This window comes from Heterodontus francisci, chromosome 27 (genome assembly GCF_036365525.1).
Source record: "Heterodontus francisci isolate sHetFra1 chromosome 27, sHetFra1.hap1, whole genome shotgun sequence".
Lineage (NCBI taxonomy): Eukaryota > Metazoa > Chordata > Chondrichthyes > Heterodontiformes > Heterodontidae > Heterodontus > Heterodontus francisci.
In genome coordinates this window covers 32050651-32194829 of record NC_090397.1, presented here as the reverse complement: position 1 = coordinate 32194829, position 144179 = coordinate 32050651, and the positions used below count along the sequence as shown (strand labels likewise).

Genomic DNA, 144179 nt, shown 5'->3' with positions numbered 1-144179 from the left:
TTCTGTGTTATTTTAAGGTCTGGCTATGGGGTTGGATCCACAAGGTTATGGGAACCCTGACTTTTGCTGGCTGTCTGTGCATGACACCCTGATCTGGAGCTTTGCTGGCCCTATCTGTGTCGTAGTCATTGTAAGTATCCTTTGTCACCTTTCATTGCCAGCATTGTGGAACCAAAAATGTGTAGTGTTCACAAACATTTCTCATTTAGTTATACAGTATTTAAAAATAAATATCTATCTTTGTAAAATTTAGGAATGTGCATTCATGTTTTTACTAATTTTAGTGAAAATGTGCACATTATCCCCATACTGACTTTTTGCTACTATTAGGGAAGACCAGAATTCCCCTCTGAGCCTCCTGGATTTAGTTCTGGCTTGTTAGTATTCTAAGTGACTGTATTTTTCTTAGCATATGTGGAAACTAATTTATCTTAAATTTCTACTACCTCAGATAAATATTGTCATCTTCATACTAGCTGCCAAAGCATCCTGTGGACCAAGGCACAGGTCTTTTGAAAAGACTGGTGTCATGTGAGTGTTGCATCCATATTTTTATATTTTATTAACTGAGTTTTGCCCAGTCAACATATAGAAGCTTTGCAATATTTTCAGAAGTAAAAATACAAGAGGCCAATTGTCTGATTGTGGGTTGTATGAGTATTCCTGAAAACAGTATTATTTGTGGTGGATGGAGGGCCCAGAATTTTCCATAATTTAACACAAAAATTGATATTCAAGGTGCCTATCACAATCAGTAAGGCTGGCTGAGAAATGCAGGTACTCATTTGGTGCAATAGGGGGTTATAAAGAGATACTGGTGGAGCGGGGCAGGAATTGGATCGGAATGTGTCCTGCCTGACTTGGGAATGAAGCTTGATATTGACACAGCTTTTTAAAAAAAATTTGAGGTGAAGAAAGTCTTTGCTGGAAAAAAGGAACTTGTGTCTTGGTTTTGCTACCAAATGTCAGTATCCAAGTTTTGGGCATCCACCTGTTTTTTAAGGGAACTAGGTTGGGACAGGCTAAATGACTTACAACTCCTTGAAAGAAAAGAAACTTCCATATTATCTGTCTGGATTCGATCTGAAGCCAGATCCCATTATTGAAAGGACGGTATCCTGATGCACTACCAAGCCCCAGACAGTTTTATGAATCGCTAATCAATGAGCAACTCGAGGGAGGAGGATAAGAGAGACAGTATTCTCCCTTTTGATAAGTTAATCAAAGGTTGATATGATTACAAAATTAGCTAACTGTAGAAACTTTCCCACAGAAGGTCAAAAACAGCAGGTGGACTAAGCAAAGCCATAGAACCATAGAAAGAAACTAGCAAAGAATTCTTGAAGACACCTCTGGTTCGTTGACTTAGGCTGAATTTACAGTCCTTGGTGGAGGGAGTCTTTCTCTGCTTTATTCCTGAGTCAGATCGGGGCCTACCTCCAGACTTACTTTACAAAACTTTAGCTTCTCACCAATGCTACCATTGGAATGTAAATGCAGTCAGTCTTATAATGCACTTTCCTTGCTCTGTATCATTGATCATATGTTTTCTTTTAGATCTGGCCTGAGGACAGCCTTCCTAATGCTGCTTCTCATCAGTGCTACTTGGTTGCTGGGGTTGATGGCAGTGAATAATGACACTATGACCTTCCATTATCTATTTGCCATTTTCAGCTGTTTCCAGGTAAGATTAAAGCTGCCAGTATGACGGGGTGTTAGTGAGGCACTTTGTTAAAGAGTAGAAATACTACATGGTAAGGTTCTTTCATATAATTTGTAACCAATTGGACGACATGCATAGCAAATTTGGTAGCCTGTTTAAAAAAAAATGTCCATAGCTATAATTATGTGTTTGTATGTGAGTGAATGTCTTTCTCTCACTTCCCATGCAACTATACTTCTATAGTCAGCAACCTGTGGTAAAGATATTGTCAGCACTTGTAGATTGCAAATTTAAACAGGCATTTGCTGTTGAAGTGAGAAACTCCCCATGATCGAAATGAATAGCTAACCACACCTCCAATGTTTGAAATACAAGAATCTGACTTGTTTTGCTCACCTGAAGCTACCTCTTGACTGAAGCTACCTCTTGACTCATGTTATAATATCCTGGAGCGCTGAGCTGATGACAATTTAAACCTCTGCAACACTCATTTTTATTCATCTCTTTCTGACACATTATTAGTCAACTCACAAAAGACCACTTACATTGGAATGCATTGTTCAACATGAAGCGTTTAGAGAAATGTTTAACTAAAAATCAAACTTGATGTGTTTCAGTAAGACATTTGAAGCAAAAAATAGCTTGTTAGTGAGAAGTGGACAAATTCATGTATATATATATTGAGTCTGGTTTATTATCTCATCGTGATTATACATGTTAATAACTTTCAAACCTTTTGTTCAAACACATTACAAACACTCCTGTATCCAAGTTTTAAGTTTGGTAGTTGATAAGGGACTGGTTATAATTATCATTTTTCACATGAAGTAAGATGATGACTTGGAGAGGTTGATTTGAATGCATATATGTGATATCAGATTAGTCTGAGTGTGCTGCAATACTTAAACAATGATTTGACTGATTTCATAGCCCATGAATAATAGAAGACCGTTTTAAATGCTACATTACATGTGCTATTCTTTATTTACACAAAGACAAGCGAATAACTTGCTGAAATTTGAAAAACATTGCTATAGTTAATAAAAAGTATTAGTTTTCCAGGTATTTACATTTTTATTGGGTTCCATAGATTAATTGCTATTTGAAATCGTTTTTAAAACTGAAATTCCCTTGTCACATAATAACAACAGATGAAAATAATTGCGGAAAATTAGTATCATTCAACCACAGGGCACCAATATTGCAATTTATGAGTACATGTATTACTTTATCATCTTCTGTCATCCTGTGCAGAGCAGGAACCTTGCTGGTCAATGGGTCAGCACTACACCACAATGTGTACTAGTTACCAGATTTACCTTGGTGTAATTCTAATAAATCTTTCAGCCGTATTAGTCATTGCAAATGAATCCTTTGTGGTTTCAGGGACTCTTCATTTTCTTCTGCCATTGTATCTTCAACAAGGAAGTTCGGAAAGGTCTGAAGAACATATTCACTGCAAAGAAACAACATCCAGATGACACGGTACTGACCAGAACCACAGTTTTATCAGTAAGTTGCTGGGTCCTCAGCAAAGGGATATTGTTTCACATTTTCCACTCTGAAACACTGAAGACATGTAATCTTTCACTGAGTATACTTATCTCATCATAAACAGTGGAGATACATTGGGAGCAAAATTAGATAGCCTGAAAGCAGATGCGGGGATCACTATATGCAATTAACCAGCCCCTGTTGTTTGAAATGCAGGCTGCACACCATTTTCGTGCTGCCTCCTCATCAGCATGATTTCTGCATGGAGCCAATGCTAACCACGCTGTTCATTAGCTGCATGCAGAACATGGGAGAAAGCAGGCTGAAAGCTTTTTCGATACTGCACTGGAGGTTTTTGTGGCAGAGGTGGAAAGGAGGAGAGATGTCCTATATCCCCAGGAGGCCCTCCAGACACAGTCAAGCAGCAGTGGGAGCAGATAGTCTTGGAGGACAATGACAGGAGTCAAACCCCAAGGACCTGGAACAGTGGCACAAGAAGTTCAATGGCCTCACATGAGTGGTCAAGGTCAGTGAATGCGTCTTCAAATGTCATATCCTACCAACTGTGCCACTAGCCGCAGCCACTGCTCAATTCACCACATCCCCATCACTTACCTAACAACAATCTCTATCAATCAGTAATCATACCTAACATTCATATACTCCACTGCACTTGATTACACTTGGCACTGCTGCAAGCCTCACACCAACATCTCACAGCTTGCACACACCACTAGCTATCCAGTGGTGAAGCTGAAACCATTGTAGATGATGGTATCCTCCCTCTCATATCCCACTTCCCCCTTATCCCACATTCTTTTCTGACTTAGAAGCTGCCGACGGTATAAGCATGCGCCTCTTACTTTCCCACCACTCCCCTCATCACAGACGGTGATATAGTGGTCATGTCATTAGACCAGTAATCCAGAGGCCCAGGCTAATGCCCTGGGGACATGGGTTCAAATCCCACCACAGCAACTGTTGGAAGTTAAATTCAATTAATTAATAAAAAATCTGGAATTGAAAGCTAGTCTCAGTAATGGTGTCATGAAACTATCATTGATTATCATAAAAACCATCTGGTTCACTAATGGCTTTTAGGGAAGGAAATCTGCCGTCCTTGCCTGATCTGGCCTACATGTGACTCTAGACCCACAGCAATGTGGTTGACTCTTAACTGCCCTCTGAAATGGCCTAGCAAGCCACTCAATTCAAGGATGGGAAACAAATGCTGGCTTTGAATAATTTAAAAAATGGTACCTTTGCACCTTTTACTTTCAGATACCAAAGAACTGCAAACAGAACACCAAGGAAAGAGTGATGATGAAGTCATAGCACCGTCATTTGATTCCACACTCGCAGCCACCACCTCAGATACTGACATCTTAGCAGATAGATTAGCAGCGGGATCTGCATGTGGTAAAACACCAGGCACAAGTGCAATGCAACCAAGGCAGGGGCCAATAATAGCAAAGGCATGTGGAAGATGGGCACTAAGTGAATGCACAAGGATGATCAGTTTAATTGTATATAAATTATGGCAAGTTTTCAATTATAAATTTTGTTTGCAATGTTTATTTTGTGGTGACTTTTATTTTTGCATTGTGCTCAAGAGAACATTGTATTGGTCAGTGATGGAGGGAAAGTAAAGACTGTGGGATTTGGATTGTCGTTACTGGTAACAGATCAAATTAGTTCTTTATAGATAGCCTGAGCAGAAAAGGACTGTCCAGGTTGGTGCCTTCCTTTCCCTTCCTCCTCTGCCTGTTTCTCGTATTCTTCTTGCACCACCTGTTCCTGTTCCTACTCCTCATCTGATCACTGGTGAAAAGGGCTGTCCCCTCATGATGGTGATGTTGTGCAGCATGCAGCAGACCACAAAACATAAGACCCGCTCAACCAAGTGCTGCGGGTCTCCTCCAGTGTGGTCAAGGCAGCAGAACCATTGTTTCAGCATGACAGTGGTCTGCTGTATGACATTTCATGTGGCAGCATGGCTTTCATTCTATGCGTGCCATGCATGTACACATGGCTTGCGAACCGGAGTCACAAGTCATGTCGTCATTGGATAGCTGTTTTCACCCAGTATCCACCCTTTGGTTTGCTATGATAACTGAAAGGTAGCTGGCATGGTGAACTGCCACAGAATAAAGGCATCATGACTACTGCCAGGATGCTATTAGATACTGCATGATTCACTGCCTATTGTTATACACCAGCTGGACATTGAGGGAGTGGAATCCCTTTCAGTTTCAGTACAGGATAGAATTGACATGGGGTGCTTGCAAAGCAATGTGTGTGTAGTCAATGGCATCCTGCACCATGGGAAACCTGCAATCCTAGCAAACCTTTGTGCTTGTTCTGCGTGCTTGTCTCTGGCAGGAGAGAATAAAACGTAGTTATCTCTGTTTGAATAGAGAGCCTCAGTGGCCTTGCTTATGCAATAGTAGATGGTAGACTGCAAGATGTTGCTAATATCTCCAGCTGTGAAGGAGCTAGACACTTAAAAGTTCATTGCCAGAAGCACAGATGTCTTCCACATTGTTCCGCACTGAGATTCAGGAAGGAGAATTGCTCCCTGAACACTGTGGGTGGATATGGCCTCCTGCTGAGAGCCCTTCCTCCCCTCCTCATTCTCCCAGTCATGCTGTATTCCAAGGGGAATGTCTATGACTGCACCCATGTCTGGGCGCAGCTGATTTGTGCAGAAGCCTTGAAGTCAACCAAAAGTCATCAACACTTGTCGCACCACTCACGGTAGACTGTTGTGACTTTAAACATCTATGGAAAGCACCAAACGCGTAGAATAGTAGCAACAGCCAGAAGAAAATCAACCAGAAACTAACCTGTAAGTAGTTGATGATCTCTTTAAATATCCCTGGTTGGGGGTGGGGGAGAAGAGCGGTCCTTCATGCTTCTGAACACATGTTCGGCTGTGCAAGTTTAAGAGAGGGCGTCGGCTGGTGTATGAATTTCCAAATGACAGTGCCGACTGCATGTCAGGGTTGCACGCTGATTGACATCATGATCTGTCTGCTCTGCATGCTTCCTGTTGACACCAGCTGCCTGGGTGCTAACCCCTTCACCAATATGCCGTTTGGCATGATTCATGGCACAAATGTGCACACGCACGGCAAATGTCATTTTGGTCCCCAAATTGCAGCCATAGTGTCCAAATAATGGGCACTACTGAACCCAGTTTCGCACCCATATTCTGCATTAATGTGCTTTGTCTATGTAAAATAAAAATATTTGACACAAGCTAAGTTCAGATATTTTTGGTGAAGCTTGAATACTGAAGTCTAAAAGAAGTTGTTGGTTGACCTATCCAATCTGAAGTTAAATGATGGTTGTTCATCACTGAGCTTTTATAGCTCAATGTTGACAGTTTAATAGATGTTAATTATTCCATTGTCAGATTGCAGTGTTAAGTTTGTAAAATCATCCCAGTCCCAATCAGAAGGTGCTGGAAGTTATTACACTAGGACATCTGCAGACAGCTTTCTGGATTCACAAGTTCAGCCTACCTCAGCTCCATCAAAAAAAATGACATGTCCCTCTTCATAATATCATCCTATTGAATGAATCTATGGTTTCGGCTTCCAGAGCTGTATCTGGACGACTATCCCAAGTATTGGTTGCTCCTTATGGAAAGAAGTTTCTTTGACTCTGTCCTTTCACCAGTTTTAGCTATAGTGCCTTGTCTTATCTTGAAGAGGAACTCGAGATTTGACTCTATATCATTTAATATTTTGTGCACTCATATGAGGTCCTCCCTAAATCCCCTCACTGCAAGCCTAAAGTCTCAGTTTCTCTGATCTCAATCCAAGGATCAGCTTCTTTCTGTACCATTCCACATCTTGAATATTTTCCCAATGCTTGCTGACCAAGGCTGAACACAGTGCACAAAGTATGATCTGATGAGAGAACGGTGCAGTTTTAGCATGATCTTGTTTGACTAATGGACATTGATGTTGTGGAAATTTGTACCTGGGAACAGTTACAGCATTAGCACAGGAGGATCTCAGAATTAGAAGAACAGGCTCTGCACCCATTTTCTACCACACTATACTTCCACGCTTCACTGCGTTATATGTTCGTCCTTGATCCAGTTCATGCTTTTATCTCATTGTGATCTCAAATTTCCTGAAAAATATTTAAATGAGAGCCGAACACTTTTTTTGGATTGGTGCCAGCTTTTCTCCTTTCTGCTTTCTTGCCCCCAAATGAAATAGAAGCAAGGGAAGCCCTTTGGGTGGAGGCAAAGGGTTTTGATCTAATTTTAGCAATGTTTACATATTGTTTTAGTATTTTTATAATAGTTTTAGTAGGACTTCTTCCCCTATTTCTAATATTTTGATTCAGAGGACAATTTGTTTTCACTCAAAGGAAGTTTCTTTTTAAGGTGCATCAGATTCAGTGTTCGCTGCTTGTAGTGATACAAGATAAAAGGATGCAAGCTGGTGAGATAACCAATCATACCATGACAATGGCAATGACCATAACCACTGTCTCAGCTTGCTCCAGATCAGCTGAGAGCCAGTTACAGAGCTTTGCCAAGTGCAGCCAGATTACAGTTTAGGGATGACAATGCCAGTGGCAGGCGAGGTCAACACCGCTCTCAACTATTATGTTCATAGCTTATCAGATATGGCGAAATCAGCTAATGTGCTGCTCACACGTACATCAAACAGATGCATCCATTAACATGGCCAACGCTTTTGTCTCCTTTACCATTAAACAGAATGAAACAGCTGTCTATGTCACTGCACTGCTGCATTTCCCACAGTACAAGGGGTCACTGATGCCACATGCTCAACTTGAAACCCTCCCTGAGTGTCAGTAGGTCACCATGTTTGTGTTACAATAGCTTGATAAGTAAAACTCTTGGAAAGTGTGTCTGAAGCCAGGCTTTCAGTTGTAAGTTGCAGCTTTATCGTGTGCACCACTGAAATATGGACCTGCAAGAGATTCAATGCAAGAGCATTACGGTTGTGGTAAGCCTAACATAGCAGGTAGTGAATGTGCTACAGCTTGACATGCAACATTTGTGGCAAAGAGTGTTGGACCACAGGCCTTATACATGGCACTGTAGGGTGCGCCAGACTCCCTAAAGCATGCAACCTTCTCCCACATTTATTGCCAGGTCTTGTTCTGCTTGTTTACTGGCTTTTGCCAGGCATGATGTACTGCTGCCCTGAGAGGAGGGTGCCCCTGAGTGCCAAGCAGGACAACTTCTTCTTGCGCTCACCTCAGGCAGCAGCAGCACATCCATTTCACTGGCCACCAAATGAAGGCTCATGGGCTGTATCACTCCGCAGGCTGGATTTTGTTCTCCCGAAGGCATCGGCTTCCTTGGCGGGGGTGGTGGGGGTGTCCTGAAGATGGATCCGGGTGAGGCCCACCACGGACGTCAACACCTTGAGGGTCCAGCCCGATCCTCCCGGCGACAGCGAGGCTCTGTGGCGGGCCCCCTGCTGCTAGGCAATGGGACCTCAATTAAAATATTCAAATCAATAAAATGAATACATTTAAATAGACTTACCTGCGATCTTAAGGGCCTGCTGTGGTCTTTGGCATGGCGGCTGGCACTCCTGTGCCTTTAAATGCCTGTCCAGGGAAATGTGGCACCACACTGGTGGGTAGTGGGGAGAAGGTAAGATTTTCAGTGCGGGGACAGAGTCAGATAAACATAATGGGTGTAGGGGATGGTGGGAAGAGTTGACCTTTAAACTTTGTGCAGTTTGTGGGGGGAAGGTCAGATGTAAAAGGTAAATGTTTTGTGGGGGAAGGGCAAATAGTTACTGTAATTGTTATTGGGGGTGGAAAAGGGGCCTTAGAAATTTATTTATTTAATTTTGCGGGGTTACTTCTTTAAAAATTTAAATGTGCCGTCAGGGCTGGCTGTTCTTTAAAAATAGCACCGGCACACAGGCAGCTGACGCCATTGCCGGTGAGGAACAGCCCGCCCCCGCCACATGATGTGGGGGGTGGGCTACCCCGGTGGGAGATTGCAGCGTTTTTTTGGCAGTGTCCCGCATGGGCGGGCTGCCATTTTTTGAGCTCAAATCTAGCCCCACCACTGGCTCACAGACTCTGCTTTGTGCTTGATGTTGATTTTGTCTTCACTTGATTTTGGCATGACATTTTTTGCCTCCAGACTTAAATGCAGCAAGTTTTTACAAAGAAACCCATTTCATCCTTTCTCAATGTTTATCCACTTTTTCCTCAGTAGATGCAGTGATCTGTGCTTCAACTAATACTAGTGGCAAAGCATCCCAAGCTCCAATAACTCTCTGTGTAAAGAGATTTCTCCTAATTGCTTTCTTCAGTCCCTTTGTGACCATTTTAAGTTCATGACTGTTCATTGCTGACTTCCTAATTAGAGGCAATAGTCATTCCCTATTGACCCTGTCAAAATCTTAGTCATTTTAAAGACCTTCAATAAATGTCCTTCAAGCTTTTTCTGTTCCAGTGAAAATAGACCTGGTGGTGACGAATAGTTCAAAATGTATGGCTGAATTTTGGATTCAAACTAGGTGAACAGTTTTTCCTGTCAGCTGTGTGCACTCATAAAATTAACCCCTAGAGCTACACTTAATCTTCTTCTTTGGCCTCCTTATCTCGAGAGACAATGGGTAAGCGCCTGGAGGTGGTCACTGGTGTGTGGAGCAGCGCCTGGAGTGGCTATAAAGGTCAATTCTAGAGTGACAGGCTCTTCCACAGGTGCTGCAGAAAAATTTGTTTGTCGGGGCTGTTACACAGTTGGCTCTCCCCTTGCGCTTCTGTCTTTTTTCCTGCCAACTGCTAAGTCTCTTCGACTTGCCACACTTTAGCCCCGCCTCTATGGCTGCCCGCTAGCTCTGGCGAACGCTGGCAACTGACTCCCACGACTTGTGATCAATGTCACAGGACTTCATGTCGCGTTTGCAGACGTCTTTAAAGCGGAGACATGGATGGCCGGTGGGTCTGATACCAGTGGCGAGCTCGCTGTACAATGTGTCTTTGGGGATCCTGCCATCTTCCATGCGGCTCACATGGCCAAGCCATCTCAAGCGCCGCTGACTCAGTAGTGTGTATAAGCTTGGGATGTTGGCCGCCTTGAGGACTTCTGTGTTGGAGATACGGTCCTGCCACCTGATGCCAAGTATTCTCCGGAGGCAGCGAAGATGGAATGAATTGAGACGTCACTCTTGGCTGACATACATTGTCCAGGCCTCGCTGCCATAGAGCAAGGTACTGAGGACACAGGCCTGATACACTCGGACTTTTGTGTTCCGTGTCAGTGCGCCATTTTCCCACACTCTCTTGGCCAGTCTGGACATAGCAGTGGAAGCCTTCCCCATGCGCTTGTTGATTTCTGCATCTAGAGACAGGTTACTGGTGATAGTTGAGCCTAGGTAGGTGAACTCTTAAACCACTTCCAGAGCGTGGTCGCCAATATTGATGGATGGAGCATTTCTGACGTCCTGCCCCATGATGTTCGTTTTCTTGAGGCTGATGGTTAGGCCAAATTCATTGCAGGCAGCTGCAAACCTGTCGATGAGACTCTGCAGACACTCTTCAGTGTGAGATGTTAAAGCAGCATCGTCAGCAAAGAGGAGTTCCCTGATGAGGACTTTCCATACTTTGGACTTCGCCCTTAGACGGGCAAGGTTGAACAGCCTGCCCCCTGATCTTGTGTGGAGGAAAATTCCTTCTTCAGAGGACTTGAACGCATGTGAAAGCAGCAGGGAGAAGAAAATCCCAATAAGTGTGGGTGCGAGAACACAGCCCTGTTTCACGCCACTCAGGATAGAAAAGGGGTCACCATGTTGAATTGTGCCTTTCATATTGTCATGGAATGAGGTGATGATACTTAGTAGCTTTGGTGGGCATCCGATCTTTTCTAGTAGTCTGAAGAGACCACGTCTGCTGACGAGGTCAAAGGCTTTGGTGAGATCAATGAAAGAATGTAGAGGGGCATCTGTTGTTTACGGCGTTTCTCCTGTATCTGACGAAGGGAGAACAGCATGTCAACGGTCGATCTCTCTGCACGAAAGCCACACTGTGCCTCAGGGTAGATGCGCTCGGCCAGCTTCTGGAGCCTGTTTAGAGCGACTCGAGCAAAGACTTTCCCCACTATGCTGAGCAGGGAGATTCCACGGTAGTTGTTGCAGTCACCACGGTCACCTTTGTTTTTATAGAGGGTGATGATATTGGCATCGCGCATGTCCTGAGGTACTGCTCCCTCGTCCCAGCACAGGCATAGCAGTTCATGTAGTGCTGAGAGTATAGCAGGCTTGGCACTCTTGATTATTTCAGGGGTAATGCTGTCCTTCCCAGGAGCTTTTCCGCTGGCTAGAGAATCAATGGCATCACTGAGTTCCGATTTTGTTGGCTGTATGTCCAGCTCATCCATGACTGGTAGAGGCTGGGCTGCATTGAGGGAAGTCTCAGAGACAACATTCTCCCTGGAGTACAGTTCTAGGTAGTGCTCAACCCAGCGGTCCATTTGTTTGCGTTGGTCAGTGATTATGTCCCCTGATTTAGATTTGAGGGGGGCGATCTTCTTGTTGGTTGGCCCAAGAGCTCTCTTAATGCCATCATACATTCCTCTGATGTTTCCGGTGTCTGAGGCCAGCTGAATATGACTGCATAGGTGTTGCCAGTAGTCGTTTGCGCAGCGCCTGGCTGTTCTTTGTGCAGTTCTTCTGGCTGCTTTAAGTGCTACGGATGTTAACTCGCTGGGGGCTTTCTTGTAGTTCAACAGTGCAATGCGCTTAGCGGCTATGACAGGTTCCAGCTCTTCATTATGAGATTGAAACCAGTCTGCATTTCTCTTCGCACTTTTGCCGTAGGTGGTCAAAGCTGACTCATAGATGGCGTCTCTGATGTGGGCCCACTTGGTCTCAGCATCATTTCTGATATATTCTATCCCCCTGGAAAATTCTGTATCCTTCTAGGTTTTACTCACTTCCATTTACTGAGGTAAGCCAGGTTTTTGTTATTCCTATTAGTTTCCCATTACTACAACTGTCTGTAGTTAGGCATTTTGTGTAAATGTATCTTAATAAAATTTGACACTGGGGACTATGGTTGAAAGTTGGATCCAATATTTCTTGCTAAATTATTATGCTCCTACTGGGTGTCGTGTGGGTTCTAAGAACATGAGAAACTACATTAGAAAATTCCTTATGGGAGAGAATTTAAGAGCATCTAAAAGGCTGCTGAATCCATGAGGTCCAATCTTTCTGTCAATCGTGTGCAATTTGGCCTATCATTGCATCAGCCTCTCTTATTTCATCATCTGAGGGAGGTGAATAACAACAAGTAAAACATCTAAGAACACCAAGCTCTATGAAATTTCTTCCTGAGGCCTCTGCCCAACCCAATGAATCGCCCAAAAATCACTCGGTAATTCCAACCCACATTATTGAACCCTGACCAACTGCATTCCACAGATGACATTTCCATGGGCCCAACAACACAAGAACTACTGTGCTCCATAAAATATTCAGTGGTTGTGAAGGTACTGGTCCTTACAACTTTCAGTCTTACTCTCAAACAGATATTTATCTGGCTCATTTTTAGTGTAGTTAATTACCATAGTGTTAACGGATCTTGTTTCAAATACTCACTACTCTGGGAAGGGGTAGCTTTCTGCTGATCTGTGGTCTCTCTTCAGGCTTGCTGATTTTATACTTGCTTTCTTTAGTTCTGTACTCACAGTCAGAGTTAAATAACAAGACCTGAATTATATCCCCCTTAATCTTTTTCTGCGTAAAATCAGTTTCAGTTCTGAGAGAGTTTCCATCGTGTAAAGTACTCAATCCTAAAACAATTCTCATTGGAGCGCATTTAGAAAGAGTCATGTGTCAACGTCCCATTAGAGGTAGGGTGCCCAAAGGTGCACACAGTGTTCTGAATGCGATGTTATTAATCAAGCTTTGTTTCATTTTAGTAACTGCTGCCTTTATTTGCTGACCAATCTTTTGCCTGCAAAATGTTATTTTCATTGTAATGCCAGTTTATTCAAGTATTGCAGGTTTTAAAGTGAATTAATCACTTCATCAGATCTCTTGTAAATGAATTGCCAGGCACTATGAACAAAGTGCCTAGTTAATAAAGAACATTATCTCTCTTGGTGATAACCAAAATGTTAGCAACGTAATTATATCTTTCTATGATCAAGTTCAGTCTCCAGTCACACCTCTAACATCAGTCAGGTTCACAGAAGCAAAGTCAGGTAATTGTCGAACTAAAACATTATTTGTAAAACCAGAAGGAAAATTTAACAGACCAAAAGAAAAGCATGAGGGAGATTCATTTGTTGAGAGGTTGCAAAACTACTGAGAGGATTGAGGGAAGAATTATAAAATCTTGTAGCATTGTGTACTAACACAACTACAAGGCTACTTCTCAATGTATAGTCATACAGCCATTATCAAGATTAAGTAGTGAAGGCATCCAGTGTGTTAATCTGTGTATCAAATGATTTGACTATATGCAGGTGAAGGGTGTTAATTGGGGTCTTAGTTGAACACTTCTCAGCAGACAGTCACTGAGACTGGGGTTGGGGTGGGGAAGGGAGGTTTGAATGAGGAGCTACATGTTTGTAATCCTTTTACTCTGCATAATAAATGTGAAACTGAGTAAATGTAGGCTCCAGCATTATCCTTCCATAACAAGCTTTCTGGAGTTTAACACAGTGGGCTTGCGTGTTAAATTAAGTCATACAGCTGAAGTGGTGTCGTCCTCTTTGTAGCATTATAACAGATTCTGATTAATTTCAATATATTTATGACCTAAAAAGATAAATTTATATAAAAGAAAAGAAAGACTTGCATTTATATGGCACCTTTCATGACCTAAAGATGCCTCAAAGCACTTTACAGCCAATGACGTACGTTTGAAGTGTAGTCCCTGTTGTAATGTAGAAAACATGGCAGCCAATTTGCACACACCAATGTCCCACAAACAGCAATGTGATAAAGACCAGATAGTCTGATTTTGTGTTGTTGATTGAGGGATAAGTGTTGACCAGGACATTGGGGATAACGCCCCTGCTCCTCTTCAGAATAGTGCTTTGGGATCTTTTACATCCACTTGAGAGATCAGACAGGGCCTCGGTTTAACATCTCAACCAAAAGACAGAAATGAACGGTAGATAGTTCTGTGTTTGAAAGCTCCACAATAAATTGATCATAATTTAAAATAATATATATTGTAATATTTTGAACTGTAAGATGTAATATTATGAGACCACATTGCCAACAGGGAGCCTTGCCCTCGCGCGCTGCATATTGGAAATTCAGGTAACACCTGCAGAGTGGACTGGTAAAATTGCCCTTCAGATCCTAGTGCCCCTCTATTGGATTAGTGATATTATGAACTATTGCAAGGTTATCAGATATGGGATAGTGGATTGATTGTCATCTTTGCCATTTTTTGGCTGTGTGGTGACAGGAACGGTCTCAATACCCGACTAGTGTCACCAGCAAGGTGTCCAAACCATCATGAGTCGCTGACCCGAAACGTTAACTCTGCTTCTCTTTCCACAGATGCTGCCAGACCTGCTGAGTGGTTCCTGCATTTCTTGTTTTTATTTCAGATTTCCAGCATCTGCAGTATTTTGCTTTTATTATTATGATGATTTGAGCCTCATTTCCTTCAATATTCCAAACACTGATAGGCAGTATGCTATTTTAGGGAGGCAGGAAATTCGACAGAGTGCTAGCCTGAGGGACTGGATGCATTGGGGAGGGTGACAGAGACCATTATTAAAGGGGAACGAGGATAGCAGTGAGGCACAGGGAGAGCAATTATGTTCATTCTGCTGCCCAAAAAGTGCCAAAAATTATGTTTTTTTTTGTCTCAGTGCTACTTCCAGTGACTGCTTTAAGTGATGCTGCTTTTGGCTTATTCTTGCTTTATGTAATGAGTTAGTTCAGCAGTTGCCACACTTAACTGCACCAGAATGACATCAGGGTCCTAAATCTCCAATTTGTATTCAGTAGTGCAGCTCCCACCTATTTCTGGCAAGGGCCATCTAAATTGAGGCCTGCTCAAAAATGGCAACAGGCATCTGGCGGAGGTCAGTGCTAAGTTTATTTGTCATTTTGGTCTTGCTGCCACCCCATCCCTGCTTAAAAAAAAACTGGGGTGTTTGAGACACCAATACCAGAACCATTGAAGCACTTCCAGAATATGGTGAATGTTAGATTATGATTGTCGATAGTACACAATCCATGCTATGTAATTGAAGATCACTGCTAATCGTTCAACAACAGTTCAGTTTGCCACAGGAAGCATCAAATGTCACATGCTGTAATTGGATCATCCTGTCTTCACCCATATGCTTGGTGACTGAAAGCTACCGGCTAGTTTAACAGGTGGAATTAATGGATAGAATGAAACTCTGTGCTCTCTTCCAGCGGTCTCTCAACTGTAACAACACATACGTGGATGAAGGACGAATGTACCGCACTGCCATTGGAGAGTCTACAGCCTCCATGGAGAGCACTGTCAGGTCAGCCAAGAGCCACAATAGCTGCATTGCTTCTAAACTCAGGTAATCAGGTGGAGGGTGCATGATTCTGATCTTTTCCTGGTATACTTCTAACATAACAAATTGCATGGTCTATTACCATGGTACTCTGTTCATTTGCTTAGTCTAATTCTTATTTGTGTCTAGTAATCTTTCTTTTACAATATCTAATTGCCCATGCTTGCATTTACCCAGTTTATTACTACTATCTATGCTTTTAATTAAAACTAAACCCTTGCAATGAGACATTCAAAACCATGACAATGTGATCACTTGGCACCAGTCATTAGTTGATGAGGTGTGTTAATCTCTGGTTAAGTACTACCTGAGGCTACGTAAATCTACTTGGAACCCTGACAGATAGTCACTGAATAACAGCATTGTGAGTAAAAGAAAGAGAGCTCTAAAATTCACATGACTACATAGGACACCTACATAAGAGGAAGCCGTGCAGTGGAGAAACTGGAAAGGGCTGAATGATTAAATAGCAGAGCTGGCAAAGACATCACTAGTGTCCTATATTTTTGAAGAATTGAATGTGAAGTCAGCCACTGAGAAGAGATAAAGAATTCCTGCATCTAATTGACAGGAACATTTTCACAAGAACATAGGAAATATCCTACACTGCTCATACAGATTTAGTGGTTGTATTTTTTTTCCCCTTTCATTCTTGTGCTATCACCCACCCAGTCATTGAATTCAGAAGTTTTTCCTCCTTTAAATTTTGTTTTGTAGTGTTATCCTTTTTTTCCAAGTTATTGTTAGTTGTCCCAAAAAATAGCTTTTCAGCATTGCCACTGTGACCCACTTAACAACTGTTGAATAAATATTAGATTTATGTCAGTTTTCCCATCAGTGCAGCCAGTTCCAACAGTCACTTATTCTCTTTAGACAACTGGCTGCAGCCCTTTCATTTGGCTCATGATGACCAAATGATCTTGGGTCACATATCCTCTGATCCTCATGAGTCTTGACCTGGGACTGCTTTTAAAAAATGGAAATTCTCCTCTATTCTCCAAAATTGACCCTCCTGTCTAAGGTTATTCGATTTTTCTTGTGAAGGGAAAATGTTTTCTTCTTTATTAGGATTGCTCATCCATTTACTTAAAACAGGAGGCTTCCAACCTGTGAACTACTATAGCCTTATCATGCCTCTGGTTGTTTTGCTGTCTCACTTTGACCAAGTTGTATTAATACTGAAAAAAATTCTGCATCTTTTCTTAGGGATGAAGCTCAGAGAGTGAGCTTATTATCAAGTCAAGCAGAAGTTGGCCATACAGAACCAGATTCTTCAATATTCCACAAAAAAATAAAGAAACCTGATGGTAAGGCTCTTCAGGTTAATACATCTGTATAGTCCATTTATGCAAAATGTCTACTTTAAAAATTATTTAACAGTTTAAGCAATGATAGTAATATTCTGAATATAAGGTTTACTGATACAGAATAAATACAAATAATTTGAAGTACATTGGATGAAGTAAATACTCCTTTTGCTGTCTGAGGAAATCTATGACAATCCGTTCAAAGGTTGTAACTAATTATACTCCAGTACAAGTTGTTGTCAGAGGTTCATACAATGGTATCAGACCTGTACTGGCAGTACGTAATCCATGGGTCCAGGTCCACTGTAGGTCCTGATCTACAATTGTACTGTAGCTTCTAATGGTATTGGTGTTCATGTTGTGAATTTGTGGATGATAAGTAAAAACGGACTGGATCAATAAATATTGAAGATTGTCAATTAGTCGTTATAACATGCTTTTCTTTTTCTAGCTAATGGATTTTTTCTCCCACTTGTTTCTATTTTCCAGAGCCAGATTCTGACTCAGACAGTGAGCTGTCCCTGGAAGATGATCATAGCAGCTCCTATGCTTCTAGCCATTCGTCAGATAGTGAAGAAGATGAGTTTCAAGCGGACCCCAACTGGAAGCAAGGAGCACCTAAAAATAATGAAAAAAATCCCATACACAGTACGCCAAAGGGTAAGACAAATTACAACAAGTAACAGTAAGAAAGAAGTGGTACTTGATTTCTATCAGTCACATAATGAGCTTGTCTTGGTGCATGGTAGTTCCACTAACTGAGATTCTGCCTCCAAGTAGAGGTAAAGGTTTTTCAGCCTGGCATTTGCCTTATTTGCTTACACTGAGTCAGTCTAATTGATTCTTAGATGGGCTGGATTGGGGGCAATTTGTGGACAAAGCTTTCCTTCCAGGGGAGATAGGAAGTCTCATATCAGCATACTGCAAATTGAACATTAATGATAGTGTTAGGACCAGGTGAGAAAGGGGTCTAGGGTTTCCCTCTCAGCCTTTGCCTGATTTAACCATTAACAGGGTTTAATTTTAAAAACACTGTTTTTAGCTCCCCCCTCAGTGAATCCTTGTTCACTGCTTTCCAATTCTAAGGCAAAGAAATCAATCAGACAGGTTTTCTTAGATTTAAACAAGGTAAGGTGGAAGTTTATTAATCTTAAAATCTGATCGGTTAACGACTACAAATATGCGATGCGACCACGGTAGCACGCATATGCGATAAACACACGCAGATAGAGACAGAAAAAGTAACAAAAATAAAGGGGAAAAGTTTGAGGCAATAGCTGGGTTTCTATTTATGGTCCTTTGAGTTCGATGTAGAGTCTTTGGTTGCCAGTATGTCTTGCCATTTCATCGGGGCCCAGTGCACACTTTAAAACCTGTTTCGATGTAGGAGTCTTTTCTCTATTGAGGTTTAAGTGACTTCGGTGGATCTGGAAGTTAGTGGGAGAGAGAACCAGACAGGAGAGAGGCTCTTGTTCCAAGTTCAGTTGCAATCTGCAGTCTGACCCAATCTGCAGTCTGTCCTGTGAGCAATTCAAAACCAGACCTGGACAAGCAGGTTAGTCATGTGACTTGCTTTTTTAACAAACTCCTGCGTTTGTGGATTCCAAAGCTCTTGGTGGGGGGAGATGTAGTGCTAATATACCTCACTCTTGGCAGGTGGGACAATAGTCTGAGAGCGATCCATGGTCCAGAGAGTCCTACTCTAATAGGTGATTTCAAAAATAATCCAGATTCTTGGCATGCACCTTTGGAAAACTTGATCACACACACAATGACAACAGCAACTTTCATGTATAAGGAACATTTAACATTAAAAAGCCCAAGGTGCTTCATAGAGGCGTAACAAGACAAAAATGGAGGCTGAAAATCTGAGTAAAGTAAGGGGATATTGGGGGCAGGAAGACAAGGGCTCCCTTGATATACAGTGCATTGCACTGTGGAGTGCCCACAGTTTCCTGTGTAATGGGCACCTTACACTAGAATGCCACAGTAAAATATTTAAGTCCTCAACATTCATATTAAATGTCCTTTAAGCATAGGATTGATATTCCTGGTACTTTTGTGAGTGTTGCTTATTTCTAATTGAGCTTTAACCTCTATTACCCCAACAGCTGAGTCCATGCCCAATCATGTGAAACATTACTGGCCTGCGGAGTGTACAACAGCCAGTGACAGTGAGGAACATGGAGCATCTGAGAAACTGAAGGTGGAAACAAAAGTAAACGTTGAGCTGCACAGAGAAAATAAAACAAATCATTGTGGTGACATTCCTAGAGGAGGTGAGGATGAGCTGCAGGAAAAGGAAAGCACATCTGCATCTCAACCAAACTCCAATCCACAACCAGAGCAAAGAAAAGGCAAGTATTCCTCTCAAAATGAAAAATGTAACTTTACTCTTCTACAAGGTGTGTAAGTGGGATTTTTTTTCTTTTTGTATACAGAATAAATAAACTTAAAGTTTGAAACAAAATATACAGCTGTTCATAAAACTTTTATTTTTTATAAGTTTTAAAGATTAGTATCTTTTTGTTTTGAAAGCAATCTGCTGCAAAATGTAACATATTTGTATTGCATCTCATTCAGTTGCCTAAAGTTAAATGGAAGGCAGAGAAGGCTAATGACATATATCTAATGTTAGATCAAAGAGCACATATTTAAAATCTTGGATCTGCAGTCACTCCAATGAATTTAATAATTCTCAACTAGAACATTAGACAAAGGAATACCTGATCCAATTGATACTAGTTTAATATTTACACTGGAGATGAGTTTTCAAATTTTGTTTGGCAGAAGACTGTCCTTTCCAGTGCAGATCAATGGGACAGAATTCTTTTCTCTCTGCTGGTTGTAAGGGTCCGATGTGAAATTCATAATCTTTGAAATATTAGAAATTTTTCCAACACTCCACACCAATTAAGAGTGAACGTGGCTGGTATGATATACAGGTTTCCAGTCACAGAGACCAGTGGTTGCTAGGAGGTGGTGCACAATAGTAATTCAGGTGATTCAGCAGCCGGTGTTCCTCTGTGACTTTCATTGTGAGGCAGCAACTGCCTTCTACTGGACCTCCTCTGTCAACGTAACAAGATGATAAACTCATAATGCAAGGAATCAGGACAATCTAGAAATTTTGTTGTAATAAATCGCTCCTCTCTCTTCCCAGAAGAGCATGTTGATAACGTGCCTGCAAAGATCCAAAGGGATAGGGATATTTGTAGGTAGAACTTCTGATAGGTAAAGTTCACCTATACAACTGTAATACCTTCATGTCTTTCTTCTTTGGCCTCCTTGTCTCGAGAGACAATGGGTAAACGCCTAGAGGTGGTCAGTGGTTTGTGGAGCAGCGCCTGGAGTGACTATAAAGGCCAATTCTAGAGTGACAGACTCTTCCACAGGCGCTGCAGATAAAATTGGTTGTTGGAGCTGTTACACAGTTGGCTCTCTCCTTGCACTTTTGTCTTTCCTGCCAACTGCTAAGTCTCTTCGACTCGCCACTCTTTAGCCCCGCATTTATGGCTGTCCGCCAGCTCTGGCGATCACTGGCAACTGACTCCCACGACTTGTGGTCAATGTCACAGGACTTCATGTCATGTTGCAGACGTCTTTAAAGCGGAGACATGGACGGCCAGTGGGACTGATACCAGTGGCGAACTCGCTGTACAATGTGTCCCTAGGGATCCTGCCATCTTCCATGCGGCTCACATGGCCAAGCCATCTCAAGCGCCGCTGGCTCAGTAGGGTGTATAAGCTGGGGATGTTGGCTGCCTCGTGGACTTCTGCATTGGAGATACGGTCCTGCCACCTGATGCCAAGGATTCTTCAGAGGCAGCGAAGATGGAATGAGTTGAGATGTCACTCTTGGCTGACGTACGTTGTCCAGGCCTCGCTGCCATAGAGCAAGGTACTGAGGACACAGGCTTGAAAGTCTCAGACTTTTGTGTTCCGTGTCAGTGCACCATTTTCCCACACTCTCTTGGCTATTCTGGACATAGCAGTGGAAGCCTTTCCCATGCGTTTGTTGCTTTCTGCATCGAGAGACAGGATACTGGGGATAGTTGAGCCTAGGTAGGTGAACTCTTGAACCACTTCCAGAGCATGGTCGCCGATATTGATGGTTGGAGCATTTCTGACATCCTGTCCCATGATGTTCGTTTTCTTGAGGCTGATGGTTGGGCCAAATTCGTTGCAGGCAACCGCAATCCTGTCCATGAGTCTCTGCAGACACTCTTCAGTGTGAGATGTTAATGCAGCATCGTCAGCAAAGAGGAGTTCCCTGATGAGGACTTTCCGTACTTTGGTCTTCGCTCTTAGAATGGTAAGGTTGAACAATCTGCCATCTGATCTTGTGTGGAGGAAATTTCCTTCTTCTGAAGACTTGAACGCATGTGAGAGCAGCAGTGAGAAGAAGATCCCAAACAGTGTGGGTGCGCGAACCTGTTTCACGCCACTCCGTATAGGAAAGGGGTCTGATGAGGCACCGCTATGCTGAATTGTGCCTTTCATATTGTCATGGAATGAGGTGATGATACTTAGTAGCTTTGGTGGACATCCAATCTTTTCTAGTAGTCTGAAGAGACCACGTCTGCTGACGAGGTCAAAGACTTTGATGAGATCTATGAAAGCAACGTAGAGGGGCATCTGTTGTTCGTAACATTTCTCCTGTAGCTGACGAAGGGAGAACGGCATGTCAATGGTGGATCTCTCTGCTCGAAAGCTGCACTGTGCCTCAAGGTAGACACGCTCAGCCAGCTTCTGGAGTCTGTTTAAAACGACTCGAGTGAAGACTTTCCCCACTGTGCTGAGCAGGGAGATTCCACGGTAGTTGTTGCAGTCACCGCCATCGCCCTTGTTCTTATAGAGGGTGATGATATTGGCATCGTGCTACTGCTCCCTCGTCCCAGCACAGGCAAAGCAGTTCATGGAGTGCTGAGAGTATAGTAGGCTTGGCACTCTTGATTATTTCAGGGGTAATGTCATCCTTTCCAGGGGCTTTTCCGCTGGCTAGAGAGTCAATGGCATCACTGAGTTCTGATTTTGTTGGCTGTATGTCCAGCTCATCCATGACTGGCAGACACTGGGCTGCATTGAGCGTGGTATCAGTGACAACATTTTCCCTGGAGTACAGTACTAGATAGTGCTCCGCCCAGCAGTCCATTTGCTTGCGTTGGTCAGTGATCTTTTCCCGTGATTTAGACTTGAGGGGTGGGGGGCGATCTTCTTGATGGCTGGCCCAAAAGCTCTCTTAATGCCATCATACATTCCTCAGATGTTTCCGGTATCAGAGGCCAACTGAACAGGACTGCATAGTTGTTGCCAGTAGTCATTTGCACAGCACCTGGCTGTTCTTTGTGCAGCGCTTCTGGCTGCTTTAAGTGCTACGGATGTTAACTCGCTGGAGGCTTTCTTGTAGTTGAACAGTGCAGTGTGCTTAGCGGCTATGAAAGGTTCCAGCTGTTCAAAGTGAGATTGAAACCAGTCTGTATTCTGCTTCTCATGTTTGTCAAAGGTGGTCATTGCTGAGTCATAGATGGCGTCTGTGATGTGGCCCATTTCATCTCTGCATCCCCTGCAGGAGTGTTTTGAAGGGCTTTTTCAAGTGAATTTAGAAACTTATGTACCAGCTGTGGATAAGAAATTCTGTTAGTGTTGATGCGCAGCCGTTCTGCTTGGAGTGATGTAGCTTCTTTGGTTTGAGTCTAACTTTGCTGCACACCAGGGAGTGGTCAGTGTCGCAGTCTGCACTGTGGAAGCTGCGTGTGATTTGGACACTGTTTATAGAAGCTCGCCTTGTGATGATGAGGTCCAGCTGGTGCCAACGACGTGATCTTGGGTGTCTCCATGAAACCTGGTGACCGGGTTTAGTGTGAAAGAACGAGTTGGTGATGCAGAGGTTGTGTTAGGTACACAACTCAAGCAGTCTCTGTCCATTCTCATTCATCCTTCCAATGCCATAGTGCCCAAGGCAGGAGGGCCATGAGTCATGGTCGGCCCCAACCCTGGCGTTAAAGTCCCCCATGTACCTTCATGGATGCTGTTTTTAAGTAGGTGCTAACCTGTTTAAAAACCTGCTATTCAACTCAGCACTGGTCATTAATAAATGTTCATTATGACCACTTTATACTGGAGCAAGTACCAGTTAATTATTGTTAATATCAGATTGTTTAGTCTGTTGTAATTGTACAGTACAGGAGCAGATTTAAAGCGTTTACAAAAAAATCTCATTTATTTCAGTTGTATACGATATTACTCAGATTTTATGCAGAGAATTGTTATGAATGAAAGTAGTATGTGTTTCTATATGATTATATTTCAGTGGGTGAATGAGTAGTAGCTGCATGGAATGACAAGAGACCCTAACCATGCAAAATAGTAGAGAAACCTCTTGATGCATGTTTTTCTGTCTATGTAAAACTTATTTTTTTAAAAATGAATCCATTGTTGTTTTGTAATGACAGTTTACTGAAAGAACTTTTCACTTTGCTCAGAGAGGAAAATATCCCCTCCTCCAGTCTTAAAGTTGTTGATTGGACTGTTCTTTGCTACTGATAAAGTTTATGTAAAATAAGCTTTTCTGAACTGGCCCATTTATCATAATACAAGGCTCTTAATGGCATCACTTAAATCCCAAATGAGAATGGTTACCACAAGTCTCGGCTAGATCAGCTGGATGGAGTGAAGATTAGTCTGCTACTTTCACATTCCCCAATCCACTGGTCATCTTTAGAACATTGATTTGACATCATTGGCTTCCGTAGTCTGGATATTTGATATTTGAGTTGATATTTGAACATAATTGACATGAATTCTTTGATATGTTCAAATATTGTTTTAAGAAATAGTTGGCAAATTATTACTAAATTTTGCAATTCTTTTCTGTCACAGGTATCCTTAAAAATAAAGTCACTTATCCACCACCTTTAAAAGAAAAGAATCGGATAAATCAAATACACAATGAACTCTCTAATTGTAAAGCAACAGCTCTTTCCTCACGGACCTCCTCCATAGGGTCCGGCGATGGCACCCGTACAGCCACAGGCACGGGCATATTGATAAAGCAGCCAAGCAGGCAACAATTACGAGACCAACTAAATGGGATGACACCTATACCCATGAGTATTAGAACGGGCACAAGCACGGTCCATGGAGACACCTCCGATTCAGAGTGAGTATCCTGGGCAAAATGGAATATTTGTCCTGAGCTAAAGTAAACAATACAGCCTGTGGTCGGGATAGTGGATCCCACCATTTTTAACATTTGCACAAATGCCTTATGGCATGTCTTTTGTTGAAGTGTTCATTAATTTTTAAAAAGTGTCACAATCATTATGGTCATCAAGCCCATTATTTCAAACAATATGCACTTACTATTTTACTTTTGCCAATCATCACAGTTCCTCCGGTTCCAGTATTCATTATAATTATCCTCAACTGTTTTGTAAGTATTCCAGTTGTCACTAATTTGATCCCTGTGTCATTGTTCATTCATTGACCCCAGTTTTGCTATGATTTACTTTTTTCTTAAGGGTTATATGAACTTTCACATTCCTTAAAGCTTTCTTGATGAGTGAAGAAGAGTCTGTTTACATTATCTATACCTGTCAACTATTTAAATGCTTGGGTAACACTCCTCCAACTATCTTTAATCAAATGAAAATAAATTCAGTAAGATTAGAATCTAAATCTTACAGCCCTCTGTAAATTTCCTTTGAAAGTAATGTGCACAAAATATTTCAAATTTACAAATTGTAATAAAATATTAAGACTTAGTTGAAAGAAATGAATAAATATTTGGCTTAAAAGGCAATTGTAAGCCATAGGAATATTTATAACCAAATATAACCCAATACACCATGAAACACAAGATTCCCATGCTGCTGGAACCATTTTCATTGTGAAAAGCCAACAAGTCAGGTTGAATAATGGAAATGTGGAGATGGATAGATATTCTACAGATTTATTTGATCACCTTTGTGGGTCACGGAGCAATTATACAGGAAATTAAATAAGTGGAGTGGAGTCTGCAGTAGGGTCAGCTAGTGCTTTGTGGAATGATTTGGATTGGTAAGGTAACTGGCCTTCTTACATTACATGCTTAGTTATGTTATTATGAAGGCATGTCTATGTGAGCAATCATATTCTGTCAAGATTGGTTCCACTGTTAATCAGGATAATAGAATTCTTTGCTCCTGTTATTGGCTGTACTGTTTATGATTATGATTTATATGTTCTACACTTGGGCGAATATGTTAACAGCGCCATTCCTGAATCTACTGCCCTGCTCAAATTGATTTTAAGGCAAATATAAACCCAGAAATTTCTTTCTCATTCCATGATTAAGACTTTTATTTTGTAGCTGTTCTCAGATAAAATACATCATTGAAGATCAGGATTTTTTTTAAAAGTACAAATTTATCTTCAGGATTCAGGCTGCTTCCTTGGTCTGGACCCCACTGGTGGGAGTCACTTTGACTAGGCTGCTCCATCAGATATGCAACAGGAGACTGGCAAAACCTCTGTGTATTTTTATGCCCTTAGATGAAGTTTTAAGTGAAATATCATACTATTCTAAATTTGCATAGATGGCATAGTTGATAGAGTGGTATGTCTTAATTTAGTTTTCAAATGTACCACCTTTTCCCAAACTCTCCCCCTGCCCCCACCCCACCATCAAGTTTGGAGTTGTTCACCCATATCCAGCTGCTTTGCTTTCTCTCCCAATCAGCAGAAGTGGTTATTGTATCACTGGCAGTGTAAGAAATGGGGTCAGGTTGTAGGTGGGTGGGAACGCACCCAATCTTTTTAGCTCCTCTTTATAACTTGTTTAGGTGTCCTTCTGCCTTCTACGGGTCTCCAGATGCTCCACATGTTCCCTGGCCACAGAAGTTCACAGGCCTCTATCATAAATGGGCTCCAACTACCCACTTAAGCAAAAGAAACATTTTGGAAATTGTACCAAGTCATCCCACCATCTTCCGTTTTGGGAGGGCTGAGCTTTACTGGATTCCCCGGCACCGCCTCCCAAGTTTCCAAGTGTTAGCATTTTCCTTTGTGGTGGAGCAAAAATAGAGACTGCAGCAGTTTGTCAAACTCAGAAATAAAAGTGAGTCTCAACTGCTGCTCAAACTAGGTAAATTGAGCAGTTTACTTCTGGCTCCAGTCAATTCCAAAAGAACCACTAGTTTACCATGAGCTGCAGCTTTTAAACATAAAAGGACTGTCTCACAAGATTGCCTCTTCTCCTTAAACCTTCAGTATTCACTTTCCTCCTCATGCCTAATTATCCCATAACTTTTTCTCACTGCTTTGGTTTTTGTCCTTATCTATTTTAAAAAAAATATTGGTGAATTTAGTGCTGATCAACGCAACAGATGTTCGTGTTCAACAATGGAACGTTTTTCTATTTCAGTACCCAATATACATTGAGCACTGTCAGGTCAGATGTAGTACAATTACGTACAGAATAAAATTGTCCCAACAATGAGTTAACCTGCACCTCAAAATATGCTCATACCATATTACTTTACTGTTTAGCCTGCTTAAATAAACAGCTTAACACTTCTGTTATAACTTGATCAAAGTAATATCATAGGAATATTTTGATCATTTGTATACTAATATCGCACACAGTAATTTCTAGGCATGTTTTTTTCCTGGCAGATTGATATTCAAATATTAATTTTGCTAATAACATTTAAAAATACTGCTGCTTCACTCTAAATAACTTTTTGTACCAAATATTGCAATTGTCTACACAGTGAACATGATCTTCGTGCAAAATGGTGACACCCATACAATAGTAGCCTGTTAATATTCCGGAAAAGTTTACCATAGTAATTAATCTTACTGTCTATGGTTTTTCCATAATGCTGGTGTCCTAGCAACAGAACTGGAAAAAAACGCATTAAACCAAGCAACTGAAGGAATTTTTTTTGTGTAACTTCTAAAGTACCATGAGATAACTGCCAAGATTATAGATGCCTAGAAGAGGTGTATGACTAGACACGCCATAAAACCTCACAGACACTGCATTCCTAGAACTGAATGTAAGGTCCAGAAAATGCCCGCTAGCTTTACTCAAGTAGTAGCTAGCCTATTTAGATTGGTTACTTGGCTTTTACGTGCTAACTGCTAGATACTGTATGTTATACTGTGAGGTACAGTGTGTCATAGAACAGCAGACTGTCCCTTAGATTGCTTTCTTCTAAAAAAAAATCTTTGAACCTATCTTTGATTTTAACTGCAATGTGTTACTATTTAATCATTGTTCATGTTTTTGCTTCTGACCTGATTTCTTTTCCCCTTCCAATTTTCTCTATCTTTTTAAACCTCCCCTGCTGACGATGGTGACTCACACTAAAGTACCGATTCGTGATATATCAGTTATCTGGCTAGTCCTTGCATGTATGAATCTTGCCAGTGAATGTTGGCAGACTTTTCAACATGGTGTGTGTTGAATTTTGAAGGGGGCAGTGGTGAAATAACATAGAGCTGGATCTTGTCTTCAACCAAGGTCCACATTCGCACTTTGCAGCAAAAGTCACTGTGCAGTTAGGAGTGTGAATCCTGGCTGATCTTTTTTTCACCCTCTCCTCTTTCGTAGACCAATGACATCAAGGTCAATTGAAACAACCCCACATATGTCAACTCAGCCCAGATTGAACCAAAGCCTTCCTGTTCTGTACCTCACTACTTAGTAGATTTGCCCCTGAGGTACTGGAGGGAATGTAATTATTTTTGTTTGAACTTATTTTATTTGTGTAAATTATCATCTCTCCTTGTCTGTTCAAAGCATTCAACCCTGCTAGAGTGTGGTGCACGAGTCTCAACAGCCCTCCCTCTCCTGTACTTTGCTCACGTGTTTATTGTTCATGCATTAGCCCAGCCAGTGTATAGAGACTAACTATTTTACCATTAACAACATCATAACTATGCCAATCCTGCTTTGACTGATGTTTACGTGCATTTTCAAGCAAGAGCTGAGTATAATGATCAGGAACAGGAACCCTGGCTAATTTGCCTCAGAGGCACAGAGATCAATTTTAGCATACCAAACACAGTCACAATGGAGATGGCCAACACAATACAGACTAGGAATCAAGCTACAGGTTCTTTGGTCTGCTTGTTGCACACTGTCCTTACAACCTAACTCATTGGGAAACTGAGCAGATTGTTTTTAATATACTGTAGTGCATTTTGCTATTAATAATGCTTTCAGTTACATATTGTCTTATCCCACTCAACTATCTTAGTGATTTGTATAATTAATTAAGTTTAAAGTGTAGTGACGGTTGTATTAATCTTTTCCATTACACTGATAGAGATGTTTTACTTAGTTTATTGAGAAAGGACTGTTGTTGATGAGCACCAGAAAGCACATTAGCCAAGCTCCTCTACATCTTGATCTCCTCATCCCTTCGTGGCCTTGCCCTTCCCGATCTCTGTAATCTCCTACAGCCCCACAACCTTCCGAGATATCAGCACTCATCTAACTCTGGCCTCTTGAGCATCCCCAATTTTAATCACTCCACTATTGGTGGCCGTGCCATCAGTTGCCTAAGGCCTAAGCTGTGGAATACCCTCCCGACACTGCTTCGCTCCCTATCTCACTTTCCTTTTTAAAGACACTCACTAAAACCTACCTCTTTGACCAAGCTTTTGGTCATCTGGCTCAATTTCTCCTTATGTGGCTCGGTTTCATATTTTGTTTAAAATGCTGATGTGAAGCACCTTGGGGCGTTTTATTAGTTTAGAGGCGCTGTATAAATGTAAGTTGTTGTTGAGAATGCTAATTATTAAGGAGTGCCACTGGCATGAAAGCATTTGAACTCTTTCACACAAATGAAAGAATCCCAATTATTTATTCCATGACTGTCAGAAGGCGTAAACATGTTCTGGGATCAGGCTATTATCACTGTAATTCCCCATCACATTTACCATTTGGGAATGGAGTTTGAAGGCAAACTAGTATTGTTCGGTGATTCAGGTTTTTGCATGCAAGTTTTACCCTTGCAATAATACAATGATGTATTTTGAAGCAACTTACATAATTTTGTAAATTTTTAAGTAAATGGAAAAGAGATTTAGTAAAAGTTACTCATGAAGATTATAACTTCAGTAGAATCTAAATAATGACTGTTCAATCACACTAGTATATATTCACTGGGCATTTTTAATGTGGAGGGGAGAGACTACCCTGATCCACATCCAATTGTGGTTAGTTTGTGCTCCTGGTGCTGCTTCACTGTCACTGAAGCAATATCCTACTGGAATAGTTTAACATTATTTAAAAGTATATTGATATATTGTGGTGAGGCTATGTAACCATGGTGCCATGTTAACTCTGAAAATGTAGACTTTGTTGTGCTAATCTGTTATCACCATTCTATATATTGTGCTCTGAATTCAAACAAAGTGGGCTTAAAACTGAAATGTGTAATGCAAGTTGCATGCTACAGTAACACTTAACCCAACAATTTTTACAAGCTAAAACATTTCACTATTTTTAATGATTTTTCAATTTAATATAATTTAAGATCATTAAATAGAATGTTAACAATAACTTCACTTATTTTATCTGCAAATAATGATCAAAACATGCTAGTAAGATACATGAGAATAGTTTTGGTTTTTATAGTAAATTAGAAGGCTTAATTTGATGAAAACAATTTCAGGTGTTATTTTTAGTAAATGTGAGACATGTGAACTTGAGAAATTATATCAAAATACTGTCTTTCTAAAAGTAGAATATGAAATTTCTAATCTGGTGTTTTACAGCATTACCTAACACTGTATTACTTGTCTTTGTAAACTAACTTCCCTGTTTCTCACGCTTTTAAAATGAGATTGCACAGACTTTTTTAAACCTTCTCTGGTGTTTCAGCATTGTAATTTGAAACTGCATGCTAATTTCAGTATAACCTTTTTCCTTGAACTCACCTGTTAGTACCACATAACCATGATTCTGCATGTCTCCCCTTCCTTTTCTCATGTCCAGAGGAAGTAATGAAACCTCAATCTGACCCATCAGGAGATCAGAAGAATGATTGGACCCATGAGAATTCGCGCCATTGGTGATCCCAGTTCCTATGTACCTCAGACCCCACCACTGCAATGTGGTGTGTTGGTGTTGTCTACCTGAATAGGATTTTCTTCCAGCCAGTGACTGCAAATGGGCAATATGGCCCATGGAATGTAGAAAACTATACAAGTATCGAATTGGAAGGACAGGTACGTGTGGCTTTCAAGGTCGCATATTTGACTTGTGCCAAAATATAGAACAGATGTGTAACCACTGCGCAGCTCAACTGATTGTGGACTAATTGGAAATACAGAGGAAATGGACAAATCCCAAGGTAAAACCTGAAGTGCTTCTACTGCCCCATGTTCAGTCTTCTGTGTGGAATTGCAGCCGGCCTGATGTACTTTTTAAAAAAAATAGCACTATACTTTATACAATGCCTCAGTGACAAAAATTTGGCCTACATATTGGGAGTGCCAGTAAATCAGTTTGAACAGGATAAGTCCTACATGTTAGTTGAAGTGTTAGTCACATTAAATTCAGGCTGCAAGTGTCCTTCCATCTCATCATTTGCCTCGAGGGTAGGAGGGTGTGGTCTTAAAATGAATGCCTTTTGTACAACAAAATTCTAAGATGTATAGATACTTTTATATATTTTGTAAGTCAAAACTTCTGAAGAACTCATTTGTACATGCTTAAATTGCTTTGATTTTGTTAATTTGATTACAAGAGGTTTGCTGAATAGGTAAATCTTCTGACTTTTATAAAGACTAGAAGATTGCACAATTTTACTTGAATTTGGTGTGTTTATATTGTAAAGTCAACATTTTTTCTATTAAGAGAAAGCTGTAACAATTTATCAGAGAAATAGAATTTGAATGTGTAACTTCTAAGACAAAATTATTGGAAAACTTAGAAATGAAACAAAACCCATTTTTAGCTTAACAATGCACTTGAGCTTTTGTGTTGAGGCTTTTAAAAAATTACTTTCAGTACAAGCACCTATGTTGGTCTACAGGGGAGACAGGAGGGGGAAGTAAGGGAGAGTTCACCAGAGTTGACCAGGAAGGGTATTTGCCAACCAGTCTTTCTTGTTTTTATTTGGATACTTATGAATATTTGGCATTATTAACACTGTAGATTTGGTTTCAATTATTTTGGACAGAAACTGTCAGAACAATTCCCATTTGTATATTGTGACTCATCTGCTGTAGTAAATTCTTCTACTTTATTTCAGAATGTTTCTTTAAACTTTAATGCAGTTTTATTCATGGCACATTTTAAAACAAGATGTTTTTAAATTTTATGATGGAAACTGAACTTATAAAGAAAAAACAGATGTATGATATTTATTAACATGCAAAACACTGGAAACACCGTACAGAGAAACAGAATTGTAAAATAAAGAGATTTTGACTTTTTCCATCTGCCTGTGTTGACATCTCTGTCTACTAGACAGTCCTATGGAGGAAGCAGAAGTGCAGCAATACTGGAATATCAGTGTGCTGTGCAGTGGGTAGTAGGACACAAGTACTCCCACTCCTCCTCATGTATCAAGTTCTCAATGGATTGAGTAACTGAGCAGAGCTGAGATGCTTCCAACTTGGGAGAAAATAAGTTGGGCTATTGTTACATCTCTCAACAATGTTTAATGAGTACCATTGACAGATCTGCTTAGGGTCAGATAACCTTATCAAGAAATGATAGCCAAGTTTATGAAATTACAATTTTTCCACATTTTGACTTGCAAATCTTCAGTTTAGTTGCGTTATAAGTGTGTTTTCAATGGACATGACAGAAGTTTGAATATCACAAAGGTGCAACTAATCAATCAAAAAAATCACATAAACACGTGAACATGTCTCAAATCCACAATATTGGTACAGACTGCAACCACATGCAATTAAAACAGTCGGAAAACATCTGAAGACATTTTCTTCAAACATGATTAAATGTTTATTTAACTGCAATGAAATCTACAGGGAAATACATAGTTTAGATAACAAAATGCATTCCACAGTGGACAAGCACCAGCAAAGGATGCTGCAAAGAGTAGCGCATTGTTCTTTCCCATCTGTTCCTGAGTCTGTCTCCAGCTCACACTAATCTGAAACTCTTCACTGTTAGCCAGCTGTAAGGGTACTATGCAAAATCACATCGGGTAGTCATGATCTCACTCATCTTTATTTGCTGCTAATGGGGTGAAAGCTCCAAATGTTTCAGTCACCTGGCTCCAACCTGGAGTACTTGGATTGCCCTTAATTTTATTCAATAGATATTTGTGACTTGTATCTCTTATTTAGTACTTCGATAATTTGGTTGAAAGAAGAAATGCTGTGATACAGCACACATTCCACATTCTGCTTTTGCAGCAGCTATTATTAAAATATTCTTGTTTTCTCTTAGTCAGTCTTTGTGGGGACAGAGTGAGATGAACAGATCTTTTCTAAATGGAGGTAAAGTTAGTATTTTTTTTCCACCTAGTTCTTCCCTACTGGGCAGAACAACCATTGAGAATGACCATTGAGTTTCATTTTTAACAGAACGTTACAATGCACAGAGGTTCTTTCCGAGACCATCTCCCTCAGAGGATGAACGTACAAGTGCCAGTAGGAATTTGACTTTCCTCTTGATATATTACTTCATCTCAACTCACCTTGCCCCCTCTCCCTTGATTTCACTGCTCTCCCGTCCTCCCTAAAACTGTCCTATCATATTCATGGGCACTCCCTCAATGTGGCCTTTCTACTCCAGAGTTTTGATCATACAACACCTGCCACTAGTCTTTTCACAACTACACTTTCAAACTCCCAACTGCCTGGCCTTGGACTTCAGTTTGCCATGATACTTCTGCAGCTGTCAATTTGTTGAAGAAAAGGGGGGGGGGGGCGGGGAATTAGGGAAGAAGTAATTGGGTTGAATTCTGGGTACTGCCTGTGTGGAGTTTGCAAGTTCTCCATGTGTCTGCATGGGTTTCCTCCAGGTGCTCCGGTTTCCTCCCACAGCCAAAAGACTTGCAGGTTGATAGGTAAATTGGCCATTATAAATTGCCCCTAGTATAGGTAGATAGTAGGGGAATATAGGGACAGGTGAGGATGTGGTAGGAATATGGGATTAGTGTAGGATTAGTATAAATGGGTGGTTAATGGTCAGCACAGACTCGGTGGGCCGAAGGGCCTGTTTCAGTGCTGTATCTCTAAATCTAAATCTAAATCAAAATATTCTCAGTCTAGGCCAAAGGAAGAAAAGAGGCAGAAGGAAACCTCTGGAGTACCCTGTAAGAATGCCTTTCTGATGAAGCTGAAATACATTAGTCAGTTTCAGTGGTTGAATGCTCATGACAGAACACCAATATAAATGTGAATGTGGGTGATAATTTGGAAAATAAGTTACAAAAGTAAAAGTTTTACATGTATTAAGCGAATTCATAACTGAATAAATGTGTGCTTGTTTCCTTCCACTGTTCAACCAACTATTTGCTACACTGTACCTTCAAATTATCCTTTATCTTCTGCTTGTCGGTGGACAATAGACTTGTGGGAATCTGCCAAGAGCAGCCAGTTTTCAATTTATCTGATAAAAACAATTGTGCATCACGGAGCCTCTTGTGGGATTGCTGACATCACGCAAAAGAAGGACGGTATGTCATTAACTGTAAATTGTTTTCAGTTCCAAAAAAAGGAGATAATTGAGTGAAGGCTATGCCAGCAACTCCCGCTTTCCTGATATTAGTGAGCATTCAGCACATTAGGCAACTGTATGCAACAGTGAAAAGAGGTATTTTTGTTCCCAACGGTAAAGAACTACCCTTCCCTCTGAAATTAAAACAAGTTTTGATATTAATGCCTTCATGAAGCAGTGCATAGAGGTAATAAGCAGTGAAACTTTAGACTTCTGTATCAGATTTCCAGTGCCATTTATATGCCAGTCAACGTGTTGAACAAAAGCCTCTTCTGCATTCTTGTATTTCATATTGAAATCATTGCGTAATTTGCCTAATCTTCTTTTGTGTTGGTGCACAAAGCTTACACGGACCCACCTGTATGTGACCTTTTTCTGTCTGAGAGCTACTACTATAGTAGATATTAACAAAGGTACCCATCTATTAAAGATCTTCAGGGAGGTAATAGCTGGTTAAACCTGATTCAAGCTGCAGTTTTAAATGTGTTGCTATGCATTTACTGATGTTTGTAAAAATGAAAATGAAATCAAACTGATGCAAGTAGCAGAACTTCTCTCCTAATTCTACTGATTTATTTTTTTACAATTTATATTCTTTTAATTTTTCTGTTTTTGTCCCTCCCTTTGGGTCTCCTCATCTGTACTATAAACCACATCCCACCAGAGATGGTGATTATTTCCAACAAAGCTCTAGAAGTAATTGCTAGGACTTGCTATATGATTTTTCCTGTCGTCCTGTGGGTAAGTGCATGGCATTCACTCTGTGCCCCTGATGATGGCCTGGTAAAGATTGTGTACTTCTGTTACACATAGTGCTGTTAGTCAATAGGTAGCAGTAATATAAAAATTTATTCTTTGCAAGTTAAAACGTATCATATTTTTAATTATATTCTATAATCTATGAACATGCCATTGACCATAGTGAGAGAAACCCTTTAAATGACTTCTGCGGCAGATCCACATGACCTCCCTCTACTTGATTTTATGAGGATCTTTCCAAGTGACAAACTTTTCATTTTCTTGCAACATCCTGAAAGCATCTACTACCTTTGGCCGACTCGCAAAACGGGCATGGGATAACACCAAGCTGACTCTTAGGATCAAACTGATCGTTTATAAGACCTGTGTTCTCAGCACCTTGCTGTATGGCTGTGAAACATGGGTGACTTACAGCTGCCAGGAAAAGAAGCTCAATAATTTCCATCTTTGCTGTCTGTGGTGCATTATGGGTATATCCTGGCAAGATAAAATCACAAATGTGGCAGTCCTCTCCAAGACAGAGCTCCCAAGTGTGTTGGCACTAATCAAACAGAGCCAGCGTCAGTGGATCGGACACATCCGCAGGATGGAAGACTGTTGCATACCCAAGGACCTGCTGTATGGTGAGGTAGCCAGGGTCCGACGACAGTGGTGTGCCCATAGCTCTGCTTCAAGGATGCTTGCAAGCGTGATATGAAGGTCCTAAATGTCATCTATCGTACCTGGGAGTCACTAGCAGGCATAAGAGGGAAATGGCAACACGTCCTGTGACCTGGTGTGCACTACCATGACGACTAGTTGCTACGGCAGCTTGGCAACAGGTGCCAATGTCAAAAACAACAACTCAGCACCAGTTGGCAGCTTCGTATGCAGCACTTGTGGCAGAACCTGCCTCTGAAAGATTGGTCTTCACAGCTATCAGCAAAGGTGCACCGAGAGAAGACACCCCACTTAAAGTTTAGAGCTCGGAATCACTGTGAAATGGAAGCACAAATGCAAAATACATCAGATGCTGGAAATCAGCAACGAACACAATGGATTGTTGCTGCTTGTCCATCACCTTTTGTAGATGGAAGGATGCCAACCAAACTGATTAGTTGCAAGACTTCTGCTGTATTGTGAGGCTTGTGCCCCCTTTGACACACTGTATTGTTCTCAGGACATTTTTTAACTAGCTTTTGTAAGTAATACAGGACTCTCCGAAGCAGTTGTTGTGAAAAGTGGTCCTTTGGCTATATACCATTATTTAGCAAAGGTGGATGTATGGGTTATTATTGTCCTATACGTCCACAAACAAGCAGACAGCTTGTGTCTGTCTCTCCTGCCCCCAGTGTTCTGGCTGGTGACCGGATCAAGATTACTTAATTATGTGAAAATGATGCGAAATTACTTGAAGGGTTGTGAATCTTTGGAATTCTCTACCCCAGAGAGTTGCTGCATCATTGATTACATTTAAGGCTGGTCTCAGGGAATCAAGGGATCTGGCGAGCGAGCGGGAAAGTGAAGTTGAAGCCTAAGATCAGCCATGATTGTATTGGATGACAGAGCAGCCTCAATGGGCCATATGGTTTACTCCTGTTCCTATTTCCTGTGTTCTTGTGTGATCCTTTATATATGTTCCTAACAATATAACAACAGACATTGCATAGGACAACTAAGAAGTCCTGTAAACCAGTGTGTGCTTTCCTCATTGTTTGGGATCTGCTATAGTTCCATCTTAGGATCAGGGGTGTCAGTCACTCCTGTAAGTGCTCTGAGCATCTTACCTCTGTGGAAGGTGACTCACACTGTCTTATATTTACTTAGACAAATTTTAAAAAGTTGTAACCTGGGGGTGTGCCAGTAAACCTCTTGTGATCTGAAATGGATATCTTGTGTTTTATATATGTGTTTAGTCTCTTCCAATGTGACCTGAGTAAAAACTTAGTGAGCCAAGGCCTGATGCAAATTGTTAAACTGCTTTTCTTCACAGTAAGGCAAGCATACAAAACGGCAGTTCTGATTGGATTCCCAATTCAAACAATACAACTTATTTTCATGCAATTCTGCAAAATTAAGATATGCCACACTTCCCATATTAGTGGCTCATTTTACTTGATGTTATCAAGATGCTTTTAATTGTTCCTTCAGAATTTTTGACCATTTTTAATCTTGACAAAAGCCCTCACAGGTTTCTCTTTAAAAACCACCAGCCTGAGTTGCAGCCTCTGACTTATATGTCAAGTTTTGAGGCCTCCTGTGACCCTTTAAGGACTGCTGGTTAGGCAGTTCAAGACCCGGAAATACTAATCGGAGTTTCTGTATTTTTAGAATATTGTATGCACTTTTCTAAAGGACATTGTGAGCTGTCAGTAAATAAAATTAGATTTATGATATGAAGTATTGGAGAGACAAAAATTGAAATTGCTTTCACAGAAGAAAGGAAGGTTGAACGGGAAGATGGTTCAGATTTTTAATTGGATGTAGGTTGCTAGGTTGGATCAGTGTTCTGAAGTTATGCTTGATTACCCTTCGAAACAAGAGAAAAAAGTATGTTGAAAGTAGAAAGTGAGAGAATATTGTGCATATAGGTAAGTGAAAAAGTAAATCATAATTTTAAAATTAATTTACTTTATGACATGGTTGTTTAATATATGGTCTTTTATCTCAAACGGCAGGACGTGGCTGTAATAATAATCCTTTGAGGATTGTAATTTTTCAGCATTGGAATCAACTTTTCACGTTAAAGGACCTTATATTAACCTGCTGACCAACCAGCTGCATTTCTAGCAGTTTTTTTTCTTTTGGATTTCTATCATTTGCATTTTTTCCCTTTATCCCTATAATTTGTGACATTTTTTTTTCAAACTGTCTTTATCATTACTATTACTCATACTGTCTAATTGGAAAGATGGTTGTTTAATGCATTCTGCAGGTTGCTGAGGAAACTGAGTGATAAAATAATTTGTTAGAAGCTTATGAACAAATCAAAGCCTTTGTGGTACAATTTGCTGTAATTTATACCATTAAAGTAATTCTCATGGTGATATCCCTACATTATTTTATAACCAGTTGGAGCTTTCATATCAACATACTGAGTTTCACTTGGCATAAACATACATGGTCATACTTTTACTGCACATCAAAGGACATACGAATGCACAAAGACCTACATATTTTATGGGACATCATTTATACTATAATGTATAGGAACTGAATATTGAGTAAGTTTATTCTCTTTAGCCTACCATGTATGGATTAATGTTGCCGTACATTTCCTGCTGATTGAGGTTTGCTGTTACTCCAATGAGACTAAAGTGCCACTTTTGTTCTTTACTACTGTTTGAGCTCAGTCAGCCAAACTGCCATCATAACCTGTGAGAAGAAAGGTGACAAAAGACCATCAGGCCCAACAGTGCTCATTCTGTTTATCAAATGGTGCAACTTTATGCACAGCCTCCTTATCACTTGTAATATGAGCTTATTGGGGAGGCAAAAACACAGTTTAAAATAACTGGATAATTTTCAGAAAAACTCTGGAAATTCTTTCTCAAATGCCTACGGTAATGAAGCAAGCTTCAGGACTCCATGGTTATTCATGATGCATCACTATGCATATTTAAATTTAGCTCATCCTCTCCCACAATGTGTCCAATTCCTTAGTAACATCGAACCATACAGGAGAGGAAATTCCCATCTCTATGCATTGGGCTGGTCCCAAAGGTCACAGATCACATATTCTGTTTTACCTCCAATGTCCTCCAATATTCCTGTCTGTCAAAAATGTATCCATCAGCCTCTTCAAATTTAGAATATCCACTGCTTTCAATGCTCCCTGGGTAGACTATTACACACTTTTAATTACCTTCTGTTATATTATAATCATGTATTCACCAATTATTATTGAAGGTTGGAATGTGTTTCCTTGTCTTACACCTTCTGTTAATATTGAACATTCTGCTGGCAATCCATTTTATATATTCTCTTGAGGATCCTAAATACTCAATGTCAGCTGTAAGCTGACTATTAATGCCACAGGACTTTGCCATCACTCTTGCATCTTCAGCTTTCTGCTTATTATCACTCTTCTATATGCAATCCCATCACTTCCACTTTGGTTTTCCATGTAACTGTTTCACAGCTAGGACCTATTATATCACCTTGCATGTATATAGAATTCCATGTCTGCCCTGTCCAAGATTCTCACCAAAGCATGCTCAGCTACCACATCCAAGCCAATCGTTTATTATATCAGAGTTTAGTTTAGTTTAGAGATACAGCACTGAAACAGGCCCTTCAGCCCACCGAGTGCCGACCATCAACCACACATTTATACTAATCCTACACTAATTCCATATTCCTACCACATCCCCACCTGTCCCTATATTTCCCTACCACCTACCTATACTAGGGGCAATTTATAATGGCCAATTAACCTATCAACCAGCAAGTCTTTGGCATGTGGAGGAAACCGGAGCACCCGGAGGAAACCCACGCAGACACAGGGAGAACTTGCAAACTCCACACAGGCAGTACCCAGAATTGAACCCAGGTCGCTGGAGCTGTGAGGCTGCGGTGCTAACCACTGCACCACTGTGCCGCCCAGATAGATCACTCTATCTTCACAACTTGTATTTATATGGCACATTTGATGTATTAAAATACCCCAAGGCACTTCACAAATGTGTTATCAAACAAAATTTGACACTAAGCCACTTAATGAGATAGCCTAGCCAGTGACGCCTACATTCCATGAATGAATTTTTTAAAAAGCTACAACAATGGCATCTACTCAGGAATGTGGAAAATTGCCCAGGTATGTCCTACGCACAAAAAAAAAGACAAATCCAACTCGGACAGTTACTGCCCTATCAGTCTACTCCCGATCATCGGCAAAGTGATGGAAGGGGTCGTTGACAGTGCCATCTAGCGGCACTTGCTCAGCAATAACTTGCTCACTGACGCTCAGTTTGGGTTCCACTAGGGACGCTCAGCTCCGGACCTCATTGCAGCCTTGGTCCAAACATGGACAGAAGAGCTGAACTCCAGAGGCGAGGTGAGAGTGACGGCCTTGACATCAAGGCAGCTTTTGACCGAGTATAGCATCAAAGTGCCCTAGCAAAACTGGAGTCAATGGGAATCAAGGGGAAAACTCTCCATTAGTTGGAGTCATACCTAGCACAAAGGTGGTTGTTGGAGATAAATTATCTCCAGGACATCACTGCAGGAGTTCCTTCAGCTGCTTCATCAATGACCTTCCCTCAATCATAAACTCAGAAGTGTGGATATTCACTGATGATTGCACAATGTCAGCACCATTTGTGACTCCTCAAATATTGAAGCAGCCCATATCCATATGCAGCAAGACCTGGACAATGTCCAGGCTTGGGCTGATAAGTGGCAAGTAACATTCGTGCCAGGCAATAACCACCTCAAACAAGAGAGAACCTGACCATATCCCCTTGACGTTCAAGGGTATTACCATTGCTGAATCCCCCACAATCAATATCCTGCGGTTCACCGTTGACCAGAAATTGAACTGGACTGGCCACATAAATGCTGTGGCTACAAGAGTAGGTCAGAGGTTGGGAATTCTGCAGTGAGTAACTCACCACCTGTTCCCCCAATGCCTGTCCACCATCTACAAGGCACAAATTGGGAGTGTGATGGAATACTCTGCACTTATTTGGATGGATGCAGCTCCAACAACACTAAAGAATCTCGACACCATCCAGGACAAAGCAAGGATTTCCCCCACTGTGGTTGACAGGGCCCTCAACCGTGTACGGCCCATTCCCCGCACCTCTACCCTCACCCCTTCCCCTCCCTCCCAGAACCGTGACAGGGTTCCCCTTGTCCTCACTTTTCACCCCATCAGCCTCCATATCCAAAGAATCATCCTCCGCCATTTCCGCCACCTCCAGTGTGATGCCACTACCAGTCGCATCTTCCCCTCCCTTCCCCTGTCAGCATTCCGAAGGGATCATTCCCTCCGCGACACCCTGGTCCACTCCTCCATTACCCCCACCACCTCGTCCCCATCCCATGGCACCTTCCCCTGCAATCGCAGGAGGTGTAATACCTGCCTATTTACCTCCTCTCTCTTCACTATCCCAGGCCCCAAACACTCCTTTCAGGTGAAGCAGCGATTTACTTGTACTTCTTTCAATGTAGTATACTGTATTCGCTGCTCACAGTGTGGTCTCCTCTACATTGGGGAGACCAAGCGCAGACTGGGTGACCGCTTTGCGGAACATCTCCGCTCAGTCCGCAAGCAGGACCCTGAGCTTCCGGTTGCTTGCCATTTCAACACTCCCCCCTGCTCTCGTGCTCACATCTCTGTCCTGGGATTGCTGCAGTGTTCCAGTGAACATCAACGCAAGCTCGAGGAACAGCATCTCATCTACCGATTAGGCACACTACAGCCTGCCGGACTGAACATTGAGTTAAATAATTTCAGAGCATGACAGCCCCCCATTTTACTTTCATTTTTAGTTATTTTTTCTTCCTTTTTTTTAACATTCTTTTTTTACATTTTTTACAATCTTTTTTTTTGCATTTATTTCATTTCATCTTAGTTTGTTCAGTTTGCTTACCCACTGTTTTTTTTCAGGTTTGCACTTGCTGCTGTTCAATATTCAGTGTATTAACACCTAATCTGTACTAATGCTTTGTCTTTCAACACACCATGAACATATTGTTTGCCTTTGCTCCGTGACCTTTTGGTCAGCTATGTGGCCTGGTCCAATCTAGACCTCCTTTGTTATCTCTTGCCCCACCCCCACCTCACTTGCTTATAACCTGTGACTTTTCTAATATTTGTCAGTTCCGAAGAAGGGTCACTGACCCGAAACGTTAACTCTGCTTCTCTTTTCACAGATGCTGCCATTAGCTGCATCTACCCTGTCTATCCCTTCAAGTATTTTATAGGTTTCAATGAGATCACCTCTCATTCTTCAAAACTCAAGAGAATACATGCCCAGTCTCCCCAATCTCTCTTCATAGGACAGTCCTGCCATCCTGGGAACAAGTCTGCTGAACCTTCGTTGCACTCCCTCTATGACAATAATATCCTTCCTAAGGTAAGGGGACCAAAATTGTACACAGTACTCCAGGTGCAGTCTAACAAAGGTTCTATACAATTGAAGCAAGACTTCACTACTCCTGTACTCAAATCCTCTTGCGATAAAGGCTAACATACCTTTAGCCTTAATTGCTTGCTGCACCTGCATGTTAGCTTTCAGTGACTTATTGACAAGGATACCCAGGTCCCTTTGTACATCTACACTTTCTAATCTCTTACCATTTGACAAATACTCTGCACATTTGTTTCTCCTACCAAAGTGGATAACCTCACATTTTTCCACATTATATTCCATCTGCCACATTCTTGTCCACTCACTACGTCTGTCCAAATCTCTTTGAAGCCGCTTTGCATCTTCTTCACAACACACATTCCCACCTAGTTTTGTGTCATCTGTGAACTTGGAAATACTACATTTGGTCCCCACATCCAAATCATTGATATATATTGTGAACAGCTGGGACCCAAGTACTGACCCCACTAGTCACAGCTTGCTAACACGAGAATGACCCCTTTATTCCTACTCTCTGCTTTCTGCCTGTTAACCATGCCAGTATATTGCCTCCTATCCCTTGTGCTTTAATTTTGCTTACCAACCTCCTGTGGGGGATTTTATCAAAAGCCTTCTGAAAATCCAAGAATGCCATATCCACTGACTCCTCTTTATCAATTCTGTTAGTAACATCCTCAAAAAACTCCAACAGATTTGTCAAACATGATTTCCCATTCATAAATCCATGTTGACTATGCACAGTCAGATCATTATTATCCAAGTGTTCATCTATCACATCCTTTAGAATAGATTCTAGCATTTTCCCAATGACTGATGTAAGGCTAACAGGTCTGCAATTCCCTGTTTTCTCTCTTCCCTCCCTTTCGTAAATACTGGGGTGACATTTGCTACCTTCCAATCTGCAGGAACTGCTCCAGAACCTATAGAATTTTGGAAGATGATCACCAATGTATCCATTTTCAACACTCTGGGATGTAGAATATCAGGTGTGGGGACTTATCAACCTTCAACCCCATTAATTTCTCCAATACAACCTTCTTACTAATACTAAGTTCCTTCAATTCCTCATTCCCCCTAATCCCTTGGATCTCTAATTCTGGGAGATTTCTTGTATCTTCCTCAGTGAAGACAGACACAAAGTAATCATTTAGCTTCTCTGCCATTTCTCTATTCCCCATTATAAATTCTCCTGACTCTGCCTGTAATGGACCCACATTTGTCTTAGCCAAACGTTTCCTTTTTACGTATCTATAGAAGCTTTTGCAGTCTGTTTTTATATTTTTTACTGGCTTACATTCAAATTCTATTCTCCCTTTCTTTATCAATTTCTTCGTCCTCCTTTGCAGTATTCTAAAATCCTCCCAATCCTCAGGTTTACAACGATTTCTGGCAACTTTATAGGTCTTTTTTTTAATCTTATACAATCCTTAACTTCCTTTGTTATCCATAGTTGACTGCCTTTTCTTTTGGGGTTTTTGTGCCTTGAAGGAATGTATAGTTGCTGTAAACTATGTAATATTTCTTTAAAGTCTAACCATTGCCTATGTACTGTCATACCTTTTAATGTATTTTCCCAATCCACCTCAGCCAATTTGCCCCTCATACCTTCATAATTTCTTTTGTTCAAATTTAACACCCTAGCTTCAGATTGAACGACCTCACTTTCAAACATAATGTAAAATTCTATCATATTATGGTCACTCATCCCTAAAGGTTCTTTTACAACAAGATTATTAATTAGCCCTTTCTCATTACATAATTGGTTAACCAATGAAGATCAAAGTTACTAGAATGATCGTGTGTCTCTACCTGTGCTTGCTGGCTTGAACACAAGAGGGAGCTAAATAGAGCCTTAGGATGTTTCCTTGTAAATGACAAATATCAGAAATACCATGTTTGTGCTATGAAGATTTTAGATATTACAGCCCTAGTTTTTAGTAGTGAACATGATGCAATATCAGACCTCCATGCGAGGGAATATTATAATACTCAACTTGAACCTTTTGGGGGAGAGTGTTCCAGGTTTCCACTACCCTTTGTTAGAACCAGTGCATCAAACAGTTTTTTTTTTCAAATTTAATATCAAGAACGAGCCATGAGTGTGCCTTGAGTGAAGGGGACATGCACGTGGGAAAAATAATGGCCCAAAAATTGGAACTAAGTGAGAAGAATCCTGGCTCCCTGCGATGGATCTACCTCTCCATATTCCATGATTGATTTGGCTGGGTGGTCGTTCAACAGTTCCAGTGAGTTAAGCTGATCAGTCACTAACTGAGTCTTCACTGCTGTTCAAACACTCATCCACATTATATCCCCCTCCAGACTTGAATTTCCTAACTTAATGAAAACTCCTCCACCTGCATTCTAACCTGTACTGATTGCCAGCCATCTATCATACTTGTTCTCGCCAACCTTCACTGGCTCCTCATTCCCAGCATATTATTTAAAAATCCTTGTTCTAATCTGTAAATTTCTCAAATGACTTCATTCCACCCTACCTCTACAACCTCATCCAGTCCAGTACCCCGCTTGCACCTTTGCTTTTTGCAGTCTAGTCTGCCATATATCTCCCCTCCTCCCAACTCCACCGTTGATGTTGGAGCTTTCAGCCATCTAGCCAATGCAGTCAAAACCTCTCCATCCTTCTAAATCTCTCTTTCAAAAGTCTGCTTAAAGCCCAACACTTTGCCTGCACTGTCCTGCCTGACCACTCCCTGCTTCAATGAATCTGACCCTCATTTTATGAAGTGTTACATAACACTAAAGGTACAACATAGGCGCAAGTTGTTGTTCTTGAGTAGTGTGCACACGCCTGGCTCCACTAACAGACTACATTTATAAATCAGAAAATCAGCTCAGTTGCAATCTGCCATAATTAGGCATATCACCATGGAGCTACACTGATTCCAAAGAGACCTGATTTGTCTGTCCCTAAGAAGAATAGTTGTTACTTGGAGGGACTTGGCCTTGGCTCAGCAATGAGGCTGGCATTGGTAACTCAGCAAATGGGAGGTTGTGGGAACAAGCCCAATTTTTTAACCAATGCATCACTTTGACTAGTGTCACACCAAAACACTGGATGTGCTGTTTGTGCATTAAAGTATCAGGTGACACAGATTTTTCTAAAAAAAAAATTTAGACTTTGCTAAAAGAAAATTGGCTATCCCTGAAATATCATAAAAGTTCTAAATACATTAACCAGAGTTTATACATAAAATAATTAAAGTTTTAGTGAATTTTAATTAAAGTAATTAATTAAATTACAGTTCATGCATAGTTCTTTTAAAATTAAAGGTAATTCTTTCTTGACAGACTGAATCTTTCTTTGATCTGTTACTGCATCATTAAACAGAATAATGGACTATTCCAACCTTGAGATGTGACTAAAATCATCTAAATTTAAAATGTGACTTATATACTGTTTTAACAAAATGCACTTTATTCAGTGAACTGAGCGTTGGCAGTCTTCCATCCACAAACAAACAGCATGTTGAAAGTGCCGAATGTGAAGTGTTAAGGAACTAAAGCTTTTCAATAATTGTGGAATGTCTAGTGAAATATGCATGAGGGAGAGTGACACAATGGAAGAGCAGTACTGAATAGTGTTTGGCAGCAATAAGCAGTGGCACAGCAGCTGAACTTATAACAAATACACAAGAATAGAGTTATCCCAAAGAGCCTCAAAGGTGGGGTGCAATGACAGAGAAAGAGAGGATGGAAGACAGTATCATTTACTTAGATCAGCTGCGCTCATTTTCCAATTGGAAATACTATGCTGTGATTCATTTTTTTTAAAGAAAATTATATATTTTTCACCCATTCATTATTATAGAGGTTGATCAACAGAAAAATTCACTTGTTATAGTCATTTCAGAAAAACCTTCCATTTTATTTATCTTCTCCGAATCCGATGTTGTAAATAATAGTTGCTGGACACTAAGAGATGAAAGTTAATTCATGTTCATAAAATAATTCCATGCTTTTTATTCATTTGTGTTCTACTGAAGTCCACATTTCAGTTTGGAACTTCAATGTGCCAATGTTAAATGAACAGTTCTCATGAAAATTTAAAATGCCATATCATGTTGGGATGCCTGGAAGCTAAGGATAGAAATGCCCGTCAGCTAAAAATCCTTACTACAGCTTTTTTAAATAATTACAACAAATGAAAAAACAAATGGTTCTGTCCAGAAAAAGAAGTGTCTGATAATTTCAAGACAGCAGATTTGTAGAGACAGAACCTTTCTGCAAATACTTTCATTGTGGTTTATTCTGCATTTTAATACTTTTTCTGCAGTGGGTTGGAAGGAGGCAATCAAATCACTAGCTTTTACAATTACAATTAAAGGCTTAGGGAAGAGATATTTTACATTTGTTTTCCTACAAATGCTGCTTTTCTGAAATGAAATAATGCAATGTGTAAGCTACTGAATATTGGGTGAAATTTTTAAATGACTGGTGATCCACAAGATTATACCCGACATTGGAGAGAGATTTCAGGGATACGAAATATTTAAGCAAGTGGCAATATATAACTTGTTGTCTTGCCTGGAAATACTGTTTGATGTTTCAACTTATTAATTCCTTGGCTGGTGAGGAGCTTTCAGGCAGAAAATGAAATCAGAAAGGAGTTCAACAGTGCCATCTAGTGAAAGCATATGTGCTTCTGAGGTTAGTTGGCACTGGCCCAACTTTGTTAATAAGTTCTTTTAACATCCTATTCAGTTATTTCTCAACAGTTACTTATTTTAATTAGAAATTTCTTCAAACATTGTATATGTGTAGCTCCTCATTTTCAACACATTTTCTGTGTTTCTCAATTTGACATTAATGGAAATTAACATACCAGGTTATTTATATCACCTAAATAATATATAGAGTAATGTACTGGCATTGAGTATGGTCAATATTTTATTTTATAAGTAAAAGATTTGTGTTAACAGTGGAAATGCTGATTACAATGCATAAAATGACTTTTTTTTTTAGAAACACAAAATATGACTCCAGGATGCGCGCATACTTATACTTAAACTAGTCTGTCACGACTCCATAGGCAGATCACCCATTTTAAGAAAATGAATATCGGGCATTGGCCCTAAGGTGGTGGGTAGGTGAGGGTGGAAATAGGCCAATTGGGATATTGTGGATTGGGGGATAGGTCTGACATAAGAACATCAGAAATGGGAGCAGGAATGGGCCATTCAGCCCTTCAAGCCCATTCTGCCATTCAATGGGATCATGGTTGATCTACTTCAACACCATTTTCCTGCACTATCCCCGTAACCCTTGATGTTTTTAATATGTAGAAATCTATTGAACTCAGTTTTGAACATACACAACGACTGAGCCTCCACAGCCCTCAGGGGCAGAGAATTCTGAAGATTCGCCATCCTCTGAGTGAAGAAATTTCTCCTCATCTCAGTCCTAAATGGCCTGCCTGTTATTCTCAGACAGTGTCCCCTGGTTCTGGATTTCCCAGCCAGGGGAAACATCCTTCTTGCATCTACCCTCTCGAGCCCTGTAAGAATTCTGTATGTTTGAATGAAATCACCTCTCATTCTTCTAAATTCCAGATAATAAAGGCCAAGTCTATTTAATCTTTTCTCATAGGACAATCTGTCCATCCCAGGAATTAGTTTGGTGAACCTTTGTTGCACTCCCTCTCTGGCAAGTATATCTTTCCTTAGATAAGGAGACCAAAACTGCACACAATACTCCAGGTGCAGTCTCACCAAGGTCCTGCTCCTCCTGGCTCCAAGCAATGAATTTTGCTTTTATTAAAAAAAGCTTACTACCACTTATGAATCCCAAGCAGGCCTGGCTATGGTGAGGTATTGAATATTGGGCAGATATCTGCATCTACGGAGGGATTCAAGGGAGGCTGGGTGCTTTCTGTTAGAAATGCTAGTGTGAAAAGTTTTATTTTCAGTGCTCCATTTTGTGGTTAAAAGACCAAGTTTGCAAAATCTATTGGAACTGTTGATATTTAGAGAATGCCTCCAAGTTAGCTTAAATTTCCAAGGCCCCTTTTGCAAGGCCATAACTGTGGCCATATAAAAATAGTCTGTGTAGTTCTAATTGTTTAATAGCTACATCTATCTGTTTGATGACTATGGGGGTAATTTTAACCCCCAAGAACAGGTGGATTGAGGTCGGGTAAGATGTAAAAAAATTTTTAAATCTCAAACCCCACCCCAACCCGCTCACTTCTGGATTTAAAGGAGGTGGGATGGCCATTTAAATATTATAATGAAACTGTGCCTCCTATTTAACCGATCTTAAAGGTTTAACCCTGGCTGGGTTTCCCAGGTCTTGGGGAAAGTCAGCAGCTTTGAGGGACAAAGGAAGTGGTCTTACAGCACCGCTTGTAGGCCAGGAGGAGCAGAAGTGCTTCCTCCCAGCCCAGCAAGCAGCTTCCATCCCAGCTATCAGAACCCCAATCCTGCCATTGGGGCACCTCCCCAGCGACCAAAAGACCCCCTCCAAGTATCGGGGATCGATGCCAATGCTCCCACTAACACAGCAGCAGGTTGCTTACCAGCTCCTGTGGACCTGTCAATCAGGCTGACTTCTGGGCAAAATTCCTGCAGAAATAGAAGATGCATGCTGTCGAGTTAAAACTCCACAGCACAGCCAAAACTACTCTCCCTGCTTATGAAACCCACGCCTGTCAATATAGGGGTCTATATGCTCCTTTTATGTACAAGTAAGGGCAGCTTTTGTTATCAGACCAAGTCTCTCAAATGCTGTGTTGATATACGAATGTACAAATTAGGAGCAGGAGTAGGCCACTCGGCCCCTTGAGCCTGCTCTGACATTCAACAAGATCATGGCTGATCTGATTGTAACCGCAACTCCACATTCCCGTCTACCCCCAATAACCTTTCGCCCACTTTCTTATCAAGAATCTATCTACCGCTGCCTTTAAAATATTCAAAGACTCTACTTCCACCACCTTTTGAGGAAGAGAGTTCCAAAGACACACCACCCTCAGAGAAAAAATTTCTCCTCATCTCTGTCTTAAATGGGCGACACCTTATTTTTAACCAGTGACCCCTAGTTCTAGATTCTCCTGCAAGAGGAAACAACCTTTCCACATCCACCCTGTCAAGACCCCTCAGGATCTTATATGTTTCAATCAAGTCACCTCTTACTCTTCTAAACTCCAGCAGATACAAGCCTAGCCTGTCCAATCTTTCCTCATAAGACAACCCACCCATTCCAACTAGAGGGACAAGGGCAGCAAATGCATGGGAATACCACCACCTGCAAGTTCCCCTCCAAGCCACACACCATCCTGACTTGGAACTATATCGCTGTTCCTTTACTGTCGCTGGGTCAAAATCCTGGAACTCCCTTCCTAACAGCGCTGTGGGTATACCTACCCCACATGGACTGCAGCAGTTCAAGAAGGCAGCTCATCACCACATTCTCAAGAGTGATTAGGGATGGGCAATAAATGCTGGCCTAACCAGCGCCACGCACATCCCATGAATGAATAACAAAAAAACTGAAGCATAAACTCCCTACTTTTGCATTCAATTCCCCTTGCAATGAATTATAACATTATATTAGCTTTCCTAAATACTTGCTGTACCTGCATACTAACCTTTTGCAAATCATGCACTAGGACACCCAGATCCCTCTGCATCTCAGAGCTCTGCAATCTCTCACTGTTTAGATAATATGCTTTTTTATTATTCCTGCCAAAATCGACAATTCCACATTTTCCCACATTATACTCCATTTGCCAGATCTTTGCTCACTCACTTTATCTATAATCCCTTTGTAGCCTCCTTATGTCTTCTTCACAAGTTACTTTCCTACCTAGCTTTCGGTCAACAGCAAATTTAGCAACCATACCTTTGGTCCCTTCATCTAAGTCATTGATATAAATTGTAAAAAGTTGGGGCCCCAGCATTGATTCCTGTGGCACACCACTTGTTACATCTTGCCAACCAAAAATGACCCATTTATGCCTATTCTCTGTTTCCTGTTAGCTAACCAATCTTCTATCCACGCCAATATGTTACCCCCCCCCCCCCCCCCCCCACACACACAATCAATTCACAATAACTTTTGATGTGGCACCTTATCAAATGTCTTCTGGAAATCTAAGTACAGTACATCCACCGGTTTCCCCTTTATCCACAGCACATGTTACTTCTTCAAAGAACTCCAATAAATTGGTTAAACATGATTTCCCTTTCACAAAACCATGTTGACTGCCTGATTACCTTCAGTTTTTCTAAATGCCCGCTATGACGTCTTTAAGAATAGTTTTTAACATTTTCCCTATGACAGATGTTAAGCTAACGGACCTGTAGTTTCCTGCTTTCTGTTTCCCTCCCTTTTTGAATAAAGGAGTTACATTGGCCATTTTCTGATCTAGTGGAATCTTCCCCGAATCTCAAGAATTTTGGGAAATTGAAACCAATGCATCAACTATCTCACTAGCCACTTCTTTTCAAACCCTTGGAAGAAGTCCATCAGGACTTGTCAACCTGCAGATCCAATAATTTGCTCAGTACCGCTTCCCTGGTGATTGTAATTTTCTTGAGTTCCTCCCTCCCTTCCATTTCCTGACTTAGTTATTTCCGGGATGTTACCTGTATTCTCTATAGTGAAGACTGGTGCAAAATACCTGTTCAATTTATCTGCCATTTCCTTATTTTCCATTATTAATTTCCCAGATGCACCTTCTATAGGACCAACACTCACCTGAACTCTTTTTAAAATATCTATAGAAACTCTTACTGTCTGTTTTTATATTTCTAGCTAGTTTTCTCTCGTACTCTAATTTTTCCTTTCTTATTAATCTTTTAGTCATTCTTTGCTGTTTTTTTATATTCTGTCCAATGTTCTGACCTGCAACCCATCATTTTGCAATTATATGCTTTTTAAGTTTGATACTATCTTTAATTTTTTTTAGTTAACCACGGATGGTGGATCCTCCCCTTGGAATTTTTATTTCTCATTGGAATCTATCTATTCTGTTTATTCTAAAATATACCCTTAAATGTCTGTCACTGCATCTCTATTGACCTATCCCTTTACCTAATTTGCCAATTCACTTTAGCTAACTCTGCTTTCATGCCCTCATAATTGCCCTTATTTAAGTTTAAAATATTAGTCTTCGACCCACTCCTCTCCCTCAAACTGAATGTAAAATTCAATGATGATATGATCGCTGCTGCCTATGGGTGCCTTCACTATGAGGTCAATAATTAATCCCATCACATTGTACAATACCAGGTCTAGTATAGCTTGGTCTCTGGTAGGCTCCAGAATGTGCTGTTCTAAAAACTATCTTGAAAATATTCTATGAACTCCTCATGGAGGCTGCCTTTGCCCATCTGATTTTTCTAGTCTATATGTAGATTAAAATCCCCCATGATTATCGCCGTACCTTTCTGGCAGGCTCCAATTATTTCTTGCTTTATACCCCCTCCTACCGTGTAGTTACTGTTAGGGGGCCTGTACACCACTCCCACAAGTGACTTCTTGCCTTTATCATTTCTCATTTTGACCCAAACTCCTTCTACATCCTGGTTTCCTGAACTTAGGTTATCCCTCTCTATTGTGCTAATACCATCATTAATTAACAGAGCCACCCCTCCACATTTTTCTAGCTTCCTATCCTCCCTAAATGTCATGTACCCTTTATATTCAGGTCCGAATCGATGTCATCCTGCAGCCATGCCTCCGTAATGGCTATCAGATCGTACTTATTTCTATTTGCGCTTTCAGTTCATCTGTTTTGTTTCGAATGCTACATGCATTCAGATACAGAGCCTTTAGTTTTGTCATAATATTATTTTTGTAACCTCTAGCCTTATCGGTTGATTTGTTCTTAAATTTGTACTCTCTGCCCCTTTCTGTCACTGTCTATCATTTCCCATATTAATACCTTTCCCTCTTGCATTGTCTCTACTCTTTGATTTACCACATCATCCCAAATTTGATCCCTTGCCCCCACTATTTAGTTTAAAACCCTCTCTTCCCTAGTTTTGTGGCTCGCTAGAACACTGGTCCCAGCACGGTTCAGGTGTAGACTGTTCCAAAGGTACAGCCCCCACTTTCCCCAGTACTGGTGCCAGTGCCAGTGCCTGCCCCACGCACCAGAACCCACTTCTACCATACCAGACTTTGAGCCACACATACATTTCTCTAATCTTATTTGCCCTTTGCCAATTTGCACGCGGTTTACGTAATAATCCAGAGATTAACCTTTAAGGTTCTGCTTCTTAATTTGGTGCCTAGATCCTCTTACTGACTATGCAGAACCTCTTTCCTTGTCCTGCCTATGTCATTGGTACCTACATGGACAATAACAACTCCCCCTCCCACTGTAAGTTCCTCTCCAGTCCTGAACAGATGATCTGAAACAAAAACAAGAAATGCTGGATTCACTCAGCAGGTCTGGCAGCATCTGTGGAAAGAGAAGCAGAGTTAACGTTTCGGGTCAGTGACCCTTCTTCGGAAGATGATCTGAACCCTGGCACTGGGCAGGCAACACAGCCTGCTGGACTCTCGCTCTTTGCTGCAGAGAACAGGGTCAATCCCCTTCACTATACTGTCCCCTACTACCAGTATTTCCTTTTTGTTCCCGCCCCCCCCCCCCCCCCCCCACCACCCTGCTTGAACAGCTTCCTGTACCATGGTGCCATGACCAATCTGCTTATCCACCCTGCAGACTTCGCTTTCGTCCACACGGGCAGCACAGTGGCGCAGTAGTTAGCACCACAGCTTCACAGCTCCAGCGACCCGAGTTCGATTCTGGGTACTACCTGTGCGGAGTTTGCAAGTTCTCCCTGTGACCGCGTGGGTTTTCACCGGGTGCTCCGGTTTCCTCCCACAGCCAAAGACTTGCAGGCTGATAGGTAAATTGGCTATTATAAATTGCCGTTAGTATAGGTCGGGGAATTGAGGGAAGGTGGGGATGTGAGAGGGTAATAGGACTAATGTAGGATTAGTATAAATGGGTGGTTGATGGTCAGCACAGACTCGGTGGGCCGAAGGGCCTGTTTCAGTGCTGTGTCTCTAAAAATAAAAAAAACACAGCTTGCAAGTACCTCAAACCAGTTTGACAATTGCCAAGGCTGAGGCTCCTCCAGTACTGTCTGCTCAGTCCCTTTACCTGCCTCAGTCATGGTCACACCATGAGTTTCTGAGTGAAAATTACCTAAATCAAGAGAAAAGATCAGGTTGGAGGTGTGATGCAGTGGATTTGCAGTTGAGGTTAAAAAAGGGAGACTGTAAGGAAGTTTGGAAATACCTGGAGTTGTGGGGGCGAGTAGGGAGAGGTTAATCACCTTGCAACTGACCTCAGCAACTTTAACATGAGGTCTCCCACAGCCTTTGGACGCCTCACTGAGCTGCCAGCCAGTGTTTTTAGTTTAGTTTAGTTTAGAGATACAGCACTGAAACAGGCCCTTCGGCCCACCGAGTCTGTGCCGACCATCAACCACCCATTTATACTAATCCTATATTCCTACCACATCCCCACCTGTCCCTATATTCCCCTACCACCTACCTATACTAGGGGCAATTTATAATGGCCAATTTACCTATCAACCTGCAAGTCTTTGGCATGTGGGAGGAAACCGGAGCACCTGGAGGAAACCCACACAGACACAGGGAGAACTTGCAAACTCCACACAGGCAGTACCCAGAATTGAACCCGGGTCGCTGGAGCTGTGAGGCTGCGGTGCTAACCACTGCGCCACTGTGCTGTAAGTTTATAGAATTTATTAGAGGAAATGATACTAAGAATGCATTTATAACCTGCCACAGAGACAACAGGGGGACTTTTAACCCCAAGAATGGACGGGTTGGGGGTAGGTGGGTATAGTAAGTAATTTTGGATCACAACTGCAGTCAGACTCCAACACGCCCACTTCCAGGTTTAGCAGAGGTGTGTTTGGATGCTTGTGTGTAAACTACTCGCCGCAGTCAGAATCTTAATTAATGCAGCTCGGCAGGAACTTATCACCAAAATTAATGGCCTTATTAGCCATTGAATTTTACTTGCCTTTAAATTGATTTTCTGGGGCCCAGGAAACCCAGCAGCTGAAGGGAGGCAAGTGCAAGCCTTCATTTGGCAGGACCTCCACATTACCTAAATTACCAGGTTTCCTGACTGTTCAAACAGCCCCCACAGCCTCCATAAATATTGGGGCCAACAGCTCCAAGCTTGTCTCTCTGGCGATATTAATCAACACTTTCCAACAGAGTATCAAACGGAAGCTTAGCAATTCCTTGCAGCAATCGATCAAGTATAGGCCAGATAATACCCTCCAAGGAAGGTCTGAGTAGGAGCCACAGATTTCCCTACAGTGAAATAAAGGGCCATTTTCCCATTCAGAGGCACTTAGTTGAGATGTAGTGTGGCAGAGAGAGGAACCCAATGGAGGCCTAGGACCTTCCTGACATGTATGAAAAAATGGGCGTCAGGCACTTCACTACAGGTATAGTGTCCAAAATGATTTTTTTTTTTACATTCAGTCATGGGATGTGGGCATCGCTGGCCAGGCCAGCATTTATTGCCCATCCCTAATTGCCCTTGAGAAGGTGGTGGTGAGCTGCCTTCTTGAACTGTTGCAGTCCATGTGGGGTAGGTACACCCACAGTGCTGTCAGGAAGAGAGTTGCAGGATTTTGACCCAGCGACAGTGAAGGAACGGCGATATAGTTCCAAGTCAGGATGGTGTGTGACTTGGAGGGGAACCTTGCAGGTGGTGGTGTTCCCATGCATTTGCTGCCCTTGTCCTTCTAGTTGGTAGAGTTCGCAGGTTTGGAAGGTGCTGTCTAAGGAGCCTTGGTGCATTGCTGCAGTGCATATTGTAGATGGTACACGCTGCTGCTACTGTGCGTCGGTGGTAGAGGGAGTAAATGTTTGTAGATGGGGTGCCAATCAAGCAGACTGCTTTGTCCTGGACGGTGTCGAGCTTCTTGAGTGTTGTTGGAGCTGCACCCATCCAGGCAAGTGGAAAGTATTCCATCACACTCCTGACTTGTGCCTTGTAGATGGTGGACAGGCTTTGGGGAGTCAGGAGGTGAGTTACTCGCCTGAGTATTCCTAGCCTCTGACCTGCTCTTGTAGCCACGGTATTTATATGGCTACTCCAGTTCAGTTTCTGGTCAATGGTAGCCCCTAGGATGTTGATAGTGGGGGATTCAGCGATAGTAATGTCATTGAATGTCAAGGGGAGATGGTTAGATTCTCTCTTATTGGAGATGGTCATTGCCTGGCACTTGTGTGGTGCGAATGTTACTTGCCATTTATCAGCCCAGGCCTGGCTATTGTCCAGGTCTTGCTGCATTTCTACACAGACTGCTTCAGTATCTGAGGAGTCACGAATGGTGCTGAACATTGTGCAAGCATCGGCGAACATCCCCACTTCTGACCTTATGATTGAAGGAAGGTCATTGATGAAGCAGGTGAAGATGGTTGGGCCTAGGACACTACCCTGAGGAACTCCTGCAGTGATGTTCAGGAGCTCAGATGATTGACCTCCAACAACCACAACCATCGTCCTTTGCGCGAGGTATGACTCCAGCCAGCGGATGGTTTTTCCCCCTGATTCCCATTGACTTCAGTTTTGCTAGGGCTCCTTGATGCCATACTCGGTCAAATGCTGCCTTGATGTCAAGGGCAGTCACTCTCACCTCACCTCTTGAGTTCAGCTCTTTTGTCCATGTTTGAACCAAGGAGCTGAGTGGCCCTGTCGGCACCCAAACTGAGCGTCATTGAGCAGGTTATTGCTAAGCAAGTGCCACTTGATGGCACTGTTGATGACACCTTCCATCACTTTACTGATGATTGAGAGTAGGCTGATGGGGTGGTAATTGACCGGGTTGGACTTGTCCTGTTTTTTGTGTACAGGACATACCTGGGCAATTTTCCACATTGCAGGGTAGATGCCAGTGCTGTAGCTGTACTGCAACAGCTTGGCTAGGGGCGTGGCAAGTTCTGGAGCACAGGTCTTCAGTACTATTGCCGGAATATTGTCAGGGCCCATAGCTTTTGCAGTATCCGGTGCCTTCAGTCGTTTCTTGATATCACGCGGTGTGAATCAAATTGGCTGAAGTCTGGCATCTGTGATGCTGGGGACTTCAGGAGGAGGCAGTTTCATATTATGGAAAGAACAAGGGCAATTTCAAAGAAGGTCCAAAGTAAAGTCAAAGCCCAAATTCCTCCTGGTAATTAGCTCAGATAACACATTAACAAAGACAAAGACGGTGGCGCAGTGGTAATGTCATTAGACTAGTAATCCAGAGCCAGGCTAATGCTATGGGGACATGGATCCAAATCCCCCATGGCAGATGGTGAATATGGAATTCAATTAATAAATATGGAATTAAAAGCTAGTCTAATGGTGACTGTGAAACCATTGTCAATTGTTGTAAAAACCTTTTCAGGGAAGGAAATCTGCTGTCCTGACCTGGTCTGGCCTACATGTGACACCTGAACCATAATGTGGTTGACTTGTTAGAAAAATGCCTCTGAAATGGCATAGCAAGCCACTCCCTTCAAGAGCATTTAGGGATGGGTAATAAATGCTGGCCCAGCCAGTGACATTAACATCCCACAAAAAAAAGCAAATAAAAAAAATCCTGTTTACAGCCCACGAGAGCAGGGATGTGACAATGATTGGCAGCAGGACCAGATATTAACATGAAGGGAATTCCATGTGGTGAAAATTAATACGTGGAGGAATATAAAAACATTGAGAATTATGTTATACTATATATTATTAGCAATTTAGCTTAAAACCTATGTCAGATGTGCTTCAAAATAAAAACAGTATCTGAAAGGGGGAAGCTGTCTTGCCAAAAATGTTTTTGTAAGAATTACTCTCCAATTGCCACAATAACAGAACTAACTTGTACTTTGTATTTTATAATGTTCATCAAAGTTTAATTAGTTTATATAACCTTGATCACAAACATATATTAACCTGCAGCAATGTCTCACGGGCAACTACTGTTGCTGCTAGCTGTCATCAGAGCATATCCATAAACAGCTTAGATAAAATTAAAGTATACTTAGCAGGCTCTTTGAACATGTTAGATAATGTGAAATTTGTAGAAGTATGATAATTAGGAGTAATGACTCCATGCTATTCTCTTATTGGTCATCATTACCTCAAAAGGCTATTTTAACCCATTTCTTACTTGCCTATAATAGCATTTACACAGAATTAACGCTTCTATTATTCTGTCCACTTTTAAGAAATTACAATAATCAGTTCCCAAAAAAATGGGCTGGATTTTACCTTAGGCGGATGGGAATTCACCACCAACAAGGTGGGTCCCTGAGCTTGAATTGTCATGAGGTGGGTCTTCCACCCACTTGTGGGAGGAGGTCCCGGCTCAATGAGCTGCCAGCCAATCGTGGGCCGGCAGTGCCAATGGAACCGGTGGCCACTGCTGGGACTGCAGCCCAGTCGACGCCGGGGACCCTGGAGTGAAGCTAAGTAGGGGTAAGGCAGGGTGAGGCTGGAGTGGTTGTTTGGGCGGAGGGTGGGCATCTTGGGTCCCGGGGGTGGGTTGAGAGATGGGAGAGGGCCTTGGTTGGCCTTGGGCGAGCGGGCCGCCAAATGCCGTAAACGTGGCCCCCTCTACAGCACCATCCGACCCACTGGGGCAGCATAAAATTCGGCCCAATGTTACTTTTTGTAAAGACATTTTTTGGAATGTTTTGTTTCACCAAATCATATCTGTTTCTGTAAACTGCATTAATGAGTGACAGATGTTTGACCAAGTACTAAGCTTCAAACTATTCAGTTGTTACCTGCATTTGCCTTTACCTTATCCCCAATCATAGGCAATTAGGGATGGGCAAAAAAATGCTGGCCTAGCCAGTGAGGCCCACATCCCATGAACGAATAAAAAAAAAACTACCATGAAAAACCCTCATGCATGGCTTTGTTCTCTCAAGACCTGACTTGGCAAAAACTCTCCTAGTTGACCTTTCGAACTTCACCCATCACAAACTCCACCTCATCTAGAACTGTTCTGCCTGCACTCTTTCCTATGAAAAGTCCAGTTTATCAAACATCCACTGGCTCTTCATCCTTCAATGCAATGATTTCACAATCCTCATCCTCCTCACAAATCTCTTAATAACCGTTCTCATAGCCTACCTCCCACTCCCACACAGCCTCAAGGCACAGGTTGTATCCTCTATCTCTCTACTGTGTTCCCTCTCTTCCATTGCTCCAGTGGCACAGCCTTCAGCCATCATGGCCTTGCAGTCTTAATCTCTTTCCAAACCAATCCACCTTGCTCCATTTTTCTCCATCTTCAAAAGCTTCTTCAAAATACTTATTTGACCATCCCTTTGGCCATTCAAACTTCCTTGTGAAGAACCTTGAGAATTTTTGCAATGCTAATGACATTATAAAAGTGTATTATTATAAAATTATAAAAGTTGGCTGGTGTTACTTGTAAACTACACGATATTGTGAAGGATGGTCTTTTTCTGTGCTTATTGAATTATAAGCTCATTGCTAGAATATTGTTCCCACTTTGTAGCTTGCTTTACCGTTAGGCACGCCTTGAGTCATTTGGTCACAGCGGCATCAGGCTTAACTTTAAAAAAATCACTTTACTTCTCTCATCATTTACTTTCTTTTCATATGCTTGACTGAGAATGACTACTTACAACTATTTTGTTATTAAAAGATAAAATGAAATAAGGACACTAGAATTCTAAAATCTAAAAAAAATACATAGGGCAATCTGCATTTCAAAGGTTGGCTAATGTTTTGGGTGGGACTCTTTTAAAACTGGTAATAGATAGGCATGAGAGCACTTGCTCAAATGAATGCATGCAGTATACAGAACAGCTGCCTCTTTGTGAAAGAGATCTGTATTCTTCACCTCTACCTGTTGGTTTCTGCTACCCTTTTAACTAACTCTATAAAGGAGCTTGCATGTCTGATTACTACCAGTTTCAATGAAGGATTCTACACAGAATATTAACCTATCTTTCAGTTTCAGGTGTTCTGTTTTATTTCAGAGTTCCAGCATTAGCTATAAATTCTACTCTATACGTTATTCAATTATTCTGAAACTCAAACAGTATTAAGTGATTTTCTCTGGTTTGATTAAAAGTTTATTATTTTGAAAATATTATTGATTTAATTCATGAGATAAGTCCATAGCCTCTAGAATTAAAATATCTTTATTCTATAGGGAAAGTAAGTTGCAATTACTGTAAGCATTGTGAAAACAAATTACAAAACATGACCTCTGCTCCTGAAACTTCCATCGGAACTCCACCAAATGAGATCCAAAAGCAGAGACTTTGAAAATTTACCCTATAATCACTAAAATATAAGGGACGCAGAATCTCAAAAGGCTGTGTTAACTTCCTCTGTAGATATTTAAAATATCATTCCAACTATGTCACTTCATTGTAGATCTTAATCTGGTCTGTTGGCTCACAGCACCTTGTCCTGTTGAATTGAAGGTTATGGGGTGAGTTCTTTTTCAGGTTATGTCAGTCTTCTGGCTTTTGCCAATTCTGTCCCCTCCTGCTTCTTGTAGCGTGTACATGGAAGGGCCAAGCTCCATAATTTTACCACTGCCGAGGCATTCATGATCCTTATAGAACACGGCAAACTGTAACCAACATACATTATATCAAAATTCTAACATACAAGATATATTCTTACTAAAGACGTAAATAGTGGATATTTTGCTTCTTTGATGATTGTGACAGGGGATTCAAATACATAAGATGCCGTTTAGCAATGCGTCTCAATATGGTGGCTTTGAGCCAAGAATCTGTCAAAGCTTCCAGAAGTTGCTAAAGAATCCTTTCTGAAACGTATATGTAAATTTCTCTGGAGCCAGAAGATTTGCACACTGAAAAGAAGCTGAACTAATCTCCAGCTACCTGCAGCGTTTTGCTTCCAAATCACTCAACAGTGTAATCCATCGGTCTGAATGACGACAGTGGTTAAATGAAGAGCATAATGATTACAAAATGGAATCAAATTTAATTTGTTATTACATCCTGCTTCACTCTTTGACCAGCAAGGGGGCACTTGTTGAATTATGTTACTTCATTGGAGGCATTAAGCAAGTTCAAATAAATGGGTCAACTTGCTTATTCTAACATTACAAAAATATTGTTTTTCTTTATCTCTAAATTGGATTTGTAACATTTGATCAAGATGCAAGCACTGCATACATTCATTCATCCCTCCTACCATCCTAAATCTTCCTTTTTATTCTGTTGTTTACAATTGTAAAAGATATTTTTCTTCCTCGTGCTTTCTACAGTGGATTTCTTGTTGAAGCTATTGCAATATTGGATAAGATAGTCTTTTCCCATCATTAAGGCTCCAGTGACCACCCCTTGAACAGGAGCAGGCCATTCAGCCTCCCTAACCTGTTCCACCATTCAGTTAGATCATGGTTGACCTGCATCGCAAATCCATTTACCCACTTTGGTTCTACGTGCTTTTGTACCCATACTCAACAAAATTTCTCTCGCTGTCTGGAATTTTTCAATTGACCTAGCCTTAACAGCTTTTTGAGGGACAGTGTTTCAGATTTCCACTACCCCTTGTGTGAGGAAGTGCTTTCTGACATCACTCCTAAACAGCCTAGCTCTAATTTTAAGTCTATGCCACTTTGCTCTGAACTCCCCCACCAGAGGAAATAGTTTCTCTTTGTCTACCGTATCAAATCATTTAATCATCATAAAAACCTCAGTTAGATCACCCCTCAATCTTCAATACTCAAGGGAATACAAGCCTAGTCTATGCAACTTCTCCTCATAATTTAACCCATTTAACCCCCAGTATAATTCTAGTGAATCCTCCACAACCAATATATCCTTCCTGAGGTGCATGCCCAGAACTTTATACAACTGTAGTATAATATCTTTGTATTCCAGTCCCCTTGAGATAAAGGCTAATATTCTCTGTTCCTCCACAGTTCCTAGCTTCTCACCATTTAGAAAATACACTGATCTAATCATCCACAGTGAATGACCTCACACTTCCCCACATTGAACAAGTGCTCTTTGCCTTACCGACTGTGACAACCATGGCGGAGATCAGCATCAAAGTGTTTCATAATTTAAGCTGATACTTCACTACAGTATTGCGGGTGCCTTTCAGTTAAGACCGAGGAACCGTTTGGCTTATCAGGTGCGTGTAAAAGATCCCTTTTCACTATTCAAGAAGAACAATTTGCCCAGTAACTTTGTGAAAATTTATCATTTAACCAACATTAAGAACAGATTTTAATTTCTCAGATTTGTTACCAAATTTCTTGAATTCAACTTCTCAAATTGCAATAGGCAGGTTTGAACTTATAACCTCTGGGTTGCTATTCAAGTGCTGTAATCACATGGGTACCACATAGCAAACCTTAGTCCCTCTCTTTGGGTATTGGGAAGTCCAGCTACTGTTTTAGCTGCTATGTCAGAATAGAGGCTGCATGCCAAATGGTACTCTGGGGCACCAAGCAAAATAAACAGGATAATTAACTAATATCACAATTGATTTAGCATAAATGATACAAATGTATCTTGAGAGAAGAGGTTTAGTTAAAAATCCATCATGTGCTCTCATCACTTCAATTCCAAAAAAAGAGTTTCATAAACTGTTGGAATGTGGCAGATTTATACCTGCATCCATTCCTCAATCCATTTACCTAAACTCTATTAGATTCACATTTGAAATGGAAGAATAAGATAGAACTCACTTGTCCAGGTGTTGGTGCTCTGACTGGATTAGCAAGTGTCACCCAAACTCTATCATCTGGATTTAGAGTTAACTGACAGCACACTGAAAGGAAAAAAAATACAGTTTGAAGGAAGAGTATACACACTATGAAAACTTGATGACCATTCCTGATATTCAGCAAACGAGGCAACTCATCAGGTCATATGGACTCTAAGGGATATGAGAATCAGTTGGGAAAGTGGAGTTGAGGTTGAAGATCAGCCATGTTCTTATTGAATGGCAGGGCAGGCTCAAGGGGCTGTATGGCCTACTCTTGCTTCTATTATGTTATGTTATGAAAAAGTATGGGCAATAATAATACAATGACATGAAATTATAACTAAGATGAAAGAAAATGCATTTACTAATGTGAAGATTGTTTCTTTCCGCCCATGTTGAGTTAGTTCGGTTAAATGTCCCATTTTGCAGTTTTTTTGTGGGATGTGGGCGTCACTGGATAGGCCAGCATTTATTGCCCATCTCTAATTGCCCTTCAACTGAGAGGCTTACTAGGCCATTTCAGAGGGCATTCTAACAGTCAATCACATTGTTGTGGGTCTGGAGTCACATGTAGGCCAGATCAGGTAAGGAGGGCAGATTTCCTTCCCTAAAAGGTCATTAGTGAACAAGATTGTTTTTTACAACAATCAACAATGGTTTCATGGTCATCATTAGAATAGCTTTTAATTCCAGATTTTTTTTTTAATGAATTGATTTTTGTTATTAATTGAATTCAAATATCACCATCTGCCATGGTGGGATTTGAACCCATATCCCCAGAGTATTAGCCTGGACTCTGGATTACTAGTCTAGTGACATTACCACTATGCCACCACCTCCCCCAGTTTTACATCATTCATACTCTTTAAACTGGTAACAGGCAGCATTGGGTTAGAAGGAAATTGTTCAACAAATTCAGGTATTTTCCGCATTGCATCTCAAAACATGTAGCGAAAACATGGTTCAACTAATACTGAATAATTGAAGGTTATGTCCATACAAGCACTAGCATTTACTTCAAAGGTGACTAAAATATTCACTTGTTTTCATGTACTGAAACACTATCTATTCAGTCTAGATACATACAAGCTAAGCCCAAGCCTTTCTTACCAAGTGGCATCTGGTGCTGGAAGCGAAAGCTACACTCCATCACTCTGTCTCTGAGCAGTTCTAGTGGTGGATCCTGAGCAATCCAATGGACTGGATCAGTTTGGAGTGAATTCCTGTACAAAGCTGGGTGACTGGTGCCTGGAGCCTGAGAGACAACAAATAGGGTTTTTCATTATGCATATTCCTGCAGTTGGGAAAAACGACTCACACAGGCCAGGTTGTTTAGGAGGTCATCCAACTGGCAGGAAAAAAGGGCAGCAGAGGAAATCTGATCATCCCTCAAAGGCAAGGTGTCATCAAATATTTCAACAAACATGCTGCCAATAAACTGATAGCCACATTAAGAGGAAGTATAGTGTTTAAAAGTATATATTTCTATTGAATAAACAACCCCATCCCACCACCCAGAAAAATGGCATTAAAAGCTGACTTTTTTTAAAAAGAGGAAGTGAAAATAGTTGCGAAAGCTGACAGTCTTTGGGAGCTGAATTAATGCAATAGATCATTGGCAGATGTCTAGAGTTGTACAAAAACATTGCTTAAACATGTCTAAATTGCTGAATATCTGTGTTTTGATTTGAGGAAGAACAATCTGTGTCTCCTGCCCTACTTTTAATGTGTCAATATAGATTCTGCAGCACACTACCAAGTGACCTCCATATAGATATGTATTAGTAAAGGCATAACAGGAGTAATAATGAATTTTAGAAAACACCACAAGTTTCGGGAATGTTACTTGAATGAAAAGCTTACAGCTTGATGATGAGGAGGAGAAGAGGAGCTAAAGCAGAGATTGCAGTAGCCAGCCTGCAGCCAACCACCACCAGCGGATGGGGTGGGGGGATGAGCGGGGGTGGGGTGGTGGTGATGAGAGTTCAGGTTCCCCAGGTTATGGAAGTAGAAGGAGTAGCATAATCACTAGGAGCAACAGTAGAGAAAGAGTGGCAGCAGGACTGGTGGAAATAGTGGCAGAATTGCAGAATTAAAAGGAAAGCTGGAAGAGACACACAAATTGGGAACGCGAGAAACACGAGTTACACATGCCTTTTACTGTAAATATCTTGATTTCACTGAGAACCTGAGGCTTTCATATTAACCAGAGGTTTACTGCAAAAGGTGCTTGTATTTCCCTTGCACCTAATTCTCATGCCTCTTCTCCCACTTGCAATTCTGTGATGAGAAGTTGATTAGTGGGTAAAAATTCTACTGAAATTTCCATAGTTACAGAATTGCAGAAGGCTGAGTGGACATAGTAAACAATTTGCCCAGTTTGGCTTTATCAATTCCCTTCGTTATCTTCAAAATCTCAGTCAGATGGCATTGAAACTTTTTGTTTTCCAAAGAAAACCTTGTTGTAATTTAAATTTCTTTCCAATGGGTTGACCAAAACTGAACATAGCATTCCAGCTAGGAATCTGACAAATGCCTGATATAGCGTTAATAGAACCTCTTTTGATTTGTACTTAATCGCTATGCTAATTCAATCTAGTACTTCATTTGCCTCACTAATTGTAGTTAAGCATTGTGCTGACAGCTTCACAGATTTATCAACTATAAACCCAGAAGGTTTTCCCAGTTGCCATGATTTGTCACTCTTCCAGATAGCACAAAAGCCCACCTTTGGGTCTTTGCTCCCATTCAAATCATTTTTAATTACAGACCACACTAAACGCTACCACTGATAAAGCATTTAGTCACCATACTGAAAATCTCCTGGGTAGACAGGAATTATGTCCAATTGGCCTGAATTTAGTCCCAAAATATTACACTTTAAACATTCGTGAAAGATCTAGTGTTTTTTTATTTTGATACTTTTTGGAAGAATTTTGAGTTTTGTTTGTAGACATATAGGACTTTTCATTTTGTGTTTAAAGGCATTTTCCCCAAGGGCTGAGGCCTTAGCCTGAAACAATAAAAGCAAGATGCAATGAGGTCAAATCAGTGTCACTGTCAGGGTCAGAAGATGCAGGAGGAGAAATAGGAGGCCTTAGTAAAATAGTAGAAAATTGTTTGAGACTTGCAGGGCTACGGTGTTCGAGCGGGGGAGTGAGACTGACTGGATTGTTCTGCGGAGAGCCGGCATGGACTCAATGGAGCCGAATGGCCTTCTTCTATCAGTAGGGAGTAGGGTTTGGGACATCTGCTCAGGGCTGGAGGGGAACTTGCAGTGGAAGGGGGAGGATCCAGTTGTTGTGGTCCACGTGGGTACCAATGACATAGCTAGGACTAGGAAGGAGGATCTGCATAAGGAGTATGAGCAGCTGGGGCTAAATTAAAAGGCAGAACCTCAAAAGGTAACTCTGGATTATTACCTGAGCCACAAGAAAATTGGCATAGGGTAAATAAGATTAGACAGTTAAATGCATGGATCAAAGATTGCAGTGGGAGAAATGGGTTTCGATTCATGGGCACTGGCACTAGTACTGGGGAAAGTGGGAGCTGTACCGTTGGGACAGTCTTCGCCTGAACCATGCTGGGAAGTGTTCTGGCGAGTCATATAATTAGGGCAGAAGAGAGGGATCAAGTGAGGGAAGATGTGATCCTTTAACGAGAGAAGGCAAGACAACAAGATAGCAATAAGGGTAATGATCATCAGAGAACGACAGGAAGGGACAGAACATACCAACTTAAGAATGCGCCAGCAGATAATGTTAGAGGCTGTGAACTAAAGGCAGGGGGGCGGTGGAGTTCATGTGAAGGGAGATTTAGAAATCCAAAGAGAAAGGTCGAGACATCGGAACAGTATAGCTTTGTGGGTATAGACAGGCAGAATGGGACTGGAAGGGACAGAGAGTTTAACAAAAATTGTACATCAGCAAATAAGGTCATTTGCAGGGAATAGAAGCAAAAAAAAAAGTCATTAAAGTTTCTTTATCTGAATGCGCAAAGCATCTGCAATCAGATAGATGAACTAGTGGCACAAATAGAGGTAAATGATGGAGGTCTAATCGCCATAACAGAGACATGGTTACAAGGTGATCAAGGTTGGGAAGTAAATATTCCAGGATACATAACATTTTAGAAAGACAGACAGATTGGCAAAGGAGGAGTGGTAGCCTTGATAATAAAAGGATGACATAAGGACATTAGTGGGAATGGATCTAACCTCCAAAGATCATGAATTAGAATCAGTATAATTGGAAATTAGGAAGAGCAAGGATCAGAAAATACTGGTAGGAGTAGTTTATAGGGCCCCTAATAGTAGTTATGCCATTGAACTGAGCATTAAACAAGAAATTATTGGAGCTTGTAACAAAGACAATGTAATAATTGTAAGGGACTTTAATCTTCATATAGGCTGGGACAATAAAATTGGCAAGCGTGGTCGAGAAGATGAGTTTGTAGAATGTTTTTGGGACAGTTTCTTAGAGCAATAAGTTGTGGAACAACTAGGGATAGAGCTATCTTAGTTCTCGTATTGTGCCATGAAGCAGGGTTATTTAGTAATGTCATAGTAAAAGATCCACTGGGAAATAGTGATCATAATACCATTGAATTCCATGTTAAGTTTGAAAGTGACATTTTGCAATCACAAACAAGAATCTTAAACTTAAACAAAGCCAATTACTTTGGTATGAGGAGAGAACTGGCTATGGTAAATTGGGCAAATAGACTAAAAGGTATGATGGTAAAATGAACAGTGGGAAACCTATAAAGAAACAATTCAAAATGTTCAACAAAAATAAATGCCTTTGAAAAACAAAAACTCAGCAAGAAAGACCTATCTGTGACACCCCACCCCCCAGGATGTTAAAAATAGTATTAGATCAAAATAGATTTACAACACTGCAAAAAAAAGAGTAGCAAGTCTAAGGAGTGGGAGTATGTTAGAAACCAGCAAAAGGTTGATGTAAAAAAAAAAGGAAAAAATAGAATGAGAGTGAACTAGCCAGTAATATAAAAACAGATTGAGAGCTTTGATAGGTATATAAAAATGTTGGTCCCTTAGAAGCAGAGACAGGAAAACTATCCCACGGAATGAGGAAATGGCAGAGGCAATGAACAAATATTGTGCGTCTGTCTTCACAGCAGAAAATACAAGTTTCATACCAGAAATAGACAGTAACCTAGGGGCTAAAAAGAGTGAGGAAATTAATATCAGAGAAAAATTATTGGAGAAACTTAAGGAACTAAAGCAAGAGACCCAATGGCCTACACCCTAGGGTTCTAAAAGATATATCTGCACAGATAGTGGATGCGCTAGCGATAATTTTCCAAAATTACTTAGATTCAGGAACGGTCCCATCAAATTGGAAGTTAACAAATGTTACACCACTTTTCAAGAAAGGAGGGAGAGAGAAAACAGGGAACTACAGGCCAGTTAGCCCATCAGTCATAGAATCATCGAAAATTTACAGCACAGAAAGAGGCCACTTGGCCCATCGTATCTGCGCCAGCTGAAAAACGAGCAACCCAACCTAACCCCATCTTCCAGCATTTGGTCCATAATCCTGTAGATTACGGCACTTGAGGTGCATATCCAGACACCTTTTAAGTGAGCTTCTACCTCTACTACCCTTTCAGACAGTGAGTTCCAGACCCCCACCACCCTCTGGGTGAAAAAATATTTTCCTCATCTCCCCTCTAATCTTTCTACCAATCACTTTAAATCTATGCCCCTAGTCACTGACCCCTCTGCTAAGGTAAATAGGCCCTTCGCGTCTACCCTATCCAGGCCCCTCACAATTTTGTATATTTCAATCAAACCTGCCCTCAGCCTTCTCTGTTCCAAGGAGAACAACCCACCCTATCCAAACTGTCCTCATAGCTGCATTTTTTCCAGTCCTGGCAGCATACTCATAAATCTTCTCTGTACAATTAGAACAAAAAGACACTAGTGCAATTACATGCTTTCTATAATGAGGTGACCAGAACTGCACACAGTACTCAAGTTGTGGCCGAACTAATGATTTATGCAGTTCCAGCATAACCTCCCTGCTCTTATATTCTATACCTTGGCTAATAAAGGAAATGATTCCATATGCCTTCTTAACCACCTTATCGACCTGTCCTGCTACCTTCAGGGATGTGTGGACATTCAATCCCAGGTCCCTCACTTCCTCTACACCTTTCTGCATTCTCCCATTAATCACGTATTCCTTTGCCTTGTTTGACCTCCCCAAATGCATCACCTCACACTTCTCCAGGTTGAATTCCATTTGTCACTTTTCTGCCCACCTGACCAGTCCATTGATATCTTCCTGCAGTCTATCCTCCTTGCTATCAAACTCATGACCAATTCTTGGGTCGTCTGCAAACTTCTTCATCATGCCCCCCATATTTATGTCCAAATCATTAATATAATGATAGGGCGGCACAGTGGCGCAGTGGTTAGCACTGCAGCCTCACAGTTCCAGGGACCCAGGTTCGATTCTGGGTACTGCCTGTGTGGAGTTTGCAAGTTCTCCCTGTGTCTGCGTGGGTTTTCTCCGGGCGCTCCGGTTTCCTCCCACCAGCCCAAAGACTTGCAGGTTGGTAGGTAAATTGGCCATTATAAATTGTCACTAGTATAGGTAGGAATACGGGATTAGTGTAGGATTAGTATAAATGGGTGGTTGATGGTCGGCACAGACTCGGTGGGCTGAAGGGCCTGTTTCAGTGCTGTATCTCTAATCTAATCTAATAAGTCGTTGGGAAAATGCTGGAATCTATTATTAAGGAAGTCTTAGAAAAGCACAGTATAATCAGAACAAGTCAACATGGTTTTACTAAAGGGAAATCCTGTTTGACAAATTTATTAGAGTTTTTTGAGGATGTAACTTGTAGGGTAGATAAAAGAGAATCAATAGATGTAATACTGGATTTCCAAAAGGCATTCAATAAGGTGCCGCACAAAAGGTTAATAAGCAAGATAAGGGCTCATGGAGTTGGGGGATTATATTAGCATGGACAGAGGATTGGTTAACGGACAGGAAGAAACAGGTGGGCATAAACAGGGCATTTTCAAGTTGGCAGGGAGTGAATAGTGGAATGCCGCAAGGATCAGTGTTGGGTCCTCAGCTATTTAATTTATATTAATGACTCAGATGAAGAGACAGAGAGTAATGTATCTAAGTTTGCTGATGGTACAAAGATAGGTGGAGAGATAAGCTGTGGGAGGACAGAAAGACTACAAAGAGCTATAAACAGATTAAATGAGTGGGCAACAGATGGCAGATGGAGTATTATGTTGGGAAGTGTGAAGTTATTCACTTTGGTCATAAGATTAGAAAGGCAGAATATTTTTTAAAGGTGTGAAACTTGTATGTGTTGATGTTCAAAGAGACTTGGGTGTGCTTGTACAAGGAACACAGAAAGTTAGCATGCAGGTACAGCAAGCAATCAGGAAGGCAAATGACATGTTGGCCTTTATTGCAAGGGGATTGGAGTACAGGAATAAGGAAATCTTGTTACAATTATACAGGGTTTTGATGAGACCACATCTGGAGTACTGTGTGCAGTTTTGCTCTCCACATTTAAGAAAGGATATACTTGCATTGGAGGCAGTACAGTGAAGTTCACTTATATTGTCTGGAGTTTAGAAGAATGAGACGTGATCTCATTGAAACATACAAGATTCTGAAGGGGCTGGATAGGGGAGACACTGGGAGATTGTTTCTGCTGGTTAGGGAATCTAAAACACAGCAGCAGTGTCAGGATAGTGATTATTTAGGATTGAGATGAGAAGAAATTACTTCACTCAAAGGGTTGTGAATCTTTGGAATTCTCTACCCCAGAGGATTGTGGATGCTCTATTGTTGAATACATTTAAGGCTGGGATAGACAAATTTTTGGTCTCTCAGGGAATCGAGGGATATGGCAGTGGGCAGGAAAGTGGAATTGAAGCTGAAGATCAACCATAATCGAACTGAATAGTGGAGAAGGCTCGATGGGCCATATGGTCTACTCCTGCTCCTATTTCTTGTGTTCTTGTAAATGACTCTATGACTTGCCCTACATGGCAATGCTGTGACAAGAACAGATAAAAAGTTGGATATTCTGCAGCAAGTGGCTCACTTACTGACTCTTTACACCATCTTCCAACACCTAAAAGGCACAAGTCAAGAGTTTGATGGAATACTCTCCATGTGCCTGGACAGGTGAAGTTGCAACAACACTATCCAGGACAAAGAAGTCTGCTTGTTTGGTAACCCATCATGCTGCTTTGTGTACTATCTACAGGATGGACTGCAGCAACTCACCAAGACTTAAACAGCATCTTCCAAAGCAATGATCCCTACCATCTAGAAGGAGAAGGGCAGGAGGCACATAGGAACACCATTACCTCCATGTTTTCCTGCAAGCACACACTATTGTGACTTGGAAATATGTCATTCCTTCATCATTACTGGGTCAAAATCCTGGAACTCCTTACCTAACAGTACTGTGGGACCTCTCCACATAAACTGCAGCAGTTCAAGAAGACGCTCATCACCACCTTCTCAAGGGAAGCTAGGGATGGGCAACAAATGCTGGCCTTGCTAGTGACAACTATATCCATGAAAATGAATTTTAAAAAGTAATAAAGCTAATTCTAATGTTAACTAGGTAATTGCATGGTGGGCCAGCAAAGTAATCCATCTGATTCAACAACAAATGCAGGTCCAGACATCACAAAAACATACTGAATCTTCTACTAATTTGAATTCATCATACGTATATGATACAAGCTCCACTGTGATGAAATGTCCAACATACATACTTATTCAGTAAACATTATGTTTCTAACTTTTCCATGGGTTCCACAACACTCACCACAAACACATCTCCTGTATTTATGTCTTTATCTACTACAAACCAGGCATCTCTTTGGCCACCTATCCTGGCTCGTTGTCCCAAAGTGAATAGAAACCAACCTAAAAGTTAACATAAAAACAGTAAAATTGAAGAACGTATGTGCATATAACACCAGATCTCTGGTTTTTCCACAAACATTTTATAATACATCATAGATTACTAATTCACAATATATTTTGGCTATTTTACTTTAGCTTTGGTCTACTATGGATTTTAAACATTGAGATAATATTACATTTCTTTAATCCTTCAGTGTGAAATAAGGACAGTCCCATCAATTCCAATGCCCATTACAAAAACGATAACTAGTGCATAGGCACAGTTTCTGTGTTGTAATCTCATCTGAAGGTTCATATCACTGTTAGAAATCACTTGATTATTACGCTCATAATTTAAGATGCCATCTCAACTCATTCAACAACATGCAAAACGGACAACAGCTAAATCCATCAAAGGCCCACACTGGAGGGACTTTAAATGTTTTTTTTTCTGGTTTTGATTTTGAAAGTTTATTTAAATCTTGATATCTAAAGGTCACAAAAAAATATATAGAGCTGGAGGATACGCATCAAACCAATTGCCATGTCGAAGTTAATTTAATGAAAAATTTTACTTGCATGATTAACAAGTGCAGAATAAAAAATGGCTCATCCCAACATTAATGCTACAAGGAAAGTAGCATGTGCAATGAATGAACTTTTCTTGAGTGGTGTCCATATTAAGCATTATGCTTACAATATGTACGGTTCAATCATCCACAATTTCAAACGGATGTCATTTTCAAAATATAGTAAGTGCTACAGCATGTCTTGTGGGGAATTTAATTAGAAGAAGCTAAGTACCATAACTAAAGCTTCAGTGATTTTAAACAATTTTAGTTCATTAGATATCTAACATGAAATTTATTCTTTCAATTTAATTGAGCTTTATTGCCCATTATTGCCAGAAGCACTATTTTGGAATTAAATCTACAAAGAGCTGCCTATACCGTTGCACCATAATAACCACAGCGGCCTGTACTTTTCTTCCGTATTAAAACTCATGCTTTTTCAGAGAAGCAGCCCGCTTTGTTGCAGAACACTTCCAAGGTTCCCGTTAGGGTGTTTCTAGTGGGCTGCTATACCATGACTCCTATTAGATTTTCCCTGAGATGGGTGGCCCAAACCTATATTTTGCACTACACTCATGCTCCAACATAGTGCTTTGTAATGTCACCATTTAAAAAAAAAATATAGTGCCAGATTTTCTTGGTCTTGCACCTGGGTTATTGGATGTCTTGTCACAGCAATCACAGGAAAATTGGACAGCATTGAGCACACGCCCAAAGGGAGCCTGGCCAATTTTAAGTTGCTGGGAAAAACAGATGCTGCTGCCAGAAGACACAAAGAATAAACATTCAGTGATGCCTTTAGTTTGCCAAACCTTGGTTAGACCAAAGTAATCATACAGCTGCTTTAAAGTGTAACAGAAGATGATTTGAAGTAGAAGACAACTAATCATGTTAAAAATTTAGACTATCTACAGTATTTTACAGAAACAGAAAGATGTTTGAGTTTTCCTAACGACTTCACAAAAATTTTAGGACTAATTTTCATAAATGTTATGACTACCTTTGTGTGTTCCCATAATTTTTCCATCTTCGACAGAAACAAAGTTTCCAGGACGAGGTTCTAAATACTAAAAAGAGTTTTAAGAATGAAATTACTTTGAATGCCCAAAATTAAGATCAAGTAACTTCTATGCAAATATCTTGTCAAAACTCAACAAAGGTGTATTTGGTTTTTCAAAATAGTCAGTGAGAGACTGGGTATTGGGTTTCAATCTAGCCCAAACTAATGGAATTAACATCGCTTCCACCTGCGTGCTTTATAGGTTTCTAAGTAAAATGAGTTTCGATATTCTGAGTCTGATTTCCAGATGGCACAAGTCCACAGTACAATGTTATCTTATCACATTCCAGATACTCGCTATTCTCTGTGTGAAAAATTTACCCCTTTGATCCCCTTTAAACCTCCTCTCTCTCACCTTAAATCTATGCCCTCTAGATTTAGTCACCCCTACCATGGGAAACAGACTCTGGCTATCTACCCTATCTATGCCTCTCATAATTTTACATACCTCTATCATGTCCCCTTTCAGCCTCCTTCGCTCCAGGGAAAACAGACCCAGCCTATCCAATCTCTCTTTATAACTCAAGCCCTCCAAACCAGGCAACATCCTTGTGAATCTTTTCTGCACCCTCTCTAGCTTAATCACATCTTTACTTAAACCAGGATGGCAGATATGAGCAACAGAAATGTCAGATTGGTGCTGCAGGAAATGCTTTTCAGTGGTTTGAGCAAAGATGCATTCGTCTAGAAATTACTGTTGGCAATGCTAGCGAGACATAACATATTCATAAGACACTGTGGGCTGGATTTTGTTCTCCCCGTCTCAGGACTGGTGGCAGGTGCAGAAAATGGCAGCCACCCGCACGGGAACCACTTAACATATTGAGAGCAGCAGCCATTTTCAAAAGGCTACCAGCCCTGCAAACAGTTCAAATTAATGCAGAGTTGACTCCTTCCACCTCCAAGATTCCAAATAATGCAGCGTTGACCCCGTCTCCCTCCCATATCCACAGAATATTGCAGAGTTGCCCCTTACCCCCTTTATCCTTATGCACAATGCAGAGTTGACCCCTTCCCGTCATCTATACTCAGAATGCAGCACAGACCCCTTCCGCACCCCCCCACACCTACCTCAGTGGTACCAGCTTCTCTTGGACAGGAAAGCGAAGGCGCAAGTACTGGATATCACACTGTAGATCGGGAACGGATGGGAAGATCGCGGCGGATGACATGGTAATGTATGCAGATAGGTATTTTAAATATTTAAACCAGGGTCCCGCAGCAGAGCAGCGGAGGGGTCGCCACGGAGCTTCCCTGCCGCTGGGAAGATCAGGCCCGGCAATCCCGGCGTCGGATTCTGTGGCAGCCGCTGCCACTCCAATTCTCCGGCGCCCCCACCACGAAACCAGACATTGGGCCAAGAACAAAATCCAGTCATTTATGTCTGTTAATGGAGGCCTGAACCAGTTTATTTTATGTAGACCAACATCTCCATTAGAATGTTATATGAAGGCATTAAATGTTCGCTCACTGATATTTGCAACAATAAATTCTAGGCTATTGTACAAGGAGTACAGAACCTTATATCTAGTTCACAATCTTGGTATTTTTGATCTAAACAAAGAGTGTAAAAAGTGAAAACCATTCCAAGTCCCAACACGGATAGTCCCATTTTCAAAATAGGACGGAAATTTTTTAAAAATTGCACACTCACCTCAAGAATAAAGTTTTCAAAATTTCTTTCACCTATAAAACAGATTCCCATACTCTGTAGGAAGCAAAAAATGAATATATCACCGAAAGGAAGTATTTTAACAACAATTATAAATGAATTGATTACAATTACTTATGGATAAATCAATGTTCAAGGTTCAAGATCAAAATTACAATTAAAGAAGGTCTTACTTCTTTTCTTTTTAATATATGATGAAATCCTGCCTCTGCTGCCATTTCCTTGACAACATTTTTCCTCAACTCACCAAGGGGAAAGATGGTATGTTGCAAGGCAAACTGCGATATCTGACTCAGAAAGAATGTTTGGTCTTTCATCGGGTCAGCTGACTGTAGGAGTTTCACAGCTGCAACAGGCAAGATAAATGGACTATTAGAGACAGAATGGCAATAACTTACGTAGGCTAAGATACAATTTAAAATTTTGTACAATTTAAGATCATTGATGTCAACATTTAATTTTAGTAACAACTCTCAAATTTTCCCAGGTGCATAAATGAAGTTACTTTATATCAGATCTCACTTCATTAAGATATTGTTCTAGCTTTGGTAGCTCTCAACTCTTACTATAGCTCAACTAAGGAATAAATTTCCAAATCTACATCATAACTACTGTAGTGCAAGTAGAGACAATTATTCAGACATCACTTTACAAACAAGTAAAGCATGACCTTAAGTCACTGGGTCTGACAGGAAATTTTATCCCTGTGACATTTCTCAGCACCATTGCTCTCCGGACACCAAATAAGGCTGAGTCTTGGTGCTATCTTCTAGGAATTCTGCGACGAGTAACTCGCCTCCTGCCTGGATGAGTGCAGCTCCAGCAACACTCAAGATGCTCAACACATTCCGCTTGATTGGCACCCCATCCACCACCGACGCATATCTTGCTGCAGTGTGTACCATCTAGAAGATGCACTACAGCACTCACCAAGGCTTCTTCAACAGCACTTTTCAAAACCATGACTTCTACCACCCAGAAGGACAAGGGTAGCAGATACGTGGGAACACCACCATCAGCAAGTTCCCCTCCAAGTCACACACCATCCTGACTCGGAACTATATCGCCGTTCCTTCACTGTTGCTGGGTCAAAATCCTGGTCAAATTCCTAACAGCACTGTGGGTGTACCTACACCACATGTACTGCAGCGGTTCAAGAAAGCAGCTCATCACCACCTTCTCAAGGGCAATTAGGGATGGGCAATTAATGCTGGCCTAGCCAGTGACGCCCACATCCCACGAATGAAAAAAAAATCTTCCCATTATTCTCAGGTTATATATTGATGTTTCACTTTTGTTTTTGGTAAAGGTCCCACACAGTCTACCAACATCCTACTAAATGGTTCCCCAAAAACTGGTATGGGAATTAGAGGTGCCGGTTTTGTAGCAGGTTGCGGCTTTCTCACAATCTGGCACATATAATTAGACTTGGTGGAACATTTTTCGGCCGGCAGACACAATGGGCCAAGTGGCCTCTTTCTGTGCCATAGACTTTCTATGATTATGGATATGGCTACTCGGCTCCCAGAGGCCATTCCCTCGAGAACAATTTACACTATGGTAATGATAGAGAAATTAACCCAGTTTTTTTTTACTCGATATGGATTACCGATTGAGATCCAGTCAGATCAAGGCTCCAATTTTATGTCTAAAATTTTTCAGAAAGTTATGAGTAATCTGGGTATAACACAATTAAAGTCTTCAGCATACCACCCACAGACAGAAGGGCCTTTAGAATGTTACCATCAGACCCTCAAAATGATGATCAGAGCATATGGTCATAAATATCCCCATGATTGGGACAAAGGGCTGGAATTTCCTTTGTTTGCCACTAGGGATTCACCTGATGAGTCTACCGGTTTTAGTCCTTTTGAATTAGTTTATGGACATGAGGTAAGATCTCCTCTAAAACTAATCAAAGAAAAGTTTTTATAACATAGGAACAAATCTTCCGTGTTGGACTATGTAACCTTGTTCCGGAGGCGGCTCACGAGAGCCTGCAAAGTGGCTCAGGAACATCTAAAAGCTTCCCAAAAACAATCAAGAGGAAGAAATGGGCAAACAAGCATGCCAAGACCTGAACATTTCAACCAGAGGATGATGTGTTAGCATTACTGCCTTTACAGGGTGAACTGCTGAAAGCACGGTTCAGTGGACCATATAGAGTTGCCAAAAGGATTGGTAAAGTAAATTATTTTATTGACACACCAGATCACCGGAAGAATTGGCTGTGTCACATCAATATGTTGAAACAGGAATTTTACAGCCCCCACAATGAGCGGGCTGCTGGCATTGTTGGGGGGGGTGCACGTAAAATTGAGTGGGAGGTGGGGGGCTGATCCCACCCCCACTGCAATTTTACGCAGGGTTGCGGCGGCGGCGGTGAGAAACAGCCCGCCCGCCCCAGGCCAATCAAGGTCCTTAAATGGCCAATTAACTGCCACTTAGAGTCATAGAGTTATAGAGTTGTAGAGTTGTACAGCATAGAAACAGGCCCTTCAGCCCACCGCGTCCATGCCGACCATAATGCCTATCTATACTAATCCCACCTGCCTGCATTAATTCCATATCCCTCTATGCCTTGCTCATTCAAGTACCTGTCCAGATGCCTCTTAAATGTTGCTACTGTTCCTGCCTCCACCACCTCCTCAGGCAGCTCATTCCAGATACCCACTATTCTTTGTGTGAAAAATTTACCCGTTTAAACCTCCTCCCTCTCACCTTAAATCTATGCCCTGTAGATTTAGTCACCCCTACCGTGGGAAACAGACTCTGGCTATCTACCCTATCTATGCCTCTCATAATTTTATATACCTCTATCATGTCCCCTCTCAGCCTCTTTCGCTCCAGGGAAAACAGACCCAGCCTATCCAATCTCTCTTTATAACTCAAGCCCTCCAAACCAGGCAACATCCTTGTGAATCTTTTCTGCACCCTCTCTAGCTTAATCACATCAAGCCGCCGCCTTGAACTGTCGCAGTCCATCTGTGGTAGGTACACCCACAGTGCTGTTAGGCTGCCAGGGGTATTTTACCCTCGGCGGCCAGACGGCTAAGGCCCCAAGAACCCCACCTGGTAAAACCAGCTGGCCTTCTTGCGGACTGGGAGGGGCCCACGGAGGACCGCCTCTGAAGCCCCAACCTCCCCCAACCGACACTCCCCCGCCCTTGCCTCGACGGGGCATGGCTGATTTTTGGGCCTCACCGGGAACACACCCGAGTTCCGGGGCCATCACTCCTGTTGCTTCCAATGGCTGGGAATAGTCCCAGCAGTGGTGCACTGCCGGGATTAAGAGCTGCCAGCCTGCTGATTGGCCGCAGCTCCATTAGCTGGGACTTCCTGCCTCAAGGAGGTGGAAGCCCTGTCCAAGTCAAATTAAGAGCCTGGGGAGCGTAAAATCCCTGCCTGGCTCCCCAAGCCCGGCAGAGGTGGGCTCGCCACCGTCCATTCAGACGGTGGGTGGGGCCTCCAACGTAAAATTCTGACTAGGCTTACCAAGGAGAGGAGCAGCAGCAGCAGACCTGGGAGGAGACAGATCCGGAGCGGGGCTCGAGGCCCTTACTTACTGAGGAGTGGAGCAGCAGCAGTCAGTGGACCTAGGAGGCAGATCCGGAGCTGTATAAATAAAGAGCGGGAATGGAGGCCTACACCTACCTGATGAGTGCAGCAGCAGCAGTCTCTGTGGCTGTGTCCCCAAGCGCTGGGTTTGAAAAGTGAAAAAAAACTAACAGTGACATCACAGTTGGTAAGTAACAGCTGTTGTTGCCTGTAAATAGCTTTAAAAAAATCAGAATAAAAAGTTTTTTTTAAACCTTCAAATAGCTACCTTTTACGTGGTAAGGTTGGTACTACTAAGGTTTTAGTTAGTGTAATCTATTAGTAATTACTAATTATAAAGTGCTGTTTGGACAGAGAGTAAGGCTGTGAGTGGTGTGTGAGGGATTTTTGTAACTAGGGGAAGGAGGTGCTCTTTGCAGTCTTTCTTTTCTGCCTTTTCAGCCTCCATGGTATAGGGGAACATGCTGATAACTAGAATAACTTACCAGTTATTTGCCAATTATATTAGCAATAATTTTTTTGTATGGCAAGGTATGGCAGGGCAGCTTGGCTGAGTGGAATGTGCCTCCTATGGCATGTGGGAAGTTGTGGGCACTCCATGTGTCCTTGACAAACACATGTGTGGGAAGCGTCACCGGCTGCAGAAGTTTCAGCTCCAGGTTTCGGAATTTGAGCGGCCGCTGGAGTCTCTATGGCGCATCCGCGAGGCAGAAAACTATGTGGATAGCACGTTTCAGGAGGTAGTCACCCCGCAGCTGGAGAGAGCACAGGCAGAGAGGAACTGGGTGGCTGCCAGACAGACAAGAAGCTCAAGGCGGGTAGTGCAGGAGTCCTGGAGAACATCCCACTTTCTAACTGGTATTCAGTTCTGAGTACCAATGGGAGAGAGGGTTCCTCTGGAAAGTACAGAGAGAGTTATGACCACAGCAACATGGGTGGCTCAGCTGTGCAGGGAGGGAAGAGAAAAGACGACAGACCAATAGTGATAGGGGATTCTATAGTTAGGCGAACAGATAGGCATTTCCATAGTCGCAGACGTGATTCCAGGATGGTATGTTGCCTCCCTGGTGCAAGGGTCATGAATATCACCCAGTGGCTATAGAGCATTCTGGAAGGTGAGGGTGCACAGCCAGAGGTCGTGGTCCACATTGGTACCAACGATATAGGAAGAAACAGGGATGAGGTCCTGCAAGCTGAGTGTAGGGAGTTAGGAACAAGATTAGCAAGCAGGACCTCAAAAGGTAGTAATCTCTGGATTACTTCAAAGGTCATGTGCTAGTGAGTACAGAAATAGGAAAATAAACCAGATGAATGCGTGGCTGGAGAGATGGTGCAAGAGGGAGGGCTTCAGATTTCTGGGGCATTGGGACCGGTTCTGGGAAAGGTGGGATCTGAACAGAACTGGGACAAATATCCTTGCAGGAAGGTTTGCTAGTGCTGTTGGGGATGGTTTAAACTAGTTTGGCAGGGGGATGGGAACCTGAGCACAGTCTTAGATAGCACAATTTCAGGGCAGCGAACGAGAGGCAGAAAATTAGCGTGAGACTCTGAAAGACAGTAGAAGTAAAGGTTAAAAAGGGTGCAGTGCGGGAGTTTGGCAGTGTTAAAAGGGTATTTATTTAAATACAAGGAGTATAGTAAATAAAGCCAATGAGCTGAGGGCAAATATAGACATTTGGTAACACAATGTCATTGCTATCATGGAAACATGGTTTAAAGAGGGGCAAGAATGGTAGCTCAACATCCCTGGATAGAGTTTTCAGGTGGGATAGAGCGGTGGGGGCGGGGGGAGGGGTAGCATTATGAGTTAAGGAATCAATAACAACTTTGAGGAGGGATGATATGCTAAATGAATCATCAAACAAGGCCATATGGGTGGAGCTCAGAAAAAGGGGCAGTCACACTACTAGGAGTGTACTATAGACCCCCAAATAGTGAGAGGGAGATAGAAGAACAAATATGTAGGCAAATTTCTGAGTGCAAAAACTATAGGGCAATAACAGTTGGGGATTTCAACTACCCCATTATCAACTGGGATACAAATAGTATGAAGGGAACAGAGGGCACAAAATTGTTAAACTGCATTCAAGAGAACCTTTTTAGCCAGCATGTAACAAACCCAACGAGAGGGGGCGCAATTCTAGATTTACTCTTCGGTAATGAAGCTGGGTAAGTGGACAAAGTAACAGTGGGTGACAGGTTTGGAGACAGTGACCATAATACAGTTAGTTTTAGCATAATCATGGACAAGGACAAAGATAAGACAGGAGTAAAAGTTCTAAATTGGGGGAAGGCAAATTTTATGAAACAGAGAGGTGACCTGGCGAAAGTGGACTGGATACAGCTATTTGAAGGAAAAACCAGTGGGAGGTAGTCAAAAGCGAGATTCTACAGGCACAGTGTAGGCATGACCCCACAAAGATAAAGGGGTGGTATTGTCAAATCTAGAGCCCCGTGGTTATCTAGAAACTTACAGGGTAAGTTAAAGCAGAAAGAGAAAGCTTATGACGATCACAAAAAACATAATATTTTAGAAAGCTAGAGTATAGAAAGTAAAAAAGCAAATTAGAAAAGCCAAGGGAGGACATGAAAAATTATTGGCAGGTAAACTCAAGGAAAACCCTAAGATGTTGTATCAGTACATTAAGAGCAAGAGGATAACAAAGGAAAGGGTAGAGCCTATCAGAGATGTACAAGGGAAATTAAGCGTGGATGCAGAAGATGTGGGTGGGATTCTTGATGAGCTTTTTGTCTCTGTTTTCACAAAGGAGAGGGCTGATGCAGACATTGTGGTTAAAGAGGAGTCTGAAATTTTAGATACGATAAGCATAATGAGAGAGGAAGTACCAGAGGGTCTGACATCCTTGAAAGTGGATAAATCGCCAGGGCCGGATGGATTGCAAACCAGGTTGTTAAAGGAAGTTAGGGAGAAAATAGCGGAAGCGCTGAGGATCATCTTCAAACCCTCACTAGATACAGGCGAGGTACCAGACGATTGGAGGTCTGTGAACGTTGCACCATTGTTTAAAAAGGGTGCGAGGGATAGGCTAAATAATTATAGGCCAATCAGTCTGACCTCGGTGGTGGATAAATTATTAGAATCAATTCTGAGGGACAGGATAAACTGCCACTTAGAAAGGCGCAGATTAATCAGGGATAGTCAGCATGGATTTAAGGGAAGGTCATGTCTTACTAACTTGATTGAGTTTTTTGAGGAAGTAACAAGGAGGGTGGATGAGAGTAGTGCAGTGGATGTAATCTAAATGGATTTTAGTAAGGCATTTGACAAGGTCCCACATGGCAGACTGGTCAGTAAAATGAAAGCCCATGGGATACAGGGGAATGTGGCAAGTTGGATCCAAAATTGGCTCAGGGACAGGAAACAAAGGGTAGTAGTCAATGGATGTTTTTGTGAATGGAAAGCTGTTTCCAGTGACGTTCCACAGAGCTCAGTGTTGGGTCCCTTGCTGTTTGTGGTATATATTAATGATTTGGACTTCAATGTGGGAGGCATGATTGGGAAATTTGCTGATGACACAAAAATTGGCCGTGTAGTTGATAGTGAAGAGACTAGCTGTAGACTCCAGAATGATATCAATGGTTTGGTTGAGTGGGCAGAAAAATGGCAAATGGAATTCAATCCGGAAAAGTGTGTGGTAATGCATTTGGGGAGGGCAAATAAAGGGAGGGAATACAAATAAACGGGAGGATACTGAGAGGGGAAGAAGAAGTGAAAGACTTTGGAGTGCATGTCCACAGGTCCCTGAAGGTGGCAGGACAGGTAGATAGAGTGAAGAAGGCATATGGAATGCTTTCCTTTATTGGCCAAGGCACAGAATACAAAAGCAGGGATGTAATGCTGGGACTGTATAAAACACTGGTTAGGCCACAGCTGGAGTTCAGGTCACCGCATTACAGGAAGGACATAATTGTTCTGGAGAGAGTACAGAGGAAATTTACAAGAATGTTGCCAGGGCTTGAAAGTTGCAGCTATGAGGAAAGATTGGATAGGCTAGGGTTGTTTTCCTTAGCACAGAGGAAGCAGAGGCGTGACTTAATTGAGGTAAACAAAGTTATGAGGGGTCTTGATAGAGTAGACAGGAAGGACCTGTTGCCCCTAGCGGAGAGGTCAATTACCAGGGGTAACAGATTTAAGGTGATCGATAGAAGGATTAGGCAGCACAGTGGCGCAGTGGTTAGCACCGCAGCCTCACAGCTTCAGCGACCCGGGTTCGGTTCTGAGGTACTGCCTGTGTGGAGTTTGCAAGTTCTCCCTGTAACTGCGTGGGTTTCCACTGGGTGCTCCCGTTTCCTCCCACAGCCAAAGACTTGTAGGTTGATAGGTAAATTGGCCATTGTAAATTGCCCCTAGTGTAGGTAGGTGGTAGGAGAATGGTGGGGATGTGGTAGGGAATATGGGATTAATGTAGGATTAGTATAAATGGGTAGTTGTTGGTCGGCACAGACTCGGTGGGCCGAAGTGCCTGTTTCAGTGCTGTATAACTATGATTAGAGGGACATGAGGAAAAACTTTTTCACCCAGAGTGTGGTGCGTGTCTGGAATTCTCTGCCAGGAATGGTGGTGGAGGCAGAAACCCTCAATTCTTTTAAAAGGTACCTGAACATGAAGTGCTATAACCTGCAAGGCTGTGGACCAAGTGCTGGAAGGTGCGATTAGATTGGGCGGCTGGTTTTTTTCCAGCCGGCATGGACACAATGGATTGAATAGTTTCCTTCTGTGTCGTGATTTTTCTATGCTTCCATGGTTCTATCACCGCTGGGAGGAGTATAAGCAAGAGCAGGTATGTAAGGTAGTAGGGGCAATGAAGGATGAAAGGGATAGGGAGGATGAGGGAGAAGTAGGCCTAGACAATTCTCAAATTGAACCTCCTAATATCCGGTTAGCTAATACTGAATTGTTCGAGGTATTAGACACTATGCTTTCATATTTTGATGCAGAACGAGAAGACCCGACAAGGCTATTCCCAGCATTTAAATGAGTCTGTAGGGTCAAACCAGGATGTACAACCGTAGCCATACATGATGTGGATGTAGGGAAATCCTCTTCTATAAAACAGCATCCTTAATCGTTAATGTCCAGAGAAACAGGCCCAGGTGAAAGCATAAATTGAAAGCATTAGTTGGAAAACCAACTAATTGAACCCAATCAAAGCAGCTGGAGTTCCCCAGTCATGTTAGTGCATCCCCAAGTCTCTTTAGATCTATGGGCGGCGCAGTGGTTAGCACCGCAGCCTCACAGCTCCAGGGACCCGGGTTCAATTCTGGGTACTGCCTGTGTGGAGTTTGCAAGTTCTCCCTGTGTCTGCGTGGGTTTTCTCCGGGTGCTCCGGTTTCCTCCCACAAGCCAAAAGACTTGCAGGTTGGTAGGTAAATTGGCCATTATAAATTGTCACTAGTATAGGTAGGTGGTAGGGAAATATAGGGACAGGTGGGGATGTTTGGTAGGAATATGGGATTAGTGTAGGATTAGTATAAAAATGGGTGGTTGATGGTCGGCACAGACTCGGTGGGCCGAAGGGCCTGTTTCAGTGCTGTATATCTAATCTAATCTAAAATCATAATCTAAAAACAAACCCTTACTGGAAGTCTTGTGTCTTCAGCTAAGTAAACAGCAGGAGCCATGATGACTATGGGAGTTGTTTACAGACAAGTGACATGTCAAAGATTATGGTCAAAAGTTGGCTTCATTTTTGGATATTGTTTTGAGTCAGCTGGGGGTAAGCCTGCTGAGAGAGAAGCCGCTAGCTCATCTTTTTTCCACCTCTTTGAGAAACCCTGAGAATCCAGTGTGACAGCTGAAACCTCTGATGCAGTGATTCTCCTGGAAAGCCTGCCAGACTAATTCTCAACATCACCTGAAAAGAAATGCTCCAAAAAAATCCCAGTGACAGCCATCGACGCATAATTGGACACCTGAAAATGGGCCATTTGGGAAAATTCCATATCCTATCCTTTTTCCTTCAAGAATTAATAAGTATTTGGCCAAAGTATTTTTAAAAAGATATCGCTGCAGAGAAATTTTTTTTCTTAAATACATGTGTATGTGCGCATGTGTGTTGGGTTAATTTATCAGGGAATTTTCATATTTCAACTTGTGTGTAAATAAGCTTTGCATCTTTATTGAATAAGTCTTGTTTTATAAAATTAATAACTTTGTTGTTTATTAAAGAAACCTGGTTTGTGGATTTTATTCTGAAACGAAAATAGATATATATAATTGGCCGAAGAAGTGTCACTGACCCGAAACGTTAACTCTGCTTCTCTTTCCACAGATGCTGCCAGACCTGCTGAGTGGTTCCAGCATTTCTTGTTTTTATTTCAGATTTCCAGCATCCGCAGTATTTTGCTTTTACTATATAATTGGCCATATCGGTAACTGGGTAAAACGTTTAAATACAAGTTGTGACCAGTGGAGCAGTGGAACTAGAGAAAGACAGTGCACTCCTCCAGCCTCGGTCGTAATATCTGCAAGAGGTCTTATAAGGAGTCAAGAGCTATTCTAACTACTACTTCTTCTTTGGCCTCCTTGTCTCAAGAGACAATGGGTAAGCACCTGGAGGTGGTCAGTGGTTTGTGGAGCAGCGCCTGGAGTGGCTATAAAGGCCAATTCTAGAGTGACAGACTCTTCCACAGGTGCTGCAGATAAAATTGGTTGTCAGGGCTGTTACACAGTTGGCTCTCCCCTTGCGCTTCTGTCTTTTTTCCTGCCAACTGCTAAGTCTCTTCGACTCGCCACGCTTTAGCCCCGCCTTTATGGTTGCCCGCCAGCTCTGGCGATCACTGGCAACTGACTCCCACGACTTGTGATCAATGTCACAGGACTTCATGTCGCGTTTGCAGACGTCTTTAAAGCGGAGCCATGGACGGCCGGTGGGTCTGGTACCAGTGACGAGCTCGCTGTACAATGTGTCCTTGGGGATCCTGCCATCTTCCATGCAGCTCACATGGCCAAGCCATCTCAGACGCCGCTGACTTAGTAGGGTGTATATGCTGGGGATGTTGGCCGCCTCAAGGCGGCCAACTACTATAAGGTTTCTGATTAACTCAGACTTCAGTTCTCCGTACTCACAGCCCTCAGCTAATCTGTACAAATCATTAATGAAAGCATCCACGGATTCGCCTATCTTCTGAACTCTTATTAAATTTTGCTCTTTCCAGGATCTTATTACTTTTCAAATTAAAATATTTCTCGAATGCTTGTAACATATCTTCAGATTTGTCTGAAGCTTCGTTTATGCTTTGCCTTATGATCCCGTCAACAGCAATGGTACCCATGGAGTATAAAAGAGCTCAGCCTCGGTTTTAGTGTGTAGCTGAGAAGCTACTCTAAATCTTAGCAATCCTTATCTTCACACTGAACAATTCTGTATCTGATTGAGTCCTTCCTAATTCTGAAAGCATTCAGGCATCAAATGTTTCAAATCCATTTTTTAGAAGACTTGTTTAAGATGGTTACCTTGGTTTAAGATTTTTTTCTTTTTAGGTTTGCTTGCTTGCTTTAATGGAGGTGTCCCCGTGCATTCTGGGGGGTTTCCCATTCTGGCATTTCCTGCGCTTTATCGGGGGTTTCCCATTCTTCACCCCCCCACATTCCCTGAATTCAAGATTTTTTCCCCTTTTTTTCTCTGTGCACAATGCCATCCGAAAATTACTGCAACTTTTTCAAAAGGCTTCTTACCCGATCCCTGACCATTGGTACCGTGACTCGCCCAATCGGTGGATTATTCTTGTTGCAGGCCACCGCACTTCAGTGGTGCAAGCTGTATTTCTGTGCACTGACTTCCTGACTGTCTGTGTCAGAGCAGCTGCAGAGTGCTTTGCAGCCTCTTCTGCAGGTAAGCAGTTTTCTTCAGTCTTCAGGCACTATTGTACCAACAAGTATTTTTTTTTAAATCTTTGGTTGTTCATCACTGCCTCCATGTTGTGTATTGTTGTAGCGTAGATCGAGTGTTGTCTACAGAAGTCTATGAGTCTTTGTAGGGCTAAAAACAACTCATTTATTATATACATATAACTATTTACACTCTCCACAAGCCCAGCACACCACTCACTGCTTCTGAAGAAGGGTCACTGACCTGAAACGTTAACTCTGCTTCTCTCGCCACAGATGCTGCCAGACCTGCTGAGTATTTCCAGCATTTCTTGTTTTTATTTCAGATTTCCAGCATCCGCAGTATTTTGCTTTTATTACTCACTGCTTCTAGCTTCTTCCAAGCCTAATACCCAAGTGACTATTACCCATCCTTACTACAGTGGGAGGGGTTTACTCTCACTGTCTCAAACATTAGCCCATCGGGTCCTTATACTACAAGGAGAAACCTGAGTAGATGAGATGACGAGGTTACACCGTGTTCAAATTGAATTTTGGCTGAAGGAACATTTCCCATCACTGAACTCACCTTGCATATGGACAAATTAAGGAATAAGGAAATGTAATGTTTTTCACTCACCCTCTCTACGGTGGTTATGAAAAATATCTTCAGTGCTTCTAATAGATTTTAGTTGGAAAACTCCATCATGTTGTGATGTTCTGGCATAATGACCGGTTGCCATTGCATCTGCCCCTACCTCAATATAGAGAATGCATTAGTTATGTAGCTGCTGCACATTCTATCTTTTTTGTTAAACATAGGAATGCACACTTCATATAAGTTTATGGTTAAAGTTTGTGTCTCAACATCTGGAACCTTTTAAAAAAAAAAAAATTTGTCAATTTCAGTCAGGCCTGCATTGAGTGCACTACAATTTGGCTTCAATGTCCTGGGTATCCTGGATATGTACTTCATAATCCTGTGCTGAATGTGCATGCATGTGGTCACTGAGTGATCATGGACTCAGCAGTTTCCTATGCTCCTCTCACCACCACCCAACATCTCCCCCAAAAGCCCCCCCAGATACCAACCATCTAATTATTACACATGAAATGAGGGACCAGACGGCTGGAATCACCCAGGAACCAAACCCCAGCATAAATCGTCAAGAGAGGCGAAACTAAATCACAAAGAATAATGATAATTGGAGCTAACGTCCTATTTTCTTCACGATACAAGTTACTTGGGATGCAGATGAGGACAAATAAGCAACTGAAACATACTCACCCCTGTATATAAGTGACAGCTGTGAGAGGGTTGCATTTCTGCCACCAGGGTCCTGCTTGTGCAGTACTTATAAATCTATTAGAACTGGTAGGAGGATCAAAATAACTGGAAACTTTATGACCTCCCCTATGACATTACTGAATTTTGAAAGTGCTCATACGTGCCTGCAATACGAGTTAAGCTATGAAATGCCTTTATAATGTTAAGAGATCTTCCCTCCACCCCTTTCCTGCTTTCTCCCCTCCTTCTCTCTCCTTTCCCACCTTCATCTCTCCCACTCCCATTTCCTCTCTCCTCCTTTCCTCCCACCTTACCCTCACACCTCCTAGTCCAATTATTCTCCTGCACAGTAGCTTTGTCTGATCTGACTTGGTCTTGGCTCCCAGTGTGCAACACCACAGGAGATCAAATAGAGAATAAAAGAAAAAAAGATTAGCTTTGGCTTCGCACCAATCACAGTGTATTTGATTACCGCATAAGGGTATCTATATTAAAGAATTAATGACAGTGACACAGTTAATGCCTTTTAGTCAGTGATCATTGCAGTTAATTTTAAAGAAATAATACCAGTATTAAGTATGGACATTTTTTAAAGAAATAACTAATTGGTGGAAGCTGAATTGAAATATTAATGCTTCTACAGTTCCAAATTACAGGGCATAAGTGCATAAAACCCAGTATATTACTGGATATTTTCAGACTGAATTATTAATTATTCTTAGGCATGTTAGACATTTTGATACAATATGTAAATGGTCATGTTTTCAAGCATCCAGTAAATACAAAGGCACTCACCCAGCATTTCCACAGCAAACTGCAACAGATATTTAAATTTAATGTTTTTATTGCACATGATATCAGGGTTTGGAGTCCTTCCCATTTCATACTCCTTTACTAAATTACTAGAAAAGAACAGATGAAACAATGCATTTTAATTCATTCATGTTCAGGCAATATGCCTTCTTAAAATTAAACCTTACGCAATAGCATCATTTTATAATTAATTAATTAGTGTTGAGGCACCTTCTGAAATGCATGACTAGACTTCATTATGTCATGCTATCATACAATAGAATTTTCTCAGCTCATCTCTTTTGTAACCCGAGAAGGAAGGCATGATGAAGGAGAAAGTGGGGTCCGTTAAGAATCACCAATGGGGCCAACTGTTGTTCACAATTTATATTAATGATTTAGACGTTAGAAACAAAAACACAATTTCTAAATTTTCCAATGACACCAAATTGGGAGGAACAGTCAACACTAAGGAAGACTGAAACAAATTGCAAGAATAAACTTGAAGACCGGGCACATAATTTGCAAATGAATTTCAACACAGATAAGTTACATTTTGGTAAGAAAAATAAGGAAGATTCATATTACTTGGAAAATAAGAATCTAAATGAGGTAGAGGAGCAAAAAGATCTGGCAGCATAAATATACAAATCACTATGTTGCGATGCAGGTTAATAAGACTATAACAAAAACCAAGCACTCTGCTTTATTTCTAGGGATAGAATTGAAAAGGAGAGAGGTTATGCTAAACTTGTATTGAAGCTTGGTTAGAACACAGTTCTAGTCGCCATATTATAAAAAGGATGTATAGAGGCACTAGAAAAAGAGAGGGAAAAAATTGACAAGGATGACGTTACACCTATTGGAAAAAGGGTGAACAGTTTGGGTCTCTTTTCTCTTGAAAAGCAAAGGCTGAGGATGACTGAATAGCATTCTTTAGAATTATGAAAAGTTTTGATAGAGCAGACAGAGATTGTTTCCACTTGCGGGGAAGAGCAAAACTAGAGGCCATCAATGTCAGATTGTGACCAAGAAATTAAAAATGGGAATTCAGAAGAAAATTCTTTACCTAGAGAGTGGTGAGAATGTGGTGAGAGTAGTTGAGGCAAATGGAATAAATGTATTTATGGGGAAACTAGATAAGCCTATGAGGGAGAAGGGAATAGAGGGTTATGCTGATAGTTAGATGAGGAAGGATGGGAGGATACTCAAGTGAAGCATAACACCAGCATGAACTGGTTCGGCCGAATGGCCTGTTTCTGTTCTGTATATTCTAAGAAATTATATGTAAGAGGAGTCAGATGATTTATTGATTGATGATCACATTATATACCGCTCCAAAAATAAAATACAAATTCAAAAAGCAATTAATTGTACCTGATCCTTAACAGTAGCATTTAATACTAAAAGCATCCTTTTTAATTACAGCTTATATTTGTATAGCACCTTTAATGAAATAAAATGTGCTAAGGGACTTCACCGGAGCATTATAAAACAAAATATGACACCAAGCCACATAAGGAGATATTAGGTCAGATGATCAAAAGCTTGGTCAAAGAGGTAGGCTTTAAGAAGTGTCTTAAAGGGGGTCATGCCAATTTGCTTTGTTGAATGAAATTTTCTTTAATCCACTGACTGGAGATTTGAATTTATATTTTTTGAAGAAATTTAAATAAGAGCAGAATGATGACGAGTTTGCTAGCAGCCTAAGATGGCCACCTAATTTGTAACACTATATCCTATATTGCAAGGCCTGTGAGGAGGGAGACGAAATGTATGCTGAACCAGCAAGACCTAGGAAGTTGAAGGAAACTGCTTTTTCTTTTTCTTTTAGCAAGAAAAATACTGCTAACTGCTATGTTTGAATCACTGAGTGACTGTCATGTGACAAGTCCCTCCCCATCTGTGGTTTTAAGCTTGTGTTTCTCTGCAGCAGTAAGGAGAAGCTTCTGGACTCTGCCACATGCAGACCCAAGTGGGGGTCCCTCTCTCTCTCCATTCCAGCTTACAAGCTTCAAATCCTGTCTGTTGACTGACCACGTCTGCATACTCCAGCTACAATCAGAAACCCCGTTGGATGAAATCATCCACATCGCTCCCTCCAAGAAACCAACCGAACCAGTCATCTATCTCTTCAAACTAAAAGCCTCACGACCACCGAATTCAGCTAGAAGCCAGCCGAATCACCAAACCCCACAGACTGTATACCCCTTTTTTCTATGGACTCTAACTCAACCAATCTACTTTTCCCCACTTTGTAACCTATTGGTATGTGTAAACCTCTAGTGTGTGAGCGCATTTGAGAGAGTTGGTGCATTGTTATTTTCATTAGTTCGGTTTAGGTACAATAAAGTTAACCTGTTTCTTTGTTAAACTCAAGAAAACCTGTCCGATTGGTTCTTGCTATGATCATAAGAACCAATAATTAAATACCTACTGAATTGGCCAGTATATCCACTTTAAGAAAGAATTAAACTTGTTGTGGTCAAACAAGGAGAAGGAAAAGAGGGAAGCCCTTTGACCCCTTCTCACTTGACTGTAACAAAGGGGGAAAGTAAGGTGGAGAGCCAGAGAGATGTAGGGAGGGTATTCCAGAGCTTAGAGCCTAGGCAACTGAAGGCACAGCCACCAATGGTAGAGCAATTAAAATCAGGGATGCTCAAGAGGCCAGAATTACAGGAAAGCAGATATCTCAGAGGATTGTGGGGCAGGAGAAGATTAATACAGTAAAAATGCCAGATATCCATAGGTTTTTATACACTTTGAAAGACCCCATTTAATTTTCCTTTCCAGATCCCTCTGGAATTATACAGTAGCCTGGAAAGACGGTGAGAAACAGGGCGATAGCAACTAAAGGGATGAACTCTGAAAAATATACCTTAGGAATATAGGAACAGGAGTAGGCCATTTAGTCGCTCGAGCTTGTTTCATCATTCAATGAGTTTACGGCTGATCTGTGACCTTATTCCATATATCCTTTGCCCCATATCCCTTAAAACCTTTAGTTAACATTATTTTAAATCCGATATTGATAGATTTAACAATCGACCTAGCATCAACTGCTGTTTGCAGAAGAGAATTCCAAACTGTTACCACTCTTTGCATGCAGACGTGTCTTCATTCCTGAAAGGACTGGCCCTAATTTTTAGACTATGCCCCCTAGTCCTAGATTCCTCAAACAGCAGAAATAGTTTCTCTCGAACTACCCTTTCAGTTCCCCTTAATATCTTGAAAACTTTGATCAAATCACCCCTTAAGCCTCTTAATCCCGGGGAATTCAACCCCAGTTTGTGTAATTTCTCCTTGAAATTTAACCCTCAGAGTCCAGGTATCAGTCTAGTAAATCTACGCTGCACTCCCTCCAAAGCCAATATATCCTTCCTGAGAATTGAACACAGTACTCCAGATGTAGTCTAACCAGGGCTTTGTATAGCTGTAACATGACTTCTAACCCCTTGTATTCTAGTCCTTGCCAGCAGTCTATTTGCCTTTTTGATTATTTTTGTACCTGTTCATGACTTTTTAATGATCTATGTACATGGACCCTGAAGTCTTCTAGCTTTCCACCATTTATAAAGTACTCTGATCTATCCTTTTTAAGTCCAAAGTAGATGATCTCACACATTATTACCTCTGTTAATCTGTAGTACAGTTACAAATGATTATGTCGGCTGATTTAACAAGATAATAAAATCTCATTTACTTCTCCACACCATAAAAAACAATATCCTTCCCAGTAAGGATTCCCACATATCAGCAGTCATTCCACAACTAAGAATACTAAGTATGTCTTCCTGGGCACTTGTCTCTGGTGGTTGAGACTGCTGCCAGGAAGTGTTGAGGGAGATTCAGGGTTATTCATCAAACACTTGCCCCTTCTATCTCTCTGTGCTTTTGTTCTGACAATAGCTAACATGTGGAATTGGATCCAATCAATCTAAAGCTTACAGCAATGGGAACAGCACACAGCAACACCACAAACAGCAATACTTCAAAATATACAAGAGGAAATTCACTAATCTCAGAGTAGAGCAATACACAAAAGGATATGGTTACAGTACTCTGCAGAGAGTGTAGGACCAATGAATTTACTATATAAATAACTACCATAAAAAGTTAGACTGGAGAATAAAATAACTTTTTTTTTAAAAGTGATAGAAATCATTAGTTCCTTGATCTCCCAATTCTAAATGTGTCATCATTTAGTTTGTCTTGTTTACCTCTTTGATTATAATTGTTGTTTTTGCAGTACTTATTAATCTGAAGCATTAGTTGTAAGCAACTTTCTATGATGGTGATCTTCCTTGCAATGCACCTTGGGATATATGGCCTGTGCATATTGACAAACATCGCTGTCTCCCCTACAAGACAATACCATACTAGACATTTTGCGTACGTTGATGGGATCACGTTTTAATGGGAACTTTCCCTAGAATCACTATGTAAAAGCACCACCACCCGACTCTAGTAAGCCATACAGAATCTAACAAAAAATATCCTTCAAAATTGTAATTACACATAGGTTTCTTAAAAGCAAAGAAAAATTTGAAAACTTGTATATTACCTAAAGACCTCATGCCAATACTCTTTCACATAGGAAACCTGATGAAAAGGGATGTCAAGCATCTTACAGACTCGGTATGCATCTTCACAGTCCTGATTACCTGTGCAAGCACCCTGTTCATCTAGCAAGTCCCAGTTTTTCATAAAGACTCCTGTCACTTGGTAACCTAGTGAAAACAGTTTAGATTCTTCTTTTAATACTGTATTACTTGAGAAGCACGTACCCTCAAAATGCAACATGACCATAAATACAGTAAATGAAGGGAAGTTACTCCAGGAAAGCAGTTATTTTCTTCAGCTGAAACTTCCAAGCAATAATAGAGGCTCAATGGAATTAATAGTTCCAACTCCACTGCATAAATATTAAGGTTTTGAGAAGTTGCTAATACAATATAAACAGATATTTGTAAAATCAGGGGTGTGGTGTATAAGTCACTTCACTTAGCGACAAATACTTCGCACCCATTTTAGAGAGATCATATCATCGATTTTGTCAGAACAAGGCAAAAGTCATAGCCAAATATGCTTTGTCATACTGGTCCACAGTACATTATATACACATAGATTTTATGTGAAGGAGAAAAATCACCAGAGGCACCCAGATTTTAGTACTTTACTTGTTTTACAAACACTCGGTGACGAATAACTCTCTAGCTCAACAGTCTGGCGATTATGTGGTTAAAACAACTGAGCCTTGTCACTGTGGTGGAGAATATACCTTTCCATCAGTGCATACTGATAAACAATGCATTTCAAGAGAGTTAACAAACTTGTTAAATAATCACAAAAATTAACATCTTTGGGCACATTCAGCTTCAAGTCCTACACAGATGTTGACAACAGACAGAAGATAGAATTTCTCCTCCTTCCAAAGCAGTTCTCTTAATGTCAGATTCACACACAGCTTCTAGAGTGAGCTGAAAGCAAACTGTTACTAGTTTGAGAATTCACAGTTGCATTCAGAGAAATTTTAAAGTAAACCAGGTACCACAATAGCCTGGAGTTGTTTGATTGTTAGATTATTAGATTGCATTTACATTTTAAAGTTTGAACAGGTTACTAAGACCACACATGTTTAAAGCAGCAAAGAGAGAAGTTTTAAAACGGAGACCAATGTAACCTGAAACAATGAGCAGACATATTATTCAGGTCATTAAAAAAAAAATCAACTATTTAGTAACACTGTGCTGTATGTAACTGGAAATGATATAAAGAACAAAATATAACAAATGCAACATATAAGATTCTCCATGTCAGCTAAAGTAAAAAGGTATGTAAGCAGTACACCACTTCAAAAGACATACTTCAAACATTGTTTGTGACATTCTATTCGGTAAGTGGGTAAATGAAAATTGATTTTATTTCTACACAGAGAAAGAGCCTCAGCCATGCTGAAGTCAGGTGTGGCAAATAATGAAGAGCCCTCTACACTTCCCCAACACTAATTCAAAGGACTAAATGTGATATTTCCATTTCCCATACCAATCATCCTTCTGATCTCTGTCAGCAACAACAATAATTTAGTGTAAAATGATGTGCACTATTGTATCCTGGGCTTGTACTTACTGAGAATTGGGTTAATACTGTCCAGTCACCTTACTTAAGAAAAGTACACAGGAGACATCATTCCATCAAGCTGAACTGGACAAAACACAAGCCAAGGGGCAAAAATACAATATCCTAACCTGCTGAGGCAGACTTTCATTCTACCAAATTCACAGAGGGCCTTAAAACTGAATTAAATAAAGTGGCACAGTATAGTAGATTCTAGTTGCCAGATCCTTTAGGGAAGGAAACTTGCCTTCCTTACCCCAGCTTGGTCTATCTGTGATTCCAATTCCACATGTGGTTGACTCTCAACTATCTTCTAAGTGGCCTAGCAAGCCACTTAGTTGTATCAAACTGTTACAAAGAATAGTACACAGACTGCAGTAGTTCAAGAAGGGTGCCCATTAATTTCTCAGGGCAACTAGGGATGGATACTAATTACCAGTTTTGCCAGCAATGTCCACATACCAAGAATGCAAACTTTTTAAAAAATTCAATGTACTCTTAAATCAAACTTGATGCTGCAGTTAGTGTTGCATGTTCAAATATACTACTGATGCAACAAATCCAAAAGTTATCAGCCCATGTTTAGCAATAATAAAAGGAACGCTACACCGAGCAAACTAACTTTCCTCTTCAAAAATGAAGTGTTTACATCAAGCAAGCCAACAGTACTGTGTCGCAAAAATAAAACTAAAATAAATCTACCACTACTGGAATATGAAACAAAAACCGAAAATGCTGAATAAATACAGCAGTTCCATCTCTTCGTGGAGAGAAACAACAGATTCAATTTCTGGGTGCATTTTTGGCAGAACTCAGTTTGAAATGCCTTTTCTTGCTACAGTATTACAAAATTTTACACTCAGGACAAGTTAACTTTTCCCTTTCTCTTTACAGGTGCTGCTGGACCTGCCGTATATTTCCAGCATTTTCTGTTTCTGTTCCATTAATTAGATTTATGCTTTATAATTTGCCAAGTGATTCCCTTTATCTAAAACTTTCTGCAGTGCCATTCAATGGCAGTTGTGTAGTTTTCGTATGGATCACTTTACATGTTCCACTGCTGTTATGCTCCCAGCCTACTTTGTCAAATGCTATGTATTACCATTCCGACACACACATGCCCATTTTCTTTCCTCTTCTCCAAAGTATTTTAAACTGCCAACTGATCCACAAGGACACATTGTACAGCGAACCCGTCACTGGTATCAGACCCACCGGCTGTCCATGTCTCCGCTTTAAAGACGTCTGCAAACATGACATGAAGTCCTGTGACATTGATCACAAGTCATGGGAGTCAGTTGCCAGCGATCGCCAGAGCTGGCAGGCAGCCATAAAGGCGGGGCTAAAGTGTGGCAAGTCGAAGAGACTTAGTAGTTGGCAGGAAAAAAGACAGAAGCGCAAGGAGAGAGCCAACTGTGTAACAGCCCCGGCAACCAATTTTATCTATAGCACCCGTGGAAGAGTCTGTCACTCTAGAATTGGCCTTTATAGCCACTCCAGGCGCTGCTTCACAATCCACTGACCACCTCCAGGCGCTTACCCATTGTCTCTCGAGACAAGGAGGCCAAAGAAGTATAGACTTCTGGTGAACTGTAGTGTCCAGTTATGTTCTGAACTTTGAAAGCTGCTTTCAGTTTTGTTTAATTTTGCTCTTCTGACTCAAGATAATGCACAATCAAAACTGAAGGAAACAAGACTTGTGATGGAGGTCCCTTTGCCACCAGGCCATTGCTGGGGAAAAGTCTGCAATATCTACATTAGGGTGGTCAACATTGACAGGAAAATGTGAGTACACAAAGAAGAGTAGAATACAACCCCCATGCTACATGCAGTCAGTCAGGTTCACAACAGAGCAGAAAATTTAGCTCCCATAACTATTTCTGCAAACTGCACATTTGTTTGTTTTGAAAACAACTGCAGTAAGTACTTTTGGCAATAACTGATAAATATTTAATGCATTCCTCTGTCCACTACTCTAATGGAGGCACTAAAATAGTGAAAAAAAGTTTCACACAAATACATTAAGTATTCATCCTCTGTTACTGCCAAAGCAATTCTAAACTCATGAACGAGATGTTTGAAACATTAGGCCGATCATCATCTGAAGGAGGAAAGGAGAGACCAATATTTCAGTGTGAACCATCATCAAAATTTGGTTCCAACATAATTCACCCTTAACTGCCTGAAATTACTTGAAAATAAAACCCTGGGTTGCTATGGGGTGTGGGACATTGAAAGGTACAACAGCGAGCTAGTTTTATCTCGCCAGCGTAGATGTGCAGTTAGTTGGTGTGATTCTAGGTGTTCTAAAAGGGTTTCAGTTCACAAAACAATGTGATAAATCCGAGGTTGGATTCACAGAGAGAGGAACTGAATACTAACGTTGGATTAAAGTCCATGCAATTACGTTTATTTTTAACAATTAAATATTCAGAATCTTTCCTGGATAAATCATTTTTATCTGGAAAAGGATTACAATAAGCTCCAAAATGCAAGAAAATGTACCAAAGTACCAAAAATCAGTATTTTCTGGGGAGTGGCACTAGAAAATAAATCACACCTTCAGCACTCACACCCACTGTTTTTTTTTTCCCATTCCATACTGCTACAAATGGTGCTTTTGTGTACTCTAGGTTTTCCCCTTCAATAAAAACGATCGAATGTTGGATATGCCTGGCAGCTCAAGTTTTGATCAGCCAGTATTCAGATTAAACTGGCTGCACACAATCAAACAGTTTCTTCTGAACTTGGAGCATCACTATTAATGTATCCTGCAAATAACTTGGTCACACATTTTATATCAACCATATTTTATATCTACTACTGGTACACTGTCCAGTGACCAGGAGAATTAAAACCACAATATGCTCTGCAGCACTGATCATTTCTCATACAAGAATCAACACCAGCCAAAAAGTAAAAACCAGAGCAAACATGGTCCAGAAAGTCACTGGAATGTCAATGAGAGAGCACAGGCACAATGTTTTGTACGGCAACAGTGGCCCTATTCTACTCTGCTTGGCCTCATGATCTTGCAGCCGCCACACAAAAATCATGGACACCAACATGATGATAGTGTCAGGGATTCTTAAGTCCAATCCAACTGAGTGGCTCCCAGTGCTGTCCCACATTCTTCCACCATGACTCCATTCTGTTCCACAAGATGGAAAAAAAAAATCAAAAGCAACACCAACCTTCCCATTTATGAAAATTTGAAAACCTCACCAAGAAAGTGCTTAAAATTGCACCAGCCATTCTGGCGAACAGTAGTTAATATGGATTAAACTGGTACCAACCCACTATCCAGATGGATGGAATCGAGGGACGCAAACAGCATAAGGAGCCAAAAACCTCATCACTGATCCAGCAGAAGAGGTCCCTGGCTTCGACCTCCATCGAAGACACTGGAGAACGCTCAACCAAATTCACACTGGGCAATCCATAGTGGAAGATGAGGGATGACCCAAGGTGGCCATGAATCCCAGACAATAGTACCCATCACATCATCCTGCCCAGAGGTCTGTTGCAGGAGTCACCTCATTCCTCCATTCGGCATCTCAGGACGCCATCGAGTGGATAACCAACCAGCAAAGCTTTCCACGTCACACGATAGTACTAGTCTGACTTACAGATCAAAGGACAGGAGTTTCCACCCTCCTTAATATTCAGCCCCCAGTATTCCTGCAGTCACCTGAAGGATACATTGTATCACATCGGAACATTGTATCACATTTGTAACTATTTGGTGTCAGCTCCTCACCTTTGCGCCTAAGTAGCAGCGCTGCCACAGCACTGTCCACACCACCAGACAGGGCGCACACGACATGCCGCAGCGCCCGGCTCATCCCGCCAGATAGACCGGGGAAGAGAGAGACCCCCGAGCCGCTCCTCCTCTCCGCTAACCTCTCACCGCCGCCATTCTCAACCAGCCGAGCTTCTCCCTCATCAGTCCCCCCAGGAAACTGTCTTCGGCAGATAGAGTCCGGCCCGGAGTTATTTGTACCCCCTCTTCATGCAGCCCCTTTCGGCGTTTGAACTGGAAGTGGAGGCCGGGAAGGACGAGCTCGCAGCGGCTCCACACCGGGTAAAATACCACTGAAGGATGGCGGAGCAGATACTTCACTGTGTGCTACAGGGATGCCCTTTCTACACAGGTTTCTGCAGACCCATTCCGAGATATGCAAATATTTCTGAGAATATTTAATTGACAATTTAATACTATACAGAAGCCGTAAATGAAATTTGACCCGATGATATATCGTTTAATAATATTTCAAGGGAGTCTGATCCTTAGTCGGGAGAATGATGCTAAAATTAACTCCGCAGTGTCTGCGGAGGCGAGGGATCCGCTGCCGATTTGACGCTATAATTTTGCAATGAAAGTGAAAGCTGAGTTATGCAAAACAACACCACAACTACAATGTTTTCATACATTTGAAAGGCCGTTATTAATTTTTGACAGAAAACCGGAAATTGATACAGGAAGGTTTTTAATGTTGCACAGGAACATTCTGACAGAAGACACGTTCCGAGAGTGGATGTGGAACTGTAATAAAAACTTCACTGACTTGAAAAGTTGTGAGCAAACTTTTTTTCTTAGAAATATTTATTCTAACGATAAAATTCATGTTAAAATATCGTACCACTAAAATTAGTACAGATTCATTTTGCATGCCTCTTCTGATGATCCTGCTCCCTTTAATGTGGACTTTACGAACTTTGGTCTTCGCTCTTAGATGGGCAAGGTTGAACAACCTGCCCCCTGATCTTGTGTGGAGGAAAATTCCTTCTTCTGAAGACTTGAACGCATGTGAGAGCAGCAGGGAGAAGATCCCAAACAGTGTAGGTGCGAGAACACAGCCCTGTTTCACGCCACTCAGGATAGGAAAGGGGTCTGATGAGGTGCCGCTATGCTGAATTGTGCCTTTCATATTGTCATGGAATGAGGTGATGATACTTAGTAGCTTTGGTGGACATCTGATCTTTTCTAGTAGTCTGAAGAGACCACATCTGCTGACGAGGTCAAAGGCTTTGGTGAGATCAATGAAAGCAACGTAGAGGGGCATCTGTTGTTCACCGCATTTCTCCTGTAGCTGGCGAAGGGAGAACAGCATGTCAATGGTGGATCTCTCTGCTCGAAAGCCACACTGTGCCTCAGGGTAGACACGCTCAACCAGCTTCTGGAGCCTGTTTAAAGTGACTCGAGGGAAGACTTTCCCCACTATGCTGAGCAGGGAGATTCCACGGTAGTTGTTGCAGTCACCGCGGTCACCCTTGTTCTTATAGAGGGTGACGATATTGGCATCGTGCATGTCCTGTGGTACTGCTCCCTCGTCCCAGCACAGGCAAAGCAGTTCATACAGTGCTGAAAGTATAGCAGGCTTGGCACTCTTGATGATTTCAGGGGTAATGCCGTCCTTCCCAGGGGCGTTTCCACTGGCTAGAGAATCAATGGCATCGCTGAGTTCCGATTTTGTTGGCTGTACATCCAGCTCATCCATGACTGGCAGAGACTGGGCTGCATTGAGGGCAGTCTCAGTGACAACATTTTCCCTGGAGTACAGTTCTAGGTAGTGTTCCACCCAGCAGTCCATTTGCTTGCGTTTGTCAGTGATTGTATCCCCTGATTTAGATTTGAGGGGGGCAATCTTCTTGATGGTTGGCCCAAAAGCTCTCTTAATGCCATCATACATTCCTCTGATATTTCCAGTGTCAGAGGCCAGCTGAATATGACTGCATAGGTGTTGCCAATAGTCATTTGCGCAGCGCTTGGCTTGGCTTAGCTTCTGGCAGCTTTAAGAGCTACGGATGTTAACTCGCTTGGGGCTTTCTTGTAGTTCAGCTTGAGTTGTGTACCTATCATAACCTCTGCATCACCAACTCATTCAGCAGCGCAATGCGCTTAGCGGCTACGACAGGTTCCAACTCTTGAAACCAGTCTGCATTCCGCTTCACACGTTTGCCATTGGTGGTCATTGCTGAGTCATAGATGGTGTCTCTGATGTGGGCCCACTTGGTCTCTGCATCCCCTGTGGGAGTGTTTTGAAGGGCTTTTTCAAGTTAATTTAGAAACTTACGTAACAGCTGTGGATGAGAAATTCTGCTAGTGTTGATGCGCGGGCAGTCCTTCTGCTTGGAGTGATGCAGCTTCTTTGGTTTGAGGCTAACCTTGCTGCACACCAGGGAGTGGTCGGCGTCGCAGTCCACACTATGGAAGCTGCGTATGATTTGAACGCTGTTTAAAGAGGCTCGCCTTGTGACGATGAGGTCCAGCTGGTGCCAACGACGTGATCTTGGGTGCCTCCAAGAAACCTGGTAACTCCATAATATTAGTAGCCTCCCCAACACTGAACACCTGTTTCTGCTGGGAGACTTTAATACCAGGGTTGGGGCCGACTATAACTCATGGCCCTCCTGCCTTGGGCATTATGGCATTGGTAGGATGAATGAGAATAGACAGAGACTGCTTGAGTTGTGTACCTATCATAACCTCTGCATCACCAACTCATTCTTTCACACTAAACCCGGTCACCAGGTGGCCAGTACACTGGGGAGAACTCCCCTGTACTTCTTCAAAATAGTGCCATGGGATCTTTTACATCCACCCAAGAGGGCAAACAGGGACTTGGTTTAATGCCTCACTTGAAAGACAGCACCTACCACTGGTGCTTAGTACTGGAGCGTCATCCTAGAAATTCTGTTCAAGTCTGCGGAGTCAGGGCTTGAACTCTCAACCTTCTGGCTCAAAGGTAAGAATGCTACCACCTGAATCACAGCTGACAAATTACATAAATGGCACATTTTCTTATGGTCTTGTTTGAAAATAATTATCACTGAACATAGTCCATAGCCTAGCAATAAAGCACACTCCATGGAGGGAATTTTATCTCTACATTGGGAGAAACCAACGCCAAGATCCCGGTATCGCTTCTTTTGTGGAAGGTTCACCACACTTAGTGCAAATCAGGCACTTAAGTACACAGCGGCAGGCCTTCCAGAGGATTTAGGACCCCATTACTAGAGGTCCCACCCTTGGAGAGAGGCCGGCCAGAGACCAGCAGCTGCAGAGTCACCATGAAGGCGGTGGCTGCTGCTGGAAGCGATTGTCCTGGAGGCTGAAGACTGTTGCCAGAACCAGGCTTCAGGGAGGGAGGGGTCTCGCGGGGTGGGGATTGCAGTGGAGGGGGAGGGTCAGCAGCATAGGCAGGGGGTGGCCTTCAGCGGGCCCCACCTTCCCAATGCTGGTTCCCATGCTCAGGCACTGTGCCTTTTAACAAGTACCACCCCGCCCCCACCCCCACCCCCACCCCACCCACACACACACACCCCACTGTCCCCACCGGCGCCAGGAAACAGCCTGCACAGTTTTTCCTATTGTGCTTCCTGTGTGGCAACTACCCGCCCGTTGTACGGGTAATTGCAGCTGTGGTGGAAAGAGGCCTTTAATTGGTTCACTCAAACATATAATACATGAGGGGACTTTTAAATGGTTATTGTAGCAAAACCTGGTCAGAAACAGAGTCAAATTTGAGATAGTAAATCAAAATCTCCTGGTTGAGTTTTGATAGAGTGAGGCAGATACCAATTCACTCTTAAAAAATCATTTAAAATACACATCTGTCAATTCAGAATAGCACCAGAAATGGAAGAAGCACAAACATTGCTGAGCCTACAGATGCTGCAGGATGCCAGGGAGACAGTAGAAAGGAGCACTTTACAAGTTATCAAAACTCCTCTGATCCATCTGCATCATGGGGCAGTTCCAATGAAAACCAACTGTAACCTATACATGAAGCTCGAAAACATGCAAACAACCGGTCAGTACTGTGAAGGCTTACATTGTGTTGTCTATTTACTCCATCCGCTGCCCTACTGTAAGGTGCCTGTGTATTTCTAGTCTTTAAGATAAAGGGAGATATGTTTCTGCATAATTAACAATAGAGTTACTGGTTAAACTGATAAGAATGCAACAGAATAGGATAATTTGAAATTGATGTTTATTTTTATAAAATTAAAATCATCAATTTCTGAAACTGAAAATGACCAAAAAATAAAGTGAGCCAAAAAAGTAAACAAATGGTGTTAAAAGTAAACCATTTTAGTGTAATAATTAGCCTTTTATTAAACCAAAATATGACTAAACTATAGTTAATGGATAGTTAAAGTGGAATATAACAACTTGGGATGGAAATCCCTAATAGAATTACATTTATTTTCACATATATTGTTAATTATTAGTGTATAGAAATATTTTCATCCATTCAGTTGGAACTGCATTTTAACATTCCTGGTTCTGATTTTTTTTTAATGCATGTAAATTAATTTAATCACCTTAATACTCCCATCTGACTATTTCTAATTTTAAAGTTGCTCAGAAAATGCAAGCCAATTTTGAGGCAATGTAGCACTTCGTTCATATGGGCCTTTTTATAGTGACAATGCATAAATTCCAAATTCTTTTGCAGGTTCATTCAAGATCAGAGGAGTAGCTAATCAGTTTTCTAGAAGAGAAAGTGGGCCTTTCATAACAATGTCAGCAGGAAATTATGGGAAAGCATTTGCTTATGCTTCAAAGCACTTTGGACATCAAGGAAAAGTACTAATGGCAGACACAGCACCAGCATCAAGAACCGCCCTACTTGCTGTAAGCATGAATATACATATTTATTGTTTAACTTTAGGAAATCATAACTTTGAAGTAAATCTACATTTTTGCTGTGTCTAAAAAGAAGAAAAGGAAAGGTTGCTTTTCTGGAAGTGAGGGGATTGTTGCTCTCATGACATCAGTTTACGAAGACAATTATATCTATCATTTCAATTCAGGAAATTCGATGAAAGGACAAGGCTCATGGTGTAGGGCAGTATCACGGATGAATAGTCAGAGAAAGCAAAGTAAATGAAGAGATCGTGACAGGTGACTCTAAGTCTGAGTTTTAAAAGCCTAAAGAATGCAAGAAGGTGGCGAGATGGAGGAGGAAGGGGTTCCATACTTTTGAGGTGCTGGAAAAGAAATGTTAAAGGACTGTGGAGTTAGTCTTAATTTTAAGGTGGAAGAAGTTGTAGGAGTTATCTTTGCCAGTGGTATTAAGCAGGATGCAGATCTGTGTCAATAATTATCCACACAGCAGCCTTGATGTGACTGTGCCACCAGGTGAAGGTACGAATCAGAGGAAAAGTTGGAGGGAGGGAGGAAAAGGAGCATATTATATTGGCCAAGGAGACAGACTAGGAGTTTATGGGAGGAAAAGTCTAAACTCTTATACTTGAATTGATGGTGAGGAATGATGGCAAGGGGGAAAAACACTAAAAATAGGAAAAAGTTCCAAAATGTGATAGGACAAATACATGGCCTTGCAATTCTCCAAAGATAACTTTCCAAGCTCAAAAATTGTATCTGGGGAGGTAATGTACGGAGACCAATTGCATTAACGCAGAGGAGAGAATATTAGAGGGCAAGTAAGCCTAGCTCAAGGGTGAAATGAATTGATGTACATGAGCCAGTAAACCTGATGTCCTTTTGGCTGAATATTGATGGATAATAAGTAGCTTGGGATGTTTATGTTAGAGATGCTGTATAAATGCAAGTAGTTGATGATGGTGCACAAGGATCTGTTATTGCTCCCTATTTTGCATGGCAGATTGGATGAACAAATAGCTATATTCAGGCCTGTGTCAGCACTGCTTCTACGCAGCTGGCAGGGACTCACCTACTCATAATCAATCCCCTCACTGGGCCGGATTTTGCAGTGCCACTAGTGGCATTGCGTTCAGCGTTTGCCACTACTGAATGTTGGCGAGGCCCCGCACCTCCTAGAGTGCACGGATCTGAAAGTTGTGGCGCACCAACCAACGCTAGTCCCGAGGGTTCGCTACTTCAAACGGCAAATATGGAACCAGCACAACTTCAGGCTAATTGCCCTCTAATTCCAAATGAATTACACTTAAATTTTATACCTTTATTTCCAGGCAGAAGGAACCGCTTCTCAATTCGCAAATGCAGCCTTGGGAAATCACATTTTTAGCAGACATACTTTTTCAAGATTAAAAGTACAATAATTTGATCAGATAAACCTTATTTCAAAAGTAAAATCTATCAGACTTTTAGAGGGTTCATGTTAAATTAATCTATTTTAACTTCTAAATTTGAGTGGGCCTCCTCATTTAAATACTTAAAGGCTGCAATTGCTGACAACGGCAACCACTAGGTGGCATAGTAGTAACATGCGCAAATTCAGCCTCTTCCACTGAAATGTCATTGTCTGCGACATGTCTGGCAGCTGCCAGTAATAAAATAATTTATCTCCAAAAACAAATTCAACCCGAAAATCTTCTCAATGATCGCCATCACCATCTCCATCCCACCCCACCCCCAACAGTCCCCTGCTCCCTCCTGCCATTGCGCTTCTCTTTGCTGCGCCTGTCATCTCGCTGCTCGCTCCCTGCTGCCTTCCCTTAGCCACTCGCTCCCTTCATTTCCCGCCCCCCCCCCAAAACTTTCTGGCCGCTCGCTCCTCGCTTTTCCCCAGCCACGCCACTTCCCTCTCTACCACTCCGCGATCGCTCCGCGTTGTTCGGAGTCACTGTTTCCCAACAGCTTTTTACCAGAGCAGCTTCTTTTTCCAGTTTTTGTGGTGCACACTTAAACCTGCCTTTGCCACCATTGCGCTGCAATTCACCCCAGACAGGAATCCTCCCTCAACAGAACCAAAATTCTTGGTACGTGTACCAAGTAGGTTTGTGCAGGGATTTATTTGATTTCAAGAGGCAAGCGCTGTTGCTGCAATGCTGAATGCAAAATCCATGCCAGCAAGTCGATTTAGCTATTCTCCCAGACTGAACTTAGCTGCTCCTTTGAAGGGAAAACATGAACCCACATGGGCGGCACAGTGGCGCAGTGGTTAGCACCGCAGCCTCACAGCTCCAGTGACCCGGGTTCAATTCTGGGTACTGCCTGTGTGGAGTTTGCAAGTTCTCCCTGTGTCTGCGTGGGTTTCCTCCGGGTGCTCCGGTTTCCTCCCATATGCCAAAGACTTGCAGGTTGATAGGTAAATTGGCCATTAGCAATTGCCCCTAGTATAGGTAGGTGGTAGGGAAATATAGGGACAGGTGGGGATGTGGTAGGAATATGGAATTAGTGTAGGATTCGTATAAATGGGTGGTTGATGGTTGGCACAGACTCGGTGGGCCGAAGGGCCTGTTTCAGTACTGTATCTCTAAACTAAACAGAAAAAAAATTACTCCATAATATCTCGCTTATGATTTAACACATTGAATATTCAAAGTTATTTCAGTTTTTAAATATGATCCCATCCACCAGAAGTAAAACGAATCAGCCTAGGAGCAGCAAATTCCTGTCATTTCAACTCTAGGGAGTACGCACAATTTTTTTCCTGCCCCAATATGATTTCCACTGTACAGTTATCATCTACAAACACTGAGGACAGCAAGACTTTCTCTTTAGCATCAGGTACACTAAGGCAATGGATTCAAGCTGAAATACAGCATCAGTGACTGCTACTGCCACAGCCATCACTAGGCCTACTTCAAATGCAACTGAAATCATCCATCTTTAATGCAGTAATGTTGAGTTGGGTTGAGTATTCAGGTATGGACTACACCAAGCAGATTGGTAGTCACTTTGGACATACTAGAAACTGGGATGCCACTGTTAAAAAGATACTCGAAGACAGTTTTAATGTTAAATCTAATTACACACAATAATCACAAGAAGTCTCTTCAACTTTAATATAGGAGGCTTCATTAAATATTAGGAGTCACCACAAAAAAAGCATAAATTGCATACTGTAAAATAGGAGAAACTTGCACAAGATTAGCATTTTGAAAATCAGGAACATTTACTGCTGGCATTTTACAACTGACTATGGAAATTCAGTGAACTATTAATCTTTATGAGGGCATTTTTATGAGCACACCCCTCCCCCACCTCGAGGGACAAAACTTAAAATTGTATGCAGTTCTGTAACCAACTAGTAGACAAGTGCAAATCTGCCTCTTGTTAACATCTAATGAAGCACAATGGCTTGACTAGTGAATGATCAGCACAGCTTTTAAAATCAAATAAACTAAACATGCTTCAGTCAGCACCTACATTAAATCAGATTGCGTCTTTGCTGTAGAAAATTAGCTGAATACAACTGAAAAATTATGGTTAGAAAAAAACTGATCCAAGCTTCACTAGTGCAGTTTAGCGAAGTCTTGGTTTCTAATCCATTGCAGTTTTAATAAAATACAAATTTGATGAATCAATAACATGAAATGTGGTTGTGACTCAACAGCTTCAAAATCATAAAATGCTGTTGCTGGCTATCTTGGATATATTTGAAGTGATAACTTGGTGAGGTATACTTTAAGAATTAGAAATTAGCAAAATGGTTTCAGATTCTTTTGGGCAACTTGGATTTTGTTTGAGTATCTGAACTTGAATTGAACCAAGGTCATCATATTCAGAACTTGCATACATAATTTGGTGATGTCATTAAACTACTTCAAAAGTGTATTCATAAGAAAATGAAATGCACCACCACCAATCTGTTGGGCTCATAGCTTTAAAAGAGTAAAAAAAAAGATTTAAAAAAACACAAGTGCTGGAAATACTTAGGTCAGCCAGCATCTGTGGAGAGAGAAGCAGAATTAACGTTTCAGGTCTGACCTTCGAAAGATGCTTTGCAAATGATGCCATTTCTATAACATTTGTAAATTAAGAAACAAGTGTCACACATGATAGAGGGTATTAATAAATGGCATAAAGTACCTCAATACCTACAAAGTATTTTGTGGTTATTAGTAATTTTAATACTGCATATTTCTATATTACACCGTAGAGTTATGGTGTAGAAGTTGAGCAGATGCCATCCAAGTCATTATTGCCTACAGTGGAACAATTTGTTAAGGATCAGAAGATGATTTTCTTGCACCCCTTTGATGACATAGATTTGATTGCTGGCTATGGAAGGTAAAAATCAAATTCCTCTAATTGTTTCTAAATTGGTGCAAGTGGGGTGATTTTTTTTCTTCTATGCTGCATCACAGAGGCCAAAGGATCTTATTCCATGCATCCTCACTCCACCTTTGGAATTACTGATTCAGAATCACAGAAGGAGACCATTTGGACTATCGTGTCTGCACTTGTGGGTGTAGTGTTCCTGAACTGGGAGAATGTCTGACCTTTGCATGGTCTCTTGAAGATATCACAACAGACATACAGGATCATCCTATCATTGTGACTCCCTAGTCTAAAAGGATTAATTAATCCATCAATCAGCTAGTGCCAAAGTTATACTTGAAATCTGATTTTCTAAAAATCTGCTAATTTCATCCATAATAAAACATTCAACAAAACAGCTGTTCAGCAGCAATATACTATCAAGACATACAATCATACAATACTTGTGTCATAGTTCTCATGCATACCAACAAAACCTGTAGAAGTTGAGAATGAAGTCAAACTTTTCAATAAGATCACATTTCAATAACTAACTAACTAGTGCAACCATTAACATTTTACTTCCAAAACATTAAAACAGAAACCACTGTTCTAAACCTTGAATGTCTCATTTTGCTTTTTATTAGCATTGGCTTAGAGATTCTTGAAGAAATTCCAAACCCTGATGTCGTGATAGTTTGCTGTGGAGGTGGTGGTTTGCTTGCAGGGGTGGCTGCTGCTATCAAACTATCTGGCTGTACAACTACAAATATATATGGAGTGGAACCAAAAGAAGGTAACATTTCAAACTATAATCTAAAATTTGAGCAATTAAAAGTTTTGAAAGCACTACTTTCATGATTTATGCTCTGTCAGCTTGCACCATGTACAGAAGTTTCAGTGAAAATAAGCCAGTGTTGATGGATGCAAAGAGCATTGCCATAGGACTTGCTCCACCATTTGCAGGTAAGTGAAAGATAAAATGTACAGCTCCAGCTTTTGATGGAGTGTTAAACAAAATGAGGATTACAAAAAGCAAGTCATTTTAGAGATTCAGTATATTTGTTAAAATTCTAAATCCTATGGAACTTTTGTTTAAAAAGTCCTGCTGTGCAGCTACTAGAGGTACAGTGCAAGGCAAATAATTCGAGTCATCAAAATCCAAAGCTACAAGAGGGAATGAAATGTTTACTTTAATACTCCAGTCACACAAATTAGTAGAATTTTTTTTTTTTTAAAGTAGTGTCTTTCAGAATCTTTTTATTCTACAACAGGTTCAAATGCATTCCAGATTTGCAGACAACATGTGAAGGAAATCCTATTGGTTTCAGATGATGAAATAAAAGAAGCTGTTTCCATGCTATACAATATTGGCTTGGTTGTGGAACCTTCAGGAGCAGCTGCTTTTGCTGCTATTGTAGGAGAGAAGATCAATCTTAAAGGAAAGACTGTAGTGGTCATAATAACTGGAGGAAATGTCACCCCTGAAGAGCTTTGTGACATTATTCATTAAATTAAAAATGAAAGACACTTTGTAGTTAAAGGATTATGCCACATTGCTACAATGAGAATTAGGTTAGCAACACAGAAAACATCCAGTATTTCTAATAGAATGGAGGATCTCAATGTTCAGTAGTTTATTGAGTCCAGAAAAGGTAATTTGCAACATTTTAGAAGATTTGCTATACAATAATAGTTGGGGAAAAAATACAAATTATACTGGAACTCTTGTAATTGTGACATTTACTTTTTCCTTTATTTAAAGAATACAGTATAACTTGCATCTTTTATAGTTTCAACTTGCATGTTAAAATGTCCTGCCATACCTATATTTCACTACAGGATCTCAGTGCAAGATGTAACCCAAGGGTGTGGTGCTGCATTAAGCATTCGACTTCTGCAACTTTAATCAGATGAGTTAACAGAAAGTGAGCAGACTAATACCAAGGCCTTGCTCAATGTTTGCCATAAATACTTTCAATGTAATGCTAAGGGATCCATTTTCTAAAATAGTGTGTTCTAACTGGACTAAAAATTAGAATAATACAGCTTTGAAATTTTAACAAATTTTCAACAAGAAAATCCATATATCATATGGGAAGGGACATCAGGTAACTAACACCGGATAAAAGTACACATTCACATTTTTTCCCTGGTTATTAATTTGATTAGGCTTTATTCAGTTTAAAACAATTTTTTAGTCACAATAGATACATTTCACTACCAGGAAAAATATGACAAGTTCTACTTAAATGATTAATCTTAAATTGTAAATACTGTGGTCCAAAGAAACAGATAGTAATCCAAAAGAGAGACACTGACCCATTATTTCAATCTATCCATTGACTTAGAAACAAGGAATTTGTAGGCTTATACTCAAAGTAAATACACAAGAAAGACAAACGTTTGAACAAGATTGAAGCAATCTTACGACAGAAATATGTATATTAACTGTAGATCACGACAGGAACTTTAAAACTTCAGTAAAGGCGAGTTCACATCCACATTTTCCTTGTCTGCAGGGCTCAACATAATCAGCGGAGAGCTGAAATCTATAAGCTGAAATAGAACTTTGTTTTACTTTCAGAAAAAAAGTTAAAGAAAATCTGGAAAGACAGTCAACATAGACAGGAGGTGGCTATTCAGCCCATCATGCCGGTAGCAGATCTTTGAAAGAGCTAAGTTAGTCCCTCCCCCCGCAACCCTGCAAATTAGTCTTCAAGTAAATGTCCAGTTGCCATTTAAAAGTGCTTATGGAATCTGATTCCACTCACCCCTTCAGGTAGCGTTCTTAACAACCCTCTATGGAAAAAAAATTATTTCCCCCTCAGGTTCAAAATAATTGGTGAAAGAACCGATAACCACTTGTTATTGACCTATGTGCAGGAGGAACTTTTCTCCCTACTTGCTTTATCAAAACCCCTCAATTTTGAATACCTCAATTAAGTCACCCCTTAATCATCTCTTCTCGAAAGAAGAACCATCACAGCTCTTCAATCTCTCCATATCACTGGTAAACCCCCTTTATATTCTTTCCAAGGCCTTGGCATTCTTCCCAAAATGTGACACCCAGGATTGTACAAAATACTCCAGCTGAAGACTAACCAGTGATTTATAAATGTTTAACAAGGCCCCCATTTACATTGTAGTCAGTGCTCCCATTTATAAAGCCATGTATCCCATATACTTTCTTAACCAGCTTATTAACTTGCCCTGCCATCTTCAAAGATTTGTGAATAGACACTCCCATGTCCCCCTCTTCTTGCACCCGCCTCAAAATATTACCCCATATTTTTGTCCAATTCACAATCCTGCAGTCTATTACTATCCTCATTATTTACAATATTTCCAAGTTTTGTACCATCAGCAAATTTTGAAATTGTACTCCCTATAAACAAGTTCAGGTCATTTATGCACAAGAAAAGCAATGGTCGCAATACTGAGATCTGGGGCACCCCAGTGCTTACTGCCCTCCAGTCAGAAAAACATTCACCACTGTTCTCTGCCTACTATCCCTTAGCTAATTACATACCCAAGTTACTGCCATCCCTTTAATCCCATAGACTTATTCAAAAGCTAGAAGTCCATTATGTAGTACTTTCTTAACTTGCCTGAAAGGCATTTGATAAAGTGTTTAATAAGGCATACGGGATCCTGGGCTTTATAAATAGAGGTAGAGTACAAAAGCAGGGAAGTTATTATGGTGAACCTCAACTGGAGTAGTGTGTCAATTCTGAGCACCACACTTTAGGAAGGATGTGAAGGCATTGGAGAGTGTGCAGAAAAGATTCACAAGAATGGTTCCAGGAATGAGGGACTTCAGTTACTTGGATAGATTGGAGACTCTGGAGCTCTTCTCCTTAGAGAAAAGAGAAAGGTGGAGAGGAAATTTGATAGGTGTTCAAAAACATGAAGGGGCTGGACAGAGTAGATAGGGAGATACTTCCCACTCGTGGAAGAGTCAAGAACCAGAGGACATCGATTTAAGATTCTTTGAGGCAACATGAAAAAAAACACATATTTTGCAGTGAGTGGTTAGGATCTGGAATGCACTGCCTGTGTGTGTGGTGGTGGCAGATTCAATTGTGGCTTTCAAAAAGAGAATGGAGTCATCAACTGAACAGAAAAGATTTGTAGGGCTATGGGAAAAAGTTGGGGGAGTGGAACTAGCTGAGTTGCACTTGAAGAAAGCAGACACAGACACGATGAGCCAAATGGCCTTCTGTGCTGTATCCATTCTAAGATTCTATGTATGGTATACCTAATATTTGTCCTTATGCCCCCTTTTTCTGTTTTATTTCATCCAAGGATTCTAGCTTTGGATGCCCTTATGAGAGCATGCTTGGTTTGTATTCAAACCATCTCCAGCTTAGAGGCCTGGCATTGCTCATTTACTGTTTTCATCCACTGGTCCTAAAATCCTATTAAAATTGTCTCTTCCAGTTGGATATTTTCACTTACTTTTTCCTTAACCCTTTTTGTAACAACTACTAGAAACACAATTATATTATGATAAAGGTGAACTGGTGGATGTGGTGTACTTGGATTTCCAAAAGGTATTGACAAGGTACCGCATCAAAGGTTACGAAACAAAATAAGAGCCTATGGTGTAGGGGGCAACATATTTGCACGGATAGAGGATTGGTTAGCTAACAGGAAAGAGAGTAGGCATAAGTGGGTCATTTTTGGGTTGGTAAGCTGTAACTAGCAGAGTGCCAGAGGGATCAGTGCTGCTGCCTCAACTATTTACAATCTATATCAATGACTTGGATGAAAGGACTGAATATATGTGACATCAGCAAATTTAGCAACCAAAGATAGGTAGGAGAGTAAGTTGTGAAGAGGGCATAAAGAGTTTGCAAAGGGATATAGATAGGTTAAGTGAGTGGGCAAAGATTTGGGAGTTGGAGTATGATGTGGAAAAGTGTGAACTTGTCCACTTTGGCTGGAAGAATAGAAAAGCAATATATTATTTAAATGGAGAGAGATTACAGAACTCAGATGCAGAGGGATTCGGGTGTCCTAGTACATGAAACACAGTTAGTATGCAGGTACAGCAAGGTGATTAAGGAAGCAAATGCAACGTCGTCATTTATTGCAAAGAAAATGGAATATAAAAGTAGAGATGTTTTGCAACAGTTGTACAGGACATTGGCGAGACCACATCTAGGAGTACTGTGTACAGTTTTGGTCTCCTTACTTAAGACAGGATATAATTGTATTGGAAGCAGTTCAGAGAAGGTTCACTCGACTGATTCCTGGGACAAGGGGATTATCATAAGGAAAGGTTGGGCAGGTTGGGTCTGTATTCCTTGGAGTTTAGAAAGAGGAGAGGTGATCTGATTGAAACATACAAGATCCTGAGGGGACTTGACAGGATGGATGTGGAAAGGATGTTTCTCCTTGTGGGAGACACTAAAACTAGGGGGCACAGTTTAAAAATAAGGGTCGTCCCATTTAGGACAGAGATGAGGAGAAATGTTTTCTTTCAGAGTCGTGAGTCTGTGAAACTCTCTTCCCTGGAGAGCAGTGGAGGCAGGGTCATTGAATGTTTTTAAAGGCAGAGGTAGACAGATTCTTGACAAACAAAGGGAGTCAAAAGGTATCAGGGGGTGGGCAGGAAAGTGGAGTTGAGTCGACAAACAGATCAGCCATGATTGTATGGAATGGCAGAGCAGGCTCGAGGGGCCGAATGGCCTACTCCTGCTCCTAGTTCATATGATCACTACTACCCAGATGATCTCCCACTGAAATACATACCACTTTCCCTACTTCATTCTTAGAACTAGATCCAGTACTGGTTCTTTCCTTGCTGGGCTAGAAACACTGATAAATGTCCTGTACATATTTTAATAATTTTTCACCCTCCTTGCCCTTTACATTGTCTTGATCTCCCAGTTTATAATAGGGTAATTGAAGTACACTACTGCTGTATTACTTTTAGATTTCCCTGAATTGGACTACAAATTTGCTCTTCTACCTCTTCAGTATTTAGAGGCATATAGTAAACACCCAGCAATGCAAAAGCTCCTTTTCAGTTCCTTGTACCTAAAGAGACTAAGTCTTTGAACCCTCGAGTATATTGTCTCTCTTGTGAAACTGCTTTATCCTTGATCAAACTAATTCAGCAGGGGAATGGGAACCTAAATTGTAGTGCCAGTGTACAGGATGTTGAGAGCAGTGAGGTCAGGGATAAGGTTACAAGGACACAAGAGGGCACTGGCAAGCAAGAACCTGGTTTAAAGTGTGTCTACTTCAACGCCAGGAGCATCCGGAATAAGGTGGGTGAGCTTGCAGCATGGGTTGGTACCTGGGATCTCGATGTAGTGGCCATTTCGGAGACATGGGTAGAGCAGGGGCAGGAATGGATGTTGCAGGTTCCGGGATTTAGATGTTTCAGTAAGAACAGAGAAGGTGGTAAAAGAGGGGAGGGTGTGGCATTGTTAATCAAGGAGAGTATTACAGCGACAGAAAGGACGTTTGAGGACACGTCTACTAAGGTAGTATGGGCCGAGGTTAGAAACAGGAGAGGTGAGGTCACCCTGTTGGGAGTCTTTTATAGACCTCCAAATAGTTCCAGAGATGTAGAGGAAAGGATAGCGAAGATGATTCTCGACAGGGGCGAGAGTAACAGGGTAGTTGTTATGGGGGACTTTAACTTTCCAAATATTGACTGGAAATACTATAGTTCGAGTACTTTAGATGGGTCAGTTTTTGTCCAGTGTGTGCAGGAGGGTTTTCTGACACAGTATGTAGACAGGCCAACCAGGGGCGATGCCACATTGGATTTGATACTGGGTAATGAACCCGGCCAGGTGTTAGATTTAGATGTAGGTGAGCACTTTGGTAATAGTGATCACAATTCGGTTAGGTTTACCTTAGCGATGGGCAGGGACAGGTATATACCGCAAGGCAAGAATTATAGCTGGGGGAAAGGAAATTATGATGCGATTAGGCAAGATTTAGGATGCGTAGGATGGGGAAGGAAACTGCAGGGGATGGGAACAATCGAAATGTGGAGCTTATTCAAGGAGCAGCTACTGCGTGTCCTTGATAAGTATGTACCTGTCAGGCAGGGAGGAAGTTGTCGAGCGAGGGAGCCGTGGTTTACTAAAGAAGTTGAAGCGCTTGTCAAGAGGAAGGAGAGCGATGTTAGGATGAGACGTGAAGGCTCAGTTAGGGCGCTTGAGAGTTACAAGCTAGCCAGGAAGGATCTAAAGGGAGAGCTAAGAAGAGCAAAGAGAGGACACGAGAAGTCATTGGCGGATAGGATCAGGGAAAACCCTAAGGCTTTCTATAGGTATATCAGGAATAAAAAAATGACTAGAGTTAGATTAGGGCCAATCAAGGATAGTAGTGGGAAGTTGTGTGTGGAATCAGAGGAGATAGGGGAAGCGTTAAATGAATATTTTGCGTCAGTATTTACAGTAGAGAAAGAAAATGTTGTCGAGGAGAATACTGAGATTCAGGCTACTAGGCTAGATGGGATTGAGGTTCACAAGGAGGAGGTGTTAGCAATTTTGGAAAGTGTGAAAATAGATAAGTCCCCTGGGCCAGATGGGATTTATCCTAGGATTCTCTGGGAAGCTAGGGAGGAGATTGCAGAGCCTTTGTCCTTGATCTTTATGTCGTCATTGTTGACAGGAATAGTGCCGGAAGACTGGAGGATAGCAAATGTTGTCCCCTTGTTCAAGAAGGGGAGTAGAGACAGCCCTGGTAATTATAGACCTGTGAGCCTTACTTCGGTTGTGGGTAAAATGTTGGAAAAGGTTATAAGAGACAGGATTTATAATCATCTAGAAAAGAATAAGTTCATTAGCGATAGTCAGCAAAGTTTTGTGAAGGGTAGGTCGTGCCTCACAAACCTTACTGAGTTTTTCGAGAAGGTGACCAAACAGGTGGATGAGGGTAAAGCAGTGGATGTGGTGTATATGGATTTCAGTAAGGCGTTTGATAAGGTTCCCCACGGTAGGCTATTGCAGAAAATACGGAAGTATGGGGTTGAAGGTGATTTAGAGCTTTGGATCAGAAATTGGCTAGCTGAAAGAAGACAGAGGGTGGTGGTTGATGGCAAATGTTCATCCTGGAGTTTAGTTACTAGTGGTGTACCGCAAGGATCTGTTTTGGGGCCACTGCTGTTTGTCATTTTTATAAATGACTTGGAAGAGGGTGTAGAAGGGTGGGTTAGTAAATTTGCGGATGACACTAAGGTCAGTGGAGTTGTGGATGTTGTAGGGTACAGAGGGACATAGATAGGCTGCAGAGCTGGGCTGAGAGATGGCAAATGGAGTTTAATGCGGAAAAGTGTGAGGTGATTCACTTTGCAAGGAGTAACAGGAATACAGAGTACTGGGCTAATGGGAAGATTCTTGGTAGTGTAGATGAGCAGAGAGATCTTGGTGTCCAGGTACATAAATCCCTGAAAGTTGCTACCCAGGTTAATATGCCTGTTAAGAAGGCATATGGTGTGTTAGCTTTTATTAGTAGGGGGATCGAGTTTCGGAGCCACGAGGTCATGCTGCAGCTGTACAAAACTCTGGTGAGACCGCACCTGGAGTATTGCGTGCAGTTCTGGTCACCGCATTATAGGAAGGATGTGGAAGCTTTGGAAAGGGCGCAGAGGAGATTTACTAGGATGTTGCCTGGTATGGAGGGAAGGTCTTACGAGGAAAGGCTGAGGGACTTGAGGTTGTTTTCGTTGGAGAGGAGGAGGAGGAGAGGTGACTTAATAGAGACATATAAGATAATCAGAGGGTTAGATAGGGTGGATAGTGAGAGTCTTTTTCCTCTGATGGTGATGGCAAACACAAGGGGACATAGCTTTAAGTTGAGGGGTGATAGATATAGGACAGATGTCAGAGGTAGTTTCTTTACTCAGAGAGTAGTAGAGGCGTGGAACGCCCTGCCTGCAGCAGTAGTAGACTCGCCAACTTTAAGGGCATTTAAGTGGTCATTGGATAGACATATGGATGAAAATGGAAAAGTGTAAGTCAGATGGTTTCACAGGTTGGTGCAACATCGAGGGCCGAAGGGCCTGTACTACGCTGTAATGTTCTAATTCTAATACTGCCAACAAAACTACTGCCCCACCCCTCCATTCTTTTTCTTTCTCTATTCCACCTGAATACATTGTGGTCAGGAATGTTTAGTTCCCATTTCTGCCCTGTTTAAGCCTAGTCTCTATTCTAGCCACTATATTCCCATCCGGCGACTTGAGCCTGCAGCTCAAACTTTACTTGTACCATACCTTACGTTAACACATGTATTGTGACATCATGCTCGTCTGCTTTGCTTTTGTCCTCCATCTGACTTGTTCTCATTCTAAACTATCCTTTATTCTGTTACTGTTTGCCCCTTCTAGTTTTCTATATACTTTACCTCTCTTCTCTGCTATGTCCTGGTCCCCCTCTCCCTGCCAAATTAGTTTAATCTCTTCCCCCCCTATAGCACTAGTTAACCTTCCCACCAGGACACCGGTCCCAGCTCTTTCAAATGCAAACTGTTTAATTTGTACAATCCCTCCTGCCCAGGAATCTGAAGTCATCCCTTCTGCACCACTTCTCCAACCATACATTCAGCTGCACTATCTTCCTGTTTCTGTATTCACCAACATGTAGCACTGGAAGTAATCCAGAGATTATCACCTTTGAGCCCAGTTCTTTAAACTTTTTCCTATCCTGAAACTCTGCATGTAGGACCTCAACCCTTTTCCTACCCATGTCATTGGACTACAACTTCTGGCTGTGCCACCTCCCAGCTAGAGAGAAAGGAGTTGACATTTCAGGTGTGGGCCATGAATTACATTGCAATTACTTTAGGTGATCCTGTTGACAGGGTTAGGCAGTATGGCGCTCAGTGGCTTATCTGTAGGCTACTTAAGTGCATTCCATGGAGCCACATACAAGATAACATTCTTATTAATTTGCTTTATCGCAAGCTAGTGATACTAACAGATCTTGGTGTGCTGATTAAGAATTTACCACAGAAAATTCACTCTGAACTTCAAGTTCATGAAACCCAAGTAAGTCAAACCAGCGAGTTTAAAGAAAAGCACAAATGGAATTGGGTCACCTGGGCTTAGAAAGTCATAGACCATAGTTTGGATAGCTCTGGAATATTAAATGTTGTAAATTTACAACAGTTTCAACTTCATGCTTCTTGAAAGGAGCTAACCACTATGAAAATAACTTACCGGTTCTGGAGCCTTCAGTGGTGCAACTCTCTTTAAATCAGGAGTGTTTGAGAGATCAATAAGTGGGTGGTCTTCAATTTGTTTATTTTTTGTATTAACTTCAACTATGAGATTCTAATGGGGAAAGAAAATCAATATGGATACAAATAAGTATGATATTGGATAAGACCAGTGGACAATTATTTAAATAGGTCAGGTATGCAATTACAAAAATTCTCATTTACATAAAGCAGTGCACCCAATAGCCAAAAATAAACAAACATAGAGCAAACAAATTTAGCTACCAAAATGTTTAATAAATGACCAAAGGAGAGAACACACTCCCAGAAAGACATTTCAAATCAATTCAACTTTTTAAACACCTCAAACATTAGAATAGACATATTACCATCTAAAAAAAAATCTGAAAGTAAATAGAAAGCTTTCAGCTTGGTGATAATTGAAGAATGATTTGTAAACAGTTATCCATGAACATCATTCTCTTCCCAGAGATAAGCTGTTTAGTCAGTAGGTGGCAGAAGTAAAGTCATACACTAGTTAGGTCATCCTCAAGTGTCAAAGTAAATTTAGAAGAGGAAACACATTAACTGACTGGGGACAGTAGCGTAGCTATTAAGTTACTGGACCAGTAATCCAGAGTCCTGGACTAATAATCCAGAAAATTGAAAATAAAAAGATGGCATTAGTTAAAAAGTGACCATGACATTGTTGGATTGCCATAAAACACCAATTGGTTCATGAATATCCTTTAGGCTGGGCTATGAGAGACTCCCACATGAATGCGGTTGCTCTCTGAAGTGGCCAAGCAAAAGTATGGAGCATATAGTCTCGTATGAACTAGTTGGGCTGAACATTCTATGTAAAACAACTACTGTGATTCAAGAAGGCAGCTCACCACCTTCTCAGGGCAACAAACGTTAGCTTTCCAGAGGTGGCCACATCCCAAAAATAAAATAATTCATGTGCTGAACTTGTACCTTTTTTTGGTAATACAAGGCTCCTACAAAGTTTTAGAATGTTTCACCTAGTCGATATTGCCTGTCCTGAAGTCAACAAAATTGTGCCTTTTCAAAAGTTAAAATTATAAAGTAGAATTCCACTGAGCATTTGAAAAAAAGGAAACAGAGATAAGCAATTTAACAAAATGAATTAAACCCAATCTAGTACAGACGTCACTCCTACTTCCCAAAAGGTGAGACCCAGAGGAAAACTGGTAAGAATTTTTGTTAAGATATAGAATTCTATAAATATCAATGAGAGGAAAGAGTGGATACATACACAAAAGGATGGTGTTTAAAACTATTACACTCAAGTTATAAAAGAATCTCAGTAGCTTTATTATTGCAATATTAACTTTGCTTGATCTACAGTACATTATTACCTCCTTGATTTGAGTATCAGATGTATGCTCTTTGGCTGTCTCTTGGCATGTAGTCTGTGGTTTATCAGGAGAGAAATCCAGAAAGCAAGGAACCAGAGGTGGAGACATCTCCTCTTCAGAGGAATCAGTTGAGCAAAGAATCTGTGGCTTCCCTGACATTTTCTGTTTACTACCAAGAAAAACAGTTAATGGGAATGGGCTGTAAAATGTCAGATTGTAAACGCTGAAATTTCTTTTTTCTAAATAAAGAAAAAACTCTGCTGGTAAGCAAAAAAAAAGTGGCTAAAATATACTATAGAGATTGCTTTATTTTAAAAAACCTCAAACTAAATCTTTCCCCTCACCTTGCCAAAATAGCTCCAGTGGCTGACATACTACGGTTTCGATAAGCTGTAGCTTGGTGAGACGATGACCCAGGTCTTGGTTGCGTTTGTGAAGTAAACGTTGGAATACCTGACATGCGACGATTTAATGGTGTTGGTAAACCAGATAAACGTCTTGTGCCAGGTGTTACTGAAACCCGTCTGTTTGGAACGTTAGGCGTTTGCAGCATTCCTTGAACAGGTAGTTTGTTTGGAGTACTAGCCACTGTACCACTGATGAAAAGATTTAATGCAATATTAGCAAGCTATAAAACAAAAGGGCACATAAGAGAATAATCCAATATTTGGAGGATCACAATTTGAAACAAGGAAAGAAAATTCCTACAAACTCGCTCCAAGAACCTAGTAAGAACCAGCCACATACTGATCATATTTCTTCTCCAAAGGAGATATTGAAAGAGGGTTAGAGGTTGGGTTTAAAGGAGAGTCTTAAAGGAAGAGAGGGAGGTGGAGAAGTTCAGGTGTGGGGCTGAGGCAGTTGAATGCACAACCCAAGAATGGTGAGGCAAAGGGGAATACAGAAGATGCCAGAGTCAGAGGTGTAGATTTAGGGCAAGAGGTAGGAGGTTTAGAGGGGGAAAGTTTTTCACCCAGAGTGTGGTGGGGCTCTGATACGCACTGCCTGAAAAGGTGAAAGAGACAGAAACCCTCATAATATTTAAGTAACACCTGGATATGCACTTGAAGTGTCATAATCTACAAGACTACGGACAAAGAATCGGAAAGTGGAATTAGGCTGGATGGCTCCTTGTCAGCCAACACAGACATGATGGATGAATAGACTCCTTATGTGCGTAAATTTCTATGATTCTACTCAGAGACTTTACGGCTGGGTGGGGGGCACTTGCAAGGTTGATAAAGACAAGGATGTTAGCACTGGATAGGGAAAGGCAAAGCCATGAAGGAAGGATAAAAACAAGGCAACAACTTTTAAACAAAAAAAGACAGCAAAGACAGACAGGAATGATGGATGTGCAGCACTTGGCATGGAATAGAGACAGAGTTCTGCACTTCTTGATGTTTATTAAAGGTGAAGGATGGTGGACTGGAAATATAATTGTGACAGACGGATGGCTGGAAAAGGCTGGCAGCAGTTGAGCTGAGATAAGTGCAAAACTGGGCAAGGTCTTTGCAATATAGAGGATATGCAATTGATAGTTCAGCTTGGTGCCTATTTGACTTGAAGAGTGCAAACAACATCCAAAGTGGAGATTGGGACGCATGGTGAGTGTTCAAGGCAGGGAGTGAGGATGATGCTTTTGATCTTTCCCAGGTTTAACTGGAGCAGATTGTGGCTCATCAAAGGCTGAATGTCAGACAATCAATCAGTCCGATAAGATAAAGTTGTGCAGATATCAAGAGAGCTAGTGCAGAGGTAGAGCTGAATGTTGTCAGTGTACATGTAGATGCTGAGCCCATGTCTCCAGATGGTCAATGATCAGCATGTAAACAAGGAAGAGGCGGATGCCAAGGATTAGGTCCTTGGTGACAGAGATAACGTAACAGTGATGGGGCAGAAGGGCCATTGTTGAAGATGCTCTGACTACAATTCAATAGCTTAAGAGTGGATACAAGTGAGGCCATTGAGCTGGGACAACAGAGGAGAGGCTGCCGACAGATCAAAGAAGAATAATGCAACAGGTCATAATCATGTAGAGTGTCATTTGTGACTTAGCTGGGGCCTTTTCAGTGCTGTGGCAGAGCGGAAACCTGATTGAAGAGGTTCAAATAAGATGTTTTGTGAAAGATAGCCATAGATTTGGAAGGCAACAATACAAACTTGAGTAAATATGGTTGGAGATGGGTCACTAGCTTCTAAAGGACAGAGGGATTAAAGATGGGCATTTTGAGAAGGGCAATGTTGATTTTATTTTTAATAAGTCTGCATCAAAGCTGCAGGGAATTATTTGCAGTGTTAGCTATGATAGAAGGGTTAGAAAAAAAAGTTAGACCTAATGAATAAAATGAGCTCAAAGGGCACATGGGAAAATAAGAGTGAGAAAAAAAAATGAAGTTCAAGGGTAGGACAGGGTGGAGTCAGGGATTATTTTCATTCTCCATGAAGAACTTGGGCAGTTATGGCAAAGGCAGGGAAAAAAAGGACAGAGACAGAGAGGGTGGTGGTGGGGGAGGGGAGGGGGGCAGGGGGGGAAAAAAAAAAAAAGAGGAAAGAGAGCACGAGCGAGCAAGGCTCAATTGCACATAATGTGGTCCAGGTAGGAGTGATTATGTTACTATCTAAAGCCCTGCTCTAATAATCTAGAGAAAGGGAGTTTAAGGCTCACTATAGCAGTTTGAAAATTTGAATTCAGTTTAAATAAAAAAAGTTAGCACTAAAAGTGGCCACGAAGTCATCAATTGCTGTAAAAACATAATTGGTTTGCTTAATGTCCTTTGGGGAAAGAAACTGCTGTCCTAACTCAGTCTGCCCAATGTGTGATTTCAGTCCCACATCAGCATGGTTGAATCTTAATTGTTCTTGGAACTAGCCTAGCAAACTGAGTTGTATCAAACTAATGCAATACAGCAATCAAAAAGACAGCACACCTACCTTTTCAAGGGCAACTAGGGATGGACAATAAATGCCAGCCTAATCAGTGACACCCACATCCTGAGAATGAATTCAAAAGTGAAGTCTGCACCCCATGAATGAGGGAGGGAGGGAGAAAGGGAGTGCCACGAGCCAGAAAAATTGGCATGGAAGAAAGAGGTTTTGCTGGGGACAAGAGCAAAAGTGGTGAGATGAGCTGAATGGATGGCCAAAGGCTAGACCAGATTTTGAAAGTGCAGTTATAAATAATTTTGATGGGGTTTCTTTTCTCCCCAAACCTGCCCAGTTGAACGCAGGAAGAAGTGGGGTTAGAAGGAGAGATGGAATGTTTGTGGTGTAGAATACAAGATCAATCTGGTCAGTGATAGCTTTCACAGATGTAGAGAGGCTACAGAAGATGTTATGGTCAAGTTCAAACTATTGTGCTTTCACTGATTCTGAGGCACCATTAAGCAGAGTGGACATCGGAAAGTGCCGATCATTATTTACCATTGAGGAATATGATCGTGCATCAAATACTTATTCATTTAAGACTACTTTATTAAGCAAGGTTCTCCAAATTGGGGAAGAAGCAATGGGTTTTTGCAGGGGCGGGGGGAAAGAGAAAGAGGAAGCAAAAAAACAAATTGGGAAAGCCTGACTGCTGTTCAGTGGACTTACACAGCAAAAAGGCATGAACCTGGTTAGAGCAAAGACAGGATTGAGCTTAGTTGCATGAGTAGTGGGTCAATAATCTGATAGTGCTGGTTGAATAATTAACTTTATAAAAAAAAAAGCATGTTTATAGATACATATGGCAGAACATCTACAAATCCATATTCTGCTAATATGTTTGTTTTGACATTCTACTGCACATCAGGAAATTCTCATTACCTTTCAATTGCACTGCAAGATAACAGCTTCTTTGGTTCTGTTATTTTTGGCCTTGTAGTTCGAGGTGAAGGTGCTTAAATGGGAATAATTGGAATTAATAAAAAATGAATAGTTTCCAGGACAAGTCAAATTACCCTCATTTTTGCCCCAGAATACACAGAATGAAGCAATCACATCCAACTGCAATGGTCCAATAGTAAACAAGAATTATATATAAATCTCTCCCCTCATCCTGCACATCTTCCCCCACCCCATACCCACTTCCCAAAAAGACAGTATACAAAAAATCTGTTAAAAGTAAGCGAGTCCTCTCTTTTAGATCTTATTTGCCAATGATAGATTAAAGATTACACTGATAGTATAACCTATATTTGACCTTTGACTACATCACTCTTACTATAATCTAATAAAAAAATGCAAGAATTCTTAAAGATGTCTACCAGAAAGAAACATTTCTTGTAGCAATCAAATGTAATTGGCAAAAAGGCAAAATACAATCCTATTTTGGGAGATGCAAATCAGTTAGGAAAGGGATGATCATCATCTTCCCCCCTCCATATGAATTTTTCACTTAACTACCTTCTGTTTTCTACTGGAGTGGAGACAATGAAATCCAGTCATTTCCACTTAAGTGACAAGCTATCAAGTAGATGAAATATTTATGAAAACTTGGTATTAAAATTACTAAACAAAAAGACCAAAGACTAAGATTTTCATAATTCAAAATAAGTTTTTATACTTACCACTGGATATTTTTGAAGCTTGGCTAGGAACAATAGATGTCTTAGACTTTGGGCACTGATCCCTCCCTAGTGCATTTACAGCTTTGTTTGATTTTATTTTAGCATCAACCTTCATATCGGTTATTGAGCCAATTCTTTGTAAACCTTTATTGGACAGAGTCTGCATCACTGATCCTTGCTGATTCACCTTTCCAGGAGTGGCTAATCTGCAGTTATTTGCTGGTATCACTAATTTTGTCTTTGGAACATCGATTGCACATGTAGAACTTGATGACTTGCTCTTTGGGGCGGCAATTCTGCTGCCATTTTTTGGGGTGTGCAGTTTCGATGAGTTTAAGGGCATGTTCAGGGACACCGCTGAAAGAAATTGCAAGTATTTAAAACAAAAACTAAGGCAAGAAAAAAATCTACTCTGAATTTGAAAGCAAGAAATGACCTTTAGCAAATATCACAGCACCAGAAGCAGACTTTATCAGATGCACTTTTTTTTTTAAAAATAGCCCTTTTATGCTAGTACTTGGCATGTTAGTTTAAAATAAATAACAACAATCATGAACATAAATCAGATAGCTCATCATATAAACTTTGTTCATTATTTTAGGTCTCCATTACTCCAGAATGGGATTTGCATAATCAAGAGACTATGGACAGAATTTAGTGGATTTCAATTCCATTTTATAAAAGGACATGCCTTTTTTTGCACCAACAGCATTTTCAACCCATTATAGATTGCACCGTTCCATCCAATATAATAGTTTCTCATTTGCACCACATGCACTTCCCAAAATATATTGCTCGAAAGTGGGTGCTCTCTCTCCCAGCCATCACTACTACAGGTTGCACTTTGGAGTAAGCATAGAGACCCACCACTTCAGAAGAATGTCACATCCCTTTGCATTCATGTGCACCAGACATTTCCAGAGGTGGCATAGGTTTCAAAGTCAAGAATTCAACCCCATTATAAACCAAGAATAGCAAAGGGCTTATTTTGAGTACAGGGTAATGATATATTCAAGTTTGGAACAGAGCTAACAACTGCCAGTGGGAAATGAGAGTACATATAGGATGTTAGGTATGGTCTGCTTTGTTGGATATGATGTGTCAAAAGTCAACAAGGCCCCTCAATTTTATTTATTTTTTTTTTTTAAAAAGGCCAACACCAATTTGGGAGATTGAATAGCTTGAATTTAGAAGTGTCAGACATGAAAAACAAAAGCCATATTCTACCATTTGAGTTACTGGTTAAAAACATTTCAAGATTAAAAATCCAACTTGCCTCTGCCAGAAGTAGGGGAATAATGAAGACTGGATGTAGATGAAGTATGGTTGCGAGTCCTTACTGCCATACTAGCACTGCGCTTCTTCACAGAACCTGAAGCCTTGGATCCCGACACCTTTGGTTGGCTGACCTACAATAAAATAAAGTATTTTTCTCAGATTGTAACAGTACAAAAAGGAGGTTTTCCTCAGCAAAGGTTGTTCGAAGTTTCTTCTCACATTTTCTCCTGCTTTGCTTGCTCCTCCAAAATGTTATGCTGCCTAGAGGGAAAGCCAGGAAACTTACTCCCAAGGCCCTCCTACCAGTGCTGCTAGAGAGTCTTCAAAATTATCCCAATCATATTGCAATACCCTGGCCTCTAGAGAAACTTAGGGAAGTAAGAATGCGAAACCTGCAACCATTACTCTGGTACATTGCTGCTATCACATTTGATGCTTTTATAATAGATGCTTACTTTTAGTTGGAATAATTTAACGTATATTTTATGGGTAGTTACTGGAATGTCAGACTTCAACCTTGTTCAGAACTACAAGACTTTCCCTGTATTGTATCCTTTATTCACCAAGAAGTGAGAGCTCAACCCTTTACCTTTGCTAAAAGGATATCTCAGCAAAATGAAGGCCACTTCAAAACAAGAGTTACATATGGAAAAAGATAGACCATTTACAAGAGGATTGGAGCTGGGCAATGCATGACCAGCAATACAGAAATGTGCATTTCTATTGACTTATTAAAATAGTTTTATTTTTAAAAAGCCACAACCTTAAAATTTATATCAAGTTCCCCCAATCTTGGAAATGCAACATTGACCAGAGTACATCCAAACCAGACCGTATCAAGGTCAATCCAAGACTTTAAATCGGAGTTTGTCAGGGAAGGGGTGCAGTTTGGAAGAAAATGCCCAAAAAAGACAAAAGGGGACAGAGAAACAAAAGTGAAAGTTTGGCATATGGAATGTATTATTAGAGGTTTACTATTCTAAAAAGGAGGCATGTAATCTACATTTTTATTCATTAGCTGTAATCAATATAGTACACAAATTTCCTACATACTGGACAAGTCAAGAACCAGTCAAATCTAGCCAAAAAATAAGGTGATCTAGACAGAAGTTCTGTGCAAGTACCTGGAGCTTCAAAAAAAAAAAAAGCCAAAGCCATCATTCTTATGGAAAAATTAATAGCTTGTGTCCAGTAGGAGAATACACACTGGTTGTTTGAAGACGGGAGAATCTGGCTTGATCCTTTAATAACTGAAATTGTGACCACAAAACAAATTGCTTAATCCCGAAATACACTGCACAACATATGTGCAGCTAATTAACCCAGATACTACTGCCTAGCCATACAAGCCGACATGGAATGCCCAAACACTTAATGCTTTCTGTTCAGTACAGGTTACGGATCTAAACTGAAGCTAAAGGCACGGCTCTGTGTAGAAGGTCCAGAGTTTTGTGCTCAAAAGGATATCGATTTAAGGTGATTGGCAAAAGCAGCAACAGTGACATGAGGGGGAAAAAAAACTTTTTTAAAAAAAAACATGAGTGGTTAGGGTCTGGAATGCACTGCCTGTGTGCGGTGGAGACAGATTCAATCAAAGGACTTCAAAAGAGTACTGGATAATTATGAGAAAAAAAATTGCAGGGCTATGGGGAAAAGGACTAGGAGAGTTGCTCTTGCAAAGAGCCAACAGACATGATGGACCAAATGGCCTCCTTCTGTGATGTAACCATTCCATGAAATGAGCTTCAACATTCTTGCAGCAAAATCACCTGCTTGCTGCAAAAACGTCAAAGCTCACGTCTGGCAATCTGTTTTGAGCCTTAATGTTGACTGTGCCAAAATTTGAACAATTAGAAATGCAAAAAACAAGTGCCCTTTACTAGAAAAGTAGTGACAAATTGCCACTTCTTTATCGAACTTCCCTTTTCCAATTTTTCCCCTTTGAGGGCACTAAATTTATACTGAGATCTACAGGGAACAGCATGCAAGATATCTTCCCTAGATAATCAGTCTCCATTCCCAAGCTTAGATAGTTTCAGTAGGCTACGTTGGAAAAGGTGGGTCCTGTAACTGAGCAGGATCCTGATTTTGCTTTCATCTGTCAGACAAACATGTACTTTCCACCAGTAGTCAAAGTATTTATAGCAACAGATAGCACAGAAGGCCATTTAGCCCATTGTGCCTGCATTTGCTCTTTGAAAGGAACGCTTGACAAATTTTAAAACATCAGCCAAACACAAGTTTAAGAAACTGACCAAGAGGTCTCTGATGCAGAACCACAAAAAGTTTCAAACACATGTAAAATAAATGACAAATTTAACAAAAATGAGTGGGCACAAACTTCACTAGAGATTGTTCCAAAACTCTAGAAGGCATATAACTAAAATGAATGATCATCTCATACTTCCTCTGTATAAGCCAAGAAAAATCTATTGTTGTTCTGATCAAGTTCTCAACCATCATCTGTAGTCTGTATTGAAATTATCTAGTAAATACAAAGACCGCTTCCTTTGGATTTTGGTATCTTCTACTTCAAGGAACTGGCTAGAACCAGAAGTCTTATCATGGATTACTAGAAATGTCTACTTTTTGGACAGACAAAAGTTATAAAATTGGGCAGCACAGTGGTTAGCACCACAGCCTCACAGCTCCAGCGACCCGGGTTCAATTCTGGGTACTGCCTGTGTGGAGTTTGCAAGTTCTCCCTGTGTCTGCGTGGGTTTTCGCCGGGTGCTCCGGTTTCCTCCCACAGCCAAAGACTTGTAGGTTGATAGGTAAATTGGCCATTATAAATTGCCCCTAGTATAGGTAGATGGTAGGGGAATATAGGGACAGGTGGGGATGTGGTAAGAATGTAGGATTAGTATAAATGGGTGGTTGATGGTCGGCACAGACTCGGTGGGCCAAAGGGCCTGTTTCAGTGCTGTATCTATAAATAAAATAAATAAATTAAAATAAGATTGTTGATTGACCTCATTTATTTTAATACAGATGGCTTTATATTCATAATGCTGTAAAATTCACAAGTTCCTATGCATTTTGTTCCTGAATAAGTGATTCAGACTGTTATCCCATACCTGGTTTGGAGCAAACGATCCATTCCTATGGCCAAAGGCACTAGAATGGAGAGGAGAATCACTTGCATCGGAATTAATACTAGTAGTATCTGGTAGATCTTCCGAAGTATTATTCAAATGCATCTTTCTGGAGAAAGTCAGTCTAGTTCCTGACTTAAGCTGAATGGGTAGAGAAAGATTTTTTTTTAAATCAATATAAATGGAGCTTGGACAAACTCAGTATTACGGGATTTTCCATTTTATATCTCACTCAAGACACAATTATTGCATTAATCTTGTAGGCTAACCCAAGGAGCAAAATAAAAGATACACTGCAGTAGAATAAGTGTCCAAACTTCATTATATACAGTATTTGTTTTTTTTTTTAAATCGAATTCATTACCCAATGTCTTTTCATTATTGCCTCCAAGAAATTCAGCAGCAGCAAAGCTGCAGCCCAAATATTCCAATGCACTTGCTTTTTGAGCAAATAAAATCTTCCTGGAGTAGGGCTTTAATTTATTGCCTCAAATTGAAGATATCAATACCAAATATAAAACACATGTCAGTAGTAATTAGGTCAGGGACTGTCATTTTGGAGTTTGGCTGCTGGCAAGCTAGCCTCAGTCTACCAGTGCAAACAAGCATAGCAATATCAATAATACATTGCTAACAGCTCAGAGTTGAAAAGCAGTCCAGTGAACAAAATTCTTGGAACATACTCTTAGCTATTCAGATAGTATCTGAACCCATCCCAAACAAATGCACCGCAAAAAGATTAATTTGGATACTTTACAAGCAACATGATTAATAAGCATTTGCAACTCGCATACTTGTGTTTGGTGTGGGCAAGTGTCAGCTACACTTGCTGCACTAAAAAATGTCCTCATTAGATATCTGAACCATTCTTAAAAAAAAAATCACTTAAATGAACAATGATTTGCAAGGCCACCCAAATAACCCAAAGCCAATTATCACAAAATAAAATCACATTTCTTGAATAATCTCTACTTTCTGTATTTTACTTGCAGGTCAAGTGTATCCATTAACATTTGCAACAAGCTAAAAATAGTCTCGTTTACACAATATTTAGTGTTAGAAACATCTGGATAAACATTCTCCCACATGACATGCTCTTCAGTCTATGCTAGAGTGGAAATTTATGGTATTCTAGGTCAGTGCACAAATTCACTGTGATGCATCAGAGAAATAGTTTTTAAACCACACTCCTGTGTTAAATCCCAGAGCGTGACATAAGGCAATAGAGATGGTGCTATTCACCTGGATGCCAATCAGCAGGAGAAAATAAGGGAAAAAAAATCATTTGAAAAATTTTGAATTAGAGCGAAGGAGATTAAACATGTCAAATCACCTTGGAAAGCGTTATAAAGATAGTTGGGACAATTTAGATGCGAACTGTTTCCGGTGATTGAAGGATCTAGAATGAGGAGACAGACAAGATTAAATATAAAAGAGAGATTAGGACAGAATGGGAAAAGCTCTTTTAAAAAGGATTTTAATGGATAGCAATTAGTGACTACAGAAATAATTAAGGAATACACTATTTCAGCACTTAAAAGGTTAGATATGTGATTGAAAGAGGAGGGAATAAAGACATTTGGGAACAGGCAGATACTGCTCACATGGAGATTAAACATCAATGTGGACTGGCTGGGACAAACAGCCTGTTTCTATGTAATTCTACAAACAAACCCATACCTCACCGCAAACAGGCAGACTTACAAATAACTTCAGTATTAAAAAAAAAAGAGAATAAGCATTTTAAGTTTTCTTAGCAAGACTAAAAAAGCTACTTACCTTTTCTGATGTCATTTGTTTTGTTGGTGCACATGGTTGTTCACTTGATGGAACTTCTTTGAAAGTTGTACGTTTGGTACAAGAGGCCACGTCATTATTGCCCAAAGATGGATTTCCGCAGTTTTGTCGGGGCTGCACAGAAGAGTTGGTTACTCGAACAGCAGCTCTTTTAGGTGATTTTAACAGAAAGCCAGGACGTGCAACTGAAGAACAAACCTGAAGACGCTTCTGAATTGCGGGTGGAAGTAACCTCAGTGGACTATCTTGAACAACAAAGGTTTCTCTTCTTGGACAACTTGGGCTGCTAATACCCTTCAGAAGGATTAGTTTTAATTTTGATTCCTCAATAAATTGTTCCACCAGTTTATTGTGCATCATTTTATTTTCCATTTTCTCAGATTTTCCCTCCACATGGTTTTCGTAATGTTGTGCTAGTAAGTTGGCTTCTCTGGAAACTTCAACGAACTTGTCTGTGTTTAGAGGACTCCAACTCTCAGCTTCTATTGAGTTTAAACTTTTCTCTTTCTCGCAATTTAAGTCAATTCCAACAGCAACACATTTTTCCACATGTCGAACTGGCCCAAGAAAAACTTCATCGTCATCATCACTTTTTCCACTAGGAAAAAAAAAGCCTACTAGTTTAAGATTAAAAAGGTATTTATGAATCTATAGTTTCTTCAGTTTGAAGCTCAAACATTAAAACACCTTAAGTTATGTAAACATATTGTTTAGGCTAAACTTTTAGTTAAACTGCACTCTGCTTCTCAAGGCAGTACACCAACTGCAGCTAACCCACTCCTAGACAATACCAATGCTCTGGAATTAGTTTTAGAAGGTGGCCTGAGGACAACTCTTTCGCTAGTCCCCCTTCTTCCCACAAAGAATGCCTATCACCATTTTTCACATATGCTCAGCAACACATTTGGAGATTTTAAACAAATTAGACATTAAGCCCAAAATCTTCTCCTTTCTCCCAAATTATGGCTATCCCCAGAGTATGCCACAGGTGCGGATTGTGGTCTGGTATTTCAATTAAGTAGCAATACTATATGTAGGTGCCTGGACAGCAAGTTTGGGCAAACTATTTGACTTGAAAGGTTATGGGGAGCCACAGCAGAGCACAATCCTGTTCTTGCCAATAAGACACACACATATGTACTTTCCACCAGGCATCACTAGATAGATATCAGCCAAGAATCTGGCCCAGATTGCCCCAAAAAGCCCACCCTTTTATTTCAGATTTCTAGCATGTTTGCAGCTTGAACAATTTGTCTAGTTAACACCTTCAATCCCCAATTACATCTCCAAGCTTCATCTTTTCTAAAAAAGGTCCAGTGTCTCTACATTTTTGTCAGCTGAGATTCCCAACATCCAGTATCATCTTAGTTGCCCTACATTGCTGTCTCTCAAGGGCAACATTATGGTGACCAACATTGTGCTCAGAACTCCAGATGAAGTCTAACTAAGGCCATATATGGCAACAGTCTTTGGTTTGCATTTTATCCCCCTGCAAACACAAGACCTCATGTTTTTGCTGAAGCTATGCACTGGATTGATGGCCAATGTATGTTACATTACACTAACTGTACATTCCACACATACTCTTCATTTTGATTCTTTGGTCCCAAAATATGTAATTAAGCATATCTGGGCCAATCTCCTGAAACAAAATCAGAACCTTTTAAAATCTGGTTGCATTGTTCATTAGTTGCCATGTCTCCAATTTTATTTGCAAATGTGGAAATCTTGCATTTGATTGCACACACACCACCTCATTTTGGCTTAAATTTTCCACTTGCAACTACCTCCATTTTTAGTTGAAACTAGTAGCATACCCCATCTCCCAAACTATACCACAATCCCACAATCATTAACCTATATACGGAGGGAAGTAAGAGTAGCAATTGCAGAGATACAGGCCATAAATCTTCCAATCCTCTTTGGATACAGGGGTGGTATTAAAGGACTGGAGAATTATGTTACATCCTTGTTCAAAAAAAAGGGTGTATGGACAAGCCCAGCAACTACAGGCCAGTCAATTTAACCTCGGTGGTGGGAAAGCTTTTAGGAACAATAATTTGAGATAAAATTAATAGTTACTTGGACAAATGTGGATTAATTAAGGAAAGCAAGCATGATTTGTCAAGGGCAAATTGCATTTAACTTGCTTGAGTTTTTTGATGAAATAATAGAGTGTTGATGTGGTGTACATGAACTTTCAAAAGGCATTTGATAAAGTGCCACATAACAGGCTTGTCAGCAAAGTTAGAACCCTTGGAATAAGTGGGACAGTAGCAGCATAGATAAGAAATTGGCTGAGTGACAGGAAACCATAGTTGTGAATGGTTTTTCAGACTGGAGGCAGGTATATAGTGGGGTTCCCCAGGGGTCAATGTTGGGACCCCTGCTTTTCTTGATACAAGGAGGACCTAGACTATGGTGTACAGGATGCAAATTTCAAATATTGCAAATGACAACTTGGAGGTACTGTGAAACTAAGGAGGATGGTGATCAACTTCAAGAGGACATAGACAGGCAGGTGGAATGGGCAGACAAGTGGGCAGGGGCATAAAGTACAAAAAACAAAGGAAGTTATGATAAACCAGTATAAAACACTGGTATGGTCTCAATTGAAGTATTGTGTCCAGTTCTAGACACCACACTTTAGGAAGGATGTGAAGGCATTTGGGAGGGTGCAGAAAAGATTCATGAGAATGGTTCCAGGGATGAGGAACTTCAGAGCAGTGGCAGACATTTTATAATGCTCGGCAAAAATTTATTCCAGTCAAAAAGAAGGACTCGACGAGAAGGATGAACTACCCGTGGTCAACAAAGGCAGTTGAGGAGCGTATCCGACCAAAAACTAAAGCATATAAAGCGGCGAAGAAGTGGTAGGCCAGAGGATTGGGAATTTTTTTTGTTTTTTTGAGGAACCATCAGCAGATGACTAAAAAGCTAATGAGGGAGAAAATGGATTATGAAAGTAAATTGACAAGAAATATAAAAAAAAACAAACAGCAAGAGCTTTTACGGGTATATAAAAAGAGTAGCTAAAGTGAGAGTGTGAGACCCTTAGAGGATGCAACTGAAGAATTGATAACTGGGAACAGGGAAATGGCAGATAATTTAAACCAATATTTTGCATCGGTCTTCACAGTGGAGGATGCTATAAACATCCCACAGATACAAGATAAGCAAGGAGCTAATGGGAGGAAAGAGCTTGTAACAGTCTCTATCACGAGGGGCAAAGTATTTGACAAATTAATGGGACTAAAGGCAGACAAGTCACCAGGACCTGATGGCCTATATCCAAGGGTTTTAAAGGAAGTGGCTACAGAGATAGTGGAGGCATTGGTCATAATATACCAAAACTCACTGGATTCCAGAAGGGTCCCAGCAGATTGGAAAACTGCTAATGTGATGCCCCTGTTCAAGGGAGGGAGACAAAAAGCAGGAAACTATAGGCCAGTCAGCCCAACATTGGTCGTTGAGAAAATGCTAGAGTCCATTATTAAGGAGGAAACAGCAGGACAATAAGAAGAGTTTAACGGAATCAAACAGAGTCAACATGGTTTTGTGAAAGGGAAATCATGTTTGACAAATTTGCTAGATTTCTTTGAGGATATGACCAGAGTTGATAAAGGGGAACCGGCAGATGTAGTGTATTTAGATTTCTAGAAGTCATTCAATAAGGTGCCACATAAAAGATTATTGCACAAGATATTGCAGGTAATGTATTAGCATGGATTGAGGATTGGTTAACTCATAGAAGAGAGAGTCAGGATTAATGGGTCTTTTTCAGGTTGGAAAGATGTAACTAGTGAAGTGCCACAAGGATCAGTCCTAGGGCCTCAATTATTTACTATCTATATTAATGACTTAGAGGAGGGGGCAGAGTGCAATATATCCAAATTTGATGACGATACAAAAAAGGTGAGAGGGCATATTGTGATGAGGACATAAGGAATCTGCAAGCGATATAGATAGGTTGAGCGAGTGGGCAAAAACTTGGCAGATGGAAGTTAATGTAGGAAAGTGTGAGGTCATGCACTTTGGTAGGAAGAATCAAAAGGCAGATTATTTAAATGGAGAGAGACTTCAAAAAAGTGCAGCAGAGGGGGATCTGGGTGTTCTTGTGCACGAAACAAAAAGGTTGGAATGCAGGTGCAGCAAGTAATTAAGGCGGCAAATGGAATTCTGGCCTTTATTGCTAGGGGGTTGGAGTTTAAAAATAGGGAAGTCTTGTTACAACTGTACAGGGTGTTGGTGAGGCCGCATCTGAAGTACTGTGTAGTTTTGGTCCCTGTATTTAAGAAAGGATATACTGGCATTGGAGGCAATTCAAAAGAGATTCACTAGGCTGATTACTGGGATGAACGGATTGACTTATCAAGAACGGCTAAACAGGTTAGGCCTTTATTCATTAGAGTTTAGAAAAATGAGGGGTGATCTTGTTGAAACGTACAAGATTCTGAGGGGGCTTGACAGGGTAGATGTTGAGATGATGTTTCCACTAGTGGGGGAATCTCAAACTAGGGGACTTGTTAGAGAATAAGGGGGCACACATTTAAAATGGAGATGTGAAGGAATTTCTTCTCCCAGAGGGTAGTGAATGTCTGGAATTCTCTACCCCAGAGAGTTGTGGAGGCTAGATGAATTTAAAGAGGAGGTAGATAGATTTTTGAAATATGGGGGAGTTGAGGGCTATGAGGAGCTGGCACAAGAGGAGTTGAGGTCTGGGGTAGATCAGCCATGATCTTATTGAATGGCGGGGCAGGCTTGAGGGGCCGAATGGCCTACTCCTGCTCCTATTTCTTATGTTCTTATGTTACATGGATAGGTTGGAGAAGCTGGGGCTTTAGAGAACAGAAGATCAAGAGGAGATTTGATAGAGGTGTTCAAAATCATGAGGGATCTGGACAGAGTAGATAGGGAGAAACTGTTCCCATTGGCCAAAGGATCCAGAACCAGAGGACAACAATTTGAGATTGGCAAAAAAAAGCAACAGCGACACGAGGGAAAACTATTTTTACAGAGCGAGATTAGGATCTGGAATGCACTGTGTGGCGGAGACAGATTCAATCAAGGCCTTCAAAAGAGAACTGGATAATTATCTGAAGAGAAAAAAAAAGTTTGCAGGGCTATGGGGGAAAATGCAGGGGAGCGGGACTAGGTCAGTTACTCTTGCAGAGAGCCGGCCCGGACACGACAAGCCAAATGGCCTCCTTCTGTGCTATAACCATTCTATGATTCTATATGGAACCTTATCAAATGCTGATTGCAATTGGAATTCACTACATTTTGTTTATCTACTACAGCAGTAACAAGCTTGAGAAACTGAAAATGTTTACCTTGCAGGAGATAACAGAATGTCAAAATCAGAATTCTCTTCAGATAAAAGATTGAAATCTGAAAATACAAATTACATGCTACTGAACTCACTGAACAGACACACATGGAATACTAATTGGAAGATATTAAAAGTAAAAGAACATTTTTGTAACGTTAACTTTCCTCAAAAGGCAGTACCCAAATAAATATTATCCAGAGGTTAAACTATCTATACATTTACTCCCATTTTAGTCATTCCTTATTCCTAAATTTTCTGTTTTCAAACTACTGGTCGACAGCAGCTCTGTTGCAAACAAACAATCTCCTGAATTGACTGTGCTCTAACAGGTCACCATCTCCAGTCACCATAAGAAGAATGAGGAAAAAACCCTGAAGTCCTGCACTGCAGTATCCAACAGTTTCTGAAATAAGTCCAGGGTCTTTGCCTCTACATCGGTTTCTAGGAGTCCATTCCATTTATTCACCACTGTATCAGGAGGTTTTTCATCTTACTACTAAATTTGCCTTTTAATGGCTTGAACCGGTTACTCATTATCTTAATTTATTTTTCTGGATGTACTTCTTCTACACTATTAGCTTTCTTGTATACATCTTTAAGATCATGTCTCAGGTATGCTCTTTCAAGATTGAAAGCCCAACTTTCTACAGGTCTTTCTGTATAACTCAGACCTTGGACACTAGGCTTATACCTTTTCTCCAATATGCATCCAAGACTCGAATCCCTCGCATCGGAGATCAAAGGGATTCTTCAAAACAAAAACAACTTACATAGCACCTTTAATGTAGCAAAACATTCCAAGAAATTTAAAGTCTGGACACAGTACTCAATGTTGGGCTGACCAGAGAACTATGCAGCTTGATCATGAATTTCTGTCTATTTAGCCAAGCAAATCTTATCTACTGCTGTCCTGCATTGGCTGGGCATATAAAACATCAAGACTTTCAGACTTCTAGGTTTTCCTCAGCTTCATCTTTAGTAATTTAAAGACCACTCATTACAGTATGTGCGTTGTCCACTATTTCTTCATGAGCAGTACTTTACCTGAGCATGCATTAACTTTCATCTGCCAGTATTCTGCTCACTTGCAAATTAGATTGCTACAAGACATCTCAAATAAAGTTTGATTACCACTGTCACTTTGGCAATCCATTTCTTGTGTTGATCTTTGCAGTTGGCGGAAATGAAGGATTCAGTTTTCAAGCACTATAAAAAACGAAGTAAATACAAACATTATAGATGAAAAAAATACGTTTTTCAGGAAATCACAATCCTGGCTAATCATCTACATATACACAAGTAATTTAATCCCTGAAACTGCTTAGAATTACATTCATTCACACTAACCCATTATTATAGTCACACTATCACATCTCCTGTCATTGTTCATGCAAGTTAGAGGATATACTGCTTTATCCCACATAAATGTACAATATATTTTGGGGGTCACTACATTTCTGCTGTGGGAGTGCCAAGTGCTATTGTTGGGTCTAATTCCATGATTTATGGCTATTTTTGTGGAAACTGTTAAAATAATTATATGGTGGGAATCAAAGTTTTCCGATCAAATCTGGAGTCATGCAGGGCTATCCTCTCTCCTCTATCTCGTTTGTTTGCTGTATCGCACCTTTTGCTGAGTCCATCAGAAAGAATGCAGGCATAAAAGGGGTGTCAATTTCAGGCAATGGAGGCGCTCAGGTCAAAGCCTCCCAGTACATGGATGAGGTCACAGTCTTCCGCTTGGATCCACTGTCTGTTCGCAGACTGATGAGTATCTTCAACCAGTTTGAACTGGCCTCAGGAGCCAAAGTAAATTGCAGCAAGAATGAGGCCAAGACCTTTGGGAACTGGGCCAACCAATCCTTTGTTGCTTTCACCATTAGGTCAGACTACCTGAAGGTGGCTGGGAATATGATTGAGGGTGTGGGGTGTGCGCCAAAACTGGAAGTAGCTGTGGTGAAATAGAAACTAGGCATGTGGAAGTGGCAATCCCTCTCCATTGTGGGCAAGAATCTGGTCATTAGGTGTGAGGTGTTTTGTGTTGCTGTACATTGTGCAGGTCTGGCCCACACCCCACTCCTGCACCAGTAGTCACCCAAGCCATCTTCTGCTTTATCTAGAGATTGAAAATGGACCTTGTCCGCAGAAACGCCATGTTCAAACCCCTAGATAAAGGGGGTGGGGAGGGGGAAAACACATCCAACGTCATCCTCATCCTTATAGTCACCTTTGTCTGTGGCTGCATCAAGTTGTGCATAGACCCCCAATATAGAAACACCAAGTGTCACTAGCTGCTGGGGTTCTATCTGTCCCTGGTGTTGCGAAGGATGGGTCTGGCCATGTTACCATGGGCCACCCCATTTAATTGGACTGTGCTGCACCACCTGTCCCTCATAGAAAAGTTTGTACAGAAAAAATACATTTGACCGCAAGTCCATCAACCCAATATCCTTGAGGCCCTATGGGAAAAGTGGACGGTGGATCTTGTTGGATGGTTCCCTGAGAAACTGTCAAACTGATTTGGCAGAATGCCTCATTGCCAGAACTTTCAAACAAGCACCAAGACGTGGTTTGGCTGGTGGTGAGAAAGGCCCTCTCCATCAGATCCTTCCTGCATGCGGAGTCTCACCACCTCCATGTGCTACCCTCGAAGCGGCTGTGGTAGGGAAGAGACCATCGCCCACCTCCTTCTGGAATGTGCCTTTGCAAAGCAAGTCTGGAAAGCGATGCAGTGGTTTTTGTCCGGGTCCATCTCAAGCAGCCCATAACAGAGGACTCAGTATATTACCGGCTGTCCCAGGGACGCACCTCGAGATAAACATCAACTGCTGCTGGAGGACCATTAACAGTGAAAGACACACTTTGGTTTGTCTGAAACTTGCTGGTCTTCCAGTGCAAAGAGCTGTCTATGACAGAGTGTTGCAGACTGGCATACTCCAAGGTTAAGGACTGCATGTTGGGACCCACTAAAGCGTGGGGCAGCCATCGCAAAGTCTCAATGGAGAAAGGCCACTGTGTAAGACCCACCCGCCATTGTATACCGAGGGGCTGGAAACAATGTAAAACCAGTCAGGTAGCAGGACAGGTCGATGAGACAGTTACAAAGGCCTATGGAATCCTTTCCTTTATTAGCTGAGGTACAGAATACAAGAGCAGGGAGGTTATGCTGGAACTGTATACATCATTGGTTAGGCACACCTTTTTTTTGTTGGCTAAAAGATGCTGTGTAAACACCAGACTTCCTTTCTTGATTTGATACTTTGTATCTAACCCGTTTGGTTAGGCCACACCTTCAGTACCGTGTGCAGTTCTGGTCACCTCATTACAGAAAGGATGTAATTGCATCCACTAGAGAATGTTTTGGTATGTAATGCAAACATAACCTGAAATGGTAAGGGTAGTGAGGCACCTCATGTACTGTATTAAAATAAACTGATCAGTACTGCACTTTATGAAAAGTCCAATTTGAATTGTTTTGCAATGTATTTTTGCAAATTTTATGAAACAGTATATTTTTGAGAGAACAAAACCTATTTAAATACATGGTTCATTTTATCTGTTAGTCCAAAGCCTAGCAGTGATTAAAGGATAAGAGTAACTTGGTGCTCGGAGACAGACACTGCAAGTGGTGCAAGAACAAAGTAGTTCAGCAGTGGTATAATCATAGAATCTGAAAGATTATGGCACAGAACCAGGCCACTTGGCCCATCGTGTCTGCCGGCTGAAAAACAATCCACCCAGTTTAATCCCACCTTCCAGCATTTGGTCCATAGCCCTGCAGATTACGGCACTCGAGTTGCATATCCAGGCTCCTTTTGAATGAGTTGAGGGTTTCTGCCTCCACTACCCACCCAGGCAGCGAGTTCCAGACCACCACCACCACCCTCTGGGTGAAAACATTTTTCCTCATCTCCCTTCTAATCTTTCTCTCAATTACTTTAAATATATGCCCCCTAGTCACTGATCTCAGAGGTAAATAGGCCCTTCACCTCCACTCTATCCAGCCCCATCAGAATTTTGTACATTTCAGTCAGACCTCCCTTCAGCCTTCTCTGTTCCAAGGAGAACAAACAGCCTATTCAATCTTTCCTCATAGCTGCATTTTTCCAGTCTTGGCAACATGCTCATAAATCTCCTCTGTACCCTTTCTAGTGCAGTTACATCCTTTCTGAAATGAGGTGACCAGAACTGCATGCAGTACTCAAGTTGTGACCTAACAAATGATTTATACAGTTCCAGCATAATTTCCCTGCTCTTATATTCTATACTTCAGCTACTGAAGGAAAGGATTCCATATGCCTTCTTAACCACCTTATCGACCTGTCCTGCTACCTTCAGGGATCTGTGGACATTTACTCCAAGGTCCCTCACTTCAGTTTCCCCCCCCCCCTTAATCTTGTATTCCTTTGCCTTGTTTGAATTCCCCAAATGCATCACGTCATACTTCTCTGGGTTGAATTCCATTTGCCATTTTTCTGTCCATCTGACCAGACCATCAATATCTTCCTACAGCCTGCAGCTATCCTCCTCGTTATCTACCACACGGCCAATCTGTGTCGTCTGCAAACTTCTTGATCATGCCCCCTATATTTATGTCCAAGTCTTTAACATATACCAGAAAAAGCAGGGGACCTAGTACTGAGCCCTGTGGAACGACGCTGGAAACAGCCCCCCAGTCGCAAATACACTCATCAATAATTACCATTTGTTTCCTGCCACTGAGCCAATTTTGTATCCACCTTGCTGCATTTCCCTGGATCCCATGGGATTTGAATTTTTTTTTAAACCAGTCTGCCACGTGGAAACTTTTCAAATGCCTTGCTAAAATCATGTAGACCACATCATCTGCACTACCCTCATCCATATTCCTTGCTACTTCTTCAAAAAATTCTATCAAGTTGGTCCGACAAGACCTTCCCTTAACAAATCTAGGGGGACCTGATTGAGGTATACATAATTATGAGGGGCATAGATAGGGTAGATACTTTTTCTTTTATCAAACCTTTTCCCTTAGCAGAGGTGTCAATAACCAGGGGGCATCGATTTAAGGTAAGGGACAGGAAGTTTAGTGGGGATTGGAGGAAAAATTCTCACCCAGATGGTTGAAATCTGGAACATACTGCCTGAAGGGGTGGTAGCGGCAGGAACCCTCACCGTTTAAGTAGTACTTAGATGAGCACTTGAAACACAATAGCATACAAGGTTACAGGCCAAGTGCTGGAAAATGGGATTAGAATAGATTGGTGCTTGATGGCCGGCACAGACACAACGGGCCAAAGGGACTGTTTCTGTGCTGCATGACTAAATCCCTGCTGACTGTCCTTGATTAATCCATGCCTTTCTAAGTGACAGTTTATCCTGTCTCTCAGAATTGATTCCAATAATTTGCCCACTACTGAGGTTAGACTAATTATTCAGTCTATCCCTCGCTCCCTTTTTAAACAGAGGTACAACGTTAGCAGTCCTCCAGCACCACATCTGTATCCAATGAGGACTGGAAAATGATGGTCAGACCTTCTGCTATTTCCTCTCTTGCTTCTTTTAACAGCCTGGGGTACATTTCATCCGGCCCCAGTGATTTATCAACTAAGGCAGCAAGTTCAGAGGACGAGAACATTGGGGAGGTGGCTGTTCGGTATGGCACCCTAAAAATCAAAACTACTGAGACAGTAAAGGCCAGGACATTAAGTTGTCTGAAGTTCAATATCAGGCTGTGTTGGAAACAAGTTTGGCCATAAATCATAGACCCAGCACAGGCCAAGAGATACAAAAGTACTGTTTCTAACTAGCATTGATTCATACCCTGTAAACAATTAAACAGATAACTTTGGTTGAAAGCCACCAGAACCAAACATATTCAATCCCAACACAAGAATTTGGATTCATCATAGAGGGAGAAGAATTACCAAAAGTAATAGCAATTTACTTAATGTTAAGTTATTTACTTTAATAAAAATTCTCATTCACCACTTTCGCAGGATCTCTCAAAGCACCCATCCATATATTTTATCTTAACATTCTGTTGCCATTCTGGTCTTGGTTGTTTCAATATTTACTGGTCATATCCTTCTCTCATTAGCTCTTTAGCCATTCAACTTCCACAATAGCTCACCCCGAGCATATTGATTTTTATAACCAACTTGGAAGCCTGACAGAGAATAAATATGTTGTCCTTACATCACTTAATTTTCATATTAGAATTCTTTTCTTTTGCACATAAAATCCTTTCAATAGTACTGGACACACACTCACAAACTCATTTTGTTTCCATAACAACCTACTCCATATTCCGCCTTACTTAAAAACAGTGACTAGAAAAGTCATCTTGTGCCGAACAATGGTACACGACACTAATCTGAGGTCAAGCAAAAAGTGCTGGAAATACTCAGCAGGTCTGGCAGCATCTGTGAACAAAAGAAGTAGAGTTAACGTTTCAGGTCAGTGGCCTTTCATCAAAACTCAGCACCTGCAGTATTTTGCTTTTATTATACTAATCTGAAGTCGCTCTCCTCCTTCCTGCCCCCAGACTAAACAGCACACAACTTTAACATTATTCTCTCCCAAGAGAAATGGTCCACAGCTCCTTCAGTGAACAGCATCTTACACTCTGTCAAGCCACCTGCTCACATTTAAGTGTGCAACAGCAGTCGGTAAGCAGCTGCTGAGCCCAATCCAGTGGTCTGGAGCCCCCTGGTCCCAATCCACCCTCACCCTCGGTACTGCTTGTCTCTCCCCGAACAGGCCCCGTCCTCACCGACGCTCAACCTCTCTGGGATGCTCTCACCGCACTGTCTCACCCCTCAAACACGGGTACACGAACCACTAACGGCAACTCGTTTCTTGATGCTCCAATATTTTAAATTTGCTCACGTGACAGAAGTGCGCGCTGCCCATTGGCGCATTTAAACGAGGGTCGTTGCGACTCGGTGCTTGCTGCGCCTGCGTCTGCAATGCATTCTGGGAGTTGTAGTTCGCTGGTCGGTGCATGCGCAGTTCTAACTCCGGGTGTTGCCAACAGTTGGAAAAGGTTGCGGGTCACCCTAAAGCCCGAGAAGTAAACGTGTCAACGGACCAAAGTGAAATATTCTGCATCTTTCTGTATAAAATTGCAAGATAAAACTTTGTCATTTTGATTTCAATCGCGTAATTATTTCACAGAATACATTCATTAATTTTTTTTAATTTCCAGTATATACTTTATTCATAAAAATCTGTAAAAAATACATTACAAAACAGTTCCAAACAGCACCAAGTCAAAAACTACAAAGAGTGCAAAGGAAGTCAGTTTCCTTCAATACAGGAGTGAGTTGTCTCACAACCATTCCATTTCATTTTTCATGCCATATACATTTTACAGCAAACGAAAATTTTCCCGATACGGTTCGAGGGGTTTTCCATGGATCCAGCCCCTCAGCTCAGCTTGGTGGGGGGACCTTACACTGTGGTCTTTCCCCATTGAGTCTTTGCCGCAGCTGCCCCAAGCTTTAGTGCGTCCCTCAGCACGTAGTCCTGGACCTTGGAATGTGCCAGTCTGCAACATTCGGTCGTGAACAACTCTTTGCGCTGGAAGACCAGCAAGTTTCTGGTAGACCAAAGGGCGTCTTTCACCGAATTGATAGTCCTCCAGCAGCAGTTGATGTTTATCTCGGTGTGCGTCCCTGGGAACAGCCCGTAGAGCACAGACTCCCGTGTTACAGAGCTGCTTGGGATGAACCTCGACAAAAACCACTGCATCTCTTTCCACGCCCGCTTTGCAAAGCCACATTCCATAAGGAGGTAGGCAACTTCCCCACCACAGCCACCTCGAGGGCATTGTGCGGAGGGGGTGAGACTTTGGGCATGCAGGAAGGATCTGACGGGGAGGGCTCTTCTCACCACCAGCCAAGCTACATCTTGGTGCTTGTTTGAAAGTTCTGGTGATGAGGCATTCCGCCAAATGACTTTGGCGGTCTGCTCGGGCAACCATCCGACAGGATGCACCATCTCCTTTTCCCGTAGGGCCTTGAGGACATTCCGTGCAGACCACTGCCTGATGGATTGGTGGTCAAAGGTTTTTTTCCGCAGAAACTGTTCCACGAAGGATAGGTGGTACGGCACCGTCCAACTGGATGGCGCGTTCCGCAGCAATGTGACCAGACCCATCCTTCGCAACACCGGGGACAGATAGAACCTCAGCATGTAATGACACTTGGAGTTTGCGTACTGGAGGTCTACACACAGCTTGATGCAGCCGCACACTTTAATTCATAGAATAACAGAATTTTACAGCACAAAAACAAGCCACTCAGCCCACTGGTTCTTGCTGCACTTGGCTTCACCGAACCCTATCCAGCATATACTATACTGTTATAAATAAAAATTGAAACTGCTCAAACTTTGGGCAAAACTGAGTTGTCTGTATCAGGTTATATCCTCTGCTTCCAGATCTCTACCTGCAATACCCCAGTTAAGTTCTTCTTAGATATATTGTATTTAATATTCTTACTGCAAATTAGGTGTTCTGTTCTTCAACTGCAGATTTCCAAACATGGCGTTCATTGTCGAGGACAAAATGAATTCTCACTTGGAGGAGCATGGGTTACAATGGACAACCAGCATAGATTTGTTAAAGGTAAATCGTGTCTGACTAACCTGATTGAGTTATTTGTTGAGTAACAGAAAGGGTTGATGAAGATAGTGCAATAAATGTATATATAGACTTTCAAAAGGTATTGGAATAAAAGTACCTTCTAACAGATTTATTTGGAAAATAGAGCACATGGTATTAAAGGGACGGTGTAACTTGGCTACGTAATTGGCTCAGGGATAAGAGGCAGACAGCAGTGGTGAACGGATGTTTTTCTGACAAGAGAAGCATGCAGTAGGTTCCCCAAGGGTATAGTATTAGCATTGTTTTTTTGTTTATATATAAATGACCTGGACTTGTGTATAGGGTCTACAATTTTGAAGTTTGTGAATGATACAAAACTTGGCAACGTAGTAAATAGTGAGCAAGATAGTATCAGACTTTTGGAGGACATAGACAGTTTGGTGAAATTGGCAGTCACATGACAGGTCCAATTTAACATGGGTTAAGTGTGAAGTTATGCACTTTAGGAGAAACAATATGGAAAGGCAGTATAATCTAAATGGTACTATTTTGAGGGGGGTGCAAGAGCAGAGGGACCTGGGATGCATATTCACCAATCCGTAAAAGTGGCAAGGCAAGTCAATAAGGCAGTTAAAAAAGCGTATCAGAAATAAAAACAGAAAATGCTGGAAATACTCAGCAGGTCTGGCAACATCTGTGGAGAGAGAAACAGAATTAACATTTCAGGTCTGTGACCTTTCATCAGAATGTATCGGATACTTGGATTTGTAAATATGGACATTGAATACAAAAAACAAGAAAGTCATGCTAAGCCATTACAAATCACTGGTTAGGCCTCAGCTGGAGTATTGCATACATTTCTGGGCACCAGACTTTAGGAAAGATGGTCAGGCCTTGGAGAGGGTACTGAGGAATTTTACTAAGATGATACCAGGGATGATGGATTTCAGTTATGTGGAGAGATTGGAGAAGCTAGGGCTGTTCTCCTTTGAGCTGATGTTAAAGGGAGACCTAATAGATGTATTCAAAATTATGAAGGGTTTCAATAGAGCAAGTAGGGAGAAACTCCTCCCTCTGGCAAGTGAGTTGATAACTAGAGGCCACAGATTTAAAATAATTGGCGAAAGAACTAGAGGGGAAATAAGGAGAAATGATCACAAAGAGGGTTGTTATGATCTGGAACGCACTACCTGTAAGGGTGATGGAAACTGATTCCATAGGAACTTTCTAAAGGCAATTGAACATGTACTTGAAGAGAACTAATTTCCAGGGTTATGGAGACTATATTGGACAGTAATTTCAAAGAGCTGGCACAGGTGTGATGGGCTGAATGGCCTCCTTCTGTGCTGTAAGATTCTATGATTCTAGCTACCTACACACCAGTATGTTGACACAGGGATATGTTAAAGTCACGGTTGCAGTTAACAGCTCTAAAAACCCAACCCCAAGTCAGTTAATTTGTTCAATCATCTCCCCATCTCTGCCTTTGTTTCAAACGAAAACCTTACTTTCTGCCACCCCGGTTGTTCCCCCTCATATGGCCCAACCTTTACTCCATTATGTCCAAATGATGCAGACTCAAACAACAGGTTTAGCCATTCATCACTAGATCTGGGTGCAGGACATCTGCCAAAACTGCTCACTATTCTAGGATTAACCTGGAGTGCAAAGATAACCCTTCTATATTCAGTAAGAAACATCTTTATTACCAACCACCTCCTTAAACCCACCTCCCTCTTTCCTCCACGCTTACCTCCAACAAATGCAAGCAACTCTTGGTCATTTTCACCATGATTGAGAACATCATTCAGCTTTCTGTACTGCAACTCCCTCTTCCCCTTGTCCACCAAGCCAAACCTCCCACAATGTTTCCCCTGCCACCACATCAGTCTCGACTTTCTCTCCCATC

General features: G+C 41.3%; 4 protein-coding genes across 24 annotated transcripts in view; 2 read left to right on the top strand and 2 right to left on the bottom strand.

Moving 5' to 3' along the window:
- The window catches only part of celsr1a (cadherin EGF LAG seven-pass G-type receptor 1a), a 403243-nt gene extending 371791 nt beyond the window's left edge, over nt 1-31452 (top strand). The window contains exons 27-36 of one of the 5 annotated variants that reach the window (XM_068059121.1): nt 18-130; nt 452-531; nt 1558-1684; nt 3050-3175; nt 15574-15710; nt 16911-17011; nt 17501-17671; nt 19123-19368; nt 23894-24173; nt 30039-31452. In XM_068059121.1, coding sequence (XP_067915222.1) covers nt 18-130; nt 452-531; nt 1558-1684; nt 3050-3175; nt 15574-15710; nt 16911-17011; nt 17501-17671; nt 19123-19368; nt 23894-24173; nt 30039-30054 — 1397 coding nt within the window. In that variant the 3' untranslated portion in view covers nt 30055-31452. Of the gene's footprint in view, nt 1-17; nt 131-451; nt 532-1557; nt 1685-3049; nt 3176-3373; nt 3454-15573; nt 15711-16910; nt 17012-17500; nt 17672-19122; nt 19369-23893; nt 24174-30005 lie in introns of those variants that run through there. The other 4 variants (XM_068059120.1, XM_068059122.1, XM_068059123.1 and 1 more) reach the window with 4 other exon arrangements.
- A 25037-nt stretch (nt 31453-56489) lies between these two features.
- Nucleotides 56490-97471, bottom strand: trmu (tRNA 5-methylaminomethyl-2-thiouridylate methyltransferase). 2 transcript variants are annotated; one of them, XM_068059111.1, is made up of 11 exons: nt 96873-97471; nt 91560-91725; nt 86999-87105; nt 85556-85669; nt 73700-73872; nt 73509-73562; nt 71795-71861; nt 70143-70243; nt 62409-62553; nt 61279-61361; nt 56490-59178 (listed from the first exon to the last, which is right to left on the bottom strand). In XM_068059111.1, exons 1-11 carry the CDS (start codon nt 96955-96957, stop codon nt 59047-59049), a joined length of 1227 nt encoding a protein of 408 aa, XP_067915212.1. In that variant the 5' UTR covers nt 96958-97471; the 3' UTR covers nt 56490-59046. The 2 variants fall into 2 exon arrangements, with proteins under 2 accessions (XP_067915212.1, XP_067915213.1); XM_068059112.1 differs by lacking the exon at nt 85556-85669 and having other exon boundaries at nt 96873-97470.
- Nucleotides 96868-112326, top strand: srr (serine racemase). Of its 6 annotated transcripts, none has more exons than XM_068059115.1 (7): nt 97618-97690; nt 100742-100929; nt 101578-101756; nt 105955-106085; nt 106703-106851; nt 106932-107021; nt 107330-112326. In XM_068059115.1, exons 2-7 carry the CDS (start codon nt 100755-100757, stop codon nt 107566-107568), a joined length of 963 nt encoding a protein of 320 aa, XP_067915216.1. In that variant the 5' UTR covers nt 97618-97690; nt 100742-100754; the 3' UTR covers nt 107569-112326. The 6 variants fall into 6 exon arrangements, with proteins under 6 accessions (XP_067915220.1, XP_067915214.1, XP_067915219.1 ...); XM_068059116.1 differs by lacking the exon at nt 97618-97690 and adding an exon at nt 99786-99861; XM_068059119.1 differs by lacking the exon at nt 100742-100929 and having other exon boundaries at nt 96868-97690; nt 107898-112326.
- Nucleotides 107317-140597, bottom strand: gtse1 (G-2 and S-phase expressed 1). 11 transcript variants are annotated; one of them, XM_068059100.1, is made up of 13 exons: nt 140551-140597; nt 134812-134886; nt 134372-134428; nt 133682-133739; nt 128331-128962; nt 126534-126692; nt 123455-123587; nt 122179-122535; nt 121436-121508; nt 117973-118224; nt 117629-117797; nt 116248-116361; nt 107317-108614 (listed from the first exon to the last, which is right to left on the bottom strand). In XM_068059100.1, the coding sequence occupies exons 1-13, from the start codon at nt 140572-140574 to the stop codon at nt 108528-108530; spliced, it is 2190 nt and encodes a 729-aa protein (XP_067915201.1). In that variant the 5' UTR covers nt 140575-140597; the 3' UTR covers nt 107317-108527. The 11 variants fall into 11 exon arrangements, with proteins under 11 accessions (XP_067915201.1, XP_067915202.1, XP_067915204.1 ...); XM_068059101.1 differs by lacking the exon at nt 134372-134428 and having other exon boundaries at nt 107318-108614; XM_068059102.1 differs by lacking the exon at nt 140551-140597 and having other exon boundaries at nt 107319-108614; nt 128331-128946; nt 134812-134885.
- Between the last annotated feature and the right edge of the window lie 3582 nt (nt 140598-144179).

What these genes read in the sequence shown, in the direction of transcription:
- trmu (XM_068059111.1), bottom strand. Translation starts at nt 96,957, where the DNA reads ATGAGCCGGGCGCTGCGGCATGTCGTGTGCGCCCTGTCTGGTGGTGTG. An exon ending in ATATATTAAAAAGAAAAGAA is followed by an intron (nt 73,563 to 73,699) that starts GTAAGACCTTCT and finishes TGCTTCCTACAG; the next exon opens with AGTATGGGAATCTGTTTTAT. An exon ending in TTGAAAACTTTATTCTTGAG is followed by an intron (nt 71,862 to 73,508) that starts GTGAGTGTGCAA and finishes AACTCTTTTTAG; the next exon opens with TATTTAGAACCTCGTCCTGG.
- srr (XM_068059113.1), top strand. Translation starts at nt 97,489, where the DNA reads ATGAAAGTGAAAGCTGAGTTATGCAAAACAACACCACAACTACAATGT. An exon ending in CTTCACTGACTTGAAAAGTT is followed by an intron (nt 97,691 to 101,577) that starts GTGAGCAAACTT and finishes ATTCTTTTGCAG; the next exon opens with GTTCATTCAAGATCAGAGGA. An exon ending in TTGATTGCTGGCTATGGAAG is followed by an intron (nt 106,086 to 106,702) that starts GTAAAAATCAAA and finishes GCTTTTTATTAG; the next exon opens with CATTGGCTTAGAGATTCTTG.
- gtse1 (XM_068059100.1), bottom strand. Translation starts at nt 140,574, where the DNA reads ATGGGCAGCGCGCACTTCTGTCAC. An exon ending in GCAGCGCGCACTTCTGTCAC is followed by an intron (nt 134,887 to 140,550) that starts GTGAGCAAATTT and finishes CGTTTTTTATAG; the next exon opens with TGCTTGAAAACTGAATCCTT. An exon ending in ATTCTGTTATCTCCTGCAAG is followed by an intron (nt 128,963 to 133,681) that starts GTAAACATTTTC and finishes TTAAACTAGTAG; the next exon opens with GCTTTTTTTTTCCTAGTGGA.